This window comes from Aptenodytes patagonicus, chromosome 2, assembly GCF_965638725.1.
Source record: "Aptenodytes patagonicus chromosome 2, bAptPat1.pri.cur, whole genome shotgun sequence".
Classification (NCBI taxonomy): Eukaryota; Metazoa; Chordata; class Aves; order Sphenisciformes; family Spheniscidae; genus Aptenodytes; species Aptenodytes patagonicus.
In genome coordinates this window covers 20347522-20491700 of record NC_134950.1, presented here as the reverse complement: position 1 = coordinate 20491700, position 144179 = coordinate 20347522, and the positions used below count along the sequence as shown (strand labels likewise).

The following is a 144179-nucleotide window of genomic DNA, read 5'->3' as shown; positions in this document are numbered from 1 at the left end:
TTAACCTTTTTGTGGGCACTCTTTACAGTATTTTTCCTAAAATATCTAAAGATCGTACCATTTCTTGTATTGAACAGGTCCCTGTATTGCTCCTGGAAGTGTGGAGAAGCAATTTGAGTTGCAAAATTACCAGAGTATTTTGCATTTGAATTCTTTTTGTCAAGCAGAAGTCCTGGGGCCTGAAAAGCCATGATAAATCAAAACCTTGGTCTGCTCCTCCTCTGTAAACCCAAGAAAGTGCACAAAACATTTAATGACTTACTAGTAAGTCAGTTGAGGTCACAATATTAATATCTGTCAGTAGCTAATTAAATGAATAGGAATACAGAAAAGCCTGAAGATCTATATTTGCAGAAAGGTTCACATGTAGCTGTACAAACCTAATCTTATTTAGGTAGGCACCTACAAAACCAGCTAATTATTCAAAAGTTGGGAGGTTGTGAGAGGGAAAAAGTCTCTAAGTGCATTTCATGCTCATGCAACTGTTCTGAATTCAGAATACACTAATCTGGAAAAAATGTCTAGAAACCCAAATGGCTGGCTACATTCATGTGTGTCTGTCTCTCTGTGAAAGTTCATTGACATTATGGAGGAAAATAAGAAGACTAGAACGTGCTTAGATGCTATATTGTTCAGCATCCAGTGTAAGTTTTAAGGGTGCACCAATACAGGTTTAAGAAGAGTTGACTTAACTCTTTCAGGACCTATAAAGTACATTGGACAAAACTGTACACTGAGGGATCCCAAGACAACTGCTGAAAGCCTTAGCCCTGGAAACTGAAATGCTGACATGTTTTTGGTGATCTTATGAATCATTATAAAACTGTCATTGTGTTTTAATTCTTTAATTCTACTTATTTTTATGGATATTTAAAGAATATACATGGATGGAAAGCACCACTAATAGAGATCTTCCCCTGTGTCAGTCTAAAATGTATTCTAAATTTTATTCTTTCCCTTTTGGGGGCTAGCTCTAGAATGCACTTTTCTAACAGTTCTGTATGTGTTTTACATGAGTCAAATATATTTGCAAGTTCCAGTTTGATCTGTACATCTGGGATCTCTTTAATCAGTCGTTTTTTCATTAGACCATGTGGAGAAATGATACTCCTGTTCATACAACTTTGCATTAAAAAGGATGCATATGTTTGCTTCAGGAAGGGAATAAAAAGAGTCTAGGGATGTTGGAGTTAACTGCATGGGCTGGTTACTTGAGGTTTAACAATTCTTGCTATTCACAGCTGTCAGTGTTGCATATAAGTGTTATATTCCCCGTTGTCTCCCAACTCTTCGTACTTTTTGTAAGATTAATACTGCTCAAAGAATTATGTAAGACATGCAGCTGGTAATCAACAATCTGTGATTAAAGCAGTTTTAAAATGTGCTGGATATTCTAATCCTTTTACGTCTTCATTTGCATAACAATTTGTCTTCATATTTTCCCTGCAGAGTTTAAAACTGTAAACTAAGAAAATAAGAGTTTAATTTCCTCATTAAAAGTTTCCATTCACTTTAATAGTAAATCTTAAATAGTAAATCAGCATCATATGCTACCAGTCTATTTCCAAAGACCCAACAGGAAAAGGAAAGACGGAGGGACCTGCACGTGAAGGAGAGACCAGGGCATAACAGAGACCTGAGCATTTTTTCTCACAATTTCAGTTTGAGGACAAAAAGGAAACAACAGAAATTTTAGTCAGCCTTCATCAGCAGGTTTCCTCCTCCAAATTGTTAGACTTCATCCTGGGGTGGGTGGGTGGATGGATGGATGGATGGATGGATGGATGGATGGACGGACGGATGGATTTTTTAACAGAAACCTATAATAGAAATATCAAAAAGCTAGCTAAGCTCTAACTTCATGGTAAGCCAAGATGAGAAGTGACTTGATTTAACTTACTTTAACTTACTTTGTTGTCTGATCTGAAATTCTGACAATGAGTTTGAATTGTAGGATAACAAGTTTTGGAACAATATACTCTTTTCCAGTGTCCCATATTATGCTCCAGAAGAACAATGGTTTTGCTTTAAAAAAAATACACTTTTACCCATGTAATGGGAAAGATCATCGCATGTTTTACATCAGATTCATGTTTTGAATGCTATATCTGCCAATGTTTGCAGAGTCTGAAAAGACAGTCTGAAAAATGTGACTTTTCCCATTTGGGTATTAAGTCATTCACAGAACTCAGGAAAGAAACCCCTTGTAGCAAAATAATTGCATATTTTTATATTTTCTCTTAAAACTAACAAGAAGAAATAGGAGGAAAAATTGTGTAACTGTTCTTTTAACCACTGTGCAAAAATATCAAGTGCTTTTCATTTAGCATGTGACATTTCCAGCTTTTTCCACTGTTAAACAAATTACCTAAGAAAAAAAGATTTCCTATGAGTAACATCTCATTAAAGTGAGATGTCCTTGAGAAGTTCTGCTGACTTTTATAAATGAGCAAAAAAAGAAAGAGAAAAGAATAAGCAAATTACCAGAGCTGAACACAATCCCAAGCCAGAAGACCCAGACCCCAGCAGACCAGCAAGGAGTTTGGGCTCTGAAAGTCAACACGTCAACAAGGACTCACAAAACCCCTCATGCCGAGCAGTCAGAGCGCACTGTTGGAAATGGGTCTTACATCACTTGTGCAAGAGCCATATTAAGTCAACAGCGTTTGCACTGGGGCTGGAACATTAGAAATGTCACTTTATTCCTTTGTTCATTTGGTCGCTGCTCTAACATCACTCATCCCCCCATTACATTATAAGCACAATATTGTTTATGTAAGAATTAGTTTTTCTAAGAAGTGTTCCAATGTAAGTAGAGTAGCACTTTAAACCATGAAGGGCTGTTGAAGAGCGCATTTTGTGTTCTTTTCATTTACTCCTATAAACACAGAAATTGGAGTCAGCTGTCAATTTAGTTGAAATTAAAAGGATGAATATCACTTTAATGTTACAATTGAAACCAGATTACTTTTTAAAGAAAGAAAGAACCAGCAAGTTATGCCTTGAAGAGTTTGTAGAAGATTTATTGCAAATGCACAAACCAAAATCATTTAATGTAACCACAGCTAAGATGCAGTATATATTGTTTTATTTTTCATACAGCTAGTTCTGGCAGATACTAATTATCCCACCCCAAACCAGCACATGTATTTAATTATCATTTTATCTCTAAAGCTGATATAAAATCCAGTAATAACACAATCTAAAATAATTTAAATATGCTTCATTATTATTGAGAATTATACATTTTTCTTCATCTTGTGTTTAAAATATAATTCTACTATTCTTACTGATTATTCTGAGTTTTTCTTGCTTGTCTTGATTTTTTCCTCAAGAAATGCCCAGCTTAGTAATGTTTTGTGACACCAGATGAACTTTTAAAGTGAAAACACAGTAGAATGCAAAACTCATTGAAGTCAATGTAAACAAAATTAGGCAAAACAAATGCAGTTTGTTTCAATTGCCTTTGGCTAGGATGCTGCCTCCTCTGCATGTAGCTACATCATCAAGAAAATATTTGCAAGTAAAATCTGGTAATAATAGCAGAGTACGCACCAATACTAGCTGCATACTAGCAATGAGGTAATCTTTTCAAAACACTTATGTTCAAGCTGTCAACGAGGCCATGCCTGCAGCAGTGTCTTCTTTACTTGGCTTTGTAAAGGCTCTCTCTAGCCAGCTAAGCTCAAGAGTTTTCATGTGTACCTACTGCAATGACCTCAAACAATCCTACTCTCAGCATATAACATGTCTTTCTCCTAGTAACTTCCAGCAGTGCATTATTTTGTACTTAGCGGGTATGACTGTTTCTCTAAGTGGCAGTATGACAGCATGCAGCTGCGGTAGAAGAGCTACGGCAAAGTAAGGCAGCAGGGCTGCTGCCTGCTGCAGGAAAAGAGCTTCCCTTGCCCTGCGGTACCTGACTCCCCGCTACTGACTAGGGGGTATGCAGTGGGGTGCTCCTGAGCCACCAGTCCGCAGTGCTCCCTAGAGGTGGTCTCTTCAGGGTTTCTGGGATATTTCAGAGAACCATCTGTGCAAGAGAGATGAAGCAAATACAATAGTCAATGGTCTACAAACCCCTCAATGATTTTATGGACAGTTTGCAGGAGAGAGTCACCTCAATTCCCAAATTGTAGGAGCATGCTATAATCCTGGTGAGTATCAGGAGCTGGGGATCTTTGTTTCTTTTCTCTGACAACCTAGGACAAGCTTTTAACCTTTAATACAAAGAGTTTGCAGGACACCTACCTCCTCTCCTACTATGTTTGCACCAGTTACAGAGTCAGGTTGTGTTTCCCATTGCTATCCTATGAAGTTTGTCCCCTGTATTCCCGACAGCATCATGGGGACAAAGACCCTGTCTGACTCTTCTAATGTATGTCTACCTGACAGTAACTAATGGCAAGCTATTACTTCAGAGTCTGACCTGTCTCTTATTTGTCCTAGCCACTCTTCCAGCAGAGCTAGGAAGCATTTCCCTTGTCAATCTATAATAATAATAAAAAGCGGAAAGGAATGGTCATGGCTGTAGTTTCTAATGGGGAGATGGGTTAAGGGCTCTGTTGTGACTTAGTCCAGTTCCTTGAGATGATGAAGCTAGCCAGTATATCTACAGATGTCTATTTGCTTGGCATGAGACACAGACAAAAATGTGCAGGAAATACACCTTCCATCTTTCAAAGTGTTTCCTCCTGTGCTGAAAAGAGGGATTAGCAATGTCCTTTGATTTTACATCTTGGTGCTATTCATCAGCCAATTGTTTTTCTCTGGAAACATCACATCCCATGAACTGTATGGCTGTAAGGATTTGACCAGTATCCTCTCACCCAGGTCATATCTAAGCTTGTCTCTGAAGTAGATGGTGTATTTGGAACATCTATTTTATCCTGACCTCTAAGAAATCCTGATTTTGATCCTGAATCTTAACATTTAAGTGTGCCCTCCTTCTCTTGATGGCTGCCAGGGCTTGCTTAGAACTAGGTTGTCTGCCTCTTCTCTCATAGTTACTGGCCTCCTGCTCCCCATCTCTTTGGCTCTTCCACACCACTGTAGCAAATTTCCATAGCTCTGGAAAATCTATTGGTTTTCAGTGACTTTGTTAACAATCTCCACTCCTGATCTCCCTGGGTTCTGGCTTTTGATTATTTCTGTCTCTGGCATGGGATGGGAGGAATGACATTCTCTCCTCAGCTTTATATAAGTTTTTGAAAGGGAAAATTTGAAGGAAGCACCATTAAAAAAAGTTTTTACATTGTCTGAAGCCAGACTTTTTTTTCCCCTGTTGACTTTCTTATGTCCTTGACATTGAAAAAGAGAGAGGAAAGAAAGGGATTTTTTAACTTTTCTCTGGCTCTTTTCTATTTCCTTAAGTGCATTTATATATGCATGTCCAAGCAAGAGGGAAACAAACCTGATCAGTGTGAAAGAAAACTTCAACTTTCCTGTTATCTACTGGTGCACCATTGCATATCATAGTTATTGTGAGCTACTTACAGCAGCCAAATCCCCCTGCTGTGGCCTAGGTTGAGAGGACAAGTTTATCTAGTATATATAATATGTGTCTCTTCTGGACTCACATTGAGTTACTAGTATGAACAAACTGCAGGTTTTGGCAAAAGTCAAGAGAGCAGAAGGTGAGGAAAAAGCATCAACTTCAGCTTTCTGTAGACAGTTTTCAGTGTCAGGCTGCCAAGAATAAACTCAGCACTTTATAAAGAGAAAGGCAGTCTTCTTTCTTTTGAAAGGGTTTTGACTTTTGAAATGGAATTGAGATTTAGGTAAATGAGGATGTAAAACTGTATAAAAGGTGTTTCCTTCATCCATCATTTACCATGGATGTAATCTTTTTTTTTTTAATTAAAAAAAAGGTATAGTAGTCTCATTAGGTAGAGCTAAGGTAGTTGACCTGTAGATAAATCAAAGATCTTAAGATAGACAGATCTGAGAAAAAAAAAGGAAATATTGTTAGTTTGGTACCATATACTTATCCAGTAACCAGCATGAGATCTCTGTTCCAAGTTTGCTTTGTTTCCATAGAGGAGAGATCAAGGTACAAAGCAGGATCACAGAAGGTAGTATAGTAGGATCACAACCCTGGACTTCAGGAGAGCAGACTTTGTCCTCTTCAAGGATCTGCTTAGAGAAATCCCATGTGATACTGTCCTGGAGAGAAGAGCAGTCCAGGAGAGCTGGTTGATTTTCAAGGATTGCCTATTCCAAGCTCAAGAATGGATCATCCTCATGCGCAGGAAATCATGCAAAGGCAGTTTGGAGGACTCCTGCATGTATGAACAAGAAGCTCCTGACAAAACTCAAACATAAAAGGAAATTATACCGGAGGTGGAAGCAAGAACAGGTGACCCAGGAGGAATATAAAAACAGTCTGAGCCTGCAGGGATGGGAAAGACAAATCCATCTGTAGTTAAATCTGGTGAGGTATGTGAAGAGCAACGAGAAAGCTTCTACAGATCTATCAGTAGTAAAATGAAGATATGACTAGGAGAAACGCAAGCCCACTTCTGAATGTAGTAGGGGTTCTGGTGACAAAGGACATAGGGAAGGTCAAGGTGCTCAATGCCTTCTTCGCCTTGGTCTTCACTGGTAAGCCCAGCCTTCAGGAATCCCAGGCCCCTGAGGCCTATGGAAAAGTCTGGAGCAAGGAAGACTTACCATGGAGGAGGATTAGGTTAGGCAACATTTAAACAAATGGGGCATATGCAAGTCCATGGGACCTGATGGGATGCACCAATGGATGAAATTGGGGGAGGTTTCTGAGGACCAGAAGAAAGTACATGGCACTCCTGGAAGAAAGTAAATGTCACTCCTATTTTTAAGAACAGCAAGAAAGAGCATCTGGGGAATTACAGGCTGGTCAGCCTCACCTCAATTACTGGGATGAGGATGGAGCAAATAATCCCAAAAACTGTTGCCAAATGCATTAAGGACATAAAGATAATGAGGAGAAGTCAACATGGACTTGTGCAAAGCGTTTGACGCTGTCCTGCACTACATCCTTGTCTCTAAATTGGAGAGACATGGATTTGATGGATGGACCACTCGGTGGATAAGGAATTGGCTGGATGGTCGCACTCAAAGAGTTGCGGTCAATGGCTCGATGTCCAAATGGAGACCAGTGAAGAGTGGTGTTCCTCAGGGGCTGGTATTGGGACCGGTGCTGTTTAACATCTTTGTTGGTGACATGGACAGTGGGATTGAGTGCACCCTCAGCAAGTTTGCCAATGACACCAAGCTGTGTGGTGCAGTCAACACACTGGAGGGAAGGGATGACATCCAGAGGGACCCTGACAGGCTTGAGAGGTGGGCCTGTGTGAACCTCATGAAGTTCAACAAGGCCAAGTGCAAGGTCCTGCACATGGGTCAGGGCAATCCCAAGCACAAATACAGGCTGGGCAGAGAATGGATTGAGAGCAGCCCTGAGGAGAAGGACTTGGGGTAGTTGGTTGATAAGAAGCTCAACATGACCTGGCAATGTGCGCTTGCAGCCCAGAAAGCCAACCGTATCCCGGGCTGCATCAAAAAAAGCATGACCAGCAGGTCGAGGGAGGTGATTCTCCCCCTCTACTCCACTCTCGTGAGACCCCACTTGGAATACTGCATTCAGCCCCAACGTAAGAAGGACTTGGACCTGTTGGAGCGAGTCCAGAGGAGGGCCCCGAAGATGATCAGAGGGCTGGAGCACCTCTCCTATGAAGAAAGGCTGAGCGAGTTGGGGTTGTTCAGCCTGGAGAAGAGAAGGCTCCAGGGACACCTTATAGCAGCCTTCCAGTACCTGAAGGGGTGTTGCGGAGGCTCGTGGAATCAAATTAGGCAGATGATAAATTAAAAAATAAACTTTATTTTAACCAAAATTGTTTAAGAGAAAACTAACTATGAATGAGGCATCAACACTCCAACAACATCAGTAAACCACAGGTTCAGGATGGTGTACAAGGAATTAATACTGCACAGCTGTCTTTATGACAGCATATGAGCATCCAAAATGTGCACAATCACTCACCTATAAGATGAGGGCTCTCAACCTCGAGGAGTTTCCTTGGGTGGTGTCCCGACCCAAGGGGAGAGTGCCCGACTGCAGACCCGCTGCTCCGAGGAGGACCAGCTCAACCTGCCCTCTGGCGGGGCTCCATTTACACCCTAGTCAAATCTGATCTGTGGTCAATTCTGATTAGCTGAGAGCCTTGACTTCCTTACCCCTCGCCCGAGGTGCATACGTGACCATAATCACTGCCCCAAGGTGTGTACGTGATGGTCAGCGCTTGCCACCTCAAAGGCGCAAAAGCAAGGGTGCGAAAAGTGAGGACGCACTGGTCTTAATGCCCCCAGTCTTTGTCAGGGTGGGTGCACCTGCCACAAGGGGGCCTACAAGAAAGCTGGAGAGGGACCTTTTACGAGGGCATGTGGTGATAGGAGAATAGGTGATGGTTTTAAGCTGAAAGAGGATAGATTTAGATTAGATATAAGGAAGAAATTCTTCACTGTGAGGGTGGTAAGGCATTGGAACAGGTTGCCCAGAGAAGCTACGGATGCCCCGTCCCTGGAAGTGTTCAAGACCAGGTTGGACAGGCCTCTGAGCAAGCTGGTCTAGTGGACGGTGTCCTGGCCCATGGCAGGATAGTTGGAACTAGGTGATCTTTAATGTCCCTTCCAACCCAGCCTGGAGAAAAGAAGGCTCAGGAGGATCTTACAAATATAAATAAATACCTGATGAGAGGGATTAAAGATGACAGAGCCAGACTCTTGAGTGGTGTGCAGTGAAAAGGCAAGAGGCAATGGGAACAAATGGAAATAAAGGAAATTCCATTTAAACTTCAGAAAAATTTTTTTTACTGTAAAGGTGATTGAATACTTTGAACAACCTGTTCCAACAGAGACGTTGTGGATTCTTGATGCTTGGAGATATTCAAAACCTGGCTGGACACAGCCTTGAGCACTCTGGTCTAGCTGACCCTGCTTTGAGCAGGTGGATGTACTAGAGGATCTCCAGAGATCCCTTCCAACCTCAACTATTCCATGGTTCTGTGATTCGGTTTCCAAATCTACCTCCCTTGTTTTGCAAATTAAGAGCTTAAATTTCTCAGTCCATTTTCATCTTGGGAATTCACTGGAAATTGAAAAGATTTCTAATACTCACATAATACCAAAAATGCATGGCCAACTGAGAGCAGCAAGTGAGAAACAAGGTGCAACTACAAAGTAAACGCTCTAGCCAGCACTTCTAACTGGGATATTACTCTTATCTTTTTTAAATAAAACATGCATGTCTTACAAGTGCCAAGTCCTGGATACCCTGCAGTAAAAGCAATATTTCTTGAGGAACACATGATGGTAACTTGTGTTAAAGCCACATAGCTGAACTGAAAGCAGTTAAAGAAAGGAAGCTATTCTATACTTAATTTGTATTTGATTTTTGCAAACATACTGGGTTTAGCTCTAGGGTTTTTTTCCTACAGTGTAGAGCAGGCAAAAAAATTAACTGGAGTACTTTGAGGCATGGCGAAACTGCTCCCTTTGCATTTTGATAATGAAATGTCTCGTCATGGCCTACATGAAATTACGGATTAAACAATGGGCAAGAATTGGAGAGAAGGTTTATATTTTTCATTAGACTAAGTTGATCCTCAAAAAAATTATTTTCCCTTTCAAATCTTGATACTCTCATTTCTTTTAACTATTACACCCACAATATCCGTGCATATAAAGACCACAGGCAACATCAGCAGGGCAGAAAAGGATCACAGTTTTTATTAATCTTTGAGTGTATAGGACAAAGCCATAGCAGTAGATCCAGAGAAGATGTGGACATAATGCATAAGATGAATCTTATCATGCAAGAGACAGGATACATCTGTCTCAAAGGGGGAAAAGGATCTTTGCACAGGAGTTAGCAGGGATCATTGAAAGAACTTTAAACTAGATTTGAAGGGGGAAAGGGATAAAACCAGGCTCACTAGAGATAAGCCTGGGGGCGGCATGCCAATGTTGGAGGGATGGTGTGCGAGCAAGACCCTTTGGTCTGCCATCTCGGTGGAGGTAGGGGATGGAGATCCATGCGTCAGCAAAGACACAAGGCTTATGGTTGTGTTAGAAACCACAGAAGTGCCTGAGAATGGTCACATAGGAATTAGGGCTTCTCCCCCCAAAAAGGTGGCGGGATCAATAGCCCAACTGAAGCGCATCTACACTGATGCATGCAGCACGGGCAACAAACAGGAGGAGCTGGAAGCCATTGTGCAGCAGGAAAACTATGATAGAGTTGCCGTCACGGAAACATGGTGGGATGACTTGTACAACTGGAGTGCTGCAATGGATGGCTATAAGCTCTTCAGAAGGCATAGGCAAGGAAGGAGAGGCGGTGGGGTGGTCAACCAGGATGAAGAGGCAGACAAAATATTCTATAAGCAGCTGGCAGAAGTCTCACAATCGCTAGCCCTTGTTCTCGTGGGGGACGTCAACTTACCAGATGTCTGCTGGAAATACAATACAGCAGAGAGGCAACACTCTAGGAGGTTCCTGGAGTGTGTGGAAGACAACTTCCTGACACAGCTGGTGAGGGAGCCAGCTAGGGAAGGCACCCCGCTGGACCTGTTGTTTGTGAACAGAGAAGGACTTGTGGGTGATGTGATGGTTGGAGGCCATCTTGGGCATAGAGGTCACGAAATGACAGTTTTCTATTCTTGGAGAAGTAAGGAAGGGGTTCAGCAGAACTGCCACCTTGGACTTCCAGAGGGCAGACATTGGCCTGTTTAGGAGCCTGGTTGAGAGAGTCCCTTGGGAGGCAGTCCTGAAGGGCAAAGGAGTCCAGGAAGGCTGGACATTCTTCAGGTAGGAAATCTTAAAGGCACAGGAACAGGCTGTCCCCATGTGCCGAAAGACGAGCCGGCGGGGAAGAAGATCAGCCTGGCTGAACAGAGAGCTTTGGCTGGAACTCAGGGGTAAAAAAAAAGAGTTTATGACCTTTGGAAGAAGGGGCAGGCAACTCAGGAGGACTGCAAGGATGTCATGAGGTTATGCAGGGAGAAAATTAGAAGGGCCAGAGCCCAGCTAGAACTTAATCTGGCTACTGCTGTAAAAGACAATAAAAAATGTTTCTATAAATACATTAGCAAGAAAAGGAGGGCTAAGGACAACCTCCATCCCTTATTGGATGCGGGGGGAAACATAGTGACAAAGGATGAGGAAAAAGCTGAGGTATTAATGCCTTCTTTGCCTCAGTCCTTAATAGTAAGACCAGTTGTTCTCCGGTTACCCAGCCCCCTGAGCTGGAAGACAGGGATGGGGAGCAGAATGAAGCCCCCATAATCCAAGGGGAAATGGTTAGCAACCTGCTGCACCACTTAGACACACACAAGTCTATGGGGCCAGATGGGATCCACCCAAGTGTACTGAGGGAGCTGGCAGAAGTGCTCACCAAGCCACTTTCAATCCTTTATCAGCAGTCCTGGCTAACCGGGGAGGTCCCAGTTGACTGGAAGTTAGCAAATGTGATGCTCACCTACAAGAAGGGCCGGAAGGAGGATCTAGAGAACTACAGGCCTGTCAGTCTGACCTCGGTGCTGGGGAAGGTTATGGAGCAGATCATCTTGGGTGCCATCACATGGCATGTACAGGACAACCAGGTGATCAGGCCCAGTCAGCATGGATTTATGAAAGGCAGGTCCTGCTTGACTAAGCTGATCTCCTTCTACGACAAGGTGACCCGCTTAGTGGATGAGGGAAGGGCTGTGGATTGTGTCTAGCTAGACTTTAGTAAAGCCTTTGACACCGTTTCCCACAGCATTCTCCTGGAGAAACTGGCTGCTCATGGCTTGGACAGGCATACTCTTTGCTGGGTAAAAATTGGCTGGATGGCTGGGCCCAAAGAGTTGTGGTGAATGGAGTTAGATCCAGTTGGTGGCAGGTCACAAGCGGTGTTGCCCAGGGCTCAGTATTGGGGCCAGTTCTGTTCAATACCTTTATCAATGATCTGGGTGAGGGGATTGAGTGCACCCTCAGTAAGTTTGCAGACGACACCAAGTTGGGCAGGAGTGTTGATCTGCTCAAGGGTAGGAAGGCTCTGCAGAGGGACCTGGACAGGCTGGATCGATGGCCCCAGACCAATTGTATGAGGTTCAACAAGGCCAAGTGCCGGGTCCTGCACTTGGGCCACAACAACCCCATACAGCGCTACAGGCTTGGGGAAGAGTGGCTGGAAAGCTGCCTGGCGGAAAAGGACCTGGGAAGTGTTGGTCAACAGCCAGCTGAACATGAGCCGGCAGTGTGCCCAGGCGGCCAAGAAGGCCAATGGCATCCTGGCCTGTATCAGAAAGAGTGTGGCCAGCAGGAGTAGGGAAGTGATCGTGCCCCTGTACTCGGCACTGGTGAGGCCGCACCTCGAATACTGTGTTCAGTTTTGGGCCCCTCACTACAAGAAGGACGTTGAGGTGCTGGAGCATGTCCAGAGAAGGGCAACGAAGCTGCTGAAGGGTCTAGAGCACAAGTCCTATGAGGAGCAGCTGAGGGAACTGGGGTTGTTTAGCCTGGAGAAAAGGAGGCTGAAGGGAGACCTCATCGCTCTCTACAACTACCTGAAAGGAGGTTGTAGCGAGGTGGGTGTCGGTCTCTTCTCCCAAGTAACTAGCGATAGGACAAGAGGAAATGGCCTCAAGTTGCGCCAGGGGAGGTTTAGATTGGATATTAGGAAAAATGTCTTCACCGAAAGGGTTGTCAAGCATTGGAACAGGCTGCCCAGGGAAGTGGTTGAGTCACCATCCCTGGAGGTATTTAAAAGATGTGTAGCTGTGGTGCCTAGGGACATGGTTTAGTGGTGGACTTGGTAGTGTTAGGTTAACGGTTGGACTTGATGATCTTAAAGGTTTTTTCCAACCTAAACCGTTCTATGATTCTATGATTCTGTGACAGCTCTCATTTGGCTATAATATTAAGTGGAAGAAAAGTCAAAGTTAGAACTGAGAATGGATCTCCTCCTTGAATCTAATTTGAACTGAGTTTAAAAAATATCATATTAAATATCGTATTTCCTTAACAGTAAAACAGCTTACCTTCCAAACAACATTCAGCTCAGTTCAGCCTTTCAGACAGGTTTTCTTTTCCTTTTTTGAAACATAATAAAATCTGATCTGTTCTGATCATTTCTGCAGTGAAAAAAATACACATCAGGGAAAAATTCATGTCGCAGTCTCCACTAAATAGGTATTATCAGTGTAGGATATATAGGAAAAAACCAGCTCCTATCCAGAGGAGGATATATACCCCCATCAGAAATAAAAAAAAAAAAATTCAACTGCGCAACATTGCCTAATGAAAATTTCCTAGTGCTTTCTGCAGGGCTCTAAGAAAAAAATCACACAGAGCGTTGAAAAATATCCTCGTGAACTATTTCAGGATTGCATTATCTCCTTGTGTTTTCTTCTAACTGTGTATTGTCAGCTATTTATCATCATCACTGCTTTGTAGAAGTATTTGCACACACACATTTACATTGTTCAGCTAAGAAAGGAAATATCATTGAGAAACAAAGCTCAACATCTAACTTATTAAGTCTTGATTAATTTAAGTGAAGTGCAGAGGTACACTTGTAAATGTGGATTGTGAGGAACCTGCAGTGGATGTTTTCTTTGCTAGGTTGATGATTCCACTGTGCTGCTAAGTTTGGAAATCAACAGTTTAGAAATCAAGAAGCCACAGTTTATGAAAGATTTTTTTTTTCTTCTTCTAATGTGAAGTATTTCACATTTCATAAAGAATGATATAGATTCACATGTTCTCTTAACTTGCTGTAAAGGCTCCTTTGCTGCACTCTGCAGAAACGCTACTGTATGAATTGCAGCACTGTTTTCTTCCATTGCCTGAGAAGATGGAGATATGTGAAAAGTTTAAGAGCCACGACCTTTTTGCATCACCCATATAAGCCCAACACCGTGATTGTAAGGGATGAAAAGGCCTCCATAAATGCGGGATACTCTCAGGAGCCGCGGACAGCGGGATAGCCCGGCATGCTGCAGCGAGGCTCGCAGCGGCGCAGCAGCAGCGGCGGCAGCAGTGGCAGCGGCAGCAGCAGGAGCAGAGCAGCAGGAGCAGAGAAGCAGGAGCAGAGCAACAGCAGCAGCAGGAGCAGCCGGAGCAGGAGCAACAGGAGCCGGAGCAGGAGCAACAGGAGCCGGAGCAGGAGCAACAGGAGCAGCAGCCGCAGCGCTCCTCCGCGGCCTCGGGGCGGCACCCGCGCTCCGCCGCCGGGCGAGCCACAGGGAGCAAGAGTCCCCCCGAGATTTGCCGCTGGTTTATTCCTACCCTGCGGGGCCCTTTCCCATCAGAAACCAATTCTGTTTTCAAATCTGCATGTTTCTTAGAAGTATCCCCAGAAAACTAAAGGAAAACAAAAGAGCTGTGCAGTACCTATGCAATAACTCTTACGCTTGGCTCAGAGTGCCCAGAGAACAGCTTCCCATAGTAACTCAGCATTTCTAATTCTGCATGAGAATATTAAAATAAACATACATACACACACACACGTTAATGTTCTGATTTTGTTCAGAGATAAACCTGAAGGGTCAGGCTCCTTTTTATTAAAAATGCTCTTACTCTCATCCACAGCAAAAAAAATTACAACATGTGAATATGCATGTTGGTTTCTTGGACGGTTTCTTGGACAGTTTCTTGGACTAAGTTCCTTAGACAAGGTTTCTTGGATTTTTTTGTCTTTTTTTTTTTTAATATAAAAATGCTATTCAGGCAATAAACTAAAATCTGTTAGGATTTCTTTGAGAACTTTTCCAGGTTTAGAGTATCTGACATTTCCTTCGTAACTTTGCATCAGAGTAGTTTTGGAAATGGGATACTGTTTTGTTGCTAAAAGCTATGACAGCAAAATCTCTCATGTCTGTTCAAGCTGCACACCATTTTTCTTCAATCAAATAGTACCTGATTAGCCAGGTAATGTTTAATACAGGGAAGTAGAAGCTGTCCTTTATTTTGTGCATAAACTCAGTCTGAATTAGCAAAAAATCTAAAGTCTAAAACAGCTTTGGCATATGTAGCTGCTGTCTTTGCAGTACCTTTTATAATGTGAAGAACAAGGGAAAAAGTGTTCTGTACTCATTATTACTTGCATATGAAGGGCCTTTTCTGATCTGAAGTTAGGCAGAATGAAACACTTTAGATTCTTTATTAATAGATAGATTTTCATTAAAAAAAAAAAATCAAACAATCTTGCAGCCTCTAGAGGATGCCTTTTACCCACAAATCTTCATTTGATTACTTTCAAAGGAAGCAGTGGTCAATTTTGATCAACTGCCTTATTTTCAAAAAGTGTTTATTTTGGTTCTTGTTCCTTTGAGAAGATCTTTTGAAGATTTGTGTGATGTGGGTTCTTTGTGAAATCTAATCTGTTAATCTTCTTCTGATGCAAAACTGTTAAGCTGTTAGCAAGAAGTCATACATGAACATAATAGTTGTTAGATAATGATGTTGTATTATACCCTGCTAAACAGTGACAGACTGTTTAGAGATTACAGATGGGATGGAGATGATGAAGTAATTGACTCCTCGTCACTAAGCCTGAAAGACTAGTAGTATTTCTCCACAGTGCTGATAGTCCTGATTTGTTCTTGTGGAAGATAACAGCAAATCAACGCAGTGGGGCTGGAGGGCAGTTGATCCAGAAAAGTCTATGATGAAAGAGTATTTAGAAAAGCAGGGCAGTTAACTGGAAATGAACAGGACAGGACTATATTTAATAACATGGTATTTCAAGAGCAACACAGAGTTGGCATTAGAGCCTGAAGTCTACATGGCGTGGACACAAGCCACAGACCAGAAGCTTTAGGCAACCTTGGTGATATCCCAGGAAAAGAAAGGTTGGTAAGATTTGTCCATCAGCAAGAACCCATGAGTGCATGAATCACAGTGTGTCGAAGACAGTTTATCGCTGTATCTTCCATGTATGTTTAAATAAAATCATGTGGCCAGTAGATAAGAGGAGAGGCCCTGTCCGAAAGGTCCCTCACTAGGATGTAACAGCAACCAAGCTGACCATTCATATGCTAACATATGCAGTGTCCTAGATCCTGATGATGTTCAAAGTTAGATGTGGGCCAGAAAATGTGCCTGGCATTATCTTGCCCCCTCACCCAATGTACAATGTTGGCAAAATCTAAGTTTACCCTTATGATGAGCATAAATATTAGCACAGCACGGTTCCTGCTCTGGAATACCCAGTTTATGAAGCTTTCCACTGAAAATATAGGCAAGGCAGTGGAACACTTTCTCCTTTTCTGCAATGGCCAGAAAAACAATGGAGCGATTAATGGGTAGATGATAATAAGTTATTAAAAGATAATATGTTTCTAATTATAAGCCTTCTATGACAGATGGATATAGTAGTATTTTTCATAGGGCTTGAGACTAAAGAAATCCCAGACAACCAAAAAAACTGAGTGCTTCTTATTCCTACCTGAGCAGAGATGGCTATGAGTAAGGAACATACTGTATGGAAATCTGCTTGCTCAAACCGGAAAACAATAGTAAAATATAAAACTTTTCAAACTCTCTCAGCAATGCAATACCATTGCATTAATACAAAACCAGTGGGCAACATATTACTCTTGAAATAAAAGTGTGGTAAATATACAAAATTATGGTAAAAATTAAGATCAGAGGAACTGAGGCACAGTCAGACGAAGGGGTGTGCATAAAGTTGCATAAAGTCCTAGAAGGTGATGTTCTCAAAGCAGACCCCCTCTCCATTTCTCTGAAGGCAGTAGAGGAGAACGTTGCAGCAAGGACCATTACTAAAAATGAATCTTTTTCCACGTTTCTTGGAGGCAATACTTGACATTTGTAACAGAAGGGGTTCCAGCACAGCTCTTTGCTGCTGCACCGTCTGCATCATGCCCCTCTCCAGTCACATGCTTCACTGAAGTCCCTGGACAGTCTGTGGCCTTCTGCAGGGATGGAGCTGAAGCTTCTGCTCCCTTTTCAGTTTTCTTTGAAGACTTGTCAGCCTGTCTCTGGGTGACAGCTCCCATCTTCATATGGGCTGTAGTTCTGCAGTTGCTAAGGGAAATGATAAAAAGCCCAAGAACATGTTGGGCTGCTCTTAGTTTTCATGCTAACAAGGATGAAAATGTTTCAGCTCAGAGCTTTGGAATGTTGCCCTCCACCTCTGGGGTGGCTTTCATTTCGAGGGTCTTGTCCAGAAAGGCCTGGACAAACTAGAAAGAAATGAAGTGCTACTATTCACTTGGCAACATTTATTATAGGCATGGAGGGCAAACAACAGTCAGTTGGGCCCTCTGAGTGCTGCTTTGACTTGCAATTTACACAACAAAGCAAAACATCCTCTTTGGCTTCTATTCAGTTTTATGATACACAGAAATCTGCATAAAGTTTAATGCAAATTTTAGGACTCGCATTGCAGAACTGTGTTCAACAAAACACTCCATACTTCCTCAAAGCTTTATACAATTTGAGCCATCTCTGTGGCTTGATTTACAAATTTACCTCTTGAAGGTTCAGCTTTATTTAACATTAAATTTATTAATGCATCTTTGAGCTAATACATCTTTCCTATTGTTTTAGTTACACTCTTGGTTTTTTCCACTATTATAAATATTTTTGTTGTGCAATGCCCGAATATTTCCACTTGTTTTGTGCAGAGAGCTTGAATTTTCAAGGACAGCATGGGGTAGGAGGATTTTATGAGCCCACAGCAAGACAGGGAAAATGCATGAAGGCAACAAATGTGAGCTGTGATTGAGGATTTCATGCAGAAACTGAAGATTTTGAAAATTTTAAATTCTTCAGACTTGGCAGCTGCTTGAATATGTGGCATTAATCTAAGGAAGGATCCCAGCTTTACTAAGTATAGCAGCAGGCACCTGATAGGAAGGTAATTTTGGTGTCTCCTGTGCAGAAGTGAACAGAACAGAATATTCCCTCTGCAGCATTTCCAGAGTTGCTGAACTCCTCCTTTACAGGGTGCACAGCACTGGTGCCCAAGTGGCAGTCTGCTTGAACATACCTGGTTGCTTTGGTAAGTCTCACCCTGTCCAGATCTCCAGTATGGAGGAGAGAGGTGGAGATTCAGTTATGAAAAGTACTGTCTGGGACATTTTGATGACCATCCACTTCCTCTTCACAGACATGCAAGGATGCACTCCAGTTTAGTGTTGTGTGGGCAGACAGCAGCACAAGAGGTTTTGCTTTGGCTTTTTCTCCTGAAGGTATTTCTGCCAGTAATCCTTTCATTTGTTTTAGCACTGGGGACAGTTTTGTCTCTGCTCTTTCTCTTTGGAAGTGCATGACAAGAAAGTGTCATGTAGATATGGGCATTCTCTGACAATTCTACAGCTAGAGTTGAACACGACTCTCCCTCGAAGGCACGAGGCTCAGGATATCTGAAGGGTTCCCAACAGAAGTAGCAGAAGACAAGAGAATGGCTGCACTACTAGTTGTGTGATGTTACTATTTCTTAACATCAAGAAGAGAAAGTCCTGTCTTTTCACTAGTTTTTAATCAGAATGATGACATCTAGTCAAAGTGACCACTCACAGAGGTCAAGTGAGCAATTGGAAGAGTGCTAGAGAACGATGCTTGGGACACAGTCACATGAATCTTTAGGCCCAGGTTTTGCAAAATCTCACCCACAGAGCTGAAGAAGAAAGCCAATTGTGAAAATCTTCTTGATGGGAAAACGACTTTCCCTCATATGTTTCCCTCTAACAACACACCTCTCTCCAACTGCTTTCTAATGCAGGCTGTTAAATAAAATGCCAGCTCTGTGCAAATGGGTTTCCTTGCAGAACACTGTGGCCCCAGTGTTCACCCGAGTGACTTTTTCTTGGGAAGAGGATTAACTGCAGTACCCCACAGCTGCGACAATTTACGGTAATTCCTACTCATTGAGCCAGCAAAACCTGCAGTATCAGCTCATCTGTTCAAGTGACTGCTCGCTGACTGCAGAAGCACTGATTTGGACTGGTTCTGCTGTTACGTATGCCTCAAGTACAGTGTGTTCGGCCAAGGCCCTCTTAAAAACCCAGGCTTATAGGTTAAATGGATTTGAATTGACTCTTACCTAAGAGACAGAAGGGTAACATCAGAGATCCTGTAACACAGGGGCATTTGAGAACACCAATTTTTGTGAGGCAAAGCATCTGTTTCTATTCTAGGTCTCCATTACTGTCTGCAAAAAATATTACTAGCTATCACTTGACACAAAGTATGAAACAATGAAATGGAACTACTAAATGAGTTCCTTGTTAAAAGCACTTCAATTATTTTTATTTTTCTTTTTTAAGTACTGCTGTTACACTTCCAATCAGAGATTGAAACTCATTTGTTTCTGCAGCACTCTTGCTAAATGCATCATTTTAACAGTAAATTACCTGGAAATATTTACACACAGCCTCTGATACAATTTCAAGCAAAGAACCAAAATAAATGTTAAGCTGCCAACAAACCCAACACAGTTCATTTCCTTTACTGCCTCCTTATAAAGGTAGCTTTATGGGGGTTTTTAGATTGAAAAAAAATGTTGTCTTGTCTGATGTTCTGATCTGTTCAGGACCTTTTTATTACTTCTCTAACCTGAATGTTGTTAGCAGTTCCATCAGCTTGGCACTATTTCTCATGCCAAACATCTCAGGGTATGGAGACTTTTTAAATAAAAAATGCAGTTGTGCTCAATTCATTTGAAATAGGATTGACTAAAACATTCTGCCATGATTCTCTCTGTAGTATCACAGTGTTAGCTCAACCTGCCTTTTTTCTCCTGCTACAGCCTTTTTGATATATATTTCTGTTTCTTTGATGCTAAGCAAGAGACCATGCACTGCAGGACCAAACCTGAAAGCTCTCCCAGGCTGGCACAACACCACAAGCCAGAGGTTTATGAATCACTTTTCATCTGATGGGCACTAATTTTTCTAAATAGACTACCCTCAGCATTTCCCACAAGGACTCAACAAATTTGAAAAATAGTTTTCAGGAATATTGCAAAACAAATACATACATAAAGAAGAATTTTGCATATGAAATTGGGAACTCAGCACTATCAGTGCTATCTCCAGTCTACTTCAACCTGCACTTTTGTGGGCAAAGCAGTCTAGATTTGGGGAATTTTGCTGGAGCGCCAACAAACACAAACCTCTACTTACCAAGTTTGGTATTGAGAAAGGGAACACACACACAAAAAAACCCCCACCTTTACATAAACCCCTGTCCTCCTCCATCCTCAGTCTCTATTCTCCTTCTTTCTGCCATGGATCCAGCAAAACCCATGCAGTGAGATGGTGAGCCACAGTCCCTCAGGGGTGTCCCCGCCCTGGCATTGCCACCCACAGCTGCAGTCCCTCGGAGGTGTACCTGCATTGGCATGGGTTGCTCACAGGCCCATCAGGGTGTCCATACCCCCGTCAACATGGAGAGTCTCCTGCTCCAAGAGTGCATCTCCGGACCCCAGCAGTTGCCGTTGTCCTTCTGAAATATTTTTGAGTAGCAGCACTGCGGGCTTCTGTGTTCGGCCAAAGTTTTGATCAGGGGTGGGTTTTCCCGCTGTTGACAATGCTTGTTTCAGAGCCAGCTGGAAGCAGCTGTGACCATGGCAGGGTAGTTCCTGGCCTCCCCACACTGGTCACCACTGCCTCCCCCTGCGACTTAAAACCTATAACATATGCCGACTTATGCCTGTATGCCAAATATAAACCTGGAAAAAATTAAAGTGTGCTGAAAAATAAAATGGTCACCTGTGACAACGTACTGTGAAAACAGCACTGAATTTCTAATACCTCAGTTATTTATGTCGTACTTTTATGTTTCACACTACCACATATTTGTCATCAAAAGAATCCTTTGAACTTGTAATTTTTATATAAAGTAGACATTTAAGTTTGGGGTTTTTTATTTAAAAAATAGTTTTGCCAATTGGCAGATACCAATCGTACCCAATTCTGGTTAACAACTTGCAATCATCTCCCTTTGAATCATTTACTGAAATAAACAACTCATGGAAGAAATAATATTTTCTTCTTCTCTTTTCAAACAAAAGAGCAAAAATTAAAGGCCTGGCATTTTCTCTAAAAAGCTAAGTAACAATTATGAAGCTCACAGTCTTCTAAATAGCAATTTGCATAACTGGCATTGAACTGGCACTGAATATGCAAGGCATTGGGTCCAAGCCAATGGCTTCCCATGCTACTGAGAAGTTCATATTTGCACACAAGTTTTCTACCTCTCCCATGATCCAAAGACACCAGCATTGGTTAAAATAATATTCCTGGAAAAAATGAGAGCATTTTCAGAATTTTGAGGGCTTCTTAAGCTTATACTAGTTTTTCAGTTGTTGCTGTCCGCCACTGATGAAAAACTGCCTTTGCAATTACACTTTTTCATGAAGACCAGAAAAAGGATTTATTTCCCCAGAAGGCAACGGGTTTACCTACATACACTGAATGGGAAGAGGTAAGGAAGATCTCATCTACAAAGCTAACTTTTAAAAAATAAGTAGTATTTTTGTGTTCCCATTTACAAAGAAAATACTTATCTAAATGTGCCATATGCTACCCCATATGGCACATAGTTTTGAACTCTACAGATACAGCTGGTCATAGCCTGTAAGATATTGGATGGCCTCCTTTCCTCTTAAAAGCTCAGTGTCCTGTGCAACTGGCATTTTTTAGTTCACAATATCATGTCTTTATTACTGCTACTATCAAACAGTTATTAAAGATGTAAGTACAACATACATTTTAGACATACTTTGCTTTGAAGGTCTGAAGCTGAATAGTATCTACTCAGGGAGAGACTTCACTGACAAATAGCATTTGTGAGCCTGTGCTTCTGATTACATCTGATGTTAACTTTCAAAAAGTTTAAGGGTAGGATTCTCACCAGTTTAAGATTATACTGTTCAGCTTGGGCAGAAAATTTTTGGAATGTGTTTGTTTTTGTCTTTATCTGTGTCTGACTGAATACCAATATGAATTTAAATAAAATTAACTCTATCCCAGCTGAAACCAGAACAATATGTACCCCTTATTCTATACCATCTACATCATGCTCAGGTCCCACACTTTCCAATACAACACAATTAATCACCACCACCTTTCCTGTATTTTGATATATACACACAGATATCATTCCCTTAGTCTATGGGCCATCCCTCTAAAATGTCTGCTGAGTTCATTTAGTCCATGGCTTTGGGCTCCATCTGTCATAACAGTCCTTTCAGGGTAGGAAAGATGGTGTGTGGTCTGGCATTGTTGCATGCTGAAGCCAGTTCTGGTTCCATCACCACTGCACTTTTCTGGTTCTATCATCGCTGCACTTTGCTTGGTTTCATCAAAATTAATTCTTCATTAATCTGGGTGATTTTGTCGTGGAGGCTCAAATCAAATTAGGCAGATGATAAATTAAAAAATAAACTTTATTTTAACCAAAATTGTTTAAGAGAAAACTAACTATGAATGAGGCATCAACACTCCAACAACATCAGTAAACCACAGGTTCAGGATGGTGTACAAGGAATTAATACTGCACAGCTGTCTTTATGACAGCATATGAGCATCCAAAATGTGCACAATCACTCACCTATAAGATGAGGGCTCTCAACCTCGAGGAGTTTCCTTGGGTGGTGTCCCGACCCAAGGGGAGAGTGCCCGACTGCAGACCCGCTGCTCCGAGGAGGACCGGCTCAACCTGCCCTCCGGCGGGGCTCCATTTACACCCTAGTCAAATCTGATCTGTGGTCAATTCTGATTAGCTGAGAGCCTTGACTTCCTTACCCCTCGCCCGAGGTGCGTACGTGACCATAATCACTGCCCCAATGTGTGTACGTGATGGTCAGCGCTTGCCACCTCAAAGGCGCAAAAGCAAGGGTGCGAAAAGTGAGGACGCACTGGTCTTAATGCCCCCAGTCTTTGTCAGGGTGGGTGCACCTGCCACAGGTTCTTACTGTAATACCATTGATATAGCATATAGTGACCATAGTAGTGGTGACATACAGTATTACATAGCAATTAACATCATACAACTCAAATCATTGGCTATTCTCACCCAAAATCAAACCCCCTTGATGTACACATCGGTACACATCTCAAATGTGCCAGGTCCTGCACTTGGGTCACAACAACCCCATGCAGCGCTACATGCTTGGGGAAGAGTGGCTGGAAAGCCGCCTGTTGGAAAAGGACCTGGGGGTGCTGGTCGACAGCCGGCTGAACATGAGCCGGCAGTGTGCCCAGGCGGCCAGGAAGGCCAATGGCATCCTGGCCTGTATCAGAACTAGTGTGGCCAGCAGGAGTAGGGAAGTGATCGTGCCCCTGTACTCGGCCCTGGTGAGGCCGCACCTCGAATACTGTGTTCAGTTTTGGGCCCCTCACTACAAGAAGGACGTCGAGGTGCTGGAGCGTGTCCAGAGAAGGGCAACGAAGCTGGTGAAGGGTCTGGAGAACAAGTCTTCTGAGGAATGGCTGAGGGAACTGGGGTTGTTTAGCCTGGAGAAAAGGAGGCTGAAGGGAGACCTCATCGCTCTCTACAACTACCTGAAAGGAGGTTGTAGCGAGGTGGGTGTCGGTCTCTTCTCCCAAGTAGGGATAGCGATAGGACGAGAGGAAATGGCCTCAAGTTGCGCCAGGGGAGGTTTAGATTGGACATGAGGAAAAATGTCTTTACTGAAAGGGTGGTTAAACATTGGAACAGGCTGCCCAGGGAAGTGGTTGAGTCCCCATCCCTGGAGGTATTTAAAAGACGTGTAGATGAGGCGCTTAGGGACATGGTTTAGTGGGCATGGTGGTGTTGGGTTGACGGTTGGACTCGATGATCTTAGAGGTCTTTTCCAACCTTAATGATTCTATGATTCTATGATTCAAATGTTGTACTGGCTCTGATTGGGATAGAGGTAATTTTCTTCATCACAGCCCGTCTGGTGCTGTGTTTTGGATTTGTGACTAAAGCAGTGTTGATAATGCGCCAATGTTTTAGCTGTTGCTGAACAGCATTTGCACAGCACCAAGGCCTTTTCTTTTCCCACACTGCCCCACCAGTGAGAAGGCTGGGGGTGCACAAGAATTTGGGAGGGGACACAGCCAGGACAAGTAACCTGAACTAACCAAGAGGATATTCCATACCATATGATGTCAAGCTCAGCAATAAAAGCTCAGGGAATGGAGAAGGAAGGTGGGACATTCACAGTTATGTTGTTGGTCTTCCCAACTAGGAAGTGACTGGACATCTGCCTGCTGATGGGAAGTAGTGAATGAATTCCTTGTTTTGCTTTGCATGCATGTGCAGCTTTGCCTCACTCATCTTCCCGTATTACCCACCAAGTGCACCCAGGTCCTTCAGGAAAAGCAATCCCACAGATGGGTTTGCCTTTGCCCAAAGCAGGAATAACCCAGACTGTCTTCCCCCGCATATTTTTTATTTTACAGGGACTTCATCCCCTTCTACAGTACGTAAAAGTTTCGACTGGGCAGGGCCAGCTCGATTGGCAGATCCCTTAGTGTTGACTAACCAGGTGGCCTTTGCTAAATATGTATCCCAATGTTTGAACGTCCCACCACCCATTGCTCTCAGCGTAGTCTTTAACAGTCCATTGTGTCGTTTGACTTTCCCGGAAGCTGGTGCATGATAGGGGATGTGATACACCCACTCAATGCCGTGCTCTTTGGCCCAGGTGTCTATGAGGTGGTTTTGAAAATGAGTCCCATTGTCTGACTCAATTCTTTCTGGGGTGCCATGTCGCCATAAGACTTGCTTCTCCAGGCCCAGGATAGTGTTCCGGGTGGTGGCATGGGGCACGGGATATGTTTCCAGCCATCCGGTGGTTGCTTCTACCATGGTGAGCACATGGTGCTTGCCTTGGCAGGTTTGTGGGAGTGTGATATAATCAATCTGCCAGGCCTCCCCATATTTATATTTCAGCCATCGACCTCCATACCAGAGGGGCTTTAACCGCTTGGCTTGTTTCATTGCAGCACATGGTTCACATTCATGGGTGTGAATAGAAAACTGTGTCATTTCATGACTGCTATGCCCAAGACGGCCTCCAACCATCACATCACCCACAAGTCCTTCTCTGTTCACAAACAACAGGTCCAGCGGGGTGCCTTCCCTAGCTGGCTCCCTCACCAGCTGTGTCAGGAAGTTGTCTTCCACACACTCCAGGAACCTCCTAGAGTGTTGCCTCTCTGCTGTATTGTATTTCCAGCAGACATCTGGTAAGTTGACGTCCCCCACGAGAACAAGGGCTAGCGATTGTGAGACTTCTGCCAGCTGCTTATAGAATATTTTGTCTGCCTCTTCATCCTGGTTGACCACCCCACCGCCTCTCCTTCCTTGCCTATGCCTTCTGAAGAGCTTATAGCCATCCATTGCAGCACTCCAGTTGTACAAGTCATCCCACCATGTTTCCGTGACGGCAACTCTATCATAGTTTTCCTGCTGCACAATGGCTTCCAGCTCCTCCTGTTTGTTGCCCGTGCTGCATGCATCAGTGTAGATGCGCTTCAGTTGGGCTATTGATCCCGCCACCTTTTTGGGGGGAGAAGCCCTAATTCCTATGTGACCATTCTCAGGCACTTCTGTGGTTTCTAACACAACCATAAGCCTTGTGTCTTTGCTGACGCATGGATCTCCATCCCCTACCTCCACCGAGACGGCAGACCAAAGGGTCTTGCTCGCACACCATCCCTCCAACATTGGCATGCCGCCCCCAGGCTTATCTCTAGTGAGCCTGGTTTTATCCCTTTCCCCCTTCAAATCTAGTTTAAAGTTCTTTCAATGAACCCTGTTAACTCCTGTGCAAAGATCCTTTTCCCCCTTTGAGACAGATGTACCCCATCTGTCGCCAGCAGGCCTGGTGTCGTGTAGACCGACCCATGATCAAAAAACCCAAAATTCTGCTGGTGACACCAGGCTCGGAGCGAGGTATTGATCTGCTGGCTCTTCCCATTTCTTCCCTTATCATTCCCTGCAAGTGGAAGGATAGAGTAGAACACTACTTGTGCTCCTGACCCCTTAACCAGTCGTCCCAAGGCCCTGAAGTCTTTCTTGATTGCCCCCAGACTTCTTATTGCATCTTCATCGCTGCCTACGTGAAAAATCAATAATGGATAGTAATCTGAGGGCTGTCCCAGGGTAGGACGCTTTCTCTTCACATCTTTAACCCAGGCCCCAGGGAGGCAGCAGACTTCCCTAAGAAGTGGATCTGCTCTGCATATTGGGCCTTCTGTTCCCTTCAGAAGGGAGTCTCCTATGACAATGACCTGTCTTTTTTTCTTTATGGAAGCAGTTTTGACGCAGCGCGTAGGCCAACTTAACCTCAGTGACACCTCTAAGCTAGATGAACCATCATCCTCGTTATTGTTCTGTTCCACTTGCAGAGCCTCATACCTATTATGCAAGGGCACCTGGGAAGGTGGGGTAGTCACAGAGGAGATGTGCCTGCTGCGCCGGGCAGGAACTTGTCACCATTGCCCCCTATCCCTTAAGACACCGCATTCAGCCAGGCGGTGAGAGGGTAGGGAATCCTCCGTATCATGCATCCTGTCTGCCTGTTGGGCCTGTCCCAGGGAAGGTAGGGTGCGATTCCAGTAGTCTATCTCTCTCTCGCTCTCCCTGATACTCCTCAACCTATTCACCTCCTCCCGAAGCTCTGTCACTAAGCGGAGGAGTTCCTCTCCCTGGGCACACCTCCCACAGTGTGCTCACTGCTGCCCTCCAGTACTGGCATAAGAGTAGGGCACACCCTGCAGCCTGACACCTGCGGGCAGCATGTTCCCACCGGAACTCTATCTGGGAATCTGCATCGTGGTGGGTGCAGAGCTTAGGGAGGCCATTGCTTTCTGCCAGGTGGATACCATTGCTCCCTGGTCGAGCTGGCAGAGCTTCAGCATCCTTCCTGCATGCCGTTCTGTGTGAACTGCCATGCAAACCGCCATGCCACACCCTTGCTGATGCACCACGCCCTGTTTGCCTGCCCTGCTCGCAGCGCTCCTGGTCGCTAGTGCTCCCCAGGGGCTTCTTTTATATGTGAGGGGGGGGCTTGGCTGCCGTTGGTCCTGGCCCTGCCCAGGTCTCATCAGCCGTTGTCACACAAGCTGTGGGTTCCTGTCGGGTCTCTCGGCTCCCCCTGAGGTTTCCCCGATTCAGGAAACCCCCCTGTGCACCACGCTAGAGCACTTCGCTGCAGATCATGCCAGCACCGGAGCTGCTCGCCTCAACAACTTTAATCTTAGCAGCCTGATCCACCTGCTGGTTGTTTTGATGTTCTTCAGTGGCCTGACTCTTAGGTATGTGAGCATCTACGTGACTATTACAACCAGGTTCTCTATCCGGGCAGCAATATCTTGCCACAATGCGGCAGCCCAGATGGGTTTGCCTCTGCGCTGCCAGTTGCTCTGCTCCCATTGCTGCAACCACCCCCACAGGGCATTTGCCACCATCCATGAGTCAGTATAGAGATAGAGCACTGGCCACTTTTCTCGGTCAGCAATGTCTAAAGGCAGCTGGATGGCTTTCACCTCTGCAAACTGACTCGATTCACCTTCTCCTTCAGCAGTTTCTGTGACTTGTTGCGTAGGACTCCATACAGCAGCCTTCCACCTCCGATGCTTTCCCACAAGACGACAGGACCCATCAGTGAACAGGGCATATTGCTTCTCATTTTCTGGTAGTTCATTATACATTGGGGCCTCCTCAGCACGCGTCACCTCCTCCTCTGGCGATATTCCAAAGTCTTTGCCTTCTGGCCAGTCCATGATCACTTCCAAGATTCCTGGGCGACTGGGGTTTCCTATTCGAGCCTGTTGTGTGGTCAGTGCGACCCACTTACTCCACAAAGCATCAGTTACATGATGTGGAGAGGGGACCCTCCCTTTGAACATCCAGCCCAGCACCGGCAGTCGGGGTGCCAGGAGGAGCTGTGCTTCAGTACCAACCACTTCCGAAGCAGCTTGAACCCCTTCATATGCTGCTAATATCTCTTTTTCAGTTGAAGTATAGTGGGCCTCGGATCCTCTGTATCCCCAACTCCAAAACCCTAGGGGTCGACCTCAAGTCTCCCCTGGTGCTTTCTGCCAGAGGCTCCAGGTAGGGCCATTCTCCCCGGCTGCAGTGTGGAGCACATTTTTTACATCTTGTCCTGCCCCAGACTGGCCCCAGGGCTGCTGCATGAACTATCTCCTCTTTAATTTGTTCAAAGGTTTGTCGTTGATCGGGGCCCCATTTGAAATCATTCTTCTTCCAGGTCATGGAAGGGTTTACGATCAGACTGTAATTTGGAAGATGCATTCTCCAGAAACCCACAACGCCTAAGAAAGCTTGTGTTTCCTTTTTGCTAGTTGGTGGAGACATGGCTGTTATTTTGCTGACCACATCCATTGAGATCTGATGACGTCCATCTTGCCATTTTAATCCTAAAAACTGGATCTCCTGTGCAGGTCCTTTGACCTTACTTTGTTTTATGGCAAAACTGGCCTTCAGAAGGATTTGGGCTATTTTCTTCCCTTTCTCAAAAACTACTTCTGCTGTGTTGCCCCATATGATGATGTCATTAATGTATTGCAGATGTTCCAGAGCTTCACCCTGTTCCAGTGCAGTCTGGATCAGTCCATGGCAAATGGTAGGGCTGTGTTTTCACCCCTGGGGCAGTCGGTTCCAGGTGTACTGGATGCCCCTCCAAATGAAAGCAAACTGTGGCCTGCACTCTGCTGCCAAAGGGATTGAGAAAAACGCATTAGCGATATCAGTTGTGGCATTCTACTTGGCTGCCTTTGACTCCAATTCGTATTGAAGTTCTAGCGTGTCCGGCACAGCAGCACTCAGCAGCGGCGTGACTTCGTTCAGGCCATGATAGTCGACCGTTAGTCTCCACCCTCCATTAGACTTTCGCACTGGCCTTATGGGACTGTTAAAGGGTGAGCGAGTCTTGCTGATCACTCCTTGGCTCTCCAGTCAACAAATCAGCTTATGGATGGGAATCAGGGAGTCTTGGCTGCTATGATATTGCCGCCGGTGCACTGTTGTGGTACTGATCGGCACCTGTTGCTCTTCGACCTTCAACAACCCCACAACAGAAGGGTCCTCTGAGAGACCAGGCAAGGTAGACAGCTGTTTAATTTCTTCCATCTCCAAGGCAGCTATACCAAAAGCCCACCAGTACCCTTTTGGGTCCTTGAAATACCCTCTCCTGAGGTAGTCTATGCCAAGGATGCACGGAGCATCTGGGCCAGTCACAATGGGGTGCTTCTGCCACTCATTCCCAGTTAGACTCACTTCAGCCTCCAATACAGTTAGCTGTTGGCATCCTCCTGTCACTCCAGAAATACAGATGGGTTCCGCCCCTTTATAGCTTGGTGGCATTAGGGTACACTGTGCACCAGTGTCCACTAGAGCCTTATACTCCTGTGGGTCTGATGTGCCAGGCCACAGTCCAGTAAATTCGGTAGTCCCTTTCCTCCCCCTGGTTGGAGGCAGGGCCCCTCTAGTCCTGGTCATAGTATTCATTATTCACTTCTTGTAAATACATATCAGAAGTCCCTTTATTAAGATCAGAAGTAAGATCAGCCCTTCTACTCTCTCTGGGGAACTGCCCACTGGAAACTGGAGCAGCAATTTTCCTGGATGAACCCCCTTTTGTGATTGTTTTTCCTTGCAACTCATGTACCAGTGCCTCTAGGGTCAAGGTAGATTTTTCCATCCCACTTCCTCATGCCCTTTCCGTGGTCACACAGTTAAAACCACAGGGTGGCCCGTGGTGTGTACCCTCTGTACCCTCTCTCTTGAGCAGAGGGACACTTACTCCTAATAGCTGAGATACTGGTCCGTACAGGTGGGGAGTAGGGCATATCCTCTTTGAGTTGCTGGAACTCCCGGGACAGTATCTCCACAGCCAAGATGCAGGCCCATAGGGAGGAAGAGAGACTTTCTTCGTATTGCCAGAGTTGGCCAGCCAATTCATCTACCATTTGCCCTTCTCCGTCTTTCCAGGTCATTACTGCCAATGAGTTGGCATGTGATGCTGGTGCACTCCGTACTGACTTCCACCACATGGGTTGCGTACATTTGACTTCATCTGGATCTTTGAATAACTGCTCTTTGTCCAGGTCATTATAAATCACTTCCAGCATGGCTAATTCATTCAGGTACTGGATACCTCTCTCCATGGTGGTCCACTTGCCTGGGTGATATATAACATCTTCCTTGAAGGGATACCATTCCTTCACTCTTGACAGGAGTTGCCTCCACAGGCTGAGGGCTTGTGCCCCTTTTCCAATTGCTTTGTCAATGCCTCCTCTCCTAGAAAGGGATCCCAGCTGCTTGGCTTCTTTACCCTCTAATTCCAGGTTACTGGTCCCATTATCCCAGCATCGGAGCAGCCAGATGACAATGTGCTCGCCTGGATAACAGCTGAAATCTTTTTACATATCTCGCAGCTCAATCAAGGACAGGGATCTGGTGGTTACTGCCTCATTTATGAGTTCTGCCTCTTCCTCCTCCTTGTGATGGCCCTGCTTCAGAGTAGTCTGCCTCATCCACTTCTTCCCTTAGTAGGGGAAGTTTCTTCCCTTACTAAACGAACTGACTTTCACTTCCAACATTTCTTTGTACGTATAGGGGCGACTGATACCAGCACAGGTTGGTTCTCTGGTTCAGCTGCAGTGCCTGTCGCGGGGGTTGGAGTAACCACAGTGCTTGTCACCGGGGTTGGAGTAGCTGCAGTGCCTGTTGCGAGGGTTGGAGTAACCACAGTGCCTGTCACTGGGGTTGGAGTAGCCGCAGTGCCTGTCGCCAGGGTTGGAGTAGCCAAAGTGCCTGTCGTAGGGGTTGGAGTAACCGCAGTGCCTGTCGCCTTGTTGTCAGATCCAGAGAACTTCTCTTCCCCTTGAGGGTACTGAATAGTGTTAAACAGGGCTTAGTAGGCATGGGCCAGGCCCCCGCATGTTGCAGTGACTTGTGTTGCAGTGACTTGTGTCTCCCTAGAATTGTCAGGGTGACAGCATACTTTTCCAAATTTTTTACTAGTTTTTCAGGATTCTGCATTTGTTGAGGGGTGAAGTTCCAAAACATTGGAGGTGCCCACTGTCCTAGGTACTTGCCCATACTATCCCACACACCCTGCCACTCATAACTATCCAGCCTCAGGGCAGATCTCTGGGTGGTGTTCTTAAATAATTGTTTAACCTTAAACAAGACCTGAAACACATTCAGGAGACAGAGCAACAGGAACATGCTAGTTTGAACATCCCAAGGATATTCAAAATTCTTAAGAGCTGTTGTAACTAACCTGGAGGAGAAGGGGAAGGTGAAGGAGCGGGGGGAAAGTGTCCCCCCTTGTCTCCCCCATAGATTGGCTTTCTGAGGAGAAAAGGTAAAGGGTGTAATTATTAATAGTTTCCAAGACATGGTTCCTGAAGTATGGAGAAGATGGCAATGTTGAGTAAAAATACCAGATTAGTCTCACGACCAGTAATTTTATCATATCATAAGCCAGTATTACACAGTACACCAAAATGATAACCTTAATCCAGCCCCCAGAGGTGATAAACAGCACAACAAGGAACATATACAGCAAGTAAGGTGTTACATAGCACAACTCTGAGACAAGCACAACTCTGAGAGCAAATAAATCAACATTGCGACCAGCACTATTAACCTAATAATGGATGCTTATAACAAATTTGCCTTAACACACTCTGGTCAGATCTGTCATTATCTCAACCCTTCGAGTCCCACATTGGATGCCAAAATGACTGTTGTGGTTTAACCCGGCAGGCAGCTAAACACCACACAGTGGTTCACTCACTCCCCCGTAGTGGGATGGGGGAGAGAATCTGAAAAAAAAAAAAGGTAAAACTCATGGGTTGAGATAAAGGCAATTTAATAGGACAGAAAAGAAAGGGAAAATAATAATACTGATAAAAGAATATACAAAACAAGTGATGCACAATGCAATTGCTCACCACCCACTGACCGATGCCCAGCCAGTTCCTGAGCAGCAGACCCCCAAGCAGCAGACCCCCGGCCAGCTTTTCCCCTAGTTTATATACTGAGCGTGACATCATATGGTATGGAATATCCCTTTGGTCATCTGGGGTCAGCTGTCCCAGCTGTGTCCTCTCCCAGCTTCTTGTGCACCCCCAGTCTACTCGCTGGTGTGAGAAGTAGGAAAAAGCCTGGACTCTGTATAAGCACTGCTCAGCAGTAACTAAAACATCAGTGTGTTATCAATATTATTCTCATCCTAAATCCAAAACACAGCACTGTACCAGCTACTAGAAAGAAAATTAACTCTATCCCACCCAAAACCAGGACACGTGTTTAAACAGTTTGGTCCTGTGTGAGATCTTTCATCAACAAAACTTTCAATGCAATTCTTTTCTTCAGTGAATGCTTTGTGAAAGTGTTTTTGCAAACAACAGATAGCAAAAATTAGCATAAGAAGACTTTCATATTAGTGTGAGAGAAAAGAACTGGAATAGCACATAACCAACAGATCAGAGGATACGTGTGCTTAGTGTTCAATATAACTTATAAGTGAGAAAGAAATTCATTAAAATTAACACCACCATAGTCAAATTTAGAATCTCACTCACTCCAGGTTTCTCCAGACATTTCAATTTGCCTGATCAACTCCACCTTTGCCTAGTTCCCAAGAAGGCAGAAAGCACACACAGTACTGTGTACACAAAAGACCTCATTGCTGTCGATCAACCTCAGGACTGCTGCATTCTGGATCATGATCTACTCTCAAAACCTTTAAATTATGTATAGAGGACAGGGGTGGCATAAAATTTTTTACAGGAAGGAAAAGTGACTTCTACTTGGCAAATGTAGCATTGAAAATGGGCTACAGCCAGTGGACAATTTTGTTGCTGGAATAATCAGGCAGGTGAAAGCAGGCTGAAGGAAGGCGCTCCTGCCAGAAGCTTGATGTGGAGAGGACGAATGGCTTGCTCTTTTTAAGACTAACTCAGATGGAGGAAAACACACATTTCAGGAATTATGTTGTATAACCTGCTATATTCCACAGAAAAAATGCTGCTTAGGAATCAAAATTGTCCTCTTCTAGGCTTCAAGTCCTACTGTAGATCTTAAGAAATATATGCTGGGTTTCAAGACTGGTCTTGAATATAGCCTTGGTGGTACAACAGTCCAGGCTGAAATGCACACCACATCTTCATTGTTAGCAAAGGGTCCATCAACCTTAAATGACCTGTATTTGCTCAAGAAGCCTTCATCTATATTTATATCTGTTAATTAGCCATTTTAATAGGGAAAAGGTAATTTGGGTTTATGATAAGGTTATTTGTGGCAGAAATTTCTGTTGTACAGCCGAGTTCTCCATCTCCTCTGTGTATTCAGCACAGCAATGCTAGCTTTCTGCTTAAAAACACACCAATATTCTTCAGTGCCAGTATGGTCAAAGATCTCACTTTTCTAAGAAGTGGATTTGGAGGCTTCCCAGATAATACATCTGCCCTTTCTTTTTACATCACACCTCGAAAAATGAAGCTGGCCAGAGAAATCATAAGAATTAATATATTTCTCCAGAATGCATGTGCTACCTACTTTCTCTGAGTAACATCTGGATTTTCTTCAGAGTGGCTGGCTGTGTAACTCAGAAATACATGCCAAAACATCTGCAAATCAGCTACGTATTGCAAAGCATCTGCAGCTTAGAGCTCATGGGAATTCCTTGAATTATGGTATAGGGACCACCGAGGAGCAGGAGGGAAGGGGAAGAAAGAGTAGGCAAAAACACCAAATCCTTGTGCCACACTGTTTGCATGAAGGAAAAATAACAACAAAATGAGAATAAGAATGAAGAATGATTGCCTCATTCAACTAATCAGCATTGCAGAGCTGCAGCTTATTTATAATCAGAAGAAATACAATTTTGGTCATCTCAGTGAAGATTTTTAAAATGCTTTCATTCAGCATTCATGCATCCTTATCATAACTGCATAAAAAATTCAGACTGAAAATGTTTCTTCCTCATTCGTTCTTACTGTTGCCAATCTTCTATGAACTATCACCTTGTCATAAACTGGAAAATTCTTCATGGTTTTAGTTCAAAGTCAAATATACTTTTAGGTGATAAGAACCTTGCACCTTCCCTGCCAAAGTCACCGTCTTTAGCAACTGTCCCAACAGAACTGATCAAAGACTTTGATTTTGAACAATCTTATTGAACAGGGATTGAACTGATTTGAATTTACAAATTCATGATGAATGAATGATGAAGCAAAAAAAATAAAGACAGAAAAACTGTTATCTAAACTATCTTAGTAGAGAAAAAAACACTATATACTTCTATATAAAAAACTAAAAAGAGGCTCTAATAGGTCAAACCCGTAGTTCAATATTCTGGCTCTAGTAGTGGCAATGGGCAATACTGTGTAAGGTGAGCACGAGCCATTAGCTGCAGTCCATTCATCTCGTATTCCCTCAGCATCTGCAATCATTGGATCAGGGATGGTCATTATACTTGTCTATATACTTACCTATTCCTGTTTTAGATTATGGATGTGAGAGGTTACATACTTGCCTATTCCTCTCATCATCTGTTTATAGACCTTTAGTCCATGAATGTCTTTTTAACTCTCTAGAGAGAAAATATCTGATCACAAAATAAATTACTAGGATCCACCTTAGAGTTTGAATCTACATGTCCTAGTCAAGAGAATAAGCAGACTATAAGACATTTGAGGTAGAAGGGCCATTCACTGCTTCTGCCAAAGCCAGGCCACAGGGTAACAAGGAACGTGAGACCAAAAGGAGAGTACCAAACCGTGACAGAGAAATCCTGTGGCTGCACTCCATGTCCCTGACATTTTTTGTGTACATATCACTAGACAGCAACTAGATAAAAGACTGAAACAGTTCTGGAGCAAAGATCGGAAGCCCCCCTTCAGCTGAAGGCCTTCACTTCTGTACGTGGCAACAAGTACCTCCAAGTCCACTCAGAAAGAGAAATAAAACATAATCTCTCACTGCAGTTTCTGATAAAAAGAGGACTTCAGGGGAAAAAAAAAAAAGCTCTTATCTTTCCCATAAAGTCCTCTTAAAGTCTGACAGGGAAGCTAAGACATAGTTGCAAGCCAAGACATGACATTCTCTAACTGCCACTGTTCGCTCTCTTGAACTGAATTTCTATTTTGAGAAGTGACTGGGGAAAAACAAATCAGCCTCATTTTCAGTGTTTATTCATTTGTGGTCTATGAACTATTAGTTAGTTTCATTGGTATTGCCCAATTATAATCAACAAGATTACATGAGTGTCACTGAAGACACAATTTGAAAACAAGGACACTGGACAGCTCTTTCACAGCTGGCATGACCACAGATACGTTACCAGACATTTTAACTGAGGATCCAACTTCACTGAGGTTGAGGACATATGTTCATTAGACACAAACAGAGCTAGTTTGTGTTAAAAAAATATCAGCTGAAGCCTAGAAGAGTAGACAATGGGCTGAAGGCTGGGCTCACTTAGGATGCTCTTTCTAGTCATACTTTCCTTATAGCATTTTTCACTCCGGAGAGGAACTACACTTTATACACTGGCCTGCCTTCCCTCAGGTGTCCTGCAGGTCAGGCTGCTCTAATACTTCCTAAAGTTAATGTCCTTTCCTCACTCCTGGACAGAGTCTTCTCATGAAGAAATGATGCCAGGTTCAGCGCAGAGATTTCAGTAAAGAACTAAACAAAAAGCTGACAGTGGTTTCTGGGTTACACTTTCAGAAGGGTACATTTTGTTCTTGTTGGTGTCCGTCCAAAATAACATCAGTCTAAAGTTTACTGGAATTTATTCTGGCTTACACTATCGGAAGTGAAAGTGAACTAGTTTCAAGAGACAAGTACATTTTCTTGGTCAAGGGAAAGAGATGTACAGTTTGAATTCAAAAATCTCTCATACCCCCTGGTAAGTGGTAGCATCAGTCATCAGTAACATCACCCATTTAAAAAACCATGGCACTTGTGCCGGTAGTATCCAGTTAACTTTATTCTATGCTCTATTTCATGAGCATAACAAAGCACTAACTCTGATCTCTGTCTGTCTTGAAAAGCCTTCTCAATTTAGAAGCTTTCAATCAAGATTTTATCAATATTTTTTATTTTAATAAAAAATAAAGTTAACATGGCATTTAATTTATTTTTTTTTTATTTTTAGCTAACTCAAGTGAAATTCTACTTTATATTTTTTTATGCTCTGCAGCTTTCTGTACTATAAACTCATACTGATAAAGGAAGACACATCATATAAGTTCTACAAGTGTTCACTTTTCTTTCATAGACATCTTTATGCTAAGCATATATAGTGTAAGAGGAGAATAATTTCCTAACACTGATGTGTAATATGGAAGGTTTGCATTGCCATAATGTGAAAAACAACTTCTTTTTTTTTTTCCCCAGGAATAAGAAAAGAGACATGTAACAATAGTTTCTCACTAGCAAGAACAGCTGAGATGCATTAAAGACCAGTCAGCCACAAAATAATTGCTTTAAACTTGCACCTGCTTTTTTTTTTTTTTTTAATTTAAAGAGACAGATGCTAGGAGGTCAGGATAAGGTAAGGCATACTGAGGATAGAGAGATTGTAAATGCAGAGTGGGGCTATGCAATTGTCTCTTCTGGGACAGGTGAATAAGATATAAAAGAATGTACATTTTCAAAAAAATAACTTTTTGCACATCATTGCAATGTAACACTTTTTTTAACCCATGATTACAGCATGGAAAGTTCTTTACCCTACTAACTTGAATCTCTTCTAGTTTTAAACAAATTTCCAATAGCTAATCATTAAACTAGGGGCATAAAATCCTTGTGAACGCAGAAGTTCCACTGCTCTGAATCCTTCCACTGTTTGAGAGAAACAGTTAGATTCAAAAAGTAATGACAGCTCTGAAAGGGGAAAAAGGTGGCATCTGTACCCGGTCAGCTGTTTACCAGAAAAGAAGTAAGACCTTTGCAAGCCTGCTTCTGATCAAATTTAAAGGAAGTAAGAGGCAAAGTGGGCACAGGCTGTTTTCATGATATCCAGCTTTGAAAATCTGATCTTCAAGAAACCAAGATACCAAGAAACAGTATCTGTATGAAGATCCTGAAGCAGTAGCGTAAACCAGTCCTCTCCCAGGGCTGTCCCCAGTTCTCCAAGCATCCCAGCAGAAGCATGAAAGCCACTGTTGTGAGGATCTTCTCTGGAATCCCAAAAGGGAGTAGTCCGGGAGAGGTTGGACCTCCTCTGCTCAGCACTCAGGAGGCCACCACTGGGGTACTGTGCCTGGCTTGGGATACTCAGTATGAGAGAGGAATGGAGTAAGTCCGCTGGAGGGTCACTAAAATAGTTAGGGGGCTGGAGCTTAAAACATCTGAAGAGAGGCCAAAGACACTGTGGGTGTTTCATCTGGAGAAGAGGAGGCTAAAGGGAAATCTAGCAGCAGTCTTCAGCTACCTGATCAGGGCTTATAGAGAAGACTGAGCTCAACTCTTCTCAGAAGTGCACAGCAAAAGGACAAGGGGCAATGTACACAAATCACAACAACAGAAAAAATCCCTGTGAAGGTGGTCAAACATGGCAACACAGACTAGAGAGGTTGTGAAATCCTCCATCTCAGGCAGATTTGATATAACTTCGAGGTTAGCCCTGTTTCAAGCAGAGGTTGGGACTAGATGATCTCTCAAGGTCATAGAATCATAGAATCATAGGATATCTCAAGTTGGAAGGGACCCATAAGGATCATCGAGTCCAACTCCCTGCTCCTCACAGGACTACCTAAAACTAAACCATATGACTAAGAGCATCATCCAGATGCTCCTTGACCTCTGACAGGCTTGGTGCCGTGACCACTTCCTTGGGGAGCCTATTCCAGTGACCGACCACCCTCTCCGTAAAGAACCTTTTCCTAATGTCCAAGGAATGGTCCTTTCTAACCTCAGGAGAGTATGATTCTACAAAAACCCGAGTGCTATGAATACATTGATAGGATCCACCATGCAAAGGCAGGATAAAAACAGATGTCTAGGACAAAGAAGAAACTACACATGAGGGCACTTGCTACTTAGGGATGAGTTTCTTGTATCAACACTCTCAAGGAAACTCTGAATATGAAGGTGACTGGGACAAGAGAAATCAATGTATATCTAATGCACAATGCCTTTTCAAATATCTTGCAAGTATCAATAAAATAGCTGTTTGGAAAACCATCAAATTTTCCACTCCAGTGGGAGAAAATCTGCATCCACATACCTTCTCCAATTCTTCTATGTGTATGCTATTCCAAAGGAATGCATTCTTTGAATTAAAAAGGACCCAAAATATTTTACTCAGAAGCTTGTGACATAATTTTATTGTATTTTGTAGCATTCTTTCCATGACATGCCTAATACAATATTTGTAACCACTACCAAAAGGATTGTATGAGGGCATTCACTGCACTTACAAATTTGATAACCAGTAAGCAAACAGGCAGCTACAGTTCTTATTGTGCTTTTTTTTTTTTTTGAAGTGAGCATTTAATATCCAAAATAGCAGCCCAGGATCAGAACAATCTTACTGTCCTTAACATTATTATGTTCTAGGTAAATATGAACATATTCTAAATGAAAGATGGTGAAAACCTCATGGTTAAGTGGAAGTCCACAAGCGGTTTCATGGAACATTCATATGTGCCTAACTACTGCACATTTTTGTAGCAACACTTGTCCTAGCTAAATATGGATATATTTGTGCTTATAGAGGCTTCATTTCCCTAGTTTATTTGTAAAGCATATAACCCATAAAACTAAAACTGAGATTTGTGGGACTTTTCTAAAGTATATGTTAAAAAGAGTTTTGTAGGGGTCTGGGGTCTGTTTTGCCGTTTCTTTGCTTTGTGTAGGTCATATGCAAGTTTTAGTCCTAGAACTGGAATAACATTTCTAAGTGACAGCATAAATGACAGCCATTTTAGTGTGGGCTTTTCCCAGCAAATATTAAAAAACCTCCTTGAATGCAAGCCCAATAATGCTAAATTACCAAGTTACACATCCTGAGCCATTTTAACTTCCCACACAGAAAATTCTCTCCACCTCTCCCCCAAAAAAACCCTCAAAACACACCAGATGCAGATTAAATTTGCTAAACTTCTACAAATAACTGGCAATACTGGGACATTGGCTGGGGTTTGCTACACTTTTGAATGACTGAACTTACATCGCTTTTTTTTTTGTTTCTCTCCTATTCAGGTATTTGTTTGCTGTATCTGACTGGATCAGGACTAACAGAAATAAATCATTGTGCATTATATCTGAAAAAAACCCTACACATACAGTCTTAGATACCAAGAACTTTTCATATAATTTCTCTCCTGACACTCAAAACATCTATCATCGTCATGCCTCATCTTAAAAAAGTTACACTTCTTTTTCTGAGACAAAATACACCAGGGCTGAGATAGGAGTACAGAATAGCAGAAAAGAGTCGCAGTTTACTCGTCTGGCAAGTATACTTCAGAGCTGACACTCCTTTGCGAGGGTCAGTACAAGGTAGTTTAGCCATCTGAATGTGCTTTACAAATGAGAAAAAAATCCAGTTTGTAACTATTGAGAAATATGAGAAGATACTTAAAACATAGTAAAAAGTAAACATTTACTGAATTATTTTAAAGTATATTACTAGAACCAACAGGACATAACTTTAAACATGTATAAAGTATTATACATAAAAATGCATAGATGTACAGTAAATATGTTCATTTATATGTAGACAGAGTAATATGTACACATAGGGTCTGTTGTGCTTCTGTAAGTCTAAGCAGTAATTCCTGTGGTATATTGTCTTAAAGCAGTTTTATTATACAACTGTTTCAATGTAGCAGGTGCTGAGAACAACATACATTAATGCTAAGTAGTAAGTCATATCCATTTACTCTTGAAATGTACAAATATAGGAAACAAAGGCCATAAATGCAATAGTACCTACACCTCCAAGACTTCCTTTTTTTTTTTATTTAAATATGCACAAGTCCGCCTAATGGTGATACATAGGTTTCTTTCCTGCTTCCCTTCCATGTCAACATGTTGACCAGGCACTCAGGACAAAATCTTTGACGCACTTCAGCACCACTTCCACTGATTCAACTCAGTGCGCTCCTGACCTTGAAGTCTTCAGGTCAAAAACGAGAGGAAAAAATAAAATAAAAAATATATAAATAAAACAAACAAGCTTGTGGGCTTTTTTCACAAGTTATTTGCCACCAATACTGTCAAAGCAGCTGAATCTTAGTGCATCCATGGGCAGGAACATATAGCAGCTTTTGTGCACTTCGCAAAAAAATATATTAAAGAAAATCAAGTCTTTACTGGCTTGTTTTATCTGTTGCTAAAAAGATGCTGTGCTGCTTCTGAGCCCTTTCCATCAAATTCTTTTTCTTCTTTTTCTTGTCCTTTGTTTTTGTTGGCCTTCTTCCTAAAAATAGGAAAACCAATGTCAATGAGTCAATTAAGTAAAGAATACAGAAGTAATATTAGACTGTAGTCAAAAAACTCAGTGGCACAGAAATTATCGATGGGGACTGTAAAGGCAATGCTGGCTAATGAGTTTTGATCATCAGTGGAAACAGAAGTTTTCAATGTGGTACAAGAGGAAGCAAGATCCTCGACTGTCAACACTTGTCCACAGGCACAATTTTGCTGGTATGAGTAACCATGTTGATATAGGTCTCACTTTCGTCAGGATAACTCACGCAAGCAACATTATGCAAGTGCCTGGGGCCCAGGGCCAAACAAGTACGTAGACTCCTAACTCACTGAAAGCTGGATACATGCCTTAGGCCCTTGTGTAAATTTGCTTCAGTGAGTAATCCTATTTAAGTCAAGTCCAATATATCCGTGATTTCAATGAGAAATTAGGCATTACAGCCCAAGTATTTGGTTGGATGGCGTCCTACATGCTTTGGCAGAAACAGTGCCGCCTCTGTGAAGAACTGCTATTATTGCTTATTAGTACACCGTGACTAATTCTCACAGCATATTACAGTGCAGAAACAAAAATTTCATTACACGCTTCTTACTATTGGAAGTTCACTGAAAAATAACCAAAATCAGGAAATCGGGATCAATGCAGGAAAAAAAATTCTCAGGCTCCTGGGATGGGAAAGCTTCTTCCTGTTCAGCTCTAATAATAAATCAGTGCCCTTTGATTATCTCAGCAGAGATACCACGGACTGAAAAAATGCTAGATACAAAGGCCCTCATTCAGCAATGCATTATCTTTTAAGTATATGCTTAAATCTTATCAAGTCTAGTAGGATTTAAGGAGATGACTGAATACTGTCTGGAGTGAGAACAATCTGGGTTTTCTTGGCAGCATCATATACTGAAATATGTGATCAATGGTTAAAAAAATAAGGTTATTAATCTCTAGAGGTGCCAATTTTGCAAACTTTCAGGAGAACTAAATGAACTTAGGAAGACAGTAAAAGGAAAATCAAGTAGCAGATGACATAAAAATGTGAAAATGCATTTTTCACCTATATTGTCAGTACATTATTAACTGGGAGAAATGTTTGCCAGTCTGGCTTTGTCTTACTTCCATATTGTTTCTTAATTAAAAAGGCCCAAACCAATATGAAGCATTTTTCTCTATTTGATAGTAACACTGAATAAATCTGATTCTAAAATTATCAAAATTTATGATTCATTAAAATATATATTTATATATTATATGCGATACTTCAGATTACGTATTTGTAATATGCTGTCTAGGCTACTATTCTCTAGGAATTATTGGAATACTTGTATATAAAATAAGACAGGACATTACGGTAATGAGCACATGAGTTTAGTCCATATTAAAATCATAAAGGTCCTTGGAGTTTACTTCTGCTTCTCATTAAAGTCTGGCATTAATGCTACTATGGCATTTTGCCATTTACAGTAAAACCTCAGTCCAACCAATCATTAATCAAAGCAGCTTTTAAGTTAAAACTCTTTAGTAACACTGTATCTAATGACTAGGCACATCTAATGAGGTCAGAGGGAAGGAATACTTGACACAAAGTGGCATTATAACAAGATGGTTTGAATTATAGAAATTTCCATATCAAAATTTTATTACGTGATTCTACTAGTTGGTATATTGTAAGGCATCAGAACTGGGATGAATGTATAGTTCAACACTGTATTGGAACTTGCATTTTAAATATTCTAAACCCAATATTTTAATATTTTAACCCAAATCTTCGAGATACTTATTAAGGAAGGAGTAGATGAGGGGAAGCAATTTTAAAGGACTGACCAATGCTGCTGGTCAATTGATTCTCAGAAGACCCGCAGAATCAATTAGAGCTTTATTGGAGTTTTGCTATCCTGTTTGCTCAGTGATCTTACTTTCTGAGGTTTTTCACTGTACAGACCAATTAGTAAAAGAAATATAAACTCCAGTCAGTGCCTCATCTAGTTTTCTCTACAACTTCCTCCAGAGAACTAGAGTAAATGCTTACTGTAAGTTTACAGTAGGGAAAGATCCTATTATTTTTCCTCTGAAAACTTTGAGATGCACAGATAAAATGACGCACAACCCACTTGGTATCTCTGTCTAAGCCTTACAAAGTAGCTCCTGTAACACAAGCATCAGATCAAATTGCCAGCACTCTCCCCATACAATATCCTTAAAATAGAAATGAACTGGACTAGATTTCAGTGATTTGACATGTCATTGTGCAACAAACACATTACGGTGCTTCTGCTGCTCTGCAGCAATCGTCCCCGTACCTGCTTCTGACCCAAGGCACACCAAAGGCAAATTACTGTCTTTTACATGTGCCATGGAGTAACAACCCGCGCGGAGGCAGTACCACTGAGCCATTGATACCTGATAACTTGTTCTCCTGTTAGCAAGCTCTTTGTCTGCTCACTATATTTCCAAGTGCCCTGTTGTACAGAATAAGTTTTATTATTTTCAGGACAATATTAAACCACACAGAGAAAATCCAGATGGCTGGCGATGCTGATTCCAACTGTCATTTTAACCAGAAAACTGAATATAAAAGGTATTTCTTGGCTAACCATTGGTTCCCATATTGTTACTAGAATGAAACAGAGATTAGAGATCAGCAAGAAAAAAGTGACTATAAAGACTAGAGAGTTCAAACAAAGTATGCTGCTGAAGTCCCCACGCATGAGAACTTCTATTAAATTCAGATTTCAATTACAGTGCTTATTTTGTCAGCAGAAGCACAGTGAACAGAAGTAACTTCTGAATATCTTGCTACAGATGCCTTTTGAAGAACATGATGTTTATGATGCAGAAAGTAGATCCTCAAAGAGGATCCAGAAGCCAAACTCGCCCAGTTCCCCAGCTGGAGGGCAACGGGGCGAGGACGGCCGATGGAAGAGGCGTTCCCCTGGGGCTGGGATGTCAGCGGCTCCCTCCGCTCTGTGCCATGGGTCGGGCGTGGAGAACCTCGTCCGCAGGGACCCTTGCACGGTGTCCCTCACACCTCGCCATGCTCACTGCTCCTGAGAGCAAGAGCCCTGACCCCAAGTCTCTCTCTCCATAGGAAGCAGCAGGGCTCTGCTGCGCTTGGCTTTGCTGGGGCAGTTGAAAAGGAGTGGATTTTAGCAGCGGTGTATTATAGTCCAGAAGTTCCTGTTGCACACAGAAGGCAATTCCTGGTTGAAGCAAACAAGGAGGGAGAGCAAAAGCACTCTGTCTCTCTAGAGGGGTTTTACCGCTATCAATAACAGGTTATGGTATTACTGCACAGGACAGAAAGTGACAATATCTGAGATATTAAGCCTGATCCACCTAGCCTATAAACCCCTCCTGATCAGAAACAGCACCCAAGTGAGCAACTTGTCCAGCACAGCCGCCTGGGATCTGCAGCCAGCACCGCTCAACATTACATCCTTCCGAGGGATAACTCGCCTGCTTGTCATATGGCAGATAGCCACGCGCCTTGCTTCTCCGTTCCAAGTTACAGGCCTCCACATCAGGTCTGATCTTCAATCTTTATTTTATGACTGCAGACAATCTATTTTTGAAAGCCCTTAGTGTTAACAGCAATGGGAGCAAACACAAATAATTCATGCAAAGAGCAGGATATCTGAGCACTGTTCAGGTTACCGTATTCCTATTTTTATTTTGATTGCCTTTTCCCTTGCATGCTAACAAGCTAACTAACTTTTCCTTGAAAAGCATTTTTTATCTTTGACTGTCTAAAAAAAGGCTCCTCAATTTTTATTATCAGAATTAGCTCTGAACATGATTTACAGGATTTGTTTAATACTCTGTAAAGTTATGTGTATACACTGACATGTATAGGGCCTAAGAAAGCTCTGAAACTTAGCTGGATTCGGTGTTCAATTATCTAGCAAATAAAAGCCTTAAAAGCTTACCTATCATTCTATATCTCATATTTCTGCACAGGTTATTTTACAGATGATTGGCACAGCCATTCATTCAAACCCTTTATTGCCATGTTATAAAATTCAGTTTTGCTGTTTGCTTTATAAATTACCAATGAGTAAGTCCTCATTTTCTACTAAGTAACTTATCCCAATGGTTGGTATTTTACAGTGTTACTTATAAAAATTTTGTTTGGACCGCTTGCTTGTGGTAGATAGATGGGCAACTAATAAGCTATGCAATGAAACATTATTGTCAGCTAACAACGTATCACAGCTTCTAATGGTATAATAACATATAGGTAGTGATACAATAACATATAGATAATAAGACAATTCCAACACAAATTCCTGAAAAAACATTATTTATGCTAATATACACAGCAATTGTCCGTACACCAGAGAGTAACAGCTACAAAAATAATTATTTAACTTGGCTCTTGCTGGATTATTTTTCTTCCTTTTTTGTTGTTTTTGTACCATTTTACCAGTGTTGCTCCTACAGCTGCTGCATGCTGGTATTATTAGAGACTCGTGCTCAGTTCTCTGGTTTGTCTCATACCCTGAGCTGAAAGGTATTTGGAAATACTGCATGTTCCTTCTGGATGGACCCACCTGGTCAATTTGGGATACACGTTACTTGGCTCAGAAGGAGTCTTCATCACCTTCTGCCAGCTGCAGGCAGCTTTCTTCAGACAGAGTCTGGGCAGCAGATTCCTTACACTCAGGGCACTCCTGATTCTCCAGAATTAAAATGCAGCAGATGTATTCACAGGGACTCCCGGCAACGTTGCTCGAGATCCTTGGCTCAGACAGACAGCATCAGTTTAGTATCCAAACTGTCCTTCATCTGCTGTATAAATACTGTTGTATGTACTGCTCTTCTAATGAAACCCATCCATTGCTAGTTTCAGCAGATGGAGAAAACACAGTATACAACCACATGAGGGCAGCAAGGATTAAAATTTAAAACATTTAATAAAAGAAAAAAAAGCAACAACTATCTGCAGCTTTATTTCATAGTGTAATTCCCTCACAAATTTTCAGCGTTCTCACATACAAATTATTATTTTAGAGATGTCAGAATGTTTAATACTCCCTTCTTTATTTAAAAGAGTTTTCTCTTCTATTGATGACTACTGAATAATGGGACTTACAGGTATATGCCTGCTTCCCTTTCCTGTATTTTCATATGCAGAACTTTCACTGCTAGCAGCAAAGGCACAATGGTGTCCTGGGATAACAGCAGACCTTGCTAAATACACCTTTTAATCTTTTCTTCCCTTTCATTTGTCCTTTTAGGAGCTAAATGTTTCACACTTGTACATCATTCTCCTGTGTCTGCAGTTCTATCATAGACCCCACGTGTGGCAGCATCTCCTCCCCATAGTAAGCTAGAAAAGTTATTACACTCAAGTTGTATCACTGGAGGATGGCAGACACCAGGGAACTAATGACAGCAGTGGAAAGATGATAGAGATACTCAATGATTAACCAGTCAGATCAACTCAAGAGCAAGATGGCACATGTAAGCTTCTGGAGGAGCCCTCTCTGGCAGGACAACTTCTGTCCTGCACAGACCCGTGGATGCCTCATCATTTACTCCCTGTTTGCAGTGCACATTAAACTACATGTAAACAGTGACCGCAAAAATCCAACAACCGAGCAAACAAAGGATTCAGTCCAGAAATTATTCCCCAGAGGTAACTTATTTCCTGGGGCTTTCAGTCCAGTTAAAAATTTTGGATACCGAAACTGCCAGAGAAATGCACAAATTGTTAAGAAATCTTATAAACACACACTCAATAAAACAAAAAATTCCCCCACTGCTACAAAGTCAAGCACTTCCTAAAGCATGATTTACAAACCAACGCTGACAAGTGGCCCACAGGAAGCGGATGCAAAGAGCTTTAATAACTTAGCAAACCGCACACCGCGGGCATCTCTAGCAATGTCACCTGCTACCGAATTCATGACAGCTTTCCTAAATTGAGTTGCAGTTGGGTTTTTTTTACACCATCAAGTTTAGGCTGAAATTGGCTATGCTCAATGTGTGCTACAGGAGGAATATGACTTGGGGGAAATCAGCCAAAGTAAAATAGCCTTTTTGGACAGGAAGTGAAAGACATTGGGACTCGGATGGTGACATTGGAAAAGAAGTAAGAAGGTTGAGGAGATGGGACAGAAAGGGTCAAGTGTCAGAAACCAGTTCCTCATTTTCCTGGGTGAATTTCTGATGTCATTTGAAGAAGTCCTGCGAACACATATTTGCCACTGAAGACAACAGAAAGTATGGTATGATCACACAGAGTACATCAGCTGCCCACAACACCATTTCAAATCCCAAAATACCAGAATTTGTAAAGGCGGGTCAATTAATGTTTGCAAATCACTGAAACATGGTAACAATGGACACCATAGAAAAGTCATTAATTATTTTATCATTCTTTCTTCATTTGTAAGGGTTGAATAATGTTGAGCAAATGAGGTCTTAGAACAATTACTGAATAAAAATAGAAAAAAACATACCATAATTATAGACTTTATCACAACTGATACAAAGAAGGAGCAAATGAAGGCACTTCTTCAGCTTTGAAGTACTTGAGTTTGCAAGATTACTGGTCGTCTTTTGTACTTTTTGGTGCAATACTAATAGCTAATGGTATAAATTATATGTATTCCCAGCCTACTGAAATTAATCATAGACTAAGAAAATGAGTTCCCTTATGTAAATGTACAGTTTGATGTTTTTCACACATTCTTGTCTATTTGATGTCAGCTTTCCTAATGAAAATCAGGGAAATTTCTGTCTTGAGTAAACCTTGTAATTTTTACACAAATCATTACAAAAGCATTGGTAGTGCAGAGCTAACCTGCGTGATATCTTATTCAGTTCCTAACAGTCAGAATCCTGATATTTTATTTTCAACTTAATAATTTCACAACTTTGGGTAAATTATTTTATCTCAGCCAACACTTAACATTGCATATACTTTGTGTTTGTATACACCAGACATCAGCTACTGAGATGAAAGCTAATTTAAAAGAATCAAAGAATAATTCCTCAACTAAAAGAAATATCAAATTATCCCAAGTTTCTGTATCTTAATCCCACTAGGTTTTTTTGTTTTGTTTTGACACATCCACTAAGAAATTAAGGGTTTTATTATTCAGGGCAAAAATAAGCAAAGTGAGGTACTCTTTTTCTCCCAAAGTACACAACTACTTTTCATCTGGCCTGAATACAAACTAACTAAGCAATACTAAAATCTGATGTTCCTTCCTTCTGGACAATATTGAGTATCATCAGACACTGTCATCTGTTTAAGAAATACTGGTTCCTCCACAAAGAAGGGAATTTACATGTCACAGCCTATTGACAGTTCAGTAGATTTTTTCCTCAACTTTAGGGCAAATTCACTGGGAAAAGAGTCATCTTACATTGCTGAAATGCGTTGCATTTCCCACAGTGCAGTTTTCCAACGCGTTCAGTAGATGGCAGTGATATATTAACTGACAACTGGCTTCCACTTCCATCCTTTCAAAGAATATTAATTTTTCTTTGTAGAAATACCCATTACTCTGCCTAGAACACAAGCCATTCTATTTAATAATGAATATAAAAAGTGCAAAAAATAAAAATTCACACATAAGGACTCAGAGAAGAAAGCAAAGAAAGCAAAAGAAAGCACACTAGGAGAAGAGGGAAACTAGCAAACTCAAGGTGACATGGAAACTCTCAGAAAACTCTGATAGAAGACCTACGTTTAACTGAATAGTATGGATGTTTAAATATTGGGTCCCATTGCCCTTTCAGTCACAGTTGTGTGAAAACAGGTGGGTCTCCATTGCAGCCAAAATGTTTATCTAATGTAGATTTAGCTCAGAATTCAAATGATGTATCAGTTGCATGCAGAGTACTCACTATTCTTATCTTAGTCAACACCATGTCAGATCAGACGCTTTGCAAGCAGAGCCAAACAAAATATTTCCAGTGAAAGGTTTGGGTTTGTTTATTTTCCTTCCTTTCACAGTGCAATATAAAACAAATTTCAAAACAATAAAAAAAAATCATAGACAGTCAAGAGTACACATACACGTGTAAATATATTTTACCTCTATAGGCAACAATTATAGCTAAGAACTAATTGGCTTTGAACTTCTCTAGGTTTGATTGGACATTAATCTGACTTAAAACTCCCTCTGTCCAGTATTTCAAAGCAGATTCTTTATTTTTCTTCCATTTCTCCGTTTTCTAGCTAACTCAATTAATTTCATTTTTATCTCATCATATAGAGAATAGAAAATAAATTCTATTGAGACAACATTTATTTGTGGCACCTGTAAGGTTTAATTTCATACTGGAAATTGCATTTTGTTCAATTAAGGGTTTCTTACAGAGAGAGAGATTATACTGGAAAGTTGACTTTTTTTAGAGATTTTTTCCTTCTGTGAAATACTATTTAGTTGTGAAGGGTTTGGGTTTTTTAATCCCTTTAGGGATTCTGGTCAAGAACTGAGGAACAGTTTTGTTCTGGGACCTTTTTTTTTTTTTTCTTTTTTTAACTGAAACAGCTCCAAAAATAGTTTTAATTATCACTTCATCCTCTCTTCAAGTAATGCACAGGTAATCCTACTGAAGTTCAGTAAGAAAAGAGGCTAAATTGAGCACTTGACGACAGAATAAAGTACGATCCAGCAGGAACACTCCTACTGAATAACAACTGAAAGTGAAGATGAATGTATTATTTCTAATAATACGATGTAGAATTATTACCTCAGTCTGCTCATCAGGAATGGTGTACCAGATTAACTGCTCCACCTGTGTTGCTCACTGATATTCGTTTGGTTTATACTCAAGAAGGCGCTGAAACAGAAGGTATTCATGCCTACCAAAATTTGGTCAGGTTGGTCTCTGTTCATTCGTAACTACGTTGGTGTATACTGTGTACGCTTGTTATTCTCCTCAGACATTTTTCTGGTGCAGTGAGATGAAGCACACGCACTTGTTTTCTTCAGCAAACCCACAATCAGAACTTCACTCCATCCATTATAGCTTTTACAACCTGTACTATGGTCACGATGGAGTCACTGTCTTGGTCTTCTAGTTAGGGTATTATCTTTTCTGATATTTCCCCTCTGCTGATGCAGTGCAACACACTCTTTATATCTAATGATCTAAATTTAGCTTTCAGGACTTCCCTTTACCTGTACATCCCACACACTATGGCCACAGAGTTCTCCATAGTAATGCTACACCTGCATTACTAAATTAAACAGTGTTGGAGAATATCCCCAAATACTGTGTCTCAATTGTCTGTCATGTTTTGACCTGCGGCAGCTCCTGCCCTTCCCAAGAGACAGCATAGGCCAGGGCTGCTCCCGCAGGTATGTCCCTGGCTTGGAGCTCTGAGCAGAGCAATATGGATGTGGACCAACCTGTGCCACTCAATGCAGTGCCAGATAACACCCCAGCACATTTAGTTAACTACTATAGTCACTATGTTTGAGCTGTGGCCAGTCAGGATTTAAAAGATGTCCTGAGTTATATGGCTTTATCCCTAAACGTATTACAATAGCTTTCTTGCTGGCTTAAAGAGAAGCACTTTCCCAAGACTGCCTACAAGGACCTAATACTCATATGCATGCAAGGTTGATTTATGCTGTAGCCAGTTAATTCCACATCATATAGCTACAGGAAGCTTATTCACTATCAGAAGATGGAGAAAGGGCACTTTTCACCCTAATTTTTACTTGTTTCCCAATAATCACACACCAGTTTTTCATGGATATTAAGATTAATATTGCACAGCCATTTATAAAAAATGTATACATACGGTATCCAATATGGCACTTTAGCTTGCCAAAGCTTTTGTTTGTGTACTAGTGTGGTGGGTTGACCCTGGCTGGACACCAGGTGCCCACCAAAGCCGCTCTGTCACTCCCCCTCCTCAATGGGACAGGGGAGAGAAAACATAACGGAAGGCCCGTGGGTCGAGATAAGGACAGGGAGATCACTCAGCAATTACCCTCACGGGCAAAACAGACTCAACTTGGGGAAATTAGTTTAATTTATTACCAATCAAATCAGAGTAGGATAATGAGAAACAAAAACCAAATCTTAAAACACCTTCCCCCCGCCCCTCCCTTCTTCCCAGGCTCAACTTCACTCCCGATTTTCTCTACCTCCTCCCCACCAGCAGCACAGGGGGACGGGGAACTGGGGTTGCGGTCAGTTCATCACACGTTGTCTCTGCCACTCCTTCCTCCTCAGGGGGAGGACTCCTCACACTCTTCCCCTGCTCCAGCATGGGGTCCCTCCCACGGGATCCAGTCCTCCACAAACTTCTCCGATGTGGGTCCTTCCCACGGGCTGAAGTTCTTCACGAACTCTCCAGCGTGGGTCCCTTCCACGGGGTGCAGTCCTTCAGGAACAGACTGCTCCAGCATGGGTCCCCCATGGGGTCACAAGTCCTGCCAGCAAACCTACTCTAGTGTGGGCTCCTCTCTTCGTGGGTCCACAGGTCCTGCCAGGAGCCTGCTCCAGTGCAGGCTTCCCATGGGGTCACAGCTTTCTTCAGACATCCGCCTGCTCTGGCATGGGGTCCTCCACGGGCTGCAGGTGGATATCTGCTCCACCATTCACCTCCATGGGCTGCAGGAGGACAGCCTGCCTCACCATGGTCTTCCCCACGGGCTGCAGGGGAATCTCTGCTCTGGTGCCTGGAGCACCTCCTCCCCCTCCTTCTTCTCCGACCTTGGTGTCTGCAGAGCTGTTTCTCTCACATATTCTCACTCCTCTCTCCCAGCTGCTGTTCTGCTGCAGGGTTTTTTTTCCCCCCCTTCTTAAATATATTATCACAGAGGCACTACCACCATCACTGACGGGCTCGGCGTTGGTCAGCAGCGGGTGCGTCTTGGAGCCGGCTGGCATTGACTCTATCGGACACAGGGGAAGCTTCTAGCAGTTTCTCACTAAAGCCACCCCTGTAGCCCCCCCCCCCCCCGCTACCAAAACTTTGCCATGCAAACCCAACACAACTAGTATCATCAAACCACTGTCACAACTTTAGAAACAGCTTTATGGCCGATGGAACTTTTTTGGAAGTCTGTTGTTTATATGGAGTCTACTTTACAATGAAGTTAGGAACATTAAATCACCCGACTGGGTTCTTTTAACTATGATCTGGACCAGCTTTTGAAGCTCTGCTATTATCTTTGGAAAAGGAGTGCATGAGGAGTTCTGCAAGGAAGTGAAAAGGCATCAGGATGACGGTCCTTCTGCAACGTGGTCATGCTGCCCCTGAGCCTGTCCACCGCCTCAGTGGGAAGTGGCAGCACAGCTCTCCCAGGATGTTGATGCTATTTTTTTTTCCACTGCAAACATGCCATGGGGAGAGATGAGGAAAGGAACAGCTGGACTAAAGGGTGAGTTTCAGCACTCCAGGGAAAAACACGGTTCCCTCCCTACCCCAAAACTGGTATTCAAACAGGTACACAACTACTGTACGTTCATCAGCACATACACGGTGTGTAACTTCTTTGGTTTTAAAGGACACTTATTCAGACTAAAATATCAGACACTGACTGTTTCATGCTGCCTGACAGACTTGGCCTGGAATGTGAAACAAAGAGAAGTTATATGACCATCAGCTATTTGTGTTATTGTCTATTTTATTTCATAGAGAAGTACTGTTAAGCCTATTTTCATTTCCAAGCACCACACACCTAGAGCTTTGCTGTACCCCTGGCTCCTAGCCTGGCCATGTTTCTGGCACGCAGGCAGTGTCTGTGGGGGCCATCTCAAACTCTGGACCATGTAACTGTAAAAACATTTATCATGAATTTAAAACTACTGAATGAATGTTCTTCAAACTTCCTCCTGGACTTTTTTCTGAGTGTTTGAGCAATGTTTGGTTCAACTCTGCATAATTCTTGCCACAGTAGAAACTTTGCACCCCCATCCCCACAGAAGCAGCTCTTTAAATGTCCCCACGTTGCTGTGAAGTGTTAACTAAACTTTTTTGACCAACTGGCACTTGAGGCTTGAACATGAGCTGGCTGAGGACAGGAGGAAATATCAGTAAATCAGGATCAAGGAGCTAAGATAAACTGAGCTTAAAAGTATTTCCTGTAGGCTTTCTCCAAAGTAATGCATAAACAGACCATGGGACCACCTAAATTTTTTTTGCCCCTAAGGTACTAAACACTCATGAAAATCTTGTGCCCTGGAAAAATAATTTTGCTAAAGATATTGTGAGCCTTTAAAAATATAATAGTTAATGGGTTTCAGTGAATGGGTTGTAAAATATTTAGTATCTTTTTTTTGTATTGTAGATGTTGAGTTATTGAAAGGCATTTTTTCCCCCCTTTTTTTTTGTTAATCAGAATAGAGTGTAAAACAGCCAAAAGCAGAAAATTCAATTTAATATGCTTGGAGATTTTCAGTCAAAGAGTCACTTTTGAAGGAAATGCACTGATTGCAGGTAAGAAGTGGGGTCAAGAGAACATCTAGTGAGATCTCTTACATAAACATGAGCCATCAAACATTATTGTCATATGCTGTTGAGTTCTAATAACTTGTTGGAGAAATGCAGCTGGTCTAGATCTGAAGACAAGAGGAGACGGAGGATCCACCACTTCCTCTAGTAATTGTCCCAGCAGTTAATCATTCCACCACCAGAAATATCTGCCCAATTCCTAACTTAAATTTTAATACCCAGCTATTATTTCTCATTATGCCTTTCTCTCCTCGATCAGACTTTTCTCTTTATGCATTGTAGATAAATTTCTGCTCATCATCTTTTGGAGACGTTAAACATATGGCAGTCTTTGTGCACCTTTCTTTAAAGCTTTAAAGTTTGTGACTCTTATCTGCACTCTGTTCAGTTTTCCAATATCTTCTACATACTGGATGTTAGACTTCTGCTCATATATAGGATAAAATTGATTTATTGTGCTTTTTCCTTATTACCAAAGTTATACAGACAAGAATTACATTTGAAATTTTGCTCTCCACACTGTAGTGGACTCATGTGATTTCTTCTGAGAAACACTGTTTTTTAGGTGCCATTCCTCATCCTGCAGGTATGCATTCCTAGTTCTATAACTCTTTGATCCTCCAGTATAACTTTATATTTAACTAAATGAAAATTAATTGTGTTTGAATGGGTCTACTTTACAAGGCAACCTGGATTTTTCTTTAGGTCTACTCTAGCGTGTTCTTTACCATTATCGTCAGTTTATTTTTTTTTTAATTTTTATATAATTGACTGAAACAAATAGCAATGCTTACCAAACTGTATTAAGGCCATCATCACTTTTTCCTAGACATCCAGTCAGCACGTGCTTTAATTTTGTTTTGTGGTAAAGATAAGAAAATTTTATAGATCTATAAAAGTCCCAAGTTTGAGCATATTCTTTTCGAGTATAGTAACTTAGTCCTGCCTGTGACTTTTGTGACGCTTCTGTTAGCTTCATTTCTACAGTTGCAAATATTAGTCCAAAAGGAACTCAACTGACTTTGCAGAAGCTTTCCACATATGAATATACAAACTTAGTCCTCACACAAAGAAATTTTACTTCAAAAGAAATTTTGTTTGGATAAACTTATCTGCTGGTGGTATGACAAAAACAAACAAAAAAACCCCAGCCTGGGCTGGACTTAACCGTATGGCTCTAACAAATTTTACATCAGAAGCTGTAATAAGGAAATAACAAAATGTGATCTATCAGGGGAGTACCATAGAGCCTAGACTTGTTACTCACTTTCATCATAAAAACTTATGTCTAGGAAGAGCCATAAGAAGCCTGAATATAGTATATTTCCAGAATGAAACCAGCATTACTGCGGTTATGGGGAATGCCCCTTTTCTGGATCTGTCTGGAGCGGCTGAGGACATTTTTGCCCCAGCTCTTCCTCAGTGCCCACCACCTGGCAATTACCACTTTCACAGCTTTGCAGGCAGAAGAGGCTGTATTAACAATTGCTAATCCACCCAAGTAGAAAATAGTGCCTGCAGGAAGGCTCAGACTGCCTCCCTTGGTGTTGAAAGCCACCTGGCAGAGCGTGCAGGGCTGGATGGGGAGCACGAGCGTGTTCTTTCCCCCAGCACAGCTGCATAGCCAGGAACACCTACAGTGGGGCAGCACTGGCTTCATGTATAGCAAACATGCAGACCTGAACAAAGGTTTACTTTGACAATTACTTTACTAAACTGAGCCCTTGACAATAAATTTATCCACAAACTGTTTCACATGCTTAAACAGACTGAATAATGAGTATGTATTTCAACCCTAAGTGCATCAGTGTTTAAACACGTAGTATTTAAAACCATGTATATTTTATGTTTAGCACTGACCTGAAGAACAACAACAACAAAAATAATTTTTCCCCTCCCAGAGGTGAGACATGGATTTGCTAGGGGAATGAATGGTCTGCAGCATCTCTGTAATGCCAGCCTATTGCTGCAGATGCTCTTAGCACCACAGGGGGCTGTCTTCCCCCCTCATATACACAGCAGCTGGCTACAGCCTTGGCATCACATGATATAAGAAGCAGCATAACATGGTGTCTAATAATACATATGGAGTGGACAAATTAGGTTCCCTTCTTATTCTGATATACATCTGCAAGAAAGACAGCACTATAATCTCCACCATCAGTTTAAACAGCCAGTCTAAACTAAATTGAAACGTCCTGCATAAAATGTTTTAAAGTATATATTAACTTATAAAGTTGAAGAAAAATGTATGGATGCTTTCTTAAGAAGAAAAGGAAAAAGAATATATGAAATAAACACAGCATGTAGTTTAAAGGCTACTTGCCATAAAAGGCTTTTCCTGACTGGAAGTTACAGATGTACTTAAAAAACAGATGTACATCAAAGGCTGTTGATTAGAAGCACAGAGAGAAGTAATTATCAGTTATTTTTTTCAAAAAAGAAATTCTTTATTCAAATACCAATAAAACCTTAGTATGTACAGAGTGATTCCATAGGTTTAATTAACCATATGAAAAATATAAATGTATATGCTATTCCTGCTCCACATCATCACATTCTTATGGCTACTTTGGGTGAGCTTCCGATGGATATGAGATCTTGGCTTCATTATTTTGTGACAGTAGTAGCTTAAAGACATTGCACACCTGAAATTGTTCAAGATCTATTTATTTTTTGCTTAGAAGTGCCTGATGCTAATAATTCTTTGTGGGCCAGAGGTATTTCCACCAGTAGGTATTGAGTCTGGCAGTCATAGAGAGCCCATCCTGCAGTATGGTACAGTGGGTACAGCAGCACAAACCACAATCCTTGCTAAAGTAGTGGCCAGCTGCAAGGACCACATCTTATGAATAAATAAAAAGAGCCAGAGCACAGGTTTGAATGCTGTCCTGAAACACTAGCAGGTTTCCTGGCATGTTTCTGACTTGTGCCAACTAGTACTTCTCCCAAGAATGGTACATTCCTCTCTGTATGTTCTTTGCAGATGATGAAAGAAACATTTACCCGAACCTTTTAGATTTCATGAACTTCAAATTAGCAGCTGTTTTTCAAGCTGAACAATTTTTACAGTTCTGATTTTAGATGCATACGTGATAAGCCCTTGGACTGGAATACATGGACCTAAAAACCAGACATGCAAGTGTATAACTTTGGCTACATACTCAGGCCAGGCTGATACTGTTTTGAACACTGGAAGGAAGTATTTACTTGAATCAAGCTCAGCTACGTTATTATCAGCTTCTCACATTGAAGTATAGTTGATCTCTACTGAATGTTAATTATTTCATCATGTTAGCAAATACTCATTCCTTGGCCAGCTCCTTCATCACAATCTCTTCCATGTGTTGATTTAAACTGTCCTATAAGATTAATAGTGGGTAACAACTGGATCATTTAGGGTGTGACATACTTATCAAATTAGTTACAAGTATCCACTCAACTGTTTATTTTCTCTGCCGAGACAATCCATTATTATAGCCACTTTCCTTCTCTCTATCTCAGACTGGAAGTTAGTAACATTTTCTTCTTGTCATTTGCTGACTTCAGGAGATTCCTTTCAAAATCCTTTTTGAATTTTTTCTCCTTCCAGTTATGCTTATCATCTTTCAGTTTCCTTCTGTGTAGCCAAATAATTGCTTACTCCTTAACACTATCCAGTTATTCTTCTTTAAACTATTTCCACACATACAGGCTTTGAACATGTGATTTCTGTTGTTGTTAATTTCTGTGTAAATAAGCTTCAGATAATGGCTCTTTCCCCAGACCTGATTTCAACAGGAAACATAAAGTACTAATATGCAGTCGAAAAGAAATGTTTGTAATAAAGAAGCAGCATTTCTCCCTGGTTTGCCTGTCTATGCAGACAATTAAAATCTGCACAATTATATGATTTATTAGTTAGAAATTGCCAGTGTTACAGTTTGTCTCTATCAGAACTATGGAAACATCCTAGGTAAGAGCCACAAAGCAGATTGACTCTCATATCTCCATGATGAACATTCACAACGTGCATTAATAGTTATTTACATGTAATTAACTAAATGGAAAAATCCTGCCACCTATAAAATAAGCATGCCATATAGAAAAAATAAGTTTTAAAACGCACATTAGGATGTAATATCAACATCATACCATAAGTTAAAGAGTTATACAGTTACATTTTCATTGATACACTGTTAGCTTTTCAAAGGAAAATACCTTAGCCATTTGAATATTTCTAGAATACTGAAAATAATTTGACCGTTTTAAACTACTAATCAGCTTCTGCATGGATCTACCCAATAGACAAAACACACAGAAACATTTAAAAGTGATTTGTGAGGTAAGAGCAACAAAGCAATTATTCATTGTCAGGAAATGTGTCTATTTAGATTAAGTGACCATAATATTATTTGTTTCCAACAAATACAATTCAATGATCTTTAAACAATACATTATTTTGAAATACCTCTGGCTTAATAAATTAGATGACTGATTTATTTTTGAAAATCTGGACAAATATACAAGCAAAATCCTTGTGAATCAAGACTTTCCATGCCAAGTCTCAATTACGAGGGATTTTTTGTGATTAAGTATGAATTCCTGGAAAACATGGTTTATCATAGAAAAACTGGCAAAACTCTCACAGTATTTGCTGTAACAGGCGCCACTGCAATGGGCTGCAGATCTATGAATAGGCCAAGAACAGAAGCTAAAACTAACACTGAACAATACAATATGTTACGAAGTGGGAAGATAGGGTTTTTTCCTTTTCTAACTTATAATAGATGGGAATGATTTCAATCTGTAATTTACATAATGAAGAACGTAACTGGCCTGATCTCATCATTTCTCAAAAACATTGTTTTGATAAGTGATTCTGTTCTGAAATTTCACTGGCAATGAAAATATGGTCATCTTTGAAGAACTGATTTATTCTCTTACATGCAAGAATTACTGCTTGGGAATGTAACTGAGCTTTCAACCAACTGATCAGATATAAGTTACTATCGCTAGCAGAATTTTGTTCATTCCATGCTGGCCATAAGTCTTGAGCAATGCGCTGACCCTCAAATTTCACAAATCCTTAAAAGCCTATGTGCATAATGTTACGGGCTGAGATAGTCAGCCGGCAGCATCAGAATACAAAAACATGAAAGCAGCTGCTCTGGGTCAACCAAGGATCCATCAAAACCACTATTGTAACAGTAGCCCAAAACTAACATGTCAGTAACAGTATAAGAGTACGACAAAAATATATGCTCCCTTTCACAAGAAACTTCACTACCACGCATGAGGCCTGGCATGTACATGGCCATATGGAGTCACTTACTGTGGAAGGGCTTGCAAACAGGTTTTTGCTGGGGAATGCATTTTCTGGTAAAACCCTTGTAAGTGAAAGCCCCACTGTCTACCCTTCTGCCACTCCGTAACTTCTTTGCCACTTCATGATTCTAATCCTGCAAAGCTAGTTAAGATCATGCAGCTATGACATTTTGTCACATGATTTTTCAGCTGAATATAGATCAGGCAAAACTTCTTTTGGATAGAAGGGACAGCAAAATTTTCATGACACTGAAAATGCATGAACTCTAGGCTTACCAATGGAAAAAGCATGAGACATGCATTAAAGCTGCGAGTCTCACATGTACTGCCTGAGACATAGAATCATAGGATGGTTTAGGTTGGAAAACACCTTTAAGATCATCAGTCCAACCGTTAACCTAGCACTGCCAAGTCCACCACTAAACCATGTCCCTAAGCGCCACGTCTACATGTCTTTTAAATACCTCTAGGAATGGTCACTCAACCACTTCCCTGGGCAGCCTGTTCCAATGCTTGACAACCCTTTTGGTGAAGACATTTTTCCTAATAACCAATCTAAACTTCCCCTGACACAACTTGAGGCCATTTCCTCTCGTCCTAACGCTAGTTACTTGGGAGAAGAGACCGACACCCACCTCGCTACAACCTCCTTTCAGGTAGTTGTAGAGAGCGATGAGGTCTCCCCTCAGCCTCCTTTCCTCCAGGCTAAACAACCCCAGTTCCCTCAGCCGCTCCTCAGAAGACTTGTTCTCCAGACCCCTCACCAGCCTCATTGCCCTTCTCTGGACACGCTCCAGCACCTCAACGTCCTTCTTGTAGTGAGGGGCCCAAAACTGAACACAGTATTCGAGGTGCGGCCTCACCAGTGCCAAGTACAGGGGCACGATCACTTCCCTACTCCTGCTGGCCACACTAGTTCTGATACAGGCCAGGATGCCATTGGCCTTCTTGGCTGCCTGGGCACACTGCTGGCTCATGTTCAGCCAGCTGTCAATCAACACCCCTAGGTCCTTTTCCGCCGAGCAGCTTTCCAGCCACTCTTCCCCAAGCCTGTAGTGTTGCCTGGGGTTGTTGTGACCCAAGTGCAGGACCTGGCACTTAGCCTCATGAGAGACCAGGATAGATAAAGGAAAATCTGAACTGCTGTATGAGATGAGACTAATAAAGAGTGGAAGAAAGAGTGGAGTTACAGCTGACCGTAATAGTGCTTTCATGTTAAAATCAGGATATTTGTTATCACATGGCCCTGCACATCAGGTCCATTCCTGACATAACAGGACACAAACCTACATCTTTTGCAATGCCAACATACTGCATGATGTAGTCATAAAGAGGCTGTCACTGAAAAACTTGTAGCGCCATAGTATATCATCAAAAAAATGCTTGCATCACTCCACCTCTAATTTAATTCCCTTCAAATCAGGCACCTAACGCCTGCATTTGAGTTATCCTAGGTTTACTACTATAGAAAGTGATTGCATATTTTTGCTTATGGCTTCCAATTACTCACAGTTTTGAAAGACTAGCCCAGAATGTTAGTTACAAAAGATGAAAGCATGTGGAGACAATAATTTCTGATAAAATGACTGGTTAAGATTCCCTCTCTTATAAGCTAACTACATCAGACAACACTTTGAAGTAAGAGCTCTATCAGTTTTGGGAAGGGAAACAGAAAATTATTTTCCCTGTGCTTAAATGGGGTCAGAAAAGAGAAAGGCATCTGTTAATATTCTTGCGTTGAGGCAAGCTTATTCAGCCAACCATTGTGCTAATGTAAATGATAACAGTTTGTTGCAGATGTACCGCTGAATATAATGCAGCCAAATCATCTGGGCTTTTTGCAGTAAAAAAAAATGATGACACAGAAGATGATGGTGGGTTCAATAAGCATTTTAAAAGAGAATTTTAAGCACAGTGCCTCCCTGCCAATGCACCCCGCCTCAACCACCAAAACTACAAACTTTCAGTTGTAAATGTTATTTTGAGAAGATTAAGAAGCAGGGTGACTCAGAAATCAAAGTAAAAGTGGCTAATGGATTTCAGGCTTTAATATTGGTATTTCAAGGCAGAAGGAATCTTTTTAGGTTCTACAGTCACTTATATTGATTATTATTATTATTATTATAGCAGAGAGACAGAGATTGATAAAGTGACTGTAAAATAGAGGAAGTATTTTAGGATAGTAAGAAAGAGACAAAAATGGTGCTAGTGTCTCAGTTGTAAGGAAAGAGCATCCACAAAGAATAATATTCTACCTTCAGATACAAAAAATAAGCTGCAGATATTTTGCTGGCATTACTATATCTTAGGTAAGTTCTCGCTAACATTTTTTTTCCATAGTGCTCCACAGGTTTCAGAAATTTTCTCCACAATCGCCCTCGATGTTCCAGTTAGGTGTACAGCTTCCCATCACTCATCTAGTCATATAAATTGCCCTTCCCTGGTACGGCAATGTACACACCTGGACTAAAACATCAGGTGCTCTAAACTACATAGAAACAAGGCACATGTTGCATCACTTGTTTTTCTCTCATTAATGGAGAACCATATAATTAATAAATAAAAAAACCGATGACCTTTCTACCTCTGGCAACATTCTTGCTTTTAAAGATAGATAGTATAACAATTTATGGTTAGTTTACCATCATTTCAAATTGTATTTTGAAATCAAACTATGCCTATCAGAGAATGGTTGAAGTTGGAAGGGACCTCTGGAGGTCACCTGGTCTAACCCCTCCTGCTCAAGCAGGGTCACGTAGATGCAGTTGCCCATAACTATGTCCAGGTGGCTTTTGACAGTCTCCGGGGTGGGAGACTCCACGATCTCCCTGGGCAACCTGTGCCAGTGCTCGGTCACCCTTACTGTAAAAAAGTGTTTCCTGATGTTCAGAGGGAACCTCCTGTGTTTCAGTTTGTGCCTGTTGCCTCCTGTCCTGTCACTGGGCACCACTGAAAAGAGCCTGGCTCCGTCCTCTTTACACCTTCCTTCAGGTATTCACACACATTAAGATCCCCCTGAGCCTTCTCTTCTCCAGGCTGAACAGTCCCAGCTCTCTCAGCTTTTCCTCATAGGAGAGATGCTCCAGTCCCTTTAATCATCTTCATGGCCCTTTGTTGAACTCTCTCTAGTGTGTCCATGTCTCTCTTGTACTGAGGAGCCCAGAGGTGGACGTAGTACTCCAGGAGTGGCCTCCCCAGTGCTGAGCAGAGAGGAAGGATCTCCCTCAACCTGCTGGCAGCACTCCTCCTAATGCAGCCCAGGACACTGTTAGCCTTCTTTGCTGTCATAGCACATTGCTGGCTCAAATGTATAAATATATTGAGATTTCTTATTTAAAGGTTGAACAAATATGTCCCCTTTACTTAGATTACCTATTAAATACAAAACAGCGTCATCACCAAACATCAAAACTGTCTGGCAGGCTGATAAAAGGGATATTATCAGTCTAGATTAAGTACATTAATGAATTTATTTCATACAGAATGAAAGATAGCTTGCAAAATTGAAAGAGTGAATTATAGCATTAATGAGTAAATAAAAGAGGCATACAGAGTTGAAAACTCTGGTTATTAAAAAAAAGAAATTGCAAGCATAGGAAGCAGAAGGAAACCAGGGAAGCAGGGAGGAATATAGTTAAACAGGGAGAACTGTGTCAAAGACAGAAGGAAGAAGAAAGCACACAGGGGAACTGGAGATGTCCGGAAATAATTTTGAAATATGCTATGAGCCTGGTAGTTGTTAGGCATAACAAAAGGCAGAGGGAATGACATGCAGACATTTTGGTGAATTTATGTTTAGTGATGCTTTTTGTAATCACCCTCAAAATGAAGTAATTACTTATTTAATATATTATTTTTACATTAAAGCATTGCAATTATTTTATGGGAGGGCAGAAAACTGATAGCATTATGCATGTCTGCTAAGCTCAGCAACTTTGTAAAGTCAGTTTTTGTTAAAGCTACTACAGTTTGATGTATACCTGGAATTTTGATTTTCAGTACGCACTGTGCAAGCACCTGTACAAGGGCGGCTCTGTCTTTGTATGAGCATCCTGAGTGCAGAGTTGCTCCGTGAAAGAATAATACCAAATCTTTCTTCAATACAGCACTGAAATTATGCATAAGATTTGAACGGAACATTATAAAAGACTATCAGACTTTTTTTTCCTCACGTAGCTTAAAAAAAAAATCAAATTCTTGGTGGCTATGTTAGAGAGCTAAGTAAAAGAAAAAAAAAAAACCACCACAACAAAACACCCAGAAGTAGAAATGTCCCAGCAAAAATGCAGTGTGCGCAACAGCTGTCTCCTCTCCAAACTGCATTATTCCATTGAAATTCATTTATTGTAGCAACCATGAAATGGAGTTTTAAGGTTATTTACTAGCCACATCTTGACATTTAGAAAAATAGCTGTATATCAAGTAACACAATTATACACAGTACAATAACAATATAATCATACAAAACAAAACACAATCCGTTAACCACAATTTGAATATTTTCATGTGCTTCTGCAATTCCTACTTTTAGCCAGTACTGGAAGCTCCAAAAAACTGGAAGAAAGATTGTTCTTATGGCATGATTTCAAGGAGAGATTTTACATGTTTCTATTACCTACTGAAATGTTTATCCCTTCTTTTTAAGGGTAAGATAAATTAAATGATGGTCAAGAATTTTTGCAATGATAGAGAAAGCTAAATATTCTTGAGGTCATGGTTAGGATTCTAGGGATGTGGGTTAATATCCTGACTGTATTCAAAGACATACTGCGCTACCATTATTCCAAATTAATAAGCAATTCACAGTTAGCTACAATAAAGAAATCTGTCCCCCACTCCTCCTTTCATTATTCCATGCCTTGATTTAGCTCTTGTAAAAGTAAGGTTTTGAATACTTGAAAATAAATTGAGTATATTTTCACTGATACCAGGCAATTCCAAGAATAGTACTAAAAAGTTTTATTGCCAAACTGTTTCAAACCCCATTTCTAAACCAAAGTCATGGAGGGCTCCTTGAGGAGTGCTCAGCACATGTGACCACTGGATTATTTTGTCCCATTTGGGCTAATAAGTGTAACTGCAACAGATTCAGAAATATTTCATAAATTAGGTCACTGCTTCTGAAAAAAACAAAAAACAGAACATGATTCTATGGGACTATTTGTAATCTAGCATTTTACAATCTCAAATTTTAGTATGGAGAAATATAAGACTGCAAAAATCCCACAGCACGCTCTACAATACCATTACTTTGGGCAGAAAAAGACTAAGTTTAAGATGGACATTTTCACAAACCCCCGAGGGATTCAGAACAGCAAGTCCAACTAGAAGTCAGTAAGTCATTTTGAAAAAAGCCGGAGGAATCTCTTAAAACACACTCATCCTTCTGAAAGAATACTCTTCAGTAGCAAATGCTTAAAAGTTCTCAGCACTCAGTAGGGCCTGCTAATAACAAAATTGTTACAGAACAAATTTTTGAAGCCTTGAACAACAACAGCTGTGTATTAAAAGAAGCACTGATAGCTAAAATTTAAATTATTCTAGCTGCAAGTATCTTCTGGATTTACGAAATACTAGTAAGCCTAGAAGCATACACACACTTTTATTCCCATGCATATATGCATATATATAATACAAATATTAACATGTAAACAAATAACTATTGTCCCAATCTCTCTAATGTGGAGTATTAGCTTTTGGGGATAACATGGTAGGTTTTAGGTATAAATGAAAAACATGAGAGATGTCAAAACTATTTAGAAAAAAATCTAAGCACGCACAAAATCTTAGTTTCCAAATCTTAGCCAAATGTGTTGAGAGTTATAAAAATCAAAGCAGAGTAATAAATGTTGGCTCTTGAGATACAGTAACTCAAACAAAAATGTTTCCAAATTTTAACATTATATACACAATTAAATACTCAATTTCCTGCTATTTTTCCGTCAAAATAAAGCTAGACTGTAATAAACACTGTATGAAGCTTCAAGCAAGGAAGATCTAGATCTGATTATTATTATTTTTTTAAATTTGGCAGAAAAGCACTCCAAAACTTCCAAGCTAGACAAAGTACCTCTTGTACTTATCTTTAGAAGTGTAAGATCACCATAAGTACATTTTAGCTCCTTTTTAACGGGAAAATATTTTTGCTAGCAAAAATGAGATTATGGAACTTGTTTAGTATTAACTTCTGCCAAGCGTAAACAATTTTTTTACTCAGTTACTACTGAGTCATATGGCTAACGGCAGTAACTATTATCACTTCATTTTCTGTAAAACAGCTTAGGCTTGAAACCTCCCACACTTTCCCCTTGCGACTACTCTGGACTGTTAAACAATCAGAAAGCACTTGCTTTCAAGATCTAGTATGTGTGGTAGCATGGTGGCATCACTACCGTTCAACGGCCTTTTAAAATGTGCTTTTTTATTTTAAATTTGGCTCAGTTGAACATCATATTCACATGAACACCTATGTAATAGGATAACTTCAATCAACTCAACTTTGAAGACCACAAGTAACACATTTTTAAAAGAAAGCTACTTTTTACTAGCAGAATGTAAATATAACTAAAGACTGAAGTATTTTTATCTGTAGCAGGAAATTGCTGTGCTTAATAAAGGATTTGGAAAGTCTGACTATATCATAACTGGGTTTAGTGCAATCTCTTTCAGGACACACAATTATACCTATTCAACACAAATGAAACTGCTGACAGGAATCAAAGAAGTAAATTACCAGCTATTATTTCGCTCGGTCACAATGCATTGTGTTAGCTCATTTTTCAGAGCCGAAACTAGAATATGAATTTCTAATCACCTCAAATTAGCATGCTAGATCATTGCATTGAAGTGTTCCTTCACTAATAACACTTGATTTTTTGCTGCTGACCAGGTTTTATGTAAATACCATGAAAGCAAGCTCTTTGGAAATACGCCAGATCTATAGTCCTACACAACAACATTCTCTTCTTCACAAATTATATGCCAAATATTTTCATACAGAAATACATCAGAGTTCTCACATGAATACCTAAATGAGACACAGCATTTTAGCAAACACTGAAAACTCTAAACCAGCACCTTTAAATATGTTCCTTTTGGGGTTGGATATCAGGTACAAGTTTGACAACCACACTGAGTCAAAAATCATGAGCCAGTCACAAGTAAAATTTAAAACCATTAAATTTTAAAGCAATAATTAATTTCCAGTGCTCTTTATTTAATTTCTGGTGTTGAAACATTCAAGTTGTCCATGTTTTCAGACCTTTTGCCTGCAGCTACAAAGACTGGAAAAATAGCTAAAACATGAAAACTGTTATTATGCGGTGGGTTCCAGCAGCTGAACTTTAAGAAATCAGGAAACTGGTGACAAAAATCACACGAGAAAGCAGTACAGAGAACTCCTATTAGTTTCCTCATTACTGCTTTATTCTCTTCACTTTATTGGCTTAGAAGTAATAAGGTAAAGCCTTTTTATAACGATTCCTGCAAGTGATGCACGGTAACCTCCACAGTTCAAAGAGTTCTGCTGAAAGAAGCACCTGAGATTTCGCCAAGTGTCCATAGGGGACCAACACTCTTACAGATTTCAGGGCATTTGTACCTTTCCTTTGGCAGCTGAAGTATTGCCATGCCGATAGTATCAGAGTTTTACTTCCTGAAAAAGTGTCTTTCCAAAATCAGTCATTTTTGATTGAGGGAGAAGCCCAAAGTTTCCACATCACACTGTTCTCAGTAAAAAGGCCTTCCCCTGTTCTCCTGTTTATTATTGACTTCGAACAAAACCATTAGAAAAATTAGTGTAAGTGGTATAAAAGGTAGACAAAACAATTCAACTGATAGTGAGCTGACATGATGTCTTTACCACATACTGAACAGTTCTAGAAAGTTTAAACAGTTAATTGTATAATTAGATGAAATTTTGGTTCACATAGAAAAATAAAACACACCCCTATCAATAGATCCACACCCTGTTTTAATAGCCCTGAAAGATGATATGGGGATGCTGACTTGGAAAACTGTCTAAAAAAAAAACAAAAAAAAAAAAAAGAAATTTTAAGTGGTTCTTTTGCAACATGTTGCTCCCAGCTTTGAAGTGCACGCACTGATGCAGCCAGCTGTAACTCCAAGTCCAGCAACGCTATTTAAATCCTTATTCTATACTCAACTGGTTGGGGAAAGTGTTTCTTTCTTTTTTTTTTTTTTTTTTTTTTTTTTTAATCATTTCTCCTAGGACAACCTTCCCTGAATTAGAGAGAGGTTCCAAAATTGCTCAATGAAGTGGGAAGGACTGTAGTTATATTCTGGCTCCTATTTTAAGTTCACTTTTAAGTTCTGAGATCCTGTCACTTTGTGGGACAAGTAATGATTACAAAACAGCCAGATTTGCTTCTCATTTAAACCAATCAAGCAATGAAACTTTGCTGGCTTTGATGGAACTCCTGACTTTTGGCAATAACCATCAAGAAGCTCAAGCTCATCAATGCTACAAGAGATCAATAGGAACTCATCTATAGAACAACACTGACCTATTCCAGGGAAATATCTCACCCAAAGAACTAGGATGTGAATGCTTTATAAGCTTGAGTCACAGTTTGAGATACTGTAAACCTAGGACACTGTAATAAAAGGGGAGGGGGATGTTCCCCTACAAAGAAATGGAATTTCTTTTATCTTCCTGAAAAAATAATTGAGATGGTTGGAAGAAAAGTAAGAGAAAAGTAATATATTATTCTTTCACAACATACTCCACCCGAAAAACATTATTCTGGAAAAGACATATGAATCAACTTTTTTTAGAGCTTGAAATTTTAAAGGACAATTACTTATTTAATAAAAAAACCTCCAGTTGAAAGAAATATTCAGCATGTTATAAAACTTCTTACGAAACACACTGCTGTTTTTTGGGCCGTCTCTATTACTGAGTTCTGCAGAAATGATAAATCCCTCTTCTCCTTTTCCTTGACACAGCTACAAGAGAAAATGAACCTTATCTCCCAGGATTTTTCCATTTATATGTCTGGGACTCACGATCCACTGGCTTCCCCTGCTCTCAAAAGGGGTATTATGCAGCCCACGCTCAAGCTGGCATTGGATTGCAGAGCCGATTAAGAAAGTCTGGTGGCAGAATAACCATGTATTGAGTGCTATGAATTACAGCTGATAGCATCTATTCATAAGTCCTGCAGAGAATATATATTAAATCACCTTCAATGGTTATGAAAAATTGATTCTGACCATTACATCACAATGTCAGTATTTTGTATTATAAAACTGACACAGTCTGTAATGATCTTGAAACCAGCTTCCTTTTCCTTCAAGACTTATCTCCCTGTATTCTGCCACGGTACTTTCTTTCAGATAGAAACCTTCCACCAGCTATTCTAGTTGTCTAACCAGAGCAATGATTTGAAGCCTGACACAGGACTTGCTCAGAAGATATTTATCTGTGGAGTTTTTATGGCCCAGAAATTTCTTCAGCCATCAGTTATCAAATACAATCCCTCTCCTTCTGTCGTAAATACACTCAGATAGTCCCAGTCGTATATCACTCCTAGTGCTATATGGCAGAGTTGTGAACTGATTTTTAGTGCATCTCTCCCGCACAATCTTTTGCAATGCTTAAAATTTATTCTCTATATTTGGCCAAATTGTGGGTTTTCTTTGCTAGGCCTCACAAAAGTTGTTTCTTCTAGTTTAGATGTTATAAGGAACAGATGGTAAATCAGGAGGTAACAAAATAATCTGGTCCATAAATTCAGAGCAAAAATACAAAGCTGGAATTTAACCATCTTTGTGGTAGTTTTTAACTAGCTGTGTTTTAGAAACCCTTTAGGCATTTGTCATTTCAATTAGCAGATAAATGTAACATTTTTGTCAGTATTGAAGATACTATAGTATTAAAGCTAAATGCAATCTAGCTTCAAGACAGTTATGCTAGATCTGATCAAAGCTGCCTGGCACTTGCATCTAGTCGACAGTTAAGGTTTCATTGTGCAACTTTAAAAGCAATGAATTTAGCAGAAGTTTGACAGTTTGTACAGTATTCTTTCTACTGTGCTGAACTCTTTGTATAAGTACAGTTGGCAACCCATTCAAGATGTTCACATTTGTATCTGACAGAGAAGCAGAATAATTAAAGGGCTGGCTGTCATTTTCATCAGGAGTTCACTATAATGTGTGCCATGGTGTTCTCATGGGATATTAATGTCATTGGAAATATCTGTGATCTTTATGCTACATGATCATGCAACTCAAACATAGGTGCTTCAAAGTCATGCCCCTTGTTTGAACTTCTAAAACAAAGTTCTTAATAAATCTGACATGCTGTAAAGCACCTGCTCTTATTGGTGTCCTACTGCTGCTGCTCTTTGCAACTAGATACCTGCACGCTTCTCTGCTTTCCAGCAGAGTCTGACTTAGTACTAGGTTACCAGAAGTTATCAGACTTACATGTCTGATCAGCTAAGAATGCCAGGGAAAGCTCATAGGAGACCAATAAATTATAATTTGAGTAAAAAGGCTTAAAATGGACAAATATATGAACAGCCAAGTTAATCAGGTTCTACGAGAAGAAAGATCTCAAATGAATAGTCTTAAAAGATGAGTTAACAGTTTGCTACTGTGTCTGCAATATTTATACTCAGTAAATAGATGTGCATGACATAAGATTAAAATGTCAAACTTGGAGGTGATATGTAAGGCTGTATGAACTCAGCCTTCATTTGAACTTCCTGATTCACACTGTATAAAGAAACATAAACTGATAAACTCTCATGTTAAATGGCAAAGATGATGTAAGATTCTAATTCAGTGGAGGACACTTTACATTAGACTTTTGGGGCCCCTTCAGAATCTAAGCTGTGCCAGTTTAGACACACAAAATAAATATGTTTAAGAGAGAGGACTTATTGCATAAAGGATCCCTTTGGGAACCAAACATATTAGTGCAGTATTGTATCCATCATAATTAATACTGCTTCTATGCTTGATCATCTGGTGCAGAATGTGATACTGACACAGGTACAGTACTGACTTACCTCTGTGGTATTGCATTGCTATTTTACATGCTACTACTCATTTTAGGCTAATTCATTCTTAAGTCTGTGCCCAGAAAATTATTTAAATCTACCCATTTTTAATGTGAGGCTATAATACCATGTAAAATCAATGCAGAGTAGGGATGCCCTGTTCATCATGAGCAGTTCTGGCTTTCTATTGCTCTTTTTCTCTGCTCGCATTCCCACTCCTTTTCCAAACAATACCTGCAGTCATGTTTGCAGTTCTTCAGAATGAACCTGGAATTCAAACTGTTCAAGAGGATGTTCTTTTCATTAACCTCTGAGGTGCAAAGCAAAAAGTACTACGGGAATCAGTGGTGTCTAAGCTTTCCAATCTGAGGTAAAATTATTTCAAATTATCTCAGAAAGCTCTAAAAAACAAAGAAAAAAATCCCCAAAAAAACACCAAACAAGCAAAACCAAGCAACAATTAAAAAAAAAAATAGCAGATCTTTTCCTCCACTCCCCTCCTTCTGTGCTGCTCATGAGAGGTAAAGATGCAGACATATCTAGAAGCTCTCTATGAAGGATTTCCACAGCACATCCTTAAAAATCAGTGCAGTTGACTCCAGCCTAGTTCTAACACTGGCAGTGACTTGATCAAGTGAGAGCAGCTGGGGAGATTGCCCCTCCACCTATTCCCTGTCGGCATTCCCCTTTGACTCCTGCAGCCAGCTGGTGCAAGTTAATTAAATTAAATCAAATCTGGCCTACAGCAGAGTACTGGAAGCTGCTGTATTTATGAATTGAGCAGTGTCCCATTCTGGAATTTTTGTGAGGCCCTCTGTGATAATTATTTGACAGGAATAAACCCCACAAGAGAATGAGTCCCCCAGGTTAGCACTCATGAGCTATGCATCCATATAGCAAATCGTAGATCTTTATCACATAGTACCTCATGGTCTGAAAACATTATATCTGCACAGCACTATGCCAGATCTAATAAATCCTGTCTCTCAGTAGGGGTAATTAACTCTTGCACAGCATTATGCTGGCACTTTTAAACTGTTTCCATTTCTTGAGCTACCTTATGCAGCACCAGCTTGGGAGCCTCTGAACTACACATCACTATAGACGTGCCCGTTGTGTGTCCGATTTTAAAAGGCATTGGAAACCAGCAGGGAAGCAGCACATGTGGATAGGCTTTACCTTTTGCACTTGGCTAACAAAGCCATTAATTAGGACTCAAATGTCCCCACGTGATTTTTTTCTGTCTAAAGGGCCAAATAACAGGAAGAAGCCATAACTGTCTATTTCTCAGATTCCTTCCTCTCTCCTCCTCTTTGCTGGATTCTTTACTCTCTAGATTTGCCCTGTCTGGTTGTGGGATAGGAGCAATCAATTTCTGCTGAATTCAGCCTGAATCCATGAGGCCTCTGTCTTAGGCTACCTTAGGTTGCCACTAGCTATCAAGCAAGCAGGCCACAGAGCATTCAAAATGATTCTCCAGTAGAAAGCTGTTATAAAGGGTATAGACAGGCCATCACAATCAATCAAGTTACAGCAGTGTAATGAGTTCCTAGCTTAACAGCCAAGCAGCTGTAATTAGCTGCATGTACACTGCTAGCCTGCTGCAAGTCAGAGGGTGATGTATGCTTAGATAATTTAGTTTGCATTGGTACTGTGCAAGGAGTATGCACCCAGTTATGTCTCAGGTGAAAAGCTTTATCTACTTAAACTGATAATTTAACTGTTGGTAATCACATGTGCATCCAAAGAATCTCACTTCTGTCACAGCTGATTAGAGATCACCAAGCCAGACCTGCAGAGCAAGGCCCAACATTCATAGAATCATAGAATCATAGAATCATTAAGGTTGGAAAAGACCTCTAAGATCATCAAGTCCAACCGTCAACCCAACACCACCATGCCCACTAAACCATGTCCCTAAGTGCCTCGTCTACTCGTCTTTTAAATACCTCCAGGGATGGGGACTCAACCACTTCCCTGGGCAGCCTCTTCCAATGTTTCACCACTCTTTCAGTAAAGACATTTTTCCTTACATCCAATCTAAACCTCCCTTGCCGCAGCTTGAGGCCATTTCCTCTTGTCCTATCGCTAGTTACTTGGGAGAAGAGACCGACACCCACCTCGCTACAACCTCCTTTCAGGGAGTTGTAGAGAGCAATGAGGTCTCCCCTCAGCCTCCTTTTCTCCAGGCTAAACAACCCCAGTTCCCTCAGCCGCTCCTCATAAGACTTGTTCTCCAGACCCCTCACCAGCCTCGTTGCCCTTCTCTGGACACGCTCCAGCACCTCGATGTCCTTGTAGTGAGGGGCCCAAAACTGAACACAGTATTCGAGGTGCGGCCTCACCAGTGCCGAGGACAGGGGCACGATCACTTCCCTACTCCTGCTGGCCACGCTGTTTCTGATACAAGCCAGGATGCCATTGGCCTTCTTGGCCGCCTGGGCACACTGACGGCTCATGTTCAGCCGGCTGTCGACCAACACCCCCAGGTCCTTTTCCGCCAGGCAGCTTTCCAGCCACTCTTCCCCAAGCCTGTAGCGCTGCATGGGGTTGTTGTGGCTGAAGTGCAGGACCCGGCACTTGGTCTTGTTGAACCTCATACAGTTGGCCTGGGCCCATCGATCCAGCCTGTCCAGGTCCCTCTGCAGAGCCTTCCTACCCTCGAGCAGATCAACACCCCCGCCCAACTTGGTGTCATCTGCAAACTTACTGAGGGTGCACTCGATCCCCTCATCCAGATCATCGATAAAGATATTAAACAAGACCAGCCCCAAAACTGAGCCCTGGGGAACACCGCTCGTGACCGGCCACCAACTGGATTGAACTCCATTCACCACAACTCTCTGGGCCCAGCCATCCAGCCAGTTTTTGTCCCAGCGCAGAGTACACCTGTCTAAGCCGTGAGCCGCCAGCTTCTCTAGGAGAATGCTGTGGGAGACGGTGTCAAAGGCCTTACTGAAGTCCAGGTAGACCACATCCACAGCCTTTCCCTCATCCACTAGGCGGGTCACCTGGTCATAGAAGGAGATCAGGGTGGTCAAGCAGGACCTGCCTCTCATGAACCCGTGCTGGCTAGGCCTGGTCCCCTGGCTGTCCCGCACATGCCTAGTGAGCGCCCTCAAGATGAACCGCTCCATAATCTTCCCCGGCACTGAGGTCAGGCTGACAGGCCTGTAGTTCCCCGCATCCTCCTTCCGGCCCTTCTTGTGGATGGGCGTCACATTGGCAAGCCTCCAGTCGTCCGGGACCTCCCCCGTTAACCAGGACTGCTAAGAAATGATGGAGAGTGGCTTGGCGAGCACCTCCACCAGCTCCCTCAGCACTCTCGGGTGGATCCCATCTGGCCCCATAGACTTGTGAGCGTCCAGGTGGCGTAGCAGGTCGTTGACTGCTTCCTCTTGGATTATGGGGGGTTCATCCTGCTCGCCGTCCCTGTCTTCCAGCTCGGGGGGTTGAGTACCCTGAGGATAACTCGTCTGCCTGTTAAAGACTGAGGCAAAGAAGTCATTGAGTACCTCAGCCTTTTCCTCATCCTCAGTGACCATGTTCCCCTCCGCATCCAATAAGGGATGGAGATTCTCCTTGGCTCTCTTCTTGTCATTAATATATTTGTAAAAGCTTTTTTTGTTTTCTCTAACGACAGCGGCCAGATTGTGTTCTAGCTGGGCTTTTGCCTTTCTCATTTCTTCTCTGCACGACCTAACGAGATCCCTGTACTCTTCTTGAGTCGCCTGCCCCTTCTTCCACAAGCGGTAAACTCTCCTTTTTTTCCTGAGTCCCAGCAAAAGCTCCCCGTTCAGCCAGGACGGTCGTCTTCCCCGCCCGTTCTTCTTACAGCGTACAGGGACAGCCTGCTTCTGCGCCTTTAAGACTTCCTTCTTGAAGATCGTCCAGCCTTCCTGGACCACTCTGCCCTTCAGGACCGTCTCCCAAGGGACTCTCTCAACCAGCGTCCTGAACAGGCCAAAGTCCGCCCTCCGGAAGTCCATGGTTGCGGTTTTGCTGCCCCCCCTCCTTACTTCACCAAGAATTGAGAATTCTACCATTTCATGGTCGCTAAGCCCAAGACGGCCTCCGACCACCACATCTCCCACCAGTCCTTCTCTGTTAGTAAACAGCAGGTCAAGAGAGGCACCTCCCCTGGTAGGTTCACTTACCAGCTGTGTCAGGAAGTTGTCTTCCACACACTCCAGGAACCTCCTAGGCTGCTTCCTCTCTGCCGTGTTGTATTTCCAGCAGACATCCGGGAAGTTGAAGTCCCCCACGAGAACAAGGGCTAGCGATTGAGACACTTCTGCCAGACGCTTGTAGAACGCTTCATCCGCCCCTTCATCCTGGTTGGGTGGTCTACAACAGACTCCCAGCAGGATATCTGCCTCATTGGCCTTCCCCCTCATCCTTACCCATAGACACTCAACCGTACCATCATCACAATTGTTGAGCTCTATACAATCGAAACACTCCCTAACATACAGGGCCACCCCACCGCCTCTCCTTCCTCGCCTGTCCCTTCTGAAGAGTCTATAGCCATCCACTGCAGCACTCCAATTGTGGAAGACACCCCACCATGTTTCTGTGATGGCGACTAAGTCATATCTCTCCCGCTGCACAATGGCTTCCAGCTCCTCCTGTTTGCCGCCCATGCTGCGTGCATTGGTGTAGATGCACTTCAATTGGGCTATCGATTCAGTCATACACGTGTTTTCTTATAGCATCCTTAAGGATGATGAGGCAGATGGAACCTAAATATTGCATACAAATACCGCACATTTTCTAAATATTATAGTATGGTGAAATCTTTCTACTTCAGTCACAGTTGCCATTACTTATGGAATAACTTCCAATATCCAAAAATTGCCATTGTTAGTACACGTTCTGCTGGAGAGATGAACTGTACAAATGATGAGGAGTATCAGAAACACTCAACCAAAAATTCTGCCAGGAGTACGTCAGGATGTGGCCCTTGTATCAATGCTGTGAAAACAAATATTTGTATATCCTAATAGGTTTATTACCTAAGAAGAGATTTCTGTGCAAGGAAAGCCTTAGTGAATCCTTAAAAATGAGCCAGGCTGACTGCTCTCCTGACAGGCCACACCTGAAGCAGATCGCTCTCTAGACCTGCCGTACCCAGGCCTGTGCTTTGGGAGAGGATACATATAGAACTGTGCCTTACCGATTGATCCTCAGGGAGGAAAATATAATCTCAGGTAGGTGAGTGTTTGCTGGTTTCTCTGCTGTGACTGAAACAGCTAACACTATAATGTATAAAAAAAAAAAAAGTCTGGCTGAGACTCAGAAATGATTGAGTATATGGCTTTTCCTCCTACAGGTGGACTGTAGTTTCAGAATGAGCAAGAGATAAAACCAACAGGAGTTACTTCATAAGGGCATGCATGATAAAATTTGTCAGGTACCTTTTATGGACAAATTCAGTCTGTGCACTTGGATCAGCTACAGCTCTTTTCAGTATTTGTATTTCCATGTGGATTAGCAGCTGGCTCTCTTTCAGCATTTTTAAACAACCCTGAACAGTATAACTGCCATGGGACAGTTCTAACTCACACTCTGGTCATTTACAAGGATTTACACTCTGGTACTTACTCGGTTATTCATTAAAAACAGACAACTCCCATAGGAGATACTGCATCACATGATGCTCATGCTACTTCTGAAATACAATATACTTAAGGAAACACACGTTGAAAGTACTTATCTGGTCTAAGATATAATAATGGCAATAAATAAATTGTGCATACAACCTTTTAATGATTGGAAAAACTATGTGAAAGACTTCCCAAGAAAATATTTCATATTACTTTAACTAAAAAGGAAGATTGAAGGATAATTTATATTCAGAAGGAAGGGAAAAATGTGCTTGAGTTGGTACTTCTGTACTGCCAGTAATTCCCTGATATCCTTTGAAAATAAGTTGAAAATGTATCATGCTGCAATATGATAAAACAATACCTAAAATTCCACAGGCTGAATTGTCCTGATAAATTGTCCTGTCCTAAAACTTTGCATTCAGGCATATCTAGTCCATTACAAGATATGCTTTGGACAGTGGTACTAAAGAAGGAAAACTAAAACAGAAATCAGATGATAACAACCCTTTTCCACAAAAGTGTTTTGCTAATGTCTTGAAAGGTACCCTCTAAAGGTCATTTTAGACGTATTTTATTTCTAGTCTTAAAAAGAACCATGAATTTTTAGATTCTGCTTAAGTCAAAGAGAACTAAGCCTCTTAAAACCTTTAAAAACCTGACCTATCAGTTAAATAAGCAAACAAACCAAAACCACACTTCACTACAACAGCACTCCAAGGAAGTTTAGGCTACTTATATCTAAGCTAAGTTACAGGTTTCAATATAAGTAATGTATTATTTCACCATATTCATACAAACCCACGAATTTTAATAATTGCAATTGTAACCCATTGTAATATTAATCTGGACTAAAACAGCAAAAAAGGTTTGTAGGAGCTCTGTGACAATATCAAGCTGCCTCAACTTCCATGCAAGATCCACCATACCAGTTTCGAGGAAAATACCAACCCAAATACTGAACAGTTGAAAAAAAACCCCTCAAACTTTGAGAAATTCTATGAACACTGAATGGGCACAAGCAAAGAGAGAACATACTAATTACCTAAATCTTGGACTGGTTATTTTCAATAAGTGTTGATATTTTACAGGGCATCTTATTGTTTAGCTGCTTAATTTAACTGACCTTATTTCAAACACATAGAAAACGGAGGATGATGAGTCAACAGCCATATCTTGTTCACAGAGCTTTGAGAGCCATCTAGACTATCAAGCAATGTGATGTAATTTAATAACAGCAAAGGGGAGTCATTCTTCTAAAATCTGCAAAGGAAACCTGGATGTTGGTCCTTGCCAGATAGTACTTGGTTTTAGAATTAAACATAAAACTGCTACTCAAACTGATGTTCAAGTTTATATAGCTTATAAAAACTATTTCTAACTACTTTTCAGATTTGAGTCTAATCAGATTGCATTTTCCCTTTAGAAAATATCTAGGGAATGGATTGCTTCCAACAGCGTAATAGAAAAATAACAACAATTTTTAAAAAGTCACACTAAGTTTATACTTGAACTCACTTTAATGAATATGAATCAAATGCATGTGTAATACAGTTATTTAATCTCTTAGCTCACACATGTGTATGTATTTTCTTTTCTCCATGTATTCAGGGTTTTTGTTGCTGGGGTGGGGGCTTGTTTTTTTTAAAACAAGTGCTGTAACACAAATTCAGCTGCAACATTTTGTGTGCAAGGGAAGTTTCAGAAAAGGATTTCATAGATTCATTCAATCACATATTTCCTCATTCATATGACCAAATAATTCACAAATTACACTCTTTGAAAAATAATATTTATATTAATCTTTTCTGTATCTTTGTCCTATAGCTGTGAACATCAACATGTCACACTGGGTTGTCAGATCTAACAGATTTGTTGTTCATCAGCCTTAAGGAAAGAACATATCTGCTCAAGTTTCATCATTAACACACGTTAATTTTCTTTACTGCTTTGATACGAAAGTATGGAGAAGAACACTCCTATATCAACAGATTCCTAATTTTCCTATCCCTGCTGCAGGATGGAAAAAGAAGACAAATGCACAAGAAATATCAGTATAGAATTTTTGTTTCTAAGAAAAAAATAGTATAAAATACTATATTTTAATGCAGAAAAGAAAAATCAGAGTTTCTTGCTAAATTTCAGTTACTTTATAGTATCCTATTGGCCAAGAGGTACACTGCCTAACTTTTATCTGCAAATCTAAGAGGCATCAGGTATAGAAGTGCTCCAATAGAGGTACATACATGCATTATGAAAGTTTTCACATCTAAGTGTAAATGAATGCAAACATCATGCAAATGTAATTTAAAATTTGCTGTGCATTTTTATATTTTTCACTTAGAAACAAATAAAAATAACACCATTTTTCCTATAACTTATAAATCAGCATCTCACAAATAAACATATGAAAAGGAACAGAGCTATGACCAAAAAAGGGAAAATATTTAATCTCGAGGATTGTCAGAGTAATAGCTAATCCTGGTTTTCTCACAGTTGACCTGATTTAACAGGAGGCTGGAGTAGATGACCTTCTGAGGTACTTTCCAACCTGAACTACTAATTCGATTTTGATTTTTTTTGTTATTACCAAACAGAAATGACAACCTTTGTGCTCTTTCTTAGAAGCTGGCACAAACTTACTGACTATTGATAATATAACTATACCTCTTGCCTATGTGCCTTAGTATGAAATACTTAAAGTCTAGTTGCAGGCGCTCTCACTGAAATAAACAGTATTACAAGTTTCATTTTCCTTAGGGTTTGGATTTCCTTTACTATTAGTTTTCACCTATAGCATTCCCTTCTGAATATGATCAGCTAAAGGGTAGGAAAAAAACCATTTTATTACTCTCAGCACATTCTCTGTACAAAGCAGATGTTGACAATACAGACAAGCAGATTCTGCAGCTGACAAAAGCTTGTTTCCTGAACAAACTTACTAACAAGCATGCCAGGCTCCGAGGGTTAAGCCACATTATAAAACAGTTCTTGTTTCCTGGAAAGTCTCCAAACTACGTTCATCTTGTCCCTTCTTGCTCCCACTTGCTCCCTCCTTCACAAAATGTGCAGAATGGCCATCAACTAAAACACTCACAAAAATATTTCCTCATTACTATTGCTTTCCCAACCTGCACTGGGCAAATAAGTGCCTTTGGTGGAGTTTACTTCTTGTAAGCTCTCTGCTGATGCTGAAATGTTTTTTCCTTTTTTCCTTCAGAAGCTTTGAGTCATGCTTTGTAACTGAAAATTATGGCTTATATTTTCAGACAAGCTAAGGCCAAGCCTCCTTGGTCAGAGTGTAACTGGTGCTCGCAAAATACATCAAGGAAGCAAGCCTGCTTGGTGATACCAATATTCTAGCAAAGCCAGTACTCAGCGGAGCTACACTTAATGCAGTTTCTACCTGTCTGCTGAGGGCAAAAAAGGGCAGATCTGGTCCAGTGCTACTGCAAAATTAACAGAGAGCTGCAGTAGGCAATGACAGTATATTGTTGTAAATACCATGTACTACAGTCTCATTTAAAATGCTGATAAGACTTGTAAACACTAGTTTTTAGTATTACAATGATAAATAATATTCCAATGTCTTCAAAATTCATGCAATACTAACCAAAGCAGTAAGATCTTACTGTTTGTAAATTTTGTCATCTTTCCCAGAACCACAATGCTGTTTGCTACCATCCCTCTTCAGATCATGCCTCAACTTATAAGAGAATGTTTTCTAAGTAGGATAATTTTCTTTTATCTATAACTTGCCACATACATTTATGTCATGACTTAACTAACAATGGAATGAAATCCTGAAGTTACTAAAAATGTCAACAAATTAGACAGGACTTTTCTTTAAGATTTGAGAAGTCAAAGCAAATCTAAAACTAAAATACAGTTCTATATCTGCATCTCTACAGTACCTCTGCTGGTCTTTCAATGTTTTCTTAGACTGCCATAGTGCATTCAGTTAAAATAAAGGTACATTGTTCTATGTATCTTTTAGATATGCAAGATTTTGAAATTACAAGTGTGCAGCATTTGGCCAAAGACAACTAAGTGAACAGATCAAACAATAATAAAGTAAATTAAGAAATCAGCACTTCCAACTAAGCTTCCACACTGATTAAAGCTAAACTTGGAAATGCATGAAAGAACAGTTAGCATTATACATCCTTATTATTACTTATTAGACATACTCTGCATGTTATTTCAACATCAATAAAATAGGCCAAATTAAGATATCTCAGCACTGTAACAAACACCATAAAGACTTGTTTTGTTCCTTTTCCCTATGACCAGTCATTCCAGCTTCTCTCTAGATGGGAGTAGAAGGTATCAGAAATTTTGCAAAGCCCAAACAGGAAGAACAGTGTTCTTTCAGTCTAAACCCACAGCACGTTCTGCCTTTCACAGCAGCAGAATTGTTCAGGTTGGTCCCCGGTCCAACTTCCTGCTCTCAGTAGCATCAAGACCAGTCAGACCAGATTGTTCAGGGCTTTGTCCAGTCAGGTCTTGGAAGCTTCCAAGGATGGTGACTGCACAGTCTATGGACAAATCTAGCCCAGTGCTCAAATGTTCTTGTGGAGAAGGCAACAGTTCTTGCTGTTCTTGGACAAGTCTTTGCCACTTAGGCTATCGGTCTTGTTATGTTGCCACAAGAATAAACAGAAGACATAAAATGTGGTGGTGAAGTTTACTGAGACCCACCTAGAGAGAGCCCTAGCATTGACACTCAAAAGGCAGATGGTGTTTGTAGGCATTGTGCCTACTTGTGACTACAAGTGCAAGGTATAAATTAAGGTCTCAAAAGCATCCTGGCTTACAAACTTTTCCACTGTCCTGGTTTCAGCAGGGCTAGAGTTAATTTCCTTCCTAGTAGCTGGTACAATGCTGTGTTTTAGATTTAGGATGAGAACAATGTTGATAACATACCGATGTTTTAGTCGTTGCTAAGTAGTGCTTAGACTAGTCAAGGACTTTTCAGTTTCCCATGCTCTACCGACTGAGAAGGCTGGAGGTGCACAAGAAGCTGGGAGGGGGCACAGCCAAACTGGCCAAAGGGACATTCCATACCATGTGACATCATGCTCAGTAGATAAACTGGGGAAAGCTGGCCGGGGGGCCGCTGCTTGGGGACTGGCTGGGCATCAGTTGGTGGGTGGTGAGCAATTGTACTGTGCATCACTTGCTTTGTGTATTATTATTATTATTATTATTACATTATTATTGTTATTGTTATTATTATTTTATTTCAATTATTAAACTGTTTTTATCTCAACCCACAAGTTTTTCTCACTTGTGCTCTTCCGATTCTCTCCCCCATCCCACCGGGGGTTGGGGAGTGAGCGAGCAGCTGTGTGGTACTCAGTTGCCGACTGAGGTTAAACCACGACATCCACATTGAGCACTTCAGTGTAGATGTAGTCAAAAATCTCAAAAGAACATAATCATCTGTCTGGTCACAGAGACCACTCACTGAGTTCTGGTGCTACATTTATTTTGAGCTTTTTTTTCTTTTTAATTTCTCACTTATGAAGAAGAGATTCATTGTAGCTGAAAGAAACCTCATGAAATTCAAAGACAAGTGCAAAGTCATGGCCCTGGACCACCTTGTCTGACCTGACTTTGAGCAGGAGGTTGGACTATGTAACCTCCATAGGTTCCTTCAAACCTGTATTATTCAATAATTCTATGACTTTGTTGGTTGCACAACTAAAAAATTCTTCAGTTAGCCTCTTCTAAACAAATCTAATAAAAGAAAGAAATCCTAATTTCCTTTGCCAGGTTTCAAAAGAAAACAAATGTTAGCACCAAACTTTTTGGGGAAGTGGGGGAACGACACAAGAACATTTTTGACCCTTTATACTGCAGGTTGTCAAGTTAAAGCCAGAAATTTTAAAACATTCACTCTGAGAGGAAATACGTCAATTGAAAGAAGGAAAAAATACTTACCTACTAGAGATAACTATACCTGTAACATGGCTTCTATTAGAAATTATGCTAGTTTAGTATACTTTAAATTTATAGCTACTGTCTTCACCAAAGTGTATGTACAGTTTTACTCTAAATATTATTTATCCTACCGTAAATATTTTTGCAAACTGGGATCATTAGCTCCCTGTTTGCCATATCACTAGTAGCTTATCAGATTAACTCACACTACTTATTTAACATGCATTTTGCAGCTTTGCATATTTATTAGTTTTCTATATTTATGTATATATTTTTTAATCTTTTAATCTTTTCAGTCATAATTTCTGAATATTAATAATGAAATGTAACTGCAGTATAAGGACAGAAAGCCTGACTGGGTCTTTTTACCGTTGCTCTTCCAGAAGTCTTAAATTCTATTGCAGCAATGGAAAGAAGAAAGATTACTGCATAAAAAGCCTTCAAAGTCCAATCAAGCAGCATGAAGTCCATCCAATTACATGTCTGTGTTAAGGAAAGAACTCCCTCCCACTGTAGCCTCATGACCTGTCCTGCTACCTTCCCTCTTTCGAGCTCAGGAAATTAATGCAGACGTGCATCCCATCTTCACCTATCTTTCTTCATGTCTGAAATAAGCATTCAGAAATGGCATCATGATTTTTACTAATAGAGTAATATTCATGTATCGGATAACTTGAAGAACTGCAGTCTGATGGAAGACTAAAAGAAGTAGAGAGCTACTTTGCTTGCCTTTGTAATACTTAATAAGAAACATGAGAGCAATCTGCAAGTACCTCCAGGGTACTAACAAAGGAGGAGTAATTTACTGTGGTGAACATGGGGAACATGTAAAAAATAACAGGTAAAAAGAGAATATTTGTAATAAATATATGGGAAAATTTCTAGACAGCAAGCTGTATCAACCCATAGAATATTTCTGCCTGCTAATTTCCCCATTGCTTGTAATGCAATTACTCTTTTTTAAAAATTCTTTTTTTTCTTTCTTTTTCAGCTAAAGGGGAGAAAATTCCTTATCATGAAGAGACCAGCACAGGTAGGAGGTGGTCTGAACAATCCAGGTCATCTTCTTCTAAGTCTAACCTCTCATAGTATGAGTCACGTTACACCCAAGCCACAGGGTAACATACATAACATGAACAGACACACAAATGCGACATTCCCATCTGGTAGTAACAGTTAAATCAATTAGTACTGACAATAAGAAAATACCACTGAGTAACATATTTGAAATCAAGTAGAGTATCCTCTTATGTTGCTGGCTTCAGTAGGAATGAAGCAAAATCATCTTTCACTTGCATTCCAGCTTGTATCTGTACAACTCTGCAATTACTGGGAAAGTGATGGAGTTCTTCATCAGCTAAATTTGTACCACAGCCATATGGCCAGATGGGTAACATCTCAATCCTTGATAAATATGAAACTGAAGTACTTAGCAGGAAAACTGAATTTAACACCAGTTCTTCTGCAAACATGTAAAAACCTGTTTCGGAAGTTTTTCTGTAATGTGGACCATAAATAGTAACTGTAAAATGTACAGAAGTAGAAAGCATGTGTCAAAAGCACTTTATTTGACCCTGTTCTACCAAAAATATCCTTACTTCCTGTGCTCAATTTAATCCATCACAATCTACAGCCATCTTAGCCGTATAATCCAATATTTATCCTACACATTTGTGTGAGTTTATGTACTGAGAACATTAGGAAGAAAGGATTTATTAACAGCCTCTCAACTGACATTTACGGGGATTATGGTTCTTCAGTCCCCCAGTAGTGCTAACCTTACATTTTTCTCTTATTTCCTCAGTTTAAAAGTTCAATTACAAAATTTCTAACATTAGGAAAACATCATATTTTTAAAAACACAGAATCTCCTCCTTAACAGCCAGGATCTGCTCAATTTCAGCTTCCCTGTAACCAGTGTCTCTGCCTCCTGCTACTTCACAGGGAGTAAGTAAGCAAAGAAACATTTCGAGTGTCAAATGGGGCAACCTGCTAACTAAATTAAATATGATAAAGGAACGGGATCTTAGACCAGTCATGTATATAATCATAATTAAAACATACTACGAAGCAGGAGTTTCGAACAGGCTTGCTCACCTGCAGAGATAACCAGGCCTGGGGAAGACTTACCCCAGGCACTTAAAACACCACTAACACACTCCCTCCCAGGAGTTTCTTAGGAGAGAGAAAGGAGTTTATACTCTGGCCAGTGTTTTATATGATTGCACAGAAGCAGTATTAAGCATCAGCATTCAGTGCGGCGAGTTCAAACCTACAGTTTTGCACATATTTATTTTTATCTCTGAAAACACAGGCAGGGAATTCTGCACCATGAGAGGACAGGAGAGGACTGTAATCTTTAGGTTTTACTGGAGCCCATGGTTATGAAGGAGTACTACAAGCCTTTCACACTGAATTTGTATTTGTAGCAACAACTTTCCTGATATGTAGTGAAAAAAATGCAGAGATTTGGTCAAAGATCTTTATATAGACTAGGTAATAAATTTCCTAACTCTTGGGAAAGCCCACCACTGTGCCTTTGAAAAGATAAAATTTGAGAGGTAAATCTTTAATCAATGACCTGAATTGCTGGAGAAGAAAATTTGAAACAACCTAAGAGAACCTGCTACAAAAAGGTATGAAAGTTCCATAGCTCCAGATTACCACAGTTACATGAGCATGCTACAACATTCATGAATATTGTGGTCCACTTAAGCACACTTCTCAAACTATTTACAACAATTTGAATAATTTGTGTCCTAACTAAATTATCAAGACTAAACCCACACCTGTAACTTTCTACTTGCCAGGAGTTTATACAGAAGCTGGACATTGCATCTATGAAATACCTCCCTCTATACACATTGGGTACATAAATGACTAAATCTCTACCACATGGAGTTGCATTGAAAATATTCTGCAATTTTCTCAAAATTTCCACTACAAGCTAAACTTCATGCATCTGAACGGCAAAAAAAGAAAATATTTATTGGAGATTTTGTAAAACTTCACACAGGTTCTTTTTTCTTCCTTCCATTTTAGCAGTAAAACATTTCCCCAGTTGATCTGATCACTAACCCCATTTGGGCTTCAGAGTTTGTTAGAAGTAACTGGAACAGCCCATACACCTCAGCAGGCTGCAAGCACTAGTAAGTGTAGCTACCTTGACGTAGATGCAGCTGACTTGCATTCAAAGATACCATGAGACACATACCATGGCAACCCAAATCAGCCTTGATTTTTACTTTTTCTTCTTCCTTCCATTTTGTAGGTTCCACTCTTTAACATCTTTGAGAAGTTTATTTAGGTTGCAGATTAACTGTGCTGTACAATGCACCCCGGTACCACTATGACTATGCACTATGCGTGCATGCACATGTGTATGAGTATAGGGAGTGGGACAGGGAGGAAGAGTGCGTAATAGACTCAGTTAACCTGGATAACAGAGAACCAACTTTATATTCTCTTCCAGATTTTGGCAGAGTCCTAGAGACAAAAATGAAGCTTGCACAGATTTAGTCTGTAAGCTAAAACTTTATGTATAATTTTCACACATACTGGTGGGCAGTATGTTCAAGCCAAGAGACATATTCAACAACGCCAGAACACAAAGCAAACTTATTTATGTACCTATGCTGAGATTATTTCAGTTTTAGCTTATTCATCAAGTTATGGCTTTTCTCAGGACTCTGCAACCCTTTATTCCTTTTTATTTGTCTGATCTCACAGTTGACCCAGCTTGCAGCAGGAGGTTAGACTAGAGATCTCTTGAAGTCCTCTCAAGCCTGAATCTTTCTTTAATCCTATGACTCCAAAAGGAACGGCATCTTTATCACCTGTTGATCACCCACCTCTCCTACAAATTCTGAAAACTCTGTAAGTGTTCAGTCTGCTCAAGTGAAAGGTTAATCATTTCAATTTAAAAGATAACAAAACCTCCTCTCTACCAGTGACATGCCTCTGCTTTGGGGTCTACAAAACCAAACACAAATTTGAAACTCTATTTCCTTTTTAAAATCAGCATCACTACGTAAGTCTTAGAACACCATGATAAAAGAAATAATCAAATTTCTTTATCTACTTGTGGTAATTGCCATAAGTTGGTCTCATGCTGAAAAGCTTGATATCTATCACTATTCGGCTTGTATCACATCTGTCATAGTTTGGCCCTGATCTACAATATTCAGAACAAGTAACACATTCCAGCTGATAGCGCCAGCTAACAATGCCATATGTAACTAACTTCATATAATTTAAATACCCATCACACCAGCACTGGATGTGCCACCTGCAGAGAGGTTTAGAATCATAATCTTTCCTGCCATGTGCAGAGCAATTAGTTATTCCATCATTTTCAAGCTGAAGCTCAAACTGCAACCTGTTATGGTTCTTCCACGAGGCACCTCTTTGAAAAAGCCTCAGTACCACACCAGAAAAAAGTTTCACAGTCTACTGAAAGACTGATCACTCCCACACTGAGCCTTTCCCTGGAGTCTTGCTGCACAAATTAGGATTGCCGTAGTACTGCTGCCTTTTAGCCTCCGCTGGCAGAGCAGAGACAGGATTTCCCCTTCAGCTGGGATGAAATAGCTCTTTTTTCAAGTTAGAAATAGGATTTCAGTTAAGGAAAGCTCATAAAGATTTTTGTGGCATGACTACGCTTACCTCCTGGACAATGCCTCATGGCCATTTTACACCGTCTGGATTCTGCAATGGTTGGGCACGGTATTGTGTCTTTCACTGGCTTCTTCACAATTTGTCTTGTTCTCGTTTCCAGGCCCCACTTAAATCCACATGTTTTGTTATTTCTGCTGCAAGTTCCCCACTCACTCCACTGACCCACTTCACAGCCTTCTGATAAAGCAAAAGAAAACACGAGTGAACAATTCTTCTGGGTTTTTTTTTTCTTTGTTTTCATTTTTTTTTAAATTAGAACACACCATTAGAAAGCAGCACTTGAAAGTTTTACTGTTAACAGGCAAAAACTTAGAAACAAAATGAAAATCTCTTACAGAACCTGAAAGAATCTTTTTAGCCAGCATCAACCTGAGCATAAAACCATCAGACTATCAATCTGAATGTATAGACATCATGTCAGTCCCAAATGTTCAAAAACCCTCCTAAAATCATGAGATTGATTTAAATTTTTCTCTTTTTAATAAATAAATCCTATTTGGTTGTCACCTGGATTTGCAAAGCTCAAGAGTTCACATTTCCAGGTCCTCTCCATCATGAAATGCAAGGAATACTCTTGAAAGAAAGAGTCTGTTCTGACACAATCCCTAGGCTTCAAGATAAAACACCAAATTGTGAGACTTGAGAAATATTGTGAGAACTGCCAATGCTGGCTCAGAGTTACAAAGTAGATTTCTACTAAAAACACTTATTTGGTGGTTTATATTTGTTACTTGCTAATGGAAAAGGGGGGAGCTGCAGAGAAAATACAATTGAATTTGAAGCCCAGATGCTACAGGAATTCAATCTGCCGTGCCCCTAGTTTCTGGCCTTGGTAAAAGGCAAAAGGAGAAGGTAGTTTTATGAGGGCAAGAGTCCAACGAGTACATCATTGACTTAAAGTTCTAATGCAAAAACTGGCCTTCCTGAAATCTTACAAATTCTGAGTTATAAATCCTCATACAAGGTGATTTACAGTTAAGAGGACAGAACTTTCTGATGCATAACAGAGTGACATTCCCGATAACGCAGTATTTCAAAGTTTGGAAAAAACTATTATTATTATTGTTGTTGTTATTTATTGTTATTATTAGGGGTAAAGAGTTCCAAACACAATCCATTAGTGAATATTTCTTGATAGAAAATACTAAGCACCAGCTTAAAAATAGTGTCATAAGTATTTGAATCTGTCCACCTGGCAAAAGAGCTGTTTCAGCAGCATTGTTGTGCTAGAAGACTCACCCACACATTCCATAAGCTCTTCCAAGGCTGCAAATCCCGGGGGGCATCCTCGGAAGCAGCGGCCTCTGTGCGAGTAGAAGCCAGTTTTGCATTTGGTACAAAAGTCTCTGCTAAAGCAGGAGTCACAGTTTTCTATTCTGCATCCTGAATCAAAAGGATCATAAGGAACAATGAGACAGCTAAGTTAGGGTAAGACTGAAAATGAAAGGACTTGTAAAGCAATAAAATAGCAAAACCAGAAGTGCTATAATGAGGAATACTGTCATCCTGAAACCTATCTGCTCTATAAGAAAAATTACAATTAACTGTAATTATTTACCACATTTTCCCATACATCCTTTTAATCCTTTTTTTTTTAATCAAATCTGTAGATAAAACCTCTAGTTAAGTGATATTTGAGTTAATTACATCTTTTTGGAGGAAAAACATTCAATGTAGATTATTTTTGTGTTTAAGTAATTTTGAGTAAACTAAGATGCAACAAATTATTTTGGGAAGTATGCATATATTATATGTACTGTCTTCAGTTTACTATTTGTCATTGCAAGCAGGATACATTTTTTTTCCATGAGTTGACCCTATAAATAGCTGAATGAAGGCTTTGATGTATTATGTCTGATGTCCTTATCTACAGGTACGCATGTGCTACCATGCAAAAAGCCTCAATTTTTCTGGATATAACTCCTCTCTATTATTAAGGCAGTTAATCCATAAAAAAATAGCCATTATTAAATGACTAAAAGACAAAGCTATAATCAATAATTAAAAAAAATACTATTGTCTTTTGAAATATTGGATTTCTCTGAAAATTTAAGAGAAATATCATCCACAATAGATTACAGACTCGGAAGCAGACTATTCAGAAACATCTTATTCCATATTAAAACATGGCAACTTGAAAGTGAATTAGATCTCAACAATCATATGCACACCTGAAAAACAGACATACTTACATGGAGGCTTATGAAAGTCAGTCATACATACCTACAAAAAAATGCCAGGGAAAAATGTTCCAAAAATTAAAAAGTAAAAGCCATTATATTTGGAACAGTAACGAACACTTTAAAATTAATTTTAAAAATCTAATCCTTCAGCTAACATACATAATTTATATAAACTATGTTAACTGTATCCTGTCTTCAGCTATCTGAAGTCACAGCAGGAAGCATTTGTTATTCATGTCATGCAACAATATACTAATCTTTTCGGTCACTTATTCATTTATTCTTCATTCTTTTCTAAAGAAAAAAAAAATCACAAACCATAAGGACTTCTGAAATAGCTATTGGTAAATATCCCCTAACAACACTTCAAATTTAGCCAATCTTCATAAAACAGATTGTAATATTTATTCTTGAGCTTCAGCAGGCCAAAATAGGGCAAACCATAACACTTCAACTAGGTGGTGATGGGAAATTATTCTTTGTTAGCAATTAGGGAAATATGAGGCTTTTTAGATCAGATTTCTTGTGGCATTGGACAATAAATTAGGCAGATCACATGAAAAATATTTCAAACGCTGGTACACCTTTCTTTGGTTAGAAGGAATGCGAACATCAGTTTGAAGTCTTCCACTGCCAAAGGGAAGCTCTGCAGGCTCTGTTTAGACACAACCACACATAATCTGCATGCTACCAACTCTATCTCTCCAGCATCTCTCAAAGGGGCTTTTAGAACTTGTGTTCATACAAGCAGCACAAGTTGGGCTTCTTATCCACAGTTTAGTTTATAGGGAACTCCCAAGAATGATAATTTCTTTTTCATGAGGTTTGAACCAATCTCCAAAGAACAGGAGATCAATGCTTATACAATGACCCTGCAAAATCACTTCCCCAGATTAATGTGTCTGCAAGGCAAAATTATAAGGTGAGCTGCTCTGGAGATGTACTGCAATAGTTAATTGCAAATCTCCTTTGTTACACTCAAGATGTACTGCAAGTATTTTATTAATTGCAATGCTTGAATCAAACATTCAGTGTGTTTAAATATTCAGAAAAAAACATTTGCCTCTTGCCTACCCACACAAGACAGTTTGAAAAGACGTCAAGGTTTTTCCAAATCATTTAGTCCAATGATGAGGTGCAGAACAGAACATTAAAAGAAAAATTAGCATAATGTGACCCTCCCTCACATCCAAGTGACGTAAGTATATTTTTGAAGTAACATTTTAACTATTGCTTTCAAAACATGTTGAGGAGTAACATGTTTAAAGTTTACTCCATTTGAACTTTTTTGGATGGAAGAGGGATTAAATGAATAACTTTCAGTACAAGTTGCCTTTTAATATCATATAAACACGCTTAGCAGGCGAAAGCCTGCCTCACCTTACGCTGTGGATATCCTCCATAAAACTATTGCTATTTAACAGTACATATGTGAATATCCCATATTTAAACATTAAACAAATGAATCAATCTTCTTTCAGTTTCTTAATCATACTTCAAAATTCCCAACCTATTTATATCTTTTGCTTTGCCTTCTATGCCAGTTTTCTTTTGTATCACAGTAGAGTCCTTGTCATGATAATTATATTTTGGAAGCATTAGTAGGGGCTCCTGGGTTAAGGTTGGGTGGAGTTTTCCACCAAGGCAGTTTATTTTCAGTTTTTTGATACAGTTTTTTATTTTCAGATAAATTAGTTAGGGGAAAACACTGACAAAGTATTAGGAATACTTTAAGAATTCTGAAATTAAAACATTAATTCACCAGAATGATACTCAGTACAATGCTTGGGGTTACTGGGTGCTAATCATAATGATAATTTAACTCAGTAATAAACCACACTGTAGCTGAAGATCAACTGGGATTGACAACTACTCTTTTTTGACATCCTCCATATACTCTGTTTCAAATCATGAAGGGTGCTGGTGAAGCTCTAAGTCTTGCAGGGATTTTTTTAATAAAATTTAAATAAACTAAAGAATTAAAGAAGAGCAGTACTCCAAAAGTTAGAAAAGCTAACTTTCTAGCAGTCTATTTTCAATCACAAGCTGTCACAGGAGTGGCTATAAATTCACAGCTCCATGACTTCACCTTCCAGGGGAAAGGGTGGAAGAAAAGTCACTACTTTGTCTGGTCAAGCTAAGCTGGGCTGAAATTAGACAGAAGTGCTTTGCTCAAGTATCTTCAGCGTTCAGACAAAACAAAGCGAAACAAAAACTTATCCCTTCGACAGAGCTCCGAAATGTTGATTTATGGGACAAGATATATAACTTCTCCAATGGAAACTCTATTGACACTGTGCAATCTCTTAATTTAGGCTGACAGGAGAGTAAGAACTTGAATGACTGACATTTGAGTAGAGCACAAGGTTAGATTATAGTACGTAAAAGTGCCTCCATGCTTGCGAGCAGTTACAGAATATGCTCAAGAAAGAAACATAACTCCATGAGCTAATAATGTGCCACTCCTCAGTCAATGGCCAGGAAACCTACCAAGCTGAAGGACCAAATTCTTTGGTTCTACAGAGGAGCAAAAGAAAAAGGATCATACTATCTCCCTTTAAAAAGGTCATTGTCAGAAAAGAATCCGAGGACAGACATGTAAAACATCTTTGACTTTGCTTACTGAAACAGAGTGGCAAAAGAGAAGTTATGTACAGGACTTAGGAGCCAGAGTTCCCTTTTCCTTAATTTTCAGTGAGCTCTAGCACCCCATGGCACTTCAGAAATAATTTTCTTCTGAAGTGTGTTTGCACATACACCAGATTTTTAAAAAAAGTAATAGCTACGAGCCATGTTTCAGTCAAGGTTATGGTGAACAATTTTATCTATAAGAAGTGCATTTAGCTAGCCAGCAATAAAAAATTTGTATTTAGGCTTTATAATCTCATTTATATTGACCCAAATGTTCCTCTGACATTTACCTGAATATCATAAAAACCCAAATCTGATTGATGTGGATGAAACTTACAATATTTATAGAAAACTACATAAATAGTGCATTAAAGAACTCTGGAAGGAGAAAGCCTGGATTCATGCCCAAATTAAGAGAAACATTTTAAGCAGATGAACCACAGTGATATTAAAAGTTTTTCGTGACCAGCTTTGGCTTCCTGACAGTCATGATAAGCCACTCCTACTCATTCTTCTTTTAAAATAAGCATTAAAGAATTGACAGACTTACATTTTAGAGAAGGAATCAAAAGCCCAGGATTTCAAAATACAAATTCAGATATTGAATTAAATTTAAACTCAGATGCATATGCCTGTTACTGTAAAAATGAGTATGTGCTCCTGTAAACATCTTCTTTCTGTACTATAATTACAGAGAGCATAATGTTACCAAAACAAATACTATCCTTCCATAGTAAATTTATCACCAGGTTATAAGGTGATGCAGAATAAGCTGAACTGTAGGGAAATATAATGCCTTTGAAGTTCAAAATAAAGCATAAAATGCTCCATATTGAGATGCATGTGCTTCATATTTTAACATACCTTAACAAGAAGAAGGTTTACTATATTAGTTTCTCATACTAAGTGCAATATGATGAATTTTAAGGTCAAAAGATGTCTATCTCAACTGTAAAAAGTAGTTACTCATTTGTAAAGTATTTTTACTGATATGCATAATCTTGGAAATTTTACATGAGCCTTATTTTGCCTTTGTGAAATGTCCATATTCTGTAGCATTTCCATTGTCACATTGACCTTTTCTAAACATAATCAATGTGATTTACTACCCATCCATAACTCCCTTCACAACAAAGATATTTTGTAGTACACGTAGTACTGAAAAGACAGCTGGTCAATTCCTAGTAATGTTAATAACAATAACGATTCACAGCAAGTTCTGCTCCGCATGAAACGCAGGCACCAGTGAAGAGCAGTTGAGTATGGGAAAGGGAAGTGAGAACACATGAGGGGATCTGCATGAGTGGAAAGCAGCAACCACCAGCACAAGAAAGAGAACTGTACTAAACTGTACTGAACACCTTTGAGACAGAGAGATAATGATCACATTTTGCAAAGGGAAGCTGCAGACTGAAGCTGGGGAAGGAAACATGGCATTCCTAAATTGAAGGGCTTGGTAGTCTTTGCACTGAAATTGGGTCCTTGCTTGAGGCATCCCCTTGTGTTTAAGAAGTCACAGTAATAGATGATGATTCACTACAGTTAGCGTTTTCCTTTTGAAGGTCAAACTCGGTCTTTCTATGAGAGAGAAGCCTCTGGGCCCGTAACTTGTGAGGTTGGTTATCCTGGGGAGTGACAACTGTAGCTTGGTCCAAAGCACCTAATACTTTGGTCTTTCACACTGAGCTCTGACTCACAGTGCCCTACTATTCTTGCCTCAGATCCCTCTGCCTCTCCTACCCCAGAACCTCCTAACTTCACCTATCCTCAGACTGTCCCCATGCCCATCACACTCACTCTTTCCAACTCCTGCTCCCATCCCTCTGCTGCTCAGTAAAACAACATTGGTGCTACAGACTTAACTTCATGCCACCAACCTGACGTGTCCATTGGCACTCCACGCCAATCTGTCATCGACCAGCACCACCTTCTGTGCTAATCCTCTCCAGAATTTCCTGAGCCGGGAGAGACTTCAAAAACCCAGACTACACATTTTATAACTCACCTAGAGGACACAAGGGCACAAGGGACAAAGACTGTGCTAGTGTTAACAGTAGCAGCAGACAAAGGCAAGATGCTGAAGAAAGCTATGATGTGAGCAGCTCTTATAGTGGATGGAGTATCAGTTGAACAACCAATGGAAAGAGAAGAGAGACCAAAACTTTCAGGAAAGTCACTGAGGAGACAGCAAGGAAAGGAGGAAAATCATAAGCAAAAGAGCTTTAGCCTACAAGAGAGTATCTATTAATAGCTAGCTATTTAACCTCCTAAGCAGATGTGGCTTAGGTAATTGCAGGTTTATTATTATTATACAAATAAAGATTTTTAAGCTACAACTTTGGCAGGGGCTGAGCATGAGTGCTAGAGAATGAAGAAGTCACTTGACCATAACAGGTCCTGAAGTTTACCACAGGTCTGCCATTTCATGGAGAGCAATGCTTGGAATACAACATCCTAATTATAAAATACTATAGTGAGGATTTTTTTTTTTTTTAAATAAATTCATTTAATAAACAGCGATACATTTCCAGTATGTTCTATTCTGGATTCATTATTAGTTGGAATCTTTTAAATAAATGCCAAACCACAGCGTTTTCAATTAGTACTTTACAAATATACAATTGCCCTATTAAATCTAAACTGACTACAGATTTAATAAATCTTAATTCAAAGCACTATGATGATTTTTGTTGCCAGAGAGATGGAACAAAACTCTTCCATCAAAATACAAAGTAAGGCCAAAAATAAAAAAATTCCAAATTAAAAAAAAAATCCAAATCCATTTGAAGGAGGAGAAGAGCATGGAAGAGATAAGGAAAAAATTAAATGCCTATAAAATAATGATAGGTAGACCTCAATTTCTGGCCATCCAACTTCATTTTCAAAATCCCAAATGCTATATTAAGCTTGTTTTTAAAAGATAAAGCCATATATTTGAAGGAAAAAAAAACCACAAAAGTAATGAAAACTATTTCTAAAAAGTCAGAAAAATTATTTTATTTAAAGCAAATAGTGCTGCCCCTGTGGTAAGTGAACCCTCTGACAGACAGTTACAATTGCACTGGCTACAACAGTCTCAGAAGGTCACATGCTCTTCTATACTACATAATAAATAGTCAAGCTATGATATATTAATGATGTATTGCTATTTTGTAACAAAGTTAAAAAAAAATTACCTTTCTTAATACAGTGAATTAACTACACATTTAATAAATGCTTAATTTGTTTAAAAGCTGCTCTTTATCTTGTTTTTACTTAAGGTGCATGGAAGAGGAAATTACAGTTTTAGCAATGTCAGGCCCTCCTGTGAGAAAGAAGGTGAACCTAAACAAATGGACTAAGCAACCAAAGATGAAGGGAGCTATAATTTCTAAACTCTGAGTGCTTCCTCCCCCTGAAATTGTAGAGGTTACTATGGATACAGACTAAGTTAAAAGGTTCAAGATAGGCTTGATCCATTAATCAGACCAATGTTAAACCAACCACCCAGGTGACAGATTTCATCTTACTCTTTAATTCAGTTTTGTTTTTTTCTCAAGAGATTATTCCTTAATGGAAAAATTCAGTTCAAAGTCATTAACTATTAAAATTTATTGGAAAATTAACAAAGTGTAGCTCTTCTCATTCTTCTACGGAAGAGACTCAACACTTTCCAATTTTGTGTCCAAATGTACTGCATTCTCATACCACAGTGTTCAGGTGGAAAATCACCTCCAGCAGGAAACTCTACATCAATTTCAAGAGACAAGCAGTCTCAAAATTATATGATTCACTGTTACTAGAAAACCAGTCTAGAACCACTTAGCAAATTCAAGACACACATACTGCTTACATGTAGAAAAGAAAATTAGTCTTGAAATTCAAAATTTCCATCATTTTAGAGCTGCTGCACTTGGCTGTGGTATTTATTGTGTTACATTTGGCACTAACTATGTTTGGCTTTTAAAATCATGTCAACATTTTCCATAAAAACATTTTCTATAGCTTCTCTAACAAAAATGGGCAAGTGTTTCAGTAATAAAATGTTGAACAGATTTTGTGCCTATAAAGATATTAATAGGGCAGAAATCATTTCAACTTATGTAATTCAAGCTCTGTAACTCCCAGAAGGATTTTAATATAGCCAGAATTTTTATTATTTTTAGCTGAGATAATACTATCTGAGCAATGGACTCTGTAACTAAGCGTACCTAAAAGTATCTAACATCAAGTAGGAAGAAACCTATTCTATTTTTTAAGAATGTTTATTTTAACTCAACTTCAATTCACAAAATGTCTGGGTGTCCACAATACAATGTATGTGCCCCGCAAGATCACTAAACGAAGAACAAAAATGAAGATGTGATTTATAAATACACTAGTTGGCAGTTACACTAAAATAAAAATATACAATGAAAAAATCATTGGAGGGGAACCAGGACTGGTCAGTAAATGCATCATTATTCTCACAGGGGGAGACTGTCAAAGGCATGAGGGTGAGTTAAATACCCAGTGCTCAACACATGCCAATATGGGTTGGACACAACTCGCATTTATGCTTTTCAAAACCAATCCTGTAATTCAGGGAAAAAGGCCACTTTCTGTAAGTGGTAAAAATGATACAAAGTTATAGTGGATTCACCATCCACCTTCCGCAAATAACTTTTTTTTCTTTTTAAGAAAGTAAAGAAAGACTGCCAGTGCAGACTACTTTTCCTATCTCACAAGCGCAGTACAGGCTAATATAGATATATTCATCTATTTCCCAAAACTGTAACTATATTCAAAAATATTTTTACATGGGCAAGTTTTTACAGCCCAGTTTTGAAAGGTTTAAAGTGGATGAGTTGCTGAATTCACAAACGTGTTATGAAAATTAAGGCCAAGATCCTAAAGTACTTTATAGAAGGCATACGTAAACCATATACTGGTCTCATTTAATTTTTCATCAAAACCTAGCCACCTGGTACAGATTAGGCAGCACTCAGCAATATTACACAGCAGTTGGGAACACAACGTGAAGAATACCATATCCACAGAGCCTGCGGGGGGGATGGGGAGAAAGAGGTGGGACATCATTACACAGGCTGGGACGGGTCCAAGCACGGCCGTGAGTGCTCCCCCTCCAGCCCGGACTGCCACAGAGTGACCTCACGTGGGTCTCAAGATTATGTGTGATGTGAAAGCCAGCACCCGCTTTCTCACAACGCGGTGCGTCCCAGTGACATGCCGCAGTACTGGGCATTTAACATTTAACAGACACTTGATTATTCCAGGAAGAAAAGAAAAGCTATTTCTCACTTCACGTTCTTAGGTTCGGCGACATAATTCTGGTTAGGCTATGACACACACACAAAAAAAAAACCCATAAATACGAATTCGAGGTAATAGCAATGATTAATAATCCATATGGGTAATACTCCACCTATGAGCATATGGAAAAATCAATATCAGCACAACTGCCAGACAGCGGTGAAATAACGTGGAGATACCAGAGCACTCATTGTTTTTAACAGTTGTGCTTCTAGGCACAAACATGCAAACAGGGAATCTTGTTGCACATTAGCAGGTTGTAAATTTCCAAATAAAATGCAGTACTAAAAGTGAAAGGTTGTTTGTTTGTTTTTAATAGTACATCTGTTTTATTAAAATAACAACACTTACATATTAAAGCATGTCTGGTGTGAGGTGTCTGGTCACCTGCAATTTGTGTGGGAACACAAAGCATGACAAGAAGCCCACCCATATATCAGAGCATATACTGACTAGTACTTACATAAGGTACTAGTTAAATTAATGCTTAATCCTTTTTATTTTCATATAATGGGAATTTGTTTGTTAAAACTAGGAATATCTGCCTAAATCACCATTCTTTCCTAAATTTTCCTTCTAACTAAAGCAATAATAACAATAAAACTAACAATAAAAACTAGGTGAACGCATCAACTATTTAATCTGAAAGTTACATATCTTGGAATGAGCTGGAATGTTCTTTAGCAAAGAAGCTTTATGACGATCTTGAGACATCTGTGAAAATATCATCATGTTCCACAACATATCATCTTAAAAACTGAGCGTGAATTATGGCCTTCCTATAAAAGTGAATGTAAGTGTTAAAAAAAAAAACAACCCAAAACTCACTTGAACATCTGTTCATATCTGGCGTTCGGAGTCCGTAGTACCCTGACGGGCAGGAATGCAAGCATTCACCATATTGTCTCATTCCTTCTCTTCGTAGGAAGAAGAATAACTTGTGTTGGCATCTGATGCACCCATTATCCTTTGAACAAGATAAACAGCCTTTGCAAATTGGATTTGGTCCATAGCTAGCTGCAAAATAAGAAGATAAATTACACTTGAAGTTCATTTGGAAATTATTTTGGGTGGAGGTCCTCTTCCCTCTAAAGTGTTACTTATCTACTGCATGATTACAAGTATTACATCAATATTACATGATTTGAAAGGAAGGTTCTGAAAGTGCACTCATTCTCATACATGTGCATTGGCGAGTGAATAAAAAGAAATGCAATCTTTATATTTTTAATTGTATGTAGGGCAATTTAATGAATTTATACACTTTTTAAATAAAGGTACAGGCAAGCAGAGACCAAGCTATATAAAGTTCACCAGTACAGCATAAGTAAAACCAAACTAGAATTCAGCACCTGGAAGCTGAGCACATAAGCACACAACAGCAGCAAAATATAAGAACATCATCACTCTGATATATGCACCTGGAATTATATGTCCATGGAAATCCAGCAACCACACTAATGTAACTTCTGGCTTGTGAAGAGAGCAATATGAAGAGTAATAAACTTTCTACAGTACAGGTACAGCACTAGCAAAGCATGCTGTCCCATAGCTCTTAGGGTTCTAGAACAGCTGTCTTGCAGTTTCTTCTTGGTCTTTCTAATGAGAATGTCAGGATGATTATTTCCAAAAAAGAGTATCAGTTTTAACTTCTAAGAGCCTTTTTCTACAAGTTTCTACCCAAAGTGGGCTGAAAACCATATGCACAGACATTACCGAAGGAAGGTGTTTAGTGCAGATTACCATTTTAGGTCACCAGCTGCTGTGCCTTCAACTAATTCTGTTCTCTTTCTTCTTTTTTTTTTTTTTTTTTTTAAATTAGTTGACTGATACTGCAACACAAACCTTAGCTGCATCACTCTTTCCCTTATGACCTTTTACTAGCCTGCCTTTCTGCAGAGTCGCGGAACACTCCCCTGTCCCCATGGCCTGTCAACTCCTTCTCAGGCACTGAGTCCGCACAGCAGGTTAGCAGAGGGAGGATGGCTCAAGACATTCCTGAAACCAGCATAACTTAACAGGTCTGTTTTAAATATTAAATTGGCTACAGGACTTCACAGAAACTTGCCAGTTCAAACCTGGTTTACTGGAAACAAAAGAAAAATATTATGCAACACAAGGAAACTGCCTTTGGGGTCTCAAGGACTTTTTAATAGAGGCTACTCTGAGGGCAGCTGGCCAAAAGGGCAAGGACTATGTTTAATTGTTATATTTTAAAATATTTAAAAGTATTCACACCCTAACATAGTACTCCGGTACTTTTATCTTGTATGGATGGATAATTGAGGTTGTTCAATGGATGACTTCACCAGCAGAGCTGGGAAAAGAAAAAAGAAAAAGCCCACCACCCTCTGGAACCAGTAGCTGATAAACTTTACTCTCACCTTCACACATCTGCACACCACATTCCCACTCCCTCTCTGCTCCCGTCCCCCACACATGCCTCTCCAAGTTCAGCACGACAGCATTCAACTCCGATCTTGTACAAAGTAATCCCAGTGGCTGGCAGGCAGGATGAGAAGCAAGCAATGCAGCGTGAAACACCTCAGCCAGTGGGACACTTTCTGGGTGTTGGAGTCCTCTGGCACCAGGCTCACCTGATGAGATCCTCTTGATGGGAATAGCATCCTTACCCTCTATGGTATATGTACGATTCTTTGGCTCTCTGTTAACCCCTTTGTAATGACACACCCTACCAGACAACTGCCTTACACTCCTAAACCAGTTCCCATCTCCTGTTGCCCACAAGACCTCAGATATAACTTTTCCTACAGTTCATCTTGCAACTATTCTCATCCACAATCCACGTCTTCAAAGACATACAAGAAGAGAAACAAACAGATGATGAGCTAGGCCTGGATGCATCCCTCATCTCACTGTCGGCAGGAATTGCCTATCTGTAACCACATCAAATAATACGTGACCATGTACTCCAAAGCAATTGTTGCTTAACACATGGTGGGCAATCCTGTAGACTTCTGAATCCCCTTTTAGTCTCCTTGCATCTCACTCTCAGTAAATCTGTACCTCCAGCTTGTTCAAGGTTCCTCAGAGAAGCCTGTACTTTAACAAAAGAATTAAAAAGAACAAAGGAAAAGTAAAGATGCGAGATGCCTTAATTTTTTCACGACTCAAAGTGTTTTTTGGAGTTTGAATCAGCTGAAGCCAGGATCTCATATACAGCATGTTGTTTCTTCCCCAGATCAAGGATTTATTTTTTCTCTATATCCCTCTTGAGCAGCTACACAATATTGACATCAAATAACCCAGCTCCCCAGTTCATTCCAGGCTTCAGCCTTGACTGTCCACCCTGTGTAGCTGTCACTCCAGCCCTATGCTCTTCTCTGGAGTGAACTAACTCCTTCCAAATCATAACCCATATATGCCCCTGGGGAGAGTCTGCTCCAAGGAATCTTCCAAGTAGGTAACATGAACAAGACTGCACCACTCTGCCACATAGTCCTCGTACCCTTTTCTAGCACTCTGGAGCAGGACTCACCCCTTACACCTGGGTACCCTTTTCATTAGGGTTACCCTTACACTCACACCATGCAACATGTAACAGTTGTCATAAAAACCCACAATCCAAGCATGCTGTATGATCCTTGCATTATTTCAGAAACTTTGAACAGGGAGAAGAATATATATGATTATGACTTAGGGCCAGGCCAATTGCTGAACAGCATGGGTATAGCTAAAAGCTACTATTCTCAATGGTCTGGTTTGGGGAGCAGGGATTACGCTCCTGAGCAGATACATTTGTAGTGTTCATGTAGGTCTCATGTCCACCTTCCCTCATTGATCCCCATTAAAATTCAGACTTCTTGGCTACAAAATGTATCTCAGTTTGACTCTACTCTCCAACTTTCCTCCCCAAATACCTCTTCTTTCTATTTCTGGTAAGATGTCTTTGTTGATAACCCTTTGTTCTGCAGACAAATTTAATTATGCTGACTTCCCTGGGCTTCAGCCATAGCTCTGTCCTAACATACTCTCACATGAAAAGGAGCTAGCAGCATAAAATGATCCTCCATTACCCTGTGCTATCCTTTGTTTAGGAGATGGACAGCACATCTTTCACAGTTTAAGGTCAGCACAAGATATATGAAAGAGTTCAATAATATAGTAATTTTGTAAGTTTTATACATTTATCTCAAAATTTTAACTTGTGTGTAGGTTCCCTGAACCATGACATCTAGACTCTCCTTCTTTATCTCCCGAGCAGCCCTAACAAATGATTTATAATTTCTATGCTTGTATTTTTTCCCCTCCTATAGGAATGCTGTGAGATTCAGTTCATCAAAACTTGTAATCTGCTCCGAAATGCTCAGATGTGAGGTATTATAGATGTGACACATGTACTGTTACTTAAACGAATTATTATTAAACTCACACTGAATTTGGATAACAGAGTTCAAGATGGTCACATAGTTAATGGTCACATAGTCATGACTTCCCCCTGTTGCTCTCCCAGTTACTAAGTTATAATAAAAACCTAAAAATACATCAGATATTTTTCTTTTCTTTCTTTACCACATTAGGAAAAAAAAAATCACTGAAGAATTATGCAATGGTAAGGGGAGAGAATATGATTTGTATTCTGTAATACAGAGAGTAAACTTCATGAAAGAATCTGAAAACTTCCCAGTGTGTTGCTTAGGCAGCAGACTAAAAAATTTCCAGGTATTTTGCATACAGTAAGTTATTGTGAAGTGCATATCACAGAATCAGCGTCCTTCCACTTTGTTGTTGCTTATATTTTTTTCCAAGCTTCATGGGAAGCATACTGACTTCTGCAACCTTTCTGTCAGTTCAACTTGTCCCAAAGCAGGAAAAATCATTATATGCTCTACTACTAAATTACTTGGACACAGAACATATACTTTAACAAATCATAAAATCATAGAACAGTTTGGGTTGGAAGGGACCTCTAAAGGTCATCTAGTCCAACCCCCCTGCTGTGGGCAGGGACATCTTCAACTAGATCAGGTTGCTCAGAGCCCCGTCCAACCTGACCTTGAATGTCTCCAGGGATGGGGCATCCACCACCTCTCTGGGCAACCTGTGCCAGTGTGTCACCACCCTCAGCGTAAAAAATTTCTTCCTTATATCTAGTCTCAGTCTACCCCCTTTTAGTTTCAAGCCATTCCCCCTTGTCCTGTCGCAACAGGCCCTGCTAAAAAGTTTGTCCCCATCTTTTTTATAAGCCCCCTTGAAGTACTGATAGGCTGCAATAAGGTCTCCCCAAAGCCTTCTCTCCTCCAGGCTGAACAACCCCAACTCTCTCAGCCTGTCTTCACAGGAGAGGTGTTCCATCCCCCTGATCATTTTTATGACCCTCCTCTGGACCTGCTCCAACAGGTCCATGTCTTTCTTATGCTGAGGGCTCCGGAGCTGGATGCAGTACTCCAGGTGGGGTCTCCCCAGAGCAGAGTAGAGGGGCAAAATAACCTCCCTCGACCTGCTGGCCAAGCTTCTTTTGATGCAGCCCAGGATATGGTTGGCCTTCTGGGCTGTGAGCACACATTGCTGGCTCGTGTCCAGCTTTTCATCCACCAGTGCCCCCAAGTCCTTCTCGGCAGGGCTGCTCTCAATCCCTTCATCCCCCAGCCTGTATTGATACCGGGGGTTGCCCCAACCCAGGTGCAGGACCTTGCACTTGGCCTTGTTAAACCTCATGAGGTTCACACAGGCCCACTTCTCCAGCTTGTCCAGGTCCCTCTGGATGGCATCCCGTCCCTCTGGTGTGTCGACCACACCACTCAGCTTGGTGTCATCTGTCAACTTGCTGAGGGTGCACTCGATCCCACTATGTCATTGATGAAGATATTAAACAGTACTGGACCCAATACGGACCCCTGCGGGACACCACTTATCACTGATCTCCATCTGGACATTGAGCTGTTGACCACTACCCTCTGGATGCGACCATCTACCAATTCCTCACCCACCGGACAGTCCACCCGTCAAACCCATGTTGCTCCAGCTTAGAGAGAAGGATATTGTGGGGGACCGTGTCAGAGGCCTTACAGAGGTCCAGATAGACGACATATGGAGCCCTTCCCGTGTCCGCTGATGTAGTCACTCCATCATAGAAGGTCACTAGGTTAGTCAGGCAGGACTTGCCCTTGGTGAAGCCATGCTGGCTGTCTCAAATCACCTCCCTGTCCTCCATGGGCCTTAGCATGGTTTCCAGGAGGATCTGTTCCATGATCTTCCCAGGCACAGAGGTGAGACTGACTGGCCTGTAGTTCCCCGGGTCTTCCTTTTTTCCCCTTTTTAAAAATGGGGGTTATGTTTCCCCTTTTCCAGTCAGTGGGAACTTCACCGGACTGCCACGACTTCTCAAATACAATGGAGAGTGGCTTAGCAACTTCATCCGCCAGTTCCTTCAGGACCCGCGGATGGATCTCATCAGGTCCCATGGACTTGTGCACCTTCAGGTGCCTTAGATGGTCTCCAACCTGATGTTCTCCCACAGTGGGCAGCTCTTCATTCTCCCAGTCCCCGCCTTTGCCTTCTGTGGCTTGGGGGGTGAGGCTCGAGCACTTGCCAGTGAAGACCGAGGCAAAAAAGTCATTGAGTACCTCCGCCTTCTCCGTGTCCCGGGTAACCAGGTCTCCCGTTTCATTCCAGAGAGGGCCCATGTTTTGCCTTGTCTTCCTTTTATGCCCAACGCACCTCTAGAAGCTTTTCTTATTGCCCTTGATGTCCCTGGCCAGAATTAATTCTGTCAGGGCTTTAGCTTTCCTAACCTGATCCCTGGCTGCTTGGACAATTTCTCTGTATTCCTCCCAGGCTACCTGTCCTTGCTTCCACCCTCTGTAGGCTTCCTTTTTGTGTTTGAGTTTGCCCTGGAGCTCCTTGTTCATCCATGCAGGCCTCCTGGTGTTCTTGCCTGACTTCCTCTTTGTTGGGACGCATTGCTCCTGAGCTTGGAGGAGGTGATCCTTGACTATTACCCAGCTTTCTTGGGCTCCTCTTCCCTCCAGGGCTTTGTCCCATGGCACTCTGCCAAGCAGATCCCTGAAGAGGCCAAAGCCTGCTCTCCTGAAGTCCAGGGTAGTGAGCTTGCTGTGCGCCCTCCTTGGTGCCCTAAGGATCTTGAACTCCACCATTTTGTGGTCACCGCAGCCCAGGCTGCCCTTGAGCTTCACATTCCCCACCAGCCCCTCCTTGTTGGTGAGAACAAGGTCCAGCATAGCACCTCTCCTCGTTGCCTCCTCTGTCACTTGGAGAAGTGATCATCGATGCATTCCAGGAACCTCCCGGACTGCTTGTGCCCTGCCGTGTTGTCCCTCCAACAGATGTCGGGGTGGTTGAAGTCCCCCATGAGGACCAGGGCTTGTGAGCGTGAGGCTGCTCCTATCTGTCTATAGAGGGCCTCATCCGCTCTGTCTTCCTGGTCAGGTGGCCTGTAGCAGACCCCCACCGTAATGTCACCTGTCCCTGCCCTCCCTTTAATTCTGACCCATGGCTCCTCATCCATCCCCAGGCAGAGCTCCATGCACTCCAGCTGGTCACTGACATAGAGGGCGACACCCCGTCCTCGTCTCCCCTGCCTGTCCTTCCTAAAGAGCCTGTATCCCTCCACCCCAACATTCCAATCATAGGAGCCATCCCACCACGTCTCCATGATGCCAATAAGGTCGTAGCCCTGCAGGCGTGCGCACGTCTCTAACGCCTCTTGTTTATTCCCCATGCTACGTGCGTTTGCATAGAGGCATTTAAGCTGGGTCCCCGAGGAAGCTGTCTCACTGGCTGGAGTTCCTTTGTGCTGCTCTTCAGGCGCTCTCCTGCTGACCTCTGATCCTTCTCCAGGCTCTGGGCATCTATTGCTGGCCCTGGCATCAAACTGGTAGGAGTGGGATGGACTGAGGTTCCCCTCCCCCGGCATCTCTAGTTTAAAGCCCTCTTCACCAGCTTGGCCAGCCTACGACTGAAGATGCTCTTCCCCTTCTCTGACAGATGGACCCCGTCAGCCCCCAGTAGACCAGGTTTCTCAAAGCGAGTCCCATGGTCTAAGTAGCTGAACCCCTGGCTGTGGCACCAGTCCCGTAACCATTTGTTGACTCGCCAGATTCAACTGGCCCTTTCAAACCCCTTCCCTTTGACTGGCAGGATTGATGGAAGAACTACCTGCACTCCCAAGTCCCTTACCACTGCTCCCAGGGCTCTGTAGTTCTTCTTGATAGTCCTCGGACTGCTCCTGGCTGTGTCACTGGTGCCCACATGAAACAGCAGCAGCAGATAACAGTCAGTGGATGGTACGAGGCTTGGTAGCCTCTCGGTGACATCCCTGATACGAGCCCCTGGCAAAGCAGCACACCTCTCTAGAGAATGTGTCAGGTCGGCAAATGGGTGCCTCCGTACCTCTCAGAAAAGAGTCGCCTACTACTATCACCCGTCGCCTTTTCTTAGTGGCGCTGGTTGTTTTACGAGGGGCAGATTGGGCTGCATTACTCAGCTCCATCGCTTCTCCTGGTGTGATGGGTCTTTCCTCTTCAGTCTGCAGAGTGGTGAAGCAGTTCTGCACGGGCACCTCAGGCTTCAGGGGAAGTCTCTTCCTCCTGCTGGTCCTTGCCATTGCAACCGTCCATTCTTCTGCATTATTGGCCCCTGTCCCTCCTGTGTGTGCCGGGGGGGGGCGGGGGGAGGTTTTGGCTGTTTGGCCATGGGTCCATTGCAGACTGCACTTGGAACCAACTATCTAGCTCCTTCTCCACCTCCCTGATGTTACACAGCCTTCTCACTGCCTCCTGCAGCTCAGCCACCTGCTGCAGGAGGTCCTCCACCTGGGCACACCTTTTGCAGGCAGGTCTGCTGCCTGTCCCTGCCCCAGGAGAAAGGCCTAGGCACTTCCTGCAGCCTCTCCCTCCAGCAGCTCTGTCTGGGTGGAGGCATCGGCCACCGCTGGGGTAGATGGTGCAGACCACCCAGCCGGAGCTCCAACCTTTACCCTCAGACGAGTGCCTGCCATTCTGCCTTGAGGGTCTGGTAGGATGAGTGCCCTTGACCTGTGCCGATGGTCACAGAACGGTGCCCGGTTGCTGGGTTATGTGTAGTTCAGGTCTCCCACTTGGCCAGTGGAATGCCCCTCCTTCGAAGAGGTGCCCTCCCTGCGTGCCCTCCTGTGCAAACTGATGTGCCACGCCCTGTTTGTCCACCCTGGTCGCGGCCCTCCCTGGGGCTGCCTTTTGTGGGAGTGGGGGGTGGCCACCGTTACTCCTGGCCCTGCCCAGGCCTCACCAGCTGCTCTCATGAGAACTGCCAGCTCCTGGCAGGTCCCTGCACTCCCCTGGGGTTTCCCCAGCTCAGGAAACCCCCCTGTACACTGCGATCCCCGGCTCTGCTGCAGAACGTGCCTGCACCAGAGCTGATCACCTCTGCGAGTTTCATGTCTTACCTTTCATTTCCACTGTGCATCATCAGCTTTTTTTGCATGTGTGCGTAGGAGGGAGAAGGGAAGTAAAAGGTGGAGCAGGTGCTATTTCAAGACTTCTGCTAGACTGGGAGTCTTGTTGAGGGGAAAGTGACAGAGCTGGGAAGTCCTGTGTCACTGCTAAATACCAGGAAGCTGCTCTGGGTTGATCGCAGTACTCCAACAAACTTAAGGTGATTGCAACTGCACATGATTCAGTCATGTATCCCAAGGATTCCTAAAAGGAATGGACTCTCCGTGTTTCCCCTCCACAGCTGACTATTGCTAAAACCAAGTAGCCACAAGCTAGGTACCTGATACATTTCAAAACCACCTTTCACAGAACAGTTGAGGTTGGAAGGGACCTCTGGAGGTCATCTGGTCCAATCACCCTGTTCAAGCAGGGCCACCTAGATGCGGTTGTCCAGGACCATGTCTGGATGGCTTTTGAGTATCTCCAAGGATGGAGACTCCACGATCTCCCTGGGCAACCTGTGCCAGTGCTCGGTCACCCTTACTGTAAAAAAGTGTTTCCTGATGTTCAGAGGGAACCTCCTGTGTTTCAGTTTGTGCCTGTTGCCTCTTGTCCTGTCACTGGGCACCACCGAAAAGGGCCTGGCCCTGGCCTCTTTGCACCCTCCCTTCAGCTACATTGATGAGATCTTCCTTGAGTCTTCTCCAGGCTCAACAGTCCCAGCTCTCTCAGCCTTTCCTCACAGAAGAGATGCTCCAGTCCCTCAGTCATCTTTGTAGCCCTCCATTGAACTCTCTCCAGTATGTCCACATCTCTCTTGTACTGAGGAGCCCAGAGATGGACACAGTACTCCAGGTGTGGCCTCACCAGTGCTAACTAGAAGGGAAGGATCTCCTGCTAGCAACACTACTCCTAATGAAGCCCAGAACACCATTAGCCTTCCTTGCAGAGCAAGAGCATATTGCTGGCTTATGTTCAACATAGCATCCACCATGACCCCCAGGGCCTTTTCTGCCAAGCTGCTTTCCAGCTGGGTGGTCCCCAGCATATATTGATGCATGGGGTTATTCTTTCCCAGGTGCAGGACTTTGCACTTCTTGTTGAACCTCATGAGGTTCCTGTTGATTCCTCCAGCCTGTTGAATTCTCCCTGGATGGGGGGTAATTTCCAGTATACTGCTGGCACAAGATGCAAATAACAAGACATTTTTAGCAGAAGAACAGACAATATCCTCTTCTTCTTGTACCCAAAGTTGAGCAAAACTATATTCCCTTCGACACAACATAGAAGTCTCTCTATTGGGTTGCAGATTATGCGAAAGAGATTGATAGAGCATATGCAGCATAAATATTGGAAGATAACAGAAAAACTGTTGATTTTCTTGCTGAGAGAGATACAGATGAGGCTGAACTCTGCTATCTGAAATAGAGGAAATACTTTTCTTGTGCTAGTACATGCCCTCAATGCAGAGAAGCAGCATAATCCAGTGAACATGGACAAGTCTTAGAATCAAAAATGGAGATCAGATACCCAATTTCATCTCAAACTGTTAATCACAAGGTTATTCTGTGCCTCCTCTTCCTCTCCTACCCTGCGTCGGTTTTGCTTACTTGAACCCTTCAAAAGAAGTATGTATTTTTACTACTACAAGTCCATATAGCAGTAGAGATACACACTGTGTAGCACTAGGTGGCCTACAGGTTCTGTTCACCTAAATATAAGATTTTGCAGAAGATTTGCTTCTCAGTTTCACAGCACACAAAATTGCATTGAAGCAGTTCATAGTTTTCTGCTTCTACAACAGTCTGTACTAAAAACCACAAAAAAACCCACAGTAAACTTGAACCAAAGCAAGCTTTATAGAAAAAAAAAGTTATTTTAAACAAAAATATTGGGGATTTTTCTCATTTTACGTTGCAACTACAGCTACAAATATTTCCTAAAACTCCCAAAAAAACCTTTGAAGGCCAAGTGCAACAGGTGAAGTTCAGCAAAACCTGAGACTGACTAAAAGACTTATGATAAGCACTTGTAATTCTGCGGTTTCATTAGCTAAAAAGAGAAACCATGACCCACTGTCATCTCAGCATCAGCAAAGTTGCTGCACTCCAGCATACTGCAGTAGTGCTGTGAGAAATACAGTTGGAAGCCAAAGCACCTGTTGAGAAGCACTATTTCAGTTAGATGCTTCCATTATTAACTCCCATACTGCCATAATATTAACATTTCACACTGGAACACTGCTTAGCATTTACATAAAACAGGGATTTATTTTCTATTGCCATTGATGCATACATTTATTAACCAGAAGTTTTACATGTGGAAAGACTAACACTGAAAGCAATCCCTCTGACTTCCTGAACATACCGTCTTATCAGCAAGGCAGACTTCCCAGCACCGAACCATGTCAGGTAGACAACACAGACACAAAACAGGCAATCTGCCCATGCACAATCAACATTTTCTGAACATCTTGAAAATCACCAAGAGAGACGCATGGAGGCCAGGTAAATTTTTGATGGCCCATGCAAGGAGCCTAAGTTGAAGAACTGTCCTGTCACCAGCTGTTGCCCCAGGAGTAGATCACAACAGCAGAGACACACAACTGCCCCACTCCAAAAGGTGCTGTCCCTCAGATATCCCTCAAAGTCAACTTTCCTCACAAATGATCATTCAACAAAGTAGGGGAGAGAAGAGTGAACATTTTGGAGAGGACAGGAGACCAAATTTAGAAGTAAAATCACCTCCTGAGAATGCTCCTGATGAAAACATTAAATCATGTAATTCCATGAGGACAAATAAATAAGCAAACCCTCTATAAAATGTTCTTTGGGTTTAGATCCCTTGCAAAAGTGAAGCATCTCAGATCAGAGGCCATTTGTAAGTATTTTGCAATAATTAGCAATAGCTTTAAACAAACTAAAAACAAGTGGCTGCTGTGTGGTTGTGCTGTGAACACAACCTAACATACCTTGGGTGCTTTGCAGTGATCCTGCTGAGTCAAAACTGAACCCGTGTCCATCACGTTATTAGCATGCACTATGTAAAGTGAGACCTAAAACAGGTCTGAACTAGCTCTAATGAAAAGCCAAAGAACATTTCTGCTACTGGAGGGAAATCCAGGACAGATGCTGCTCTGGCAACCTTAATTCAGAGTTTATTGTCTAAGCAGGGCCAGGGCTACAGGACCTCACCTCAGTTGGGATCCTTAGGTACTATCTCAATATAGATAAATGAAAGATGATGAAACTTTAATTCCCATTCAAAACAGTCTTAGCTACATGCTTGTCAGTGGAATCACTAGGTAAGTCAGTAGGTTTATAATGAAAACATATCATATCTACCAAAATTTTTTGTAGTAATTCAAGAAAGAAGCAAGAGCAACTCAGTAACACCTGTCTTTGCTAAGCATAGTTGCTGTATCCGTGGTTTCCAACTTGCCCAACAAGTTTTAGTATGGACACGCTGGGTGTTGTCAGTGCTGCTATACATGTGCAGATTAATCTGTGCATGCACAACAGCCATTTGTCTGATGTGGCTAGTTTGGGGTTTTTTTGGTATTTCAAAGGTGGCAACCATACGGCTGAAAAGACCATACATTAGTGCAGAGCATATATTTGTTCGTAACATATTTCAGCCAGCATTTCAACTCAAAAAAGAAAATAACATGGCTGGATCAGGAAGTTTATATTTTGTTGAGTCACTGCAGTTCTGACACAAATACTGTTGTCCCTTTGCAGTCTATATCAGCACAGGTTTCTCCCAATATATAAAAAGGCACTGACATTGTCTTTGTTGCTGCACATGGTCTACTTGGGAATTTGTGTTCACACAACTGCCCAGTGATTAAAAAAAAAGCACCAATTTAGGCAGTACCTAAAAGCCAACATCACAAACACTATTTATCTTTTAGGTCCCTTCCTCCATCTCACTACATCTATGTTTGGGTCTGTTTTTCATCTAGATGGAGAAAATCTTGACAATTCTCAAAAAAAAATAGACAAAAGTTTCCGCAAGGTAAATTTGAGACTCATAATCCCTAAACCATGCGCTCTGGATTATTTTTAGATTTACATTTTTAATAGCCTAGAGAGCAAAAATTATTTTTTAAAAACAGAAAATCATACTAGAAGGATTTTCATACTATTTTGCATCTATGTTAACCGTACATGAGATTTGCTCTTACCCTCTTCAAATAACATTCATAATTCAATTCAAAGTGTTTATTATGAAATGCAATTACAGAACTGCATGCCTTTTCTAAATATTACTTGTAATTACTTACATTTTCCTTGTTACAGTCATACTAACATCCCATAAAAACAACAAAAAAAAAGAAATGAGAGCAGATAGCATAAATTCCATTCCCTTATAAAACGACAAATTCTTACAGATACATCAAGTACTTGGCTCTACAGAAATTGGTATTTCAAAAAGAAATACGTAATTGATTATTTACTGGACGCCAAGATTTGCAACCTGCCTGCTATCAAAAGATGTTTCTCCTATTACAGTGAAACAGAGAGCATGAACTTTTTTTTCCACTGCTCACCACATCTTGGCAGACGGGATCTTAAAAACCTCCCCTGCCTTTGCAATCACATAATCAAGGTACCCAGAACACCATTTACTTCTCTGCTTTCCCTTAAAAAAAAAATCATCTCTTTCTGCCCCATACTACAGTTTTATTCTTTTACGTTCTTTTGCTCTTCACAGTTTGTACATAGAGTCATAGAATGGTTTAGGTCGGAAAAGACCTTTAAGATGATCAAGTCCAACTGTTAACCTAGCACTGCCAAATCCACAACTAAACCATGTCCCTAGGCACCACAACTACACATCTTTTAAATACCTCCAGGGATGGTGACTCAACCACTTCCCCGGGCAGCCTGTTCCAATGCTTGACAACCCTTTCAGTAAAGACATTTTTCCTAATAGCCAATCTAAACCTCCCCTGGAGCAACTTGAGGCCATTTCCTCTCGTCCTATCACTAGTTACTTGGGAGAAGAGACCGATGCACCCACCTCGCTACAACCTCCTTTCAGGTAGTTGTAGAGAGCAATGAGGTCTCCCCTCAGCCTCCTTTCCTCCAGGCTAAACAACCCCAGTTCCCTCAGCTGCTCCTCATAAGACTCACGCTCTAGACCCTTCACCAGCTTCGTTGCCCTTTTCTGGACACGCTCCAGCACCTCAATGTCCTTGTAGTGAGGGGCCCAAAACTGAACACAGTATTTGAGGTGCGGCCTCACCAGTGCCGAGCACAAAGGGACAATCAGTTCCTTAGTCCTGCTGGCCACACTATTTCTGATACAAGCCAGGATGCTACTGGCCGCCTTGGCTACCCAGGCACACTGCTGGCTCATAGTCAGCCAGCTGTTGACCAACACCCCCAGGTCCTTTTCCGCCAGGCAGCTTTCCAGCCACTCTTCCCCAAGCCTGTAGCGCTGCATGGGGTTGTTGTGACCCAAGCGCAGGACACGGCACTTAGCCTTGTTAAGGGCATCCAAGTCCATAAACAAGAGGAAAGGCCAGGAAATTTAATCACTAATCTTTCATGTGCTACCACCTAAAAAGAAATTTGAAGTGACAACTTCGCATTTAAGCAACAAGTAATTGCATCATAGAATCATTGAGGTTGGAAAAGACCTCTAAGATCATCGAGTCCAACCGTCAACCCAACACAACCATGCCCACTAAACCATGTCCCTAAGTGCCTCATCCACTCGTCTTTTAAATACCTCCAGGGATGGGGACTCCACCACTTCCCTGGGCAGCCTGTTCCAATGTTTCACCACTCTTTCAGTAAAGACATTTTTCCTCATGTCCAATCTAAACCTCCCCTGCCGCAGCTTGAGGCCATTTCCTCTCGTCCTATCACTAGTTACTTGGGAGAAGAGACCGACACACCCACCTCGCTACAACCTCCTTTCAGGGAGTTGTAGAGAGCGATGAGGTCTCCCTTCAGCCTCCTTTTCTCCAGGCTAAACAGCCCCAGTTCCCTCAGCCGCTCCTCAGAAGACTTGTTCTCCAGACCCCTCACCAGCCTCGTTGCCCTTCTCTGGACACGCTCCAGCACCTCAACATCCTTCTTGTAGTGAGAGGCCCAAAACTGAACACAGTATTCGAGGTGCGGCCTCACCAGTGCCGAGTACAGGGGCACGATCACTTCCCTACTCCTGCTGGCCACACTAGTTCTGATACAGGCCAGGATGCCATTGGCCTTCTTGGCCGCCTGGGCACACTGCCGGCTCATGTTCAGCCGGCTGTCAACCAGCACCCCCAGGTCCTTTTCCGACAGGCAGCTTTCCAGCCACTCTTCCCCAAGCCTGTAGCGCTGCATGGGGTTGTTGTGGCCAAAGTGCAGGACCCGGCACTTGTCCTTGTTGAACCTCATACAATTGGCCTGGGCCCATCGATCCAGCCTGTCCAGGTCCCTCTGCAGAGCCTTCCTACCCTCGAGCAGATCAACACTCCCGCCCAGCTTGGTGTCGTCTGCAAACTTACTGAGGGTGCACTCAATCCCCTCATCCAGATCATCAATAAAGATATTGAACAAGACCGACCCCAGTACTGAGCCCTGGGGAACACCGCTCGTGACTGGCCGCCAACTGGATTTAGCTCCATTCACCACAACTCTCTGGGCCCGGCCATCCAGCCAGTTTTTGACCCAGTGCAGAGTACACCTGTCTAAGCCATGAGCCGCCAGCTTCTCTAGGTAGAAGAATGCTGTGGGAGACAGTGTCAAAGGCCTTGCTGAAGTCCACGTAGACCACATCCACAGCCTTTCCCTCATCCACTAGGCGGGTCACCTGGTCATAGAAGGAGATCAGGGTGGTCAAGCAGGACCTGCCTCTCATGAATCCATGCTGGCTGGGCCTGATTCCCTGGTTGTCCCGCTCATGCCTTGTGAGCGCCCTCAAGATGAACCGCTCCATAATCTTCCCCGGCACCGAGGTCAGGCTGACAGGCCTGTAGTTCCCCGCATCCTCCTTCCGGCCCTTCTTGTAGATGGGCGTCACATTGGCAAGCCTCCAGTCGTCCGGGACCTCCCCCGTTAACCAGGACTGCTAAGAAATGATGGAGAGCGGCTTGGCGAGCACCTCCGCCAGCTCCCTCAGCACTCTCGGGTGGATCCCATCTGGCCCCATAGACTTGTGAGCGTCCAGGTGGCGTAGCAGGTCATTGACTGCTTCCTCTTGGATTATGGGGGGTTCATCCTGCTCGCCGTCCCTGTCTTCCAGCTCGGGGGGCCGAGTACCCTGAGGATAACTCGTCTGCCTGTTAAAGACTGAGGCAAAGAAGTCACTGAGTACCTCAGCCTTTTCCTCATCCTCGGTGACAATGTTCCCCCCTGCATCCAATAAGGGATGGAGATTCTCCTTGGCTCTCTTCTTGTCATTAATATATTTGTAAAAGCTTTTTTGTTGTCTCTAACGACAGCGGCCAGATTGCGTTCTAGCTGGGCTTTTGCCTTTCTCATTTCTTCTCTGCACGACCTAACGAGATCCCTGTACTCTTCTTGAGTCGCCTGCCCCTTCTTCCACAAGCGGTAAACTCTCCTTTTTTTCCTGAGTCCCAGCAAGAGCTCCCCGTTCAGCCAGGCCGGTCGTCTTCCCCACCCGTTCTTCTTACGGCGTATGGGGACAGCCTGCTCCTGCACCTTTAAGACTTCCTTCTTGAAGATCGTCCAGCCTTCCTGGACCCCTCTGCCCTTCAGGACTGTCTCCCAAGGGACTCTCTCAACCAGCGTCCTGAACAGGCCAAAGTCCACCCTCCGGAAGTCCATGGTTGCGGTTTTGCTGCCCCCCTCCTTACTTCACCAAGAATGGAGAATTCTACCATTTCATGGTCGCTAAGCCCAAGACGGCCTCCGATCACCACATCTCCCATCAGTCCTTCTCTGTTAGTAAACAGCAGGTCGAGCGAGGCACCTCCCCTGGTAGGTTCACTTACCAGCTGCGTCAGGAAGTTGTCTTCCACACACTCTAGGAACCTCAGTCAAACCTCTATCAAAATAGAGTAAGATTAAAGCATAGAACATATATTCATTGGAGCATTGCATTCAAGAGTATTTAAGTACAAACACAAGGATGAGGTAGTGTGACCTGTACATGTCCAGAAAATGCTAGCACCTGCTCCATGGACCACAGTTTGATAGATTAAGGTCAGAGATGTGCATAGCTTCAAAATCAAGGTGCTAAGATGGAGCAATCCCAAAGTAAAGACATACAATTAAGGTCTCAAACCCTTGCAGTCTCTGAGGAAGATCTACAGAGGAAAGTATTGTGATACTCCATCATTTTAGATGAGTTACAGTCGCCACCTTACTGCCCACAGATATATGAAGTTCAACAAGTATAGCAGTAAACCCTGGTCAATAAGTGGCCTTTATGTATGGAGCTGGCTGGACAAAGCCATTATGTAGATAGAAGAAATAGCTGTACGACCCAAACTCTGCATCTGCTTGATGGTGCTCAGAAGCAAGATCCAATTGACACTTCACTTCCTAAGATGTATTAGTCAGAATCCAAGTATCAAAAAATCATACCACAAGCCTATTCCACACTCCACACCAAAAATTACTTGACAAGAGATTTAACAGGCTTTAAACCCAGCACTACTACCCCAAAAAGTGATAGATTTACTCTGCATGCACTAAGTGACTTTGCAGCACCCGACTGATGCTTTCCAAAGCATTGCATCTGCTAAAAAAGCACTACAAAGACAACGAGTATACAAACCATGGCAGCACCTAATTTTGGTGTCTAGAGCAGCCCATGATGAAAGGATCAAGCTGTTACATTTCTGTATTATCAACAGCCAACATGTATGAAGTCATGCTTTTCACTAAGAAAAGGATTAGCAAATACTTGGAGCCTAGACAAATACAAAAGGTTTTCCAACTGTGCCTGGACAAAACTTTGAGGTGAAAAGAGGGTATGCCTGAGGAATTTAATTTACTATTAAAAATACCTGAAGCTAAATAAATCTCTAGTATGAGAGAAAGTATAAATTTGACAGACTGTATCTGTTAAAGTTAACAGAGCTACACCAACACATAGTTTTAATAAGAGGTCAGAAGATTGGATGTGGTGGATCCCTTCTCATTTGGGGTTGATTTCAGCTTACTTCAGGGGCTAACAATGAAGATGTGTACATCTGAACTACACTTCAATTATAGATAGAGGCAATCAAGTCATCTTATTTAATATTCATTGAGTTTGGGGTATGCTTTATCCAATCAAAGGCAGGCATCTACTGGAGGATGGAGTTAATTGTACCAACAGCTCCATGGACTGTGCCAACTAGCACTAAATCAATTATAAAAGAAAACATAGACATTCATGTTGCAGATAATTACATGTAGTCATGTGAACCCCACCCCTGGAGTTTATAATCAAGGATGCATTTTTGGAAAGGGATGTTATGGTCAGCTATAAACGTCTGCATTTGATGTACAGTGCACTGGGAAAAGTTTGCAATCTGTGATGATCTGCAGGTTTGACTAGACAGTCCCCTCTAACCTATGGTTAGCTGAGGTTTTTTGGTATTAAAAAATAGCTAGAAGATCAGAAATGAAATGCAGACCTCCATGGAATAGTCAGACTCCTGGCAGAAGTAGGTAGAAAAAGAAAAAGGAAAACCAAAAAAACAGCTTATGGAAAGGCCATTGTTTATTTCTTTATGCCTTAAATTTTGATAGTGAACAACTCTTCCACTTTCTAGCGTTTAAATAATGTCATATTTTTCATTAAAAGCAGCTTATGTAAACAACACCATACTAACATACTTTAGCATAGTAATTATACTGGCCTGTATATTGTAAATGATACATTGACGTGAAAAACTGCATTCTTGCTGTTACCATCATAGCTTCCCTATATTAGTATACAACCTCACTTTTGGTATTTGTCATGCATTTTGAACTGCTCTAGTAACAGATTTCAGACAAGCTTTGGAAAACATACATTCCCCTCCCCACCCCCTGCCCCACCTTGGGCTTCCCCAAAAAATTGAAAACATAAAATTAAGCCAAGTTTAGCAAGCAGACAAATGTAAGTTCTTCATCACAGTGTAAATCTTCTTGCAGGTTTTAATACAAAAGCATATATGCATAGACTTCAAGGTTTGACCAGACACACCCATCTAGCCCAGTATCCTAACCCCAAGTGACCTGTAATGGAAGCTAAGGGATGGATACAGAAAAGGAAGAGCATACATAGAGCAACGCTGTGCCAGCACATGCTCCCCATTTTCAGTGTCCACCATAACGGGCCTTGAGACACCTAAGGGTGTCAGATGCACACAACTTGCTGCAGGGTATCCTGCCTGGCCTCCGGTCATTCAAGAAGGTCATGTACATGTCAGGCCCAAAGGGATGTCTTTTAAATATCACAAGCAGCACTAGAAACCTACTTCGGGAAACTGAATCAAGCACCTAAACTTAGGCGTCCATTTTCATGCTGAATCCTGGTCTTGGCATTTTGAGCATCTCTTCTGAAAATCTTCATGCTCCACTTGAGCATCGATTATCCTCAGTAACACTGCATCATTAGCTAGTTTGGTATTCAGTCATTCACTCACACGGAAATTCTGACTTCTGCTGACATTTTAGCTTAAGAAACTTCCTCAGACTTACCAGATAACAGAGCGTAAGTAGCCAAAAGTTTAAAAATTTTAACTTTTCAATGGTTACAGTGTTAGGATATTCTTACTGCTGTGGTAACTATGTGTATATAAAGAATGTTTAATAAGTAACTATCCTAAGTAGTAAGGGGCTGAGGAACAGAAGCTACCCTCCAAAGCTTTACTACCGATCACAAGTACCTAGGAAATTACTCCAGAAAGTGTTAACATGGCTCAGTTCTTTTACAAATTCTGTTACAAGCATTTAATGTAACACCTGAGGAAAACAAGTATTTCAAAGTACATCTTCCTCGTAAGATTTTAAGCCTTAACCTGCAGACAAAAAGTTAACTGTCCTCCAAATGTAAAACATGTTTCAAGTTCAAAGAGATGAAGATAGAATAGGTAAAATATTTGGATACTGTTGGACAATTAAAAGATATTCTTTGTAGTATCACTTTTATTTTTAGATAATAAGTTACTCTTTCGGAGTTAGCACAGTCCTTTTAAAAGCAGATGTGCTATTTACTTCAATCAAGTATTTCCAACAGAGGTTCCTTTTCCCTAATGCTCAAATTGTTAATCTTTCCCAAAGCCTGACCACACAGTCCAGCTGAGACAGGTTCCAAGATTATCCCCATCTCAGGTAAGTATTTAGTTAGGAAAGCCAAATCACAATCCCCAATATCTGAACAGGTTTTTCTTCTAGTTGAAAAATCCATGTAGCAGCTTCCTATATTAATTCCTGGTTTGTGGTCAAGATTCCCATCTTACATTATTATAGAGGTTTAATTGGCGTAATTTTTATTGTTACTACTATATTTCTCCATATATGCATACACGCCTATAAACACCATATGGAGAGCTATAGTGAGCTCTGAGAAACACTTGGGGAAATTTCCTTTCCCAGGCACTCCTCCTGTTTCCACCTGTGGATATTTTGCCATCACCACTGTCGCTTACTATTCACTCATTGACACAGATATTGCCCCTTTCTTTATGTACATCTAATACAAACAGAGTGCGAGCATCCATGAGATGAGTATGCCCCTTAGACCCTCACACTCCTTGAATATGAACTAAATAGGCAAGTATTCAACACCCAGTTTTTCTTTGAGTTCTTGGATATAGGTTCCTATTTCCCAGTGTGAGTGTGTCCCATTCACATCTCTCATTATTCCAACATTGGTCTCACCAACTCCAGAGAGCCTCTCTGTACCACAGTTAAGTCTTCCCATCAATGCAGGCATTGCTGTCACATTGAGTTTTTTTTCCTCAGGGAATTTTGTTAGCACCTAATTTTTGACGCCCATTTACAATGAACCCTATATTCTTTTCTGTCAATGCTTTTGCAGAATACCATCACTCCCCCCAGTAAGCCAGCCTGACAGTCTTCATTTTTATATACTCCCATTTTGATTTGTGGTACCCTTTGGGAAAGTTGTTTTTATCATGTCTCAAAGACAAGGGAAAAACCACTGGTCTTTCATGCCCCCTGTGATATTCAGTGAAATGCTAAGACATGAAGCTGCTCATCTTATACTGACTGCTAAAGAGAAATCTGAAGAAAAGATAAAAATTTTCATTGAAATGAACAAGCGAGTAGGTATCCAAGAGAAACAAAAAATCAAGTTATACAATTAAACAAGAAAGGGAAGGGAGGTGCTTTGATATTAGGCTAAACCAGCTGTGAGATTACACCACTGACCTTTAAGCTATGTAACCCTTAAATATGTTTTAGAATGGCTTCTGAAGGAAAGGCAAGTAATCATAATTACCTGCTCAGGATGGAGACTTCCAAAGGGAGAATTTGCTGGGGTGTTTCAAGGGAAGTGAGGTTCTGCTCTGAGCCAACTAGGCAAAGCGATATTCTAATGAGCTGTGAAAGTAACTAGGAGCAGCAGTGGAATTAGCAGAATCTGTTGATTTTTTTTTTTTCCCCAATCAGAATCTGATGCATTTACTGAATAATTTTTAATGAAGTGACATTGACTAACAAAACACAAATCAATGCCAGGTAGGAACCACATTCTAAACCTTAATTTTTTATTCCACTTCTACTGCAGTGTTGCATGCCTTGGTTTGGGAAAGGGTCAAAAGCAGAAGGGGAATGAAGAAATCTGGGAATGTCCCCCCAGATTTGCTAAACTCTGTTTACTAGAGTATTCTACATCAGCTACAAATCCACGCGAACGCCAATACAGGCATACATACTTAAAGTTCACTGTACATTTAGCTGCTTTAAAAAAAAAAAAGAAGTCATCTACACATGATATTTGCCCATAATTCCAGACTGAATGCAATTGATTTCTACCGCACAGGAGACTTAATCTATGCCAAAAATTTTATTTCATTAAGAAAATGATATTATGGAGCATCTGAGATCATGTAACAGACAAAAGAGAATGCCAGAGAAACTTTAACTGCCAGTACCCCACAGTGAATGCCTGATTATTTGCAGATGGGATATGGAAAAATTGTGAAATTATTGGAGTTTTGGGTCCTGTACGAAAGCATTACTTCAGACTGCATGTGTCATGGCAAATGTCTATTATAATTTGAATACATTCTTAGATTTTGCTTTCAGTGCTTAGAACTGGCTATGCTTACTTCTTTAGACTTATTAACCGAAAAAGACTGCATTCTTCAAAGCGCAACACAAAACCCTTAGGTGATAGCACAAAACAGTGCCAGTAAGTCAACTGTCAATACTGACATTATTTATCCAATAACTAAACTAAAAACTAATTTAAATCAATCTCCTTTGGAAAAGCCAACTGTTCAACAAGCACAACAATTGCTCTAAGATCAATCAGTGAACATGAGATCAATTAAAACCAGCTTAAGTTTTTGTAGGAGGACAATTCACACAACTCCAGCTAGATGTCTATTCACTTCACTACTCCCACAATGCAATCCTTAAGCTCTGTTGTAAAGCAGAAATACCACTATCACCCTCCACTGTCTAGCCAGCACTCTAAGTAGTTCCACATTTAATTAAAGACACAGTATACCCTTTGTTAGCACAGATAGTCTGGTCACTTTAAAGGACTGCTATCGTTTTAGCCACACACACAAAAATTAAATTCTGGAAACCATCTGTTGAAAAACCATCAAAACTAAATTGCTTTACAATTTTATTTGTACCTACTCCGAAGGTGACATATGCATGAAAGTGCAAACTATTTTCCTTTCACAGTTTTATTACTGTTTGTACCGGTTTAACACTGGAGATGTTAGCTCCCTCCCCTTCCAAATAATTGCACTGAAAGTGCAATTCTTTCAGAGATACAAATTTCTCAGCAGCTGAGCCACCTCATTTTCAGCTAACTTTAGAAATGGGGAGGGGAGACATGGCCGAGAAAATAATAGGAAAAGGGATAGCAAAATAATTCAGAACATGTGGATAATAAAAACATTTTATACTGAAGGTGTACCTTCCCCCCTCCCCCAAAAAAAAAAAAAAAGAAAAAAAGAAAAAACCCACAGACAGCCCTGACAGCTGGGGAAGAGCCGCAGTAACCTTTTCGTCCACATGGGTGCTGTACTGGCACAGTTCACCGCTCCGACTCCTGAACTCTGGTAATCCCGACACTAGCATCTTAGGAAAACGGATTAAACCCTAACGCACCGTTTCTCTCTTTTCCTCAAAGGCATCTGCAGGCTTTGAGCAAAAGTTGGCGGCACAGAAATCCCCTCGGCGCTGGGCAAGGCGCGGTTCGCCCCGCTGCAGCGGCTCTCCAGCGGGCTGAGCCGCCCGAGCCCCGCGGGAGCGGCACGGCGGGGCCGGGGGTGCCCTGCGTCCGCGGGAGGGAAGGGGAGAAGCCGCCTTTCGGCCTCGGAAACACGGTCGCTCCAAGGATGGTCCACAGAAGGCAGCCTCAAAGCCCGCCCCACGGACACGCAGCACGGGCTAACAGCGAACCTCGGGCTGCTGTAAGCTGTTCGACGAGGTACGACGGCGAAATCAGCGACTTCCACTGCCCGCTGCGGCCGAGGGGCCGGCGGCGGCTGCCGGCAGCGCCCTTCCCGCGGCGGGCAGCGCCCAGCGAGACCCCCGGCTCCGCCGGCCACGCGGGGGAGGAGGACACCGCCGCGGCGGGGGGCTGGGGGCCGCGGGGGGCTCGACGTCCCTGTCCACGGCGGCCCCCCGCGGGTCGCGGGGCAGCCGCGCCGCTCCGGCCCGTCCTTTCCCATCGGAGCTCACGTCCACGCCGCTCCTCCCGCTCCCGGCCCGGCCCCCCCAGCAGGAGGGCGGCGGGCAGCCCTGCGGCGGGGTCGCCACGCCGGCACGGCCCCGCGCCCCCAGGCTCGCCGCCGCCACCCCACGTGCCGGCCCGGAGCCCGCGGGCGGAGAGCCGGGGCAGCCGGGGCGCACCCCGCTGCGGGGGCGGCTCACCTGCCGGAGAGCTCCCCTTCCTCGGCAGGGAGGGGACGGGCACGCAGTGCTCCGGCAGTCGTCGTCCCCTAGCCCCGCAAGCACTCCTGCTCGCTGCCCCGGGCGGGCGTCCCGGGCGAGCAGGCGGCGCTACTCACCTCTCTTGCTGCGTCTCCAGCGGCCGGCTTGGCAGTGGCCGTAATCCATACAGTTCAGGATGATCAAGGCAAAGGAGAAGAGGCGAAACCGCATCCTGGGCCGCTGGGGTGGGCAGCCTCCTCCAGCGGCAGCGAGGGGCGGCGAAAGCCGGCGGCCGGCTGCGTGCGGGGCTGCGAGCGGCGCCGGGCGAGGAAGGGACCGGCGGAGCGCCGCGGAGCAGCGGCAGCCGCGGGGGCCGGCAGGAGCTCACACGCCTCTTGCTCTCCTTCTCGGGCGCTGCAAACTCAGAGCCGCTTCCAGCATCTCCCCTGAGCTGCAGGGAGAGAGAGGAGAAAAGCTAGGCTCCTGGCTTTCCTGATCCTCCCCCTTCTCCGGCTCTCCCCGAGAAACGAGAAGACAAAAAAAATAAAATTCAAAAACCCAGGGCAGGGCAGGAGCGGGGCCCCAGAGCAGAGTCACCGAGAGCCCCAACTTTTCTCCCCAGCGACCGCAAGCAGCGGACGAGCGCTGCCGCTCGGCACCCCCGTGCGCCCCGGGGACGGGCTGTCAGGCGAGGGAAAGCGCTATTTATCCCGGCGCAGGGGCGCACCCCGCCCACAGGCGCTCAGGTCGCGGGCACGGCGAGGCGAAGCCGCCCCCCCTACCTTCCGCGGCGCGGCCCCGCGGCCATCCCGCCGCGCCGCCGGGTCCGGAGAGCGACTCCGCGCCGCGGGGCAGCCTCCGGCGGACAGGCGCGGGCCGGCGGCCGCCGGGGCTCGGGCGCGGGCTCGGCGGGGCGGGCGGCGGGGGCTCCCGGCCACATGCAGGCGGTGATCGCGCCGGGCCCCCCCCCCCCGCTCCGCCGGCTCCCCCGGCCACCCGCTGGTTTTATGCGGCGGGGCGGGGGCTGTCAGCCGGGGGGCAGCGGCGGCGGCGCTGGCAGCGGGGCCGTGCGGGCTCCGCGGGGATGCGCGGCGGCGTGGGGCCGCGGTACGTAGGTGGTGCTGTGGTCCAAGCCATCCCGCCGCCCGGCCCTAGCGCCGCCCGGCGCCGCGCCCCCGCCCCCGCCTCCGCCGGGCCCTAACGCCCGCCCGCCCCGCGCCCCCCGCCACGGGAGCCGCTGAGACTTTTGCCTGGAGGCTCTTCCTCGGCGGGCTTCTCCCTCTCCCCGCAAAGCCTCCTCGTCGTTTCCCTGCACTGCTCATAGCCTTGGGAAACCTTGTTCGGCTCACTTCTCTCTGTTTTCTTTTTCTTTTTCCCTTTTTTTTTTTTTCTATCTTCCCGCAGCGTTTGAGAACCAACTCTCTTTCTTTCATCCCTGGGTTTAAGACCTTGATCCATTTATTTTGCCCTCCTTTTCTTCTGGCTTCCTAAAATTCTCGTCTCACACGTTCCAAAGCCTCTTCTTTGAAGCGCCACTTTCATTGTCCTGGGAAGATGGCTCTTGAAGTCCTAAAGTATAAATTTAGTAAGTGATTTTTAGCTGTTTCTAACCTCATCTCTACTTGGCAAAGGTATTTTAGAGCTGGTAAAGAGGAAACCCTAATAGTACAGATAAGAGTATGAAACAAGGGAACACCCAAGAGGTTCCAGGTGAATTTAGCTCTGATGCAGGAGGGTCTGTTAATTCCTCATAGCATCAACTACACCAACCCCACAGAGCCATTTGATTTCTCTGTTCCTCACTCACAGCCTGTTCCCCAGCGCTGCAGGTACTGACAGACTGTGGCTCCTTGGTTGCGGTGCTGGACCTGCTGTGCCTGGCCTATTGAGCCCCACAGGACCTGGGGCGCTACGGAGCAGGTGCAAGAGCTGGGGAGGCATTTGGGCCTGGCACAGCTGGCACAAAGCCGGGTCTCAAAAACCCAGCTTGATCCAGGCTGACTCTGTGCTGAGTGTTTCTGCTCCTTTCCACCTCCCAGCACTTCTGGTTGTGGGAATGTGGTGCTGAAATACCTGAGCTGCCTCGGGATGGAGCCGGCTAGGTTCTCACAAAAGCAGATGTACTCTTTCCAGAGCAGAGCTGGCCCTAGAAAGAGTGTAACTGCATTCACGTGGCGCTGTGCCTGAGCTAATAAATCGTGTTAGACCCAAGCTGGTTTTTCATCCATGGCCCGGACAATCTGACCACAGATAAATTAAGTCTGACTGTATGGTGTTTACCATACCATCTTGAGACCTCAGAAATTTTGATGGTATTTATCACTATAAAATTCCTCTGAAGCAGAGAAGCATCAGCATCCTCAGTTTGCAGATGGAAGACTGTTACAAAGAGGCTAAATAACTTGCCTGAAATCAAAAGGGAGGTATGCGACAGAGTCAAAACTTGATCCTGAGTTTCCCAAGCTTTCAGACAGTGCTGTAACCCCTGGGCTGCCCTTCTTTACAGTTATCTACTGTACAGTAGTAGTACTATACTATTTTAACCACTAGTATGAAATGTAAAGATCTTTCAAAGTCACATTACAATATATAAGAATATCTTCTGATGTCAAATCTTTATTTATCTTAACTGTCGTTATGGGGTTACAGAGTATGAGATCCCACTGTGCTACACAGAGGACCTCATACCTTTCAATGTTGTCATAATCTAAGAATTACAGAGACGGGACCCGTCAACTAATTAACACAGACCTAAGTGCTAGGTCAGTCAAGGTCATTCTAGTTCAGTGTCAGTGCTCTCCAAGTGGATTTGGAGTGGATGCTATGGGAAAGAGTGCAAAAAATAAGGCATGTATATATGTGGTTTGTGGTCTTTATTTTCCCCAATCTACTTACACAGTGAAACTTGCCAAAGGAGATATATATATATAACTTGTTGCAACAGAGGCCGTATTCTATTTTAGTGGAGGATGTTTACAAGCAACCAGAGTTCTCCAAGATGTGTAGTCCTCATATCCACTTTAACTTCATGTGACAGATTCTGTGCCACAGACAGCTGAGACTGAGACTTTTTGTACTAGCAGCATCTTTGGAGTACATGGTTATTATTTTCTGATGCAGAAATAAAAATTGTACCACCACGCCGCAGATCCTCCCAAGCTGCAATGCAAAGGAGAGAGAGATCAGACTACGAGGAAGGGGAAATCAAACAGAAGTGTTAACTACACCTTTGTGAGGACTCCAACTGTTGATCTCTTTACTATTTTCAGGTCTACAAACCCATAGTCATGGGGCTTTGAGTCTACAACAGTTACCTGGAGATGAGTCTCAGAGGCCTTTGTGTAAACAGTGAAAACAGTGATATCAGGACCTCCCCACTAATACAACTCCATTTCTGGATGTGTCTGAAATATATAAAAGTATAAATGGACTTTCAGAAAGGTGCCCTGCTGACACTGAAGACAACTGAGGTCTCTCAAAGTGCAGCACTGGGTTTCAGGGGAAACAGGTCTCAGACATTTCCCCATTTCTTAAGGAAGGATAGCCTGTCACCCTTCTCCAGCCTGGGCTCCTTTGAAGGTGTCCCAGACCTGGAAAATAAATACGAGGAAAGTATCTCCAAGTGAAATTCCTAGCCTTTGAGAGCAGGAGTAAGCCTCAACATCAAGTTTTTCCTGTATGCAATGGGGAGGCAGTAGTCCAGGTGGGAGCCAGCTCTGCAGAGGAAGCCTGCAGTCGATGGTTCAGGAGCTGGCTAGCAGTTCAACATCCAGTTTGAGCCAGGCAGGCTAGGCCACGCACAGGAAGCCCACATACTACCTGGCAGCACTAGCCATGGGCTAGCATCCTATCATGCCATGTAAGCAGAGGACATAGCTACTTCCTCAGGACTGCTTGGTGTGGTTTACATCAAGAGACAGCTGACAGGGAACATCAGACAGTGAGACACTGTTGGTCTGTAACAGGCAGGCGGCTGAGCTGGAGTGGCATTTTCAAGACTTCAGTAGGAAACACAGCTATGATAGCTTTAAAGGAATATAATTATTTTTTTTAAAGTATTTATCAAGAGCTCTTTCTAAGCATGATGGGCTGTTAAGGAGACAGTATGAAAGTACTTGTATAAAAGATCCAGAATTTGAGTGATACAGACCTGCATTCTGGATCAAATGGTGATTGGTGGTAAACTCTCAGTATTGCATGAGGTATGATAGGCAAGAAGCACTTTCAGAGAGAAGACAAGCAGCTTATACTTCCTATTATGAGGAAGAATCAGTGGAAGTATGCAAGAAAAAGAACATTACAATCAAAGTTGATGGCCAAGAACACAACACTAGATAGACAGCAGGCTAAACTGGATTTAAATTCACAGAATACTATGTTGCAAAAAACAAGATATTTGGCAATAAGGATCTGGATAATTGTTTTGTCATTACGATGGATGGAAAATTAATGTTTTAAAATAGGCTGCATGGAAAGAATTTTCTTTCTAGATATAGACTAAATACAGTTTGGTTGTCAAATCTGCAGGTAAGCCTCAGATGATGACTAGCCAACATTACAGAAATAATATCTGAATTTGTGTCTTCAGAGAAGACTACAGATAGAGGATAGAAGGAGGAAAGAAGAGATACATTGAAGAGACTAGTCAGCCCCTGTCAGGCAGCTGGAAGGTGGATGAGGATCACCAGCGTATCCCCTTTGGGTGAGCTTCTGAAGGAATGATAACAGGAAACAAAGGCTGAGGAGAACAAGAAGAACGACAGAGCTAACGGAGGACAAGAATTCAAGCACATAGCTAGCTGTTTATGATGGTCGATAAATTGAGAAGAATGAAGGTAACTTTGAGATATGATCAAGAAAAAGTCATTAAATATTTTGGGAAGAATGGTGTCACTGGCTCAGAAGCTGAATCAGAGTCTGCAGAGCCCAGAACATGTTTACAGTCAGAGGGAAAAGAGTCAGGGGGCTTGAGAGGTTAAGGAGCAGAGGAAGGAAAAGTACTGGGATGGGTTCTGTAGGATGTGGTAGACCTTTGTGTCTGTAGTCTCACTGAAATCAACAGAGAAGAATTCACTGTAGGCATGGCACTGGTGTGTACCATCGTGCAGCACGGGGGCACTAATGAACACTGCACGCATTCTAGGGGGGACTTTGTTGAAGTGAGGAACTGGGAAAATTATCTGAGCAATAGTATGTTCGATGAACATGGTCATAGAAAGAATGCATTAGTCAAGGCCCAAGAAGATGATGTGGCAATGATTGAAATACCAGATGATGAGAGTGTGGGCAACAGCTTTAGCTGTGGGGATAGCTAGGAAGGGGTGTATTTTAGGTAAGTTATGCAAAAGTCTCAGCAGCTAAATTAATGCACTTGAACACTGCTGAGATGATTCATTATACACTGTTCTGAAATCTGAACTAGAGTTCTGTTCATTGAAAATTCAGTTTTATGTGTTGTGTTCCACAGAGTTTTCACTGACTGTAAAAGATCTTACCTGCTACACTTCGTCTGTATTAAAGCCAGAGCGCTGCTGCTTTTGCAATATAAAGTAATTGAACCTTTCCATTCTTTATTGGGCTCCATAGGATGTGATCTGTAAGTATCCTAATTTCATCATATAGCAGACAGAGATCTTAAAATGAAAAATACCAAAGTTTATTTTAAAAGAAATTTCTCCATATTCCTATAGTTGGGTGACTCATCTCCACACTGAAGTCATGGCCTTTCCTAAGACCAGAGTCTCAGCAATAATATGTAAGGCTACATAGCTTTACACTGAAGTAGAGGAGATAGGATGTATCTTTATTCTCAGTGAAAGAAATAAGTGATCCTGATGAGCTTTACATCTAAACTTCAAAAATAAATAAATTTATACACAACCCAGCTTCCAACTCTTTATTTCCAAGTCAATCTTTAACTCCTTTAAATTCTTAAAATACACTTAATTCATTAATTCTTCAAAATGTGATCTAAAATAATAAATAACATACTGGAATATTATGCCCAGTTTTGGGACGTCCAAAACCAGAGCAAGACCACTGGAGGGCCACCAAGGTGTTTAGGGGCTGGAGCACTAGCCCTGTGGGGAAAGGCTGAGGGAGCTGGGCTTGTTTGTCCTGAAGAGGTGGTTTTGGGGAGATCTAATGGCTCCTTCCCATACCTACGAGGAGGTTACGGAGCAAGTGGAGCCAGGATCCTTACAGAAGTCATGTGCTGAAACAGGAGAGGTTCGCAGTGGGTATAAAGAAAATTTTCCCTGATGGGAAGGATGAATAAGCACTGGAAGAGGTTTGCCCAGAGAAGCTGTGGACTCGCCTTCTTTGGACAAGGCCTTGAGCAACCAGGTCTGAACTCTGCTGATCTTGCTTTTAGCAGGAGGTTGCACTAGGGATCTTCCAAGGTCCCTGCTAATCTGGATGATTTGGCAACCCTATAAAAACCATGAGCTCCCAAAATAGGGTGAGAAGACTGCCCGTGCACCTTTCAGACACCCACGTAGCTTCCCTTCAAACCCTACCTGGCCACCTGGTATCTCTGCAACATCCACAGTGCACAAAAAACCAAACTCTTATAAAATTGTCTCTGGTTTGAAGCAATAAAATGATTGAAGCAATCATTCTATTTTTAAATTTAAGCTACAATGACTTTTAAAAATTATTTTCTGTGTAAAGCCAGTGAAGCAAAAGTATCCCGAATTCTTCTGTTGGGCCACAGAGATTTCAATATTCTCTGTGGCAAAACTAGGCTAATTTAAAAAAATGTGTTGTCTCAGCAAAAATACTCAATGCCTTATGGAGGAAGACTGTAGATATTAGGAGACTGTGATTAGAAGCAAATCCAACTAAATTCTCTTACATATTGAGTAGGGGATCAAAGATTGTCTTCTTTCTGACTCTCCTCCCTCTCTGAAACACGATCAAACTCCTCAGTTTTTGACCTGTTTGTGCAGGCTTTGCACATGCCACACTTGCAGCAGTATCCATGAGCATTTTGCCTGAAGAAGAACAAAGTCATTAAAGCTGTATGTTTTCATTAAGGGCTCATGGAAGCAAATGGAAAGAAGGGGTTAATATCTCTAAAATAACTTTTGTAGCTCTCTTGAGTTTAATTTCCAGTTCCTTCTGTAAAAAAAAAAAAGAAACACAGAAAAAGTAATAAGCAAAATATGCTCTAAATGATGTGTATCCACCTCTCCCAATTCGGACTGGCACAAGACAACCAGTTCCTGCCTGCCAGCTGCAGACACCATATTCTCTCTTTCACATTGGCAAGAGCCAATGTGCTCGTGTGTGGATATCGCATTCTGAAGGTGAGAGTTCAAATTCCAGCTTGGCAGCTGCAGATAATCCACTTCTTTTGGAGAATGGTGATTTCAGTTTGCCAGCATATAGATCAGAAAATTACTAACACAATAAATGTATACCAAGCCAGTTCAGGCTTTCTGTTTTGCAACGCTTTTCATCGCACTCTAACTATGAGTAGATGTTTGCAACATGTATATATGAGTTTAAATTTGCTCTAATATGGCCTCAGAAAAATGGCTTCACACGGACCTGTGGAATGCAAAGACGAAATGCAAACTGGTTTTTACATAGTTTTTTACATACTTTTACATAGATTTTACATCTTCTGCCCTAAGCTTTATGCAATCACTGCTTTATCTCTCATACATATACAAACCCACCCACACAAGATCATAGAGTAACTGAGTTTGGAAGGGACCTCGGAAGATCATCACTCTAACCTCTTGCTCAAAGCAGAACTAACTTCAGAGTTAGGTCAGGTTGCTGAGGGCCTTGTCCAGCTGAGTTTTGAAAATGTTCAAGATGGAGGATTCCACAGCCTCTCTGGGTGACCTCTTCCAGTGCTTGTCCACCCTCATGGTGAAATTTTTTTCCATATATCCAGAGAGAACTTTTCTTGTTGCAAGCTATGACCGTTGCCCCTTGGCTTTTCTCTGTGCATCCCATCTTCTTATAAGCTCCCTTTTATATCTGAGTATATATATGTTTATATGTTTGTTTGACATATATATTTATATATTGAATTATATTGATATATTGTTGTTATATTCTGTTTTAAATGTATGTTTTGTTTTTATTTCTACTTTGCACTTCATCTGTTTCTTTATCACCTATACATCAGATAGAGAAAATATTTAAGATATTTTTTAAAAATGACACCCTTGAGATTAGCCCTATCTCTTCGAGACACCTACCTTGTTTTCGCACTGTTTCTGCTGGTTACAGAAGGAAAGAGGAGCAAAGATGATTGGATAGCTGTAAACACAGAACTGTTACCACCATGAGCACTGATAATCGAAAGTGGCTCTCAAAATGATCCCTTATTAAGAGGAAAGTGATATGATGGAAACTTTTTAATTGAAATGCCAGAATTTGCAGATTATTTTCTTGTAACAGAAGCATTGTTCAGCATAGACATATTTTGTATTCAACATCTTGTCTGAATTACCTTCTAATTTAGTAACTGGCTCTGGAGATGTCTTCCAAGTACAATTTAGAGACCTTTACTACTTAATGTTAATAAAGGCTATGTGTTAAATGTTGTGATGTTAAGCACATGCTTTCTCCAGCATACCTATTTAGCAATAAAGTGATTGCAATATTTGTTGGAATATACAAGAAGTATCTCTGCCAAATGATAATAAAGAAGGGAGTTTAAAAAGAATTTTGGACAGTTAAGAATCCCTAGATAAAATCCTAACAATTTGTGTAGTTAATCTACAGTGACTTTCAGAAGTAAAATTGCCTCCATTAACATAAAAGCATATGTTCAAGACACTTTCATAATCTGCAGAATATTATACTTCTCCACTGTCACATCGTTGATTACCCCTTGTCTTATATATCTAACAAACAAAGCTCAGGAAAAACAAATTAAAAGAGAAGTCATGAGCATTCTCTCTGAAACACTGTCATCTCCTTTAGCCCAGCTCAGAAGAAAGCCTGGATCAGTAGATAATCCTACGCCAAAGGAGCAACAGATAGTGACACTAACAGGAGACGGGTGTATGATCTCACTGCGCTCAGGATGCCAGCCCTTGACATGTTGTTGTGACAAATATCTAAGCACAGAAATGAAGGTTTCCAATGAAAGGGCAAGAAAAGAGCTTACATTCAGTTTTGTCAGAGGAATTGCACAGATGCACCCGAGGCCATATTTTCAGAATTTGAGAACCACAAAATACAGCTTTTAATTTTAAAAAGTGCATAAACCACACTAGAATTGGGTTTTGTTTGGGCTCTATGCCCTGCTAATCACAATGGTAGCTGAATACCAGCTTCTGCTTCATTGCAAGTTTTGGAAAGGTGTATCATACCTTTCTTTTGGAACAAAAAATTTGACTCATTTCTGTCCTTATAGTAAGATAGAGCTAAACCATAAGGGGGAAAAAAGTGCAAATTTAAGGTCAACATTCTTCAGAGTAAAATTAAATTAGAAAATAGGGCAGAGAAACTGTCATGTCTGCCATTTCAACAATACCCCAGGGGCTGAGAAGGGGACTGCTGGAACCAAAAGCATGAACCACAGTACGTAAGTAGCTGTAGACTTTAACCATGCCTATCTTCTGTTGATCAGTAGAAAGCCCATAAATCACGCTCCTTAGGGACTGAAAGGTTTAAATAAGTATTAAAGGACTCAATCCTGCACTGACAGAATAATACATATGATAATCTAGAAGATGTTGTCTGCCTTTAATTTCTACTTTCTTTTGGACTGTCTTTTTTGTTTTTCTTCACTGAGCCCTTTAAAGCAGGAGAATAAGTGAGGCCATGCCAAATGCAGATATTTCACTTTGCTTTCCCTGAACTCAACACTGAAGTTTTTATCATCACTTTAATGGATATTTTCGGATTGGTTGGACCTCAGTGATGATTTTCATTATTTAATGTCAGCTTCTCTTCTTGGGGAAAATATGAAGTTTGGGTTTTTAGCCAGCATGACAATTAACAAAGGGAATATCACAAATCACATGGCTCAGTCTAAAAACAGCTACTGATCATTTGCAGTGCCCTCATGACACTCCCAAATCTTCCTTCACCCCAGTCCTGGTTTGGCCCACAGCTGGCAGCTGAATATTTTCTGACTGATAGCTGGCTTGGTGAATACAACTAATAATAACACTGGGCCCAAGTCCACTCCCCACTGTTTAGTACTTCTGGGGAACAGCATCTTGCACAGTAAGCAATTGTTGCAGTATCAAAATCCACATTTTTATCTGCCCAGAATGAGGGATGCAGAGGGATCTGGCTGGGACAGTTTCAGGCAAGGGATTTTTAAAAGTGAATTCATCCTGTGCTACTGCTGTCCCCTTAGCAAAGTGTCACCTTCAAAACTTAAGATTTTTTTTAAATATTAGGAAAAGATAAGATACCTTATATCTTATAACACACATATATATATGGGGTAGAAACTAGGGGCTAAAACCCTGAAGAACTTTAAGGATCAATCAAGTGGAACATATTTGAATGTCTGCAACTAAATTTCAGCTGAATTGATGCACCTAAATCCAAAACAGGAATAACAATAATAAAAAACCCTCTCTTGGCTTGCTCCTCACCCTGGAGGCTTTGAACTTAGCGGCACCATTTAGCTTGATTTCAAAAGTCCTGGAGGAACAGAGCTTTGCTTCTACCTCAAACCAGCAAATGTGGAAGGCTGAGACCCTCTCTGACAGAAACGTTCACAAACCTTAAATGCAAAAAAATCACGAAATGTGTATCAATATTTTCAGTCTATCCACCTAGCCCTGTCAGTGTGATTTATCAGACACATTCTGAGAAAATCTCTGGGAATGGTCTCCTCGCAAAACACGGCTGTGGTGACTTTTTTGTTAAAGACACAGCCAGCGCCAGTACGCTCATACTACACAACAACTGACTATTTTCCCTCATTTGCCTGATGATACCAAAACCTACATCCCTGAATGTATCCTAAGTAATTAGAAGGGGAAGGCAGGGTGGGGAGGGGACGATCTATACTATCCCTATGGCAGCTGGGCCCCTGTGCAGGAAGAAAATCAGGATTTGTTAGACTGGAGAGAAGCAGGAGAAAGGAACCCACAGCCCAGGAAAGAGCCACGCACGGATTTCTGGTTTCTACCCCCCAAAAGATATACATATACATTCATCAGTTACTGCATAAAATGTTACATGTGTCATGCTACAAAAACATCTCAGAACGGGAGGCTGAGAGCCCACAGCTATACACCTCCTTTGGAGCAATCAGCCCATGACACACTCTGTCTGCGATCAATAATGATAAAGTTGCTGTGAGTGAAGGAAGCAATGCATCTCTTGCTGGTTTCCAGTTAGGAAAACACCCGGCTACCAGCGCCTGGGTGGCAGGAGATGTGGATGTGAGCACCGAGGATAAGGACGGGTTTGAGTACCCACCTCTCACTCCCTGGCTGAGTGGCCTAGCCTGTAAATTACTGCACAGAAGAAACACATGAATTCCCAGGCTTGTTTCAAAAGAAAATGGTGAACTTTGATCTGTTCTTTGATAGAATGGCTGTAAGTAAGGGCATGTGGTGACCATATTTTTCAAAACCCTTTGCTGGTGAGGGCAGTATCTCCCTTATGGTGGCTCTTTGGAGAGCAGTAGGGACACCGTGCCGGCTCCCTAATACCTTTGATCAGGACATCATTCGCAGGCAATTGTAACCTGCACCGGGACTCCTTCAGCAGTTTCCTGAGCAGCTCCACAGAACAAACACGAGTCGGCTTTTGGGTATTTGTGAGGGAAGCAGAAGTCTCTGGTTAGCTGGCTTGCAGCCACCTACCGTTTCATGACTTTTTAAAAAATGCCCTTCACAAGTCAAGGATGAGAAAATGGTCAGATAGGGAATCAGCACTAACCGTGTTTGCTGAGTCTCACTCACCCGCTCTGACGCATCTCAGGCAGCCCTCAGACTGCGGCGTAACACCCTGAGGCATGGAAATCACCTCATCATCCAAGCTAAAAGAAGCCCAGACCAGGATGCTTTGTATTGGTATCTGCTTCTCTAACATCTGATACAGTGATAGAGCAAAGCAACTGCTTGCTGGGTGAGCCAAGGAGGCTGCTGTTCTGTGAAATGTTAGGTGAACATTGCTTTGCTAACTTAGGTTAAAATTCACATTTATCACTACAGATGTTTTGTCAGATGTTTGATGCTTAAATTATGATTGTCTGCAGGGAAGGGGTGGAAAAGAAAGGCAGGGAACAGCACATAAAACCAGTCTAGCTAGATAAGTTTTTCCATGCTCTTCTTTTTGTAATAAGAAATGTTTGCCGTGTCTGTGCCTGCATGTGAATTCTCAGGATTGCCACCGTGTACCTGGATGTGATCTACCTGAAGCAAAAAGCAGTGGGCACAGAAGAGGTCTAAGGCCAGACTGATAGGGTCACAACATATAGTTTTGTCAAGAAAGTCTACTTTTTGCCCAGACTGCCCACTGCCTGTTTGGAAGAGGCCTGGAGAAAGGCCAACAGTGTTGTCTGTGGAGGGGACACAGGGCAGAAGCTATTGCCCAGCCAGCAGCAGTGCACTCCGCAGCTGCTGAAAGAAAGGAAAACTGCAACTCACAGCTGTAAAATCAGCTATTATTAAAGAGGAATATGGAAAGAGGGGAAAACTTCTGAAGAGCTAATCCTAAACTTATAAGGTGGGAAGGCAGCAAATCCAGTGGTAATAGTAGCAATAGAGTCGCAGCATGAAACTGCTGGCAAGACTTAGAGCAGACCTCTCCATACCACTGGTGGTTTTCTCAGTCGCTCCCTTGCTCACTTGCTCGCTCACTCACTCACGTACGTCATATGTCATTCTTATGTTAACGCTTCCCTCCTGAGATATGCAAACTACCTTTGAAAGAAGAATGAAGATGATTACTCCAGAATCCCTCCCATTCATGTTCGTGCCCAGGGTATGACTCAGATGTTCAGAACAGGAGCAGGATACTCCTCTGTCTCCAGAGGACCCATCAGTGTCTGTAAACTTTCCTCCAGACCTTCATCAGAACTCAGCCTTCACCAGCCCTGTGTCAGATCCTGGCCACATTCATAGCGCAGTTGCTGGGACCAATTTATTTTGGACATTTCCAACTATTGGCCTTGTGCAGATGGTTTGTACCAGTGGAGATCTTGGACCTCTGTCCAAGGCAAGAGGGAGCATGTCATGCCAACCATGGAGAATACACTCCTAGCAAGTTCTGGGGCCTGACTTTAGCTCTGGCATAGCTGCATGGCTGTGTCATGCTTTTTATTAAATATGGGCAAGTTGCACCATTTGGTACTGGCACATTTCCATTCAGTTGTCTCATGTACAAAGGTGATTATGACAAAATCACAGAATGGCTGAGGCCGGAAGGGACCTCTGGAGGTCATCTGCCCCAACCCCCCTGCTCAAGCAGGGCCAGCCTCTCAGGAGGGAGACTCCACAAACTCTCTGGGCAACCTGTGCCAGTGTTTGACCATCCTCACAGTAAAAAAATGGTTTTTGGTGTTCACATTGAATTGAATATTTTTTAACTTGTGACCATTGCCTCTCACTCTGTCACTGAGCACCACTGAGAAGTCTCTTCATTCCTCTTCTTCATTCCCCTTCTTCATTCCCCTTCTTCATTCCCTCCCATCAGGTGTTTATTTATACACATGGATAAGATCCCCCTGAGCCCTCTCTTCTCCAGGCTGAACAGTCCCAGCTCTCTCAGTCTCTCCTCACATGTGAGATGCGCCTTTTGCTGGACTCACTCCAGTAAGTCCGTGTCTCTCTTGAGCTGCAGAAATGAGTGGCGGTTCTCCTGAGCTGGCACAGAAAGGCCAAGCGAGGTGGACACAGGCCTGAGACTGCTTAGGAAGCCCGAGGACAAAAGATCTGGGCCTGGTTGTGCACAATCTAATCAGGCTGATACATCATCATGAACATACAATCCCAGATCCAGCAGAACAGAGGCCATATCAAAATTACATGACAAATATTATTTTAACATCTAACCTGGTAGAGTCTGTTTATACTGGGTCAGAAATTTGGCTGAGGTAGCTACAGCGTGTCTAATTAAATCCCAAATTGCCTGCAACTGTTTTTGCATTTGACACCGTAATACATAAAATATTGACTGAGAAGTTAATTCATTTTTATGATTTGCTTTTTCAATCTTCCAGCAAGATACTCTGGAAGTGGAGAGTTTTCATAAAAGCAAGTAGTACCTTAACAGATAAAACATGCCAGAGCAGCTAATGAAAATAATTTAATATTTTCAGTTAAAAAAATACATACATATATTAAAAACCCCAAACTATGTATGTCATACATGTCCAGCATGAGACTGTGGGCATATAAGAAAAATCCTGCAATACTGTGTAAATTGTTCAAACAAATAGTAGAAGAAAACCATCCTTTGAGCCAACCACCTGAAGTTAGCAATTAGCATAGCTATGCTAAGAATGAGTCCCTTTGCAGATATCTCATAGGTCTCAGATATCATTAGCTGATACCTCAGTCAAAATAAATCCACTTTGTCCCTCTGTTTACACTGCTGGGGAGTTTTGGTTAAACCAAAACCTTTCCATAAACTGCACTGTTTTGTATACAAGGTATAGAAAGTATTTGTGTTTGGGTTACTGGCTTCTGGATTAATAGTTTGTTTCTTTAAGAAAATAGCTGATTTGTTTTGAATAAAGCATTTAAACATTCATTATAAGGGAACGACTCTCAAACTTGCTGGGGCAGACCTGCTCCAAAAATCATTCAGGATGTGTAAAAGCCACCCTGGTGCTTTCTTGAGAGGTGAGATATTGAAGTTCAAATCCTTGTTCTAAATCAGGAAAAAGAGGGACTTAAGCCTGCTGCTGAGTGTCTCAGGCATGTGCTCAGACTGTACAGCAGATATATTCCTCTTCGTCTTTTCAGAGAGTTCATCTTTTTCAGAGGTACGTTCAGAGAGTGTCTACCATGCAGGTTGGATGCTGTGTGCACGCCAGGTGAAGGAACACACCGTCAGCTCTTGCAAAGCTCAGCCTGCATGCATGAAATGGGGATTTAGCCACGTGGGGAATTCAGAAGTCTCAAGGGTTAGATTGCAGCTGTGGAAGGCATTGCAGGTTTAAATTTTGGATGTAGGCACCTGAAAGCCAAAGGAGGATTTTCTACCACTAATTCATCCTGTGGGGTCACATGGGGACATTAGTGGTGACAAATGGTGTAGTAGTTATCAAAGAGATTCCCCAATTACTGTTATCCCACTGCCTGGCTGAAGAAAGATGGATGAATACTGGCTGTTCTTACACATTTCTGTCTGTTAAACTAACACAACACAGTGTGTTAACTAACACATTTCTTCCTTCTGGTCTCTTTATCAATAGACTGATGGTTGAAAACAAAAATTAAAAGCGAAGAAAACACCATACTCTAAGTCTCAGAGGATCTGAGTAAACGTTGCAGGAAACTTCCCATAGACTTGATGCCAGACATAAAAGTATAGTTAGCTACACTGTTCACTTGAAAGCCAAACAATTTTGGGAATGCACCATGTACCTAGGACAATATTGCTGTAGCAGCCATGGCATGTCCTTACTTTTTGGTATTTACAGCAAATCCTAACATTGCTATAGTTTGGGGGATTTTTAACACTTAAATCTGCGCTGCAAATAAAATTGCAAGTGTAAGCCAGCGGGCAGGTAGTAGAGAAGAGCCAGCAGTTTGGGCTTCACTGAGGGCTGTGCAAACCTGCTGAGGACACCGAGACCTTTCTGAGATTCTTAATCTGCGCTGAATCCTGCAACATAGCACCCTCATTGGTACTGGTATCTAGATCAGGTAACTTCAGCCTGGCATGAGTACACCCTCATATGCATGGGTACATCCTCACCTCTGTTTTGTGGAGTATATCCTTAGCTCCGTGAATGCTTTAGATTGTCCAAGCCCTGTTCACACACAGGTTTTTACTAAAATTTTTACGGGCAGATCAGGTGGATCTAAAGAATAGGCTTAAGCCCCTAATTCTTCAGTGAACTTTGCACCTTCTCCATTCACCAGTTTGACAGATGCATCTGGAAGGGCGCTTGTGGAAGAATCCTGAAAGCAGGTTTGGGGTTGGAAGCTCCTGACTAACACAACAGCTACATTTCTGGTTCGATATTCCAGGCCATTTGACAGCATCAAGACACACGAGCCACCTATAGTGCTTAGAACAACCTTGCTCTGTAATTTTTTATCCTCATTTTAGATCAATCTAGCAATAATAAACTGATTCTTATGGTTCCTGGCAGGCTCCCCCAGTATGAGAAGTATTCTCTCCCTTGTTTAAGTGAAGGATCGTTCAGCCAGACTTCTCCTCTAGCTCTGGGAGGTTTGGACTGTGGCGACTCCTTGCTCTCGGCCATCCCCACATCGTGTTATTTATTTGTGGCATTTTGTATAAGAGTTCCTATGCAAATTATAGCTTGGAGCCTTTGTCCGATGGATAGCGAGAGCTGCAGTGTGCCGTTCCCCCAGTGGCAAGCCTGCTTCGGTGTCACTTAATAAATCACCATTCCAAACACAAGAGAAAAAATATAAGTATGTTGGAAATTTAAAACTGGATCTTTTCTGTCATTCTTCTCTCATCACAAATAAACCAGAAAGAAAAGAAAGATGCTTGTGGTACTAGAAGCCTTTGGATTGTTATAACTACTAACCAAAACCTCCCATAAGCTGCCAACCAGACTACTTTCCTCAAGCTTATTATTCCATTTCTGTTTCTGCCATTTAACTCCTCAACTGTAATATTTCCATGCAAACAGCACGGTGTGCCCAAAATATCTTATCTTACATTAGGGAGAAAACAAAATTTTTCAGGGAGGACACTGTATCTCTTTTGCCCCATATGGCTGCAACTATGCAAAACCAAAATGGTTTCTCTCTTGGCAGCCAGGCAGGATTCCTAATGAGCCAACACACAGAAAAGAGACAAAATTAAGAGACAAACACCAGAGCCTATTTTATCCTCCTTCTTTTCCCATCATGCTTTGTCCAGCTCTTACATCCCCGTTATTACCACTAACTACATCCAACAGATATTTAGAAATTACATTTCAACCAATGTCATTGGCTGACGAGCCCCGTACATTGATGCAAATTTAACACTTCTCCCCCATATTCATGGCTATCAAGAATTTTTATTTTGTCTGTATCTCTGCTCTAATTTCCTCCTAACTTTGCCTAGTACTTCTTGATTCTTCTTATCTGACAGCTTCTTTTCGCTCTCTTTTCCATAACATGCTTCATGTTGTTTCACGCTGTCTTTGTACTTTCTCCAGGCTTCTCCTCCACTTGCTATGTCCTGTCTCTTTGGACATCCCTTTCAAACACTTTTCTGGTGTGGAGGCTTCCCCCATGCCTTCCCTTCACATCCTTTATCTTTACTCCCTCATACGCGTCCATAATAATTCCCTAGTTTGAGAATGATACAGCTGGAAAAAAACACGGGGGGCAAATACTGTATGTCAGATTCCCCGCTGCTCTGGAACCAGCAATTTTGATTGCATCCTGCACAAATGGATGGATACCGTTAGTTAAATAGATGGATCCTGCCAGCTGATAGATATCCTTTTATATCCTATTTACTTTTCTCACAAGTGTAGAGTTAACACATAGAGGGGGTGAAAGAGGGGAAGGCTGTGTTGGTTCTCTCCACAGGATCAACTCAGAACCTGTAGAGCAAGTGAAGATAAAGAGAATGTGGTGGGGTAATGGAATATGTGGGCTTAAACTAACACAACGTATACCTCTTTGTGGCTCCCTCTGCCTACATGTTCAACAGTCCCACTGAGTCTGGCTCTATACATGAGTAAAGCACATATATGATGGCCATGAATAATGTTTAATATATAACTTTGCTTTTTTTTCTCCCAGGAAAAATTTTTAGTATTTTATCAGCTTTCAGTTCTGCTGACTTCTTACAAGACTTTTTGGGGATTTTTTTTTTTTCTGAGCTGGTTTTGGTGGTGAGTAGGAGTGAAGAAAGAAATTCAATAAGCCTGCAGGCAATTGCTCTACTGGCAGTGTGCATTGCTTTTCATTTTGGAATTGGCATGAAGGCCCTCCAAGTAACACAAGCTCTCCTTTTTGACAGAATTGACAGATAAATTATATAACAAGATGCAGTCGGATAGTTTTTTGGGGGGATAAGGATTGAGTGAAGTCAAAATGGAAAGCTCGTTTCACATCAGGGGTATTCCTTCACTGTACTATTAAAATAAAGCACCTTTGATCCAAAAGGCTCCTATGGCACTTCACAAAATATAGCCAAGATTTGAAATGATGTGGCTGTCTAAATTAGGTTCCTCAATCTACAGTTGGACATACCAGTAATAACTCGATAATCACAAGTGTTTGACCTCTCACAAATTCTGTTTACTTGGCGACACAGGGACACTGCAAATTAATAGTACCTTTAAACTGTGCAAGTAATTTTAGCTGAAACTGTATATTCTTTGAAAACACTGATTGAATTTGTACAAGAAAATAATATCTAACCATGTTGAAAGCCAAAATAGATGAGTGTTCTTGTTTCTTCTGACTTAATTTGAACCTCCTGGAGCCCCACAGAAATTCTTTGACATTTCCCATTCTTGGTAACACTTGCTTTGTATTCAAATCATACAACATATTGGACTATATTTTTCATACTAATAATTTCCAATAAATGTTTTCAAAGCTTTGGAAGCTGTCTGCCCTGAGTGAGTTTCAGATCCTTCAGGAGATTTATAAGGCAGTATGAAGTGAGGAATGGACAGGAAAAGAAGTTGAAAAAGCCTTTGCCTACATACACAGTAAGAAAGGCACAGCACTAAACAAATAGTCCTAGTTAGGTCAAAAATAAACCTGCAGAAAAGAAATAAACAGGTTGCTCTCTATTCTATATACTGCTCACAACTCAAAATTTCCTGTATTACAAACAAAATTTCTTTGTTCTTTTCCAAAAATCATTAGGAATAGGCTTTTACATCAAGGTAATGATACAACACAAGGTTCATATAAGATAGAAGGATGAACTGCAGTTTTATGTAGGATAAACTCTTACTGTCTAAATGTCATCACCTTTTTGCCTCTTCAAAAATACATCAATCTGGCATCATGGGAGGAAAAATACTCCTTAAAGCAGTAGAAATAGGGGGAAAAAAACCAAATTAAGTGTCATCTGAACAATTATTATCAAATAACACATTGCACTTCTGTAACCCCTACTGTACAAGGATATGAAAACATACTGAAGTAATTAAATTTATTAACATCCCAATACTCAAAAAAAGGTACTTTAACTTCTAATTCCTAAGTGCATGCACAAAGATTACATGCTTCTTTTTTTGTGAGATCAAACAAGAATCACCTGATCAACACGTGGCTCAAGGGCTGGTGCCATTGGCGGAATTTTGGCTTTTTTGATCATGGGGAGGTTTACACGGCACCGGGCCTGCTGGCAACAGATGGAATTCAGCTGTCTCACAGGGGGAAAAGGATCATGGCTCATGAATTGGCAGGGCTCATTGAGAGGGCTTTAAACTAGGTTCGAAGGGGGAAGGGGATAAAACCAGGCTTACTAGAGATGAGCCGAGGGGTGGCATGCCAATGCTGGGGGTGAAATCGATAGCCCAATTGAAGTGCATCTACACCAATGCACGCAGCGTGGGCGGCAAACAGGAGGAGCTGGAAGCCATTGTGCAGCGGGAGAGATATGACTTAGTCACCATCACAGGAACATGGTGGGGTGACTCTCATGATTGGAGTGCTGCAATGGATGGCTATAAACTCTTCAGAAGGGACAGGCGAGGAAGGAGAGGCGGTGGGGTGGCTCTGTGTGTTAGGGGGTGTTTTGATTGTCTAGAGCTCAACGATTGTGATGATGATACATTTGAGTGTCTATGGGTAAGGATGAGGGGGAAGGCCAACGAGGCAGATATCCTGCTGGGAGTCTGTTGTAGACCACCCAACCAGGATGAAGGGGCGGATGAAGCGTTCTACAAGCGGCTGGCACAAGTCTCACAATCACTAGCCCTTGTTCTCATGGGGGACTTCAACTTCCCGGATGTCTGCTGGAAATACAACACGGCAGAGAGGAAGCAGCCTAGGAGGTTCCTGGAGTGTGTGGAAGACAACTTCCTGACACAGCTGGTAAGTGAGCCTACCAGGGGAGGTGCCTCGCTCGACCTGTTGTTTACAACAGGTAAACAGCCTCGCTGTTTACAAACAGAGAAGGACTGGTGGGAGATGTGGTGGTTGGAGGCCGTCTTGGGCTTAGCGACCATGAAATGGTAGAATTCTCCATTCTTGGTGAAGTAAGGAGGGGGGGCAGCAAAACCGCAACCATGGACTTCCGGAGGGTGGACTTTGGCCTGTTCAGGACGCTGGTTGAGAGAGTCCCGTGGGAGACAGTCCTGAAGGGCAAAGGGGTCCAGGAAGGCTGGACGATCTTCAAGAAGGAAGTCTTAAAGGCGCAGGAGCAGGCTGTCCCCATACGCCGTAAGAAGAACGGGCGGGGAAGACGACCGGCCTGGCTGAACGGGGAGCTTTTGCTGGGACTCAGGAAAAAAAGGAGAGTTTACCGCTTGTGGAAGAAGGGGCAGGCGACTCAAGAAGAGTACAGGGATCTCGTTAGGTCGTGCAGAGAAGAAATGAGAAAGGCAAAAGCCCAGCTAGAATGCAATCTGGCTGCTGTCGTTAGGGACAACAAAAAAAGCTTTTACAAATATATTAATGACAAGAAGAGAGCCAAGGAGAATCTCCATCCCTTATTGGATGCAGGGGGGAACATTGTCACCGAGGATGAGGTACTCAATGCCTTCTTTGCCTCAGTCTTTAACAGGCAGACCAGTTATCCTCAGGGTATTCAGCCCCCTGAGCTGGAAGACAGGGACGGCGAGCAGGATGAACCCCCCATAATCCAAGAGGAAGCAGTCAACGACCTGCTACGCCACCTGGACGCTCACAAGTCTATGGGGCCAGATGGGATCCACCCGAGAGTGCTGAGGGAGCTGGCGGAGGTGCTCGCCAAGCCGCTCTCCATCATTTATCAGCGGTCCTGGTTAACGGGGGAGGTCCCGGAAGACTGGAGGCTTGCCAATGTGATGCCCATCTACAAGAAGGGCCGGAAGGAGGATGCGGGGAACTACAGGCCTGTCAGCCTGACCTCGGTGCCGGGGAAGATGATGGAGCGGTTCATCTTGAGGGCGCTCACAAGGCATGAGCGGGACAACCAGGGGATCAGGCCCAGCCAGCACGGGTTCATGAGAGGCAGGTCCTGCTTGACCAACCTGATCTCCTTCTATGACCAGGTGACCCGCCTAGTGGATGAGGGAAAGGCTGTGGATGTGGTCTACCTGGACTTCAGCAAGGCCTTTGACACCGTCTCCCACAGCATTCTCCTTCAGAAGCTGGCGGCTCACGGCTTAGACAGGTGTACTCTGCGCTGGGTCAAAAACTGGCTGGACGACCGGGCCCAGAGAGTTGTGGTGAATGGAGTTCAATCCAGTTGGTGGCCGGTCACGAGCGGTGTTCCCCAGGGCTCAGTTTTGGGGCTGGTCTTGTTCAATATCTTTATCAATGATCTGGATGAGGGGATTGAGTGCACCCTCAGTAAGTTTGCAGACAACACCAAGTTGGGCGGGAGTGTTGATCTGCTCAAGGGTAGGAAGGCTCTGCAGAGGGACCTGGACAGGCTGCATCGATGGGCCCAGGACAACTGTATGAGGTTCAACAAGGCCAAGTGCCGGGTCCTGCACTTCAGCCACAACAACCCCATGCAGCACTACACGCTTGGGGAAGAGTGGCTGGAAAGCTGCCTGGCGGAAAAGGACCTGGGGGTGCTGGTTGACAGCCGGCTGAACATGAGCCGGCAGTGTGCCCAGGTGGCCAAGAAGGCCAATGGCATCCTGGCCTGTATCAGAACTAGTGTGGCCAGCAGGAGTAGGGAAGTGATCGTGCCCCTCTACTCAGCCCTGGTGAGGCCGCACCTCGAATACTGTGTTCAGTTTTGGGCCCCTCACTACAAGAAGGACGTTGAGGTGCTGGAGCGTGTCCAGAGAAGGGCAACGAGGCTGGTGAGGGGTCTGGAGAACAAGTCTTATGAGGAGCGGCTGAGGGAACTGGGCTTGTTTAGCCTGGAGAAAAGGAGGCTGAGGGGAGACCTCATTGCTCTCTACAACTCCCTGAAAGGAGGTTGTAGCGAGGTGGGTGTCGGTCTCTTCTCCCAAGTAACAAGCGTTAGGACAAGAGGAAATGGCCTCAAGTTGCGCCAGGGGAGGTTTAGATTGGACGTGAGGAAAAATGTCTTTACTGAAAGAGTGGTTAAACATTGGAACAGGCTGCCCAGGGAAGTGGCTGAGTCCCCATCCCTGGAGGTATTTAAAAGACGTGTAGATGAGGCACTTAGGGACGTGGTTTAGTAGGCATGGTGGTGGTGGGTTGACGGTTGGACTTGATGATCTTAGAGGTCTTTTCCAACCTTAATGATTCTATGATTCTATGATTCTAAGAAATCTGTGTCTAAGCCATGTGTAGAATCTTGATCCTTCCACAACCAGCCTCATCGTTCACTCAGAAGGTCGATACCTCTACACATTCAATAAATGGCTCTTCGGCGCAGCACAATTTTTCCTTAAATACCATAACCTCTGATCACTGAGGGACAACAATTAAGTGTTCCCAACATGGGTATAAAAAGATAGTTGTCCTAAATAGTTGCTTCCACATACCCTGCCCAGGGTCATTATTAGAGGAATATAATCTGCACATTTCCACCTCTCAAAAACTCACGTAGTGCAGCTTCCAGCTTGTGGCTGTTTCAGCAAAGCCAGCTGTAGCTGAGCAGCATGGCCAGCACCTTTCCACACTTCCATTGCAGCCTGTGCAAGCTCTCACAAGCATCCAGTTGGGGTTTTTTTGATATGACAAAGTCTTCCACGCACATTGGATGTTCACTGCAACAAGAAGCTCGACCTACTGAAACAGGCTGAAACTTTTGTGTTGTTTTCATTAAAATTTCTCTTCGTAGCCAACTTAGTATATTCAGGGTTGGTTAGCTGCAGGAAGACAAGCTCCAACATCACGATTATCTAATTCATACACGTTTTCAAACTCCTTAATCTATGGAATATGTTTACACTGCATTATGATTTCACCTGATACTAAAGTTCAAATTTGTGCAGTGGCCATAATGCATGTATGAATGCTAACCCTCACGTAGAAGATATTTTGGGACAGTGGATGGAGAAGTTTAGTCCATACCATCAGCGCAGCGTGGATGGGTGAAGTGTGCTGTGGCTGGTCTAGTCTGCTACCGTGGAGCCTACTCTTTCAGAAGGGGAAATAGGGATTGTACATAGCCTGAATTCAAAATGCCCTCTTATCACCGAGGATGCACTGAGTAAGAAACAAATATAGTACTTATGAAGATGTGTGTGGAGTCAAGGAAGATGCCGAGATGTAGCTTACTCCCTTAGCCCAGGCTGCTAAGAAACCACAGCCATCCTCTACTTGAACAACTTAATGTGAGGATCTTCGGATAGCTATAAATCTATGATGGTTTTGCTCTTTGCAAAGCATTGCTCATTCTCATACAAAATGAAAACATTCATTAGGAGGCTTGCAGTTTTGCATTTTCATGTCTTTAAATTATAGTTTATTTAATCAGGACTGCATTATACAAGTAAAGAAGAAAGTTATTTTACAGCCCGTCAGCTGGCTGCTCAGTCATGGTAATGAATTAAGTTTCACAACTCTGCTCCTGTTGCCAGTTGTCATCCTTTCTAAGGATACTGAATTCATGAATGCAGCTGCAGGGAGCTCACATATGCATCTCCTGTATGGTTTATTGGCAGTCTGTTCTTGGTACTAACCACCATACCATGCTGTTACCCACTGGCCTCACAAGTCTTTGCCGCATTATTTTGCTATAAGGGGGTAGGTATCTAACCATTGTCATCTTGTTTATTTACAAAGATAGTACATACGCCAAATCCTCTACTGACAGCTACAAAAGGATCAAAGAAAGCCAAGCCCACTTTTCAGCAACGCTGTGCTCAGTGCTTTCCACTGACCTCCTCCATTCACTTATTCCTGGTTCCGACTTACAATTCCAGCAGCCAGTGCTTTTTGTTGGCACAGCACAGTCTTGGGCCATAAAACCTAGTGGTG

General features: G+C 42.1%; 1 protein-coding gene across 1 annotated transcript; it reads right to left on the bottom strand.

Moving 5' to 3' along the window:
• Positions 1-39759: 39759 nt before the first annotated feature.
• On the bottom strand, positions 39760-120252 carry RSPO2 (R-spondin 2). The gene is made up of 5 exons (XM_076329236.1): positions 120141-120252; positions 96411-96599; positions 86716-86859; positions 85465-85653; positions 39760-40471 (listed from the first exon to the last, which is right to left on the bottom strand). The coding sequence occupies exons 1-5, from the start codon at positions 120232-120234 to the stop codon at positions 40362-40364; spliced, it is 726 nt and encodes a 241-aa protein (XP_076185351.1). The 5' UTR covers positions 120235-120252; the 3' UTR covers positions 39760-40361.
• Between the last annotated feature and the right edge of the window lie 23927 nt (positions 120253-144179).

Excerpts from the sequence above, each read along its gene's own strand:
- RSPO2 (XM_076329236.1), bottom strand. The coding sequence starts at position 120,234 with ATGCGGTTTCGCCTCTTCTCCTTTGCCTTGATCATCCTGAACTGTATG. Across the intron at positions 96,600-120,140 it reads CTGGAGACGCAGCAAGAGAG|CTAGCTATGGACCAAATCCA; the intron begins GTGAGTAGCGCC and ends CTTATTTTGCAG. Across the intron at positions 86,860-96,410 it reads AGATATGAACAGATGTTCAA|GATGCAGAATAGAAAACTGT; the intron begins GTGAGTTTTGGG and ends CTTTTGATTCAG.